This window comes from Rhinichthys klamathensis, unplaced genomic scaffold (assembly GCF_029890125.1).
Source record: "Rhinichthys klamathensis goyatoka isolate OS25496 unplaced genomic scaffold, OSU_Roscu_1.1 h1tg000597l_1, whole genome shotgun sequence".
NCBI classification, from domain to species: Eukaryota; Metazoa; Chordata; class Actinopteri; order Cypriniformes; family Leuciscidae; genus Rhinichthys; species Rhinichthys klamathensis.
In genome coordinates this window covers 558009-702187 of record NW_026607053.1, presented here as the reverse complement: position 1 = coordinate 702187, position 144179 = coordinate 558009, and the positions used below count along the sequence as shown (strand labels likewise).

Below are 144179 nucleotides of genomic sequence, written 5' to 3'. Positions count from 1 at the left end.
TGGAACGGGCATGGCCTCTGCCTCTGGCACAGGCATGGCCTCTGCCTCTGGCACAGGCATGGCCTCTGCCTCCGGCACAGGCATGGCCTCTGCCTCCGGAACAGGCATGGCCTCTGCCTCCGGAACAGGCATGGCCTCTGCCTCCGGAACAGGCATGGCCTCTGCCTCCGGAACAGGCATGGCCTCTGCCCGCTAACAGGCATGGCCTCTGCCTCCGGAACAGGCATGGCCTCTGCCTCCGGAACAGGCATGGCCTCTGCCTCTGGAACAGGCATGGCCTCTGCCTCTGGAACAGGCATGGCCTCTGCCTCTGGAACAGGCATGGCCTCTGCCTCTGGAACAGGCATGGCCTCTGCCTCTGGAACAGGCATGGCCTCTGCCTCTGGAACAGGCATGGCCTCTGCCTCTGGAACAGGCATTTCCAATATCCGAGCCAGACGCTCCAGATAGTCCCAGCTCAGGAAGGCAGACGGAACGTTAACCGTATCTCGCTGGGCAGACGGGACGTGGACAGTCTCTCGCTGGGCAGACGGGACGTGGACAGTCTCTCGCTGGGCAGACGGGACGTGGACAGTCTCTCGCTGGGCAGACGGGACGTGGACAGTCTCTCGCTGGGCAGACGGGACGTGGACAGTCTCTCGCTGGGCAGACGGGACGTGGACAGTCTCTCGCTGGACAGATGTGCGTCCCCTCCTCCCTTTCCGTCCGTGACGGCGAGAAGTTGGTCCTGAGCTGTCTCTCACTGGCCCAGGATCGAAGGGGGGCCAGGATGGAAGGTGGTGTTGAACCTCCTCTCTACCACCTCCTCCTCCACGACCTCCCCGAGTCCCACGAAAAATTACCAGGCGGGTCCCCTGAAAATTGGTCCTCTCCCGCTCAGTGGCTGGGGAAGAGAAGTTCGAAACCATACCGCTGGAAATAGGTTTTGGCGAAGTCCTTCCGTCACAACAGATCGTCGAGAATTGTGTCGATCCAAATGTAGCAATACTATAGTCCGGGCAATCCAAGTCATCGTCATCCATGCAAGCGTCATAATCCCAACAATCAGAATCCTCCTCACCCATCGTGCTGAATCCTCAGATGGCTGGTTCGTTCTGTCACGGAACGGGTTGGGAAAAAGGTGTGAGGACTCAAGTGCAAACAATGGGTATTTATTAAGAAAATAATAACACATAAAACAAGAACAAAAACTCCCTCGTGGGGGAAAACTAGATAGAAAACAGGCAGGATACAAGATACACTAAAACACGATTAACATGAACCAGGGTAACATGGACAACGAACCAGCACAGTACTGAAAACACAAGGAGATTAAATAGAGAGGCAAACAAAGGAGGCTAACGAACAGACAGGTGGGGCAAATGAACCAATAATGAGATAACAAGATGGGCGGGGTATACAATGACAAGAGAACACATGGTACCAAACAACAAACACCCAAGTGCAACACAAGACAGGACAGGCATGTGACAAAAACAAAAACACTTACTGTACCTTTAAATGTCTTATATAACTTTTTGTTAATTGTATGTGTAACAATGTTCAAGGAATACAAAGGACGAAGAAGTCAAGTCAGCGAGGTTTCAGAGTCTTTATTAGTTTCTCTCATAAACTATGATGCTCCTGCGCATTCTATATAACACAAGGCTTTTTAACTGTGTGCTCAGCGACTCCCTCCTATTCCCAAGTATGCCGGCTCGGGGTATCCCGTCTCTCCGCCAGTCACCGGAATTACAAACAGGTGTTAATTATTATGCACTTGACTCAGTCCTCACCACTCGTCTCCCGGTGCAGACACCGCAATGCCATGTCCCCCTCACCACATACCCCCACCACCCGGTTGGTGCGACCGGGCAGGGGTGAGAACACATCTGCAACTTGTCTACCCCCGGGACCAGAGCGAGCGGATTGACTGGGATAGCTGCTTCTGGTCCGAGATTATACTCTACCGAAATTGCTGTCGCTAGCTCGACCGATGTCCCCTCATTCAAGCATTTTAGCAGGTTGAGGTGATAAATTTGACATGCACCGCCCCTGACCGTCCACCTTACCTCGTAATCGAGATCCCCAACTCGCCCCCCAGCCAGCAATGACATGTGGGGCCCATATGAGGGCTTGATGGACGGCAAATGTGGGCCCCATTATGGGCTTGCACCCGGAATCCACATTGGGGCAAGCTGTGGAAGCCCAGACGTACTAAAAGTGGGACCTGTAAGGGTACTGCATGGGTCTTAATTGGGCAATTCATGTCAGACCCATTTGGGCCCCACCTGCCCAAATGGGTCTTAAGTGGGCTTGCACCCGGGATCCAACCATGGTTACCCAGATGGGCTTTAAATGGGCTCTGTAAGAGTCTTATGTGGGTCCTAAGTGGGAAATTCATGCCAGACCCATTGGGGCCCCAAACTGCCCAAAGGGGTTTAAAGTGGGTTTGCACCCAGGATCCAGCCGTGGATGCCCAGATGGGCTTTAAATGGGATCTATAAGGGTGTTATGTGGGATCTTAACCAGGCAATTCATGACAGACCCATTTGGGCCCCACCTGCTTAAAGGGCATTTAAAATAGGCTTGTACCCAGGATCCACACAGGGGGCCAGCCGTGGATGCCCAGATGGGTTTTAAGTGGGACCTGTAAGGGTCTTATGTGGTTCTTAACTGGGTAATTAATGTCAGACCCATTTGGGCCCCACCTACCTAAAGGGGTTTAAAGTGGGCTTGCACCAGGATTCAACCGTGAATGCCCCTATGGGCTTAAAGTGGGCTCTGTAAGGATCTTATGTGGGTCCTAACTGGGCATTTCATGCAAGGCCTATCTAAGCCCAACCATGCCAAATATTTTAAGGAAACAATCTAAGAAAAACTAAAATCGAAGAATGAATATAAGTCCAAGATAAATACAAGACACTTGACGCTTTGAACTGCAAGAAATATATTGTTTAATTGAACAACAAAAACAATTTAAATGTCACAACAGTAGATCTCTGAAAAAAAAATCTCTGAAAAAAATAAAATAAAAAATCTCTCCAAAAAATACATTAAAGGAGTAGTTCACTTTTAAAAAAACTTTTGCTGATCATTTACACACCCCCATGTCATCCAAGATGTCCATGTCATTCTTTCTTCAGTCGAAAAGAAATTAAGGTTTTTGATGAAAACATTCCAGGATTTTTCTCCATATAATGCACTTTTACTGGGTACCAAACGGTTCAAGGTCCAAAAGACAGTTTCAGTGCAAACTGTTCAAAGGGCTCGTTCATCAAAATGCAAAATGAACAAATCTTTTTTCAAGTAATTTGGTTCATTCAACGAACGAAATGACTCGGGAAAAGATTCGTTCCTTTTTGATAAACGAGTTTGAACAGGAGAGTCACGAACGCGCATCACAGAACAGAGCAAGGCGAGCATTTGAGTTTATAAAACTTAAACTTTGTTATTTATTTTTTTAAATGAGCGATCGTTTCGCTTGATAAGACCCTTATTCATCGTCTGGAATCGTTTAAAGCCCTTTGAACAGTTTGCAGTTTGCACTGAAACTGTCTTTTGGACCTTGGACCGTTTGGTACCCAGTAAAAGTGCATTATATGGAGAAAAATCCTGGAATGTTTTCATCAAAAACCTTAATTTCTTTTCGACTGAAGAAAGAAAGACATGGACATCTTGGATGACATGGGGGTGTGTAAATGATCAGCAAAAGTTTTTTTAAAAATGAACTACTCCTTTAATACGAAATACACTCATGGCGTGGTGGATGCTCCATTTTGTCTTTGGGCTCTTGCAGCCCTCTCCCCTCCACGGTCACGTGCACCGGTGAACCACTTCCCCAGCGCCATTTCCACTTGCTTGCGGTTCACACTTTGAGTAATTGCATTACTCTTCAGTGCACCTAAAAACAAAGGAGCATAAGTCAATTTAGCAAGGTTCTTTTTTGCTCCAACTTGCATTTAAAAGAGAAGCAGAGTAACATTAGGTCTCGAAATCACAATTGTTCTGTCTTTGGCGCAACAAGTCACTGAAAGTGTTAACTGCCCATTTAGTTGTCTTTTTCGTATTGACCTCCTCTTTGTCGTCTTCGATCTTATCTAGCTCTGTCTTTTCCCTCAAAAAAAAAAAAGCCTAAAACGTATCTAAGTAATAGGCTATTTCGTTGTCACCCTGCCTCTCCAAATGCAAAACTGACATTATAAAATGCAATAATGCAGTAACAGCTGAAAAAGTACTTGGGTGTGTGTTTTATTTTATATTTACCGGTCAATAATGCAATCGCTGCTGTCTGTCCCATAGAAGAACATGACAGCCAGCGTATGTTTTGGAACTATTGGGGCTTACATGAACCACGTGACAGCCATCGCAGCGACATCAAAGAGCGTCGCAACTCTTTCTCTCTATGGCTCTGAGCCTACCTAACGTTTTCATATGTTATGTGTCTCTCTCTCACTCTTTTACAAGTGTAACTCTGTTACTATGGTTACCAATGTTTATAGTAGCGGATTAATTTCGAACTGTAATCAAACTGACTGGAACTACCTGTGCATTAAACGGTTTTACTGCACACCTTCCAGCCAATCAAAATCGAGTATTTAAACAGCCCGTGGTATAAATATATATATATATATTAGTGCTGTAGCGGCGCGTCGATGATGTTGACGCTTCGACGGCAAAATTACGTCAACGTCATATTTTTTGCGTCGACACTTCCTTATTTATTTATTTTTTGCACATTCCCGGCGGTACAGCTTGCCACACACACACGGGAGACCGAAACATTGCAGAATAGAGCACAACTAGAAGTGAATGTGCTTTCCATTAAATTAATCACACACATTAAGCAAACCTAGGCAAACCTTTGCCACATAAAGCAAATGGTTTTGAAATACCACAGCAAGTGATTGGGAGCACTTCGACTCGGCGCATATATATCTATGGACTCGGCGAAGTAATATCATCACTCTGGAGAGGGAGAGGACTTTTCACGAGTGATATACTACGCCGAGTCGAAGTGCTCCCAAGCACTTGCTGTGGTATTCCGCCATACATTATAGTTATCCACTTTACACGCTTAGAAAAGCGCAACGTTTTATTTTGTGTCACCATTCTTGGTCGAGTTACTCTACTGGTGTAACTGTATTTAAATAGGGAAAACGTGGAGGTGTTTGCTCGCTTCTCTGCTTGGCCCCTATTGAATGAACTGGGCTAGTTAAGTGCGATCAAAGTGTCTCGCGCGCCAGAGCGATTGAGTGCATGCACTGAGACGAGAGAGGTATGTATCAACTCGTCTTAGTAAAGGGAATAACATAGTTTAATATGAAAAAACGGTGGAGTATCCCTTTAAAGTAAAAATAAATTAAATCCTGACCATATGCTACTATATCTACATTCTCAGTGAAGGAGGGACATTTTCATTTCTCCTTTTTGTAGGTCTCGTTTCACTTAATCATTTCAAACACTTAATCACTAACCCTGTTTTTTGTCCGGTCTTCACCTGCACTCCACACTTTCTTAGACACAAACGCCTCGGGAGGGGTAGGTGGCAAGACATCTCCCTCGATGTCCGTTTCCTCCTCACTGGAAGCCAGCAGGGGTTTTGGTGCTCTATATTCAGTTAAAAACATACATTTAAACTTTTACAACAGAATACACTGGGAAAAAAAGCAGTTTTTGTTAGAGACATACTGATCTAGTTTTGGAAAATATTGGCATCAATATTGCTTTTTATGATTTATTCCCACCAAAATGAGTTTTTTTATTTTATGTGGCTCAAGGCATTTTTCTAACAACTGCCATATTTGAGGTAAATGAAAAATGTAAATTAAAGGAAAAGGAAAAGTTTTTTTTGAACCTGGACCTTATTTCTAGGGTTTTTGTTACTAAGCCTGCCCTGGGTACACTAATTTTCTTGTTAAGCTTATGTACATTTATATTCCAATAAAGGTTATTGATAACATGCTTACAATACATATAGGCCCCTGTGGCACGGCCTAAGCTTTTGTCCTTTATGCAACCCCTATCTAGATTTAGTCGACTAAAATCTTATTGTATGTCGTCGACTAAAGCTAGAATAAAACTAAAACAGTTCAGATGACTAAAATATAATGGGTTTAGTTCAATAATGCATTAATTTAGAATTTCTCAAAAATGTACAAACCCATAATTATACTGTAATAGAGAAAACATCTATTAACCAGTTAATATGAATGATTTTAAAGTTTGAACATGCAATATACAGATTTAAGTACTGTGACTTAAAAAATATCTTAAAATTAAATAAAACCACTTTTGCTAAAGTAGAATAGTCTTCTTTTCAATGAATGATACATGCATTCTTTATAACTACTTGCATACATCATTCTTTATTCTTTCAAGCAGCAGACATATTTATTTGTATTAATTAATTATAATGAATCCTTATTAAAGCTATTAACGAGCAGTGAATTTTAATCTCTTTTTCTTTTTTTGCTTGATGACACAGACCGCATTGTGGTTTATTACACAACGTTCACTTTAAGACATCGGATCATGTACAATGACATGCGGATCCACTTGCACTGATGCACATCCAATACACTCAAAACTGTTTGAGACATAAAGTTCTGGATGCGTATGCAACCCGAGGACGTAGTCACTAACGCTGGACCACCAAAAAAAAGAAATCTTTATTACTACAGAGAGAGCAGGTCAGGGAGGAGACTTCAGTTAGCTGTGCTCAGCATAAACATCCATAAACATTACAGTATGATTACGGCATTTCACAGACTGGCGTTCATGGCGCAGCCGACTCAAGCCGGAGTGCAACCTGTTCTCAATATACATGTCTATGCTGAGCACAGCCAACTGCTGCTGGGCTCCTGTCTGTGGTGTATGTCATCACTCACGTAGCCATGGCCGTGCACGACCGGGTTATTGCTAATATTCCGGGTTTGAACGGGTTATTGGCTGCATGTAAACGTAGTCAATGTGTTGCAGCTCTTTCTGCTCGGCTGAATGAACGGCAGTCTGTGAAACGCTGTAATCATATATCGAAATATCGGAAATGTGTTTAAAGCTCATATCACCGTTATTAAAAGTATATCGTGATTCGTGATATATGAATTATTGTCCAACCTCTCCCGCTGTTTTCCCTTTGGTTAGATTCTACATCAGATTAAACAGCACAAACCAAAAATTACAGACCACTGTACAATCTGCAGTGTTATTTTTCTGGCAACATAATATTTAAACTTACCTCAATTCGTGAATGTCTGATATGAAGTTCTTCTCCTCGAAGTGACAGCTAGCAGCGGTGCTTTCCGAATGGACCGTTAACGTTTTGAGCGCGAAACAATGCCTTTGCATACAGGCCCCTTATAGATGTCCTAAGAACTGCCTGACTGAATAACAATTAAATACAGTAAAATTCGTAAATATGTGAGAGAATTAACAAACGTTAACTGCTTCGCTGGCTTCATATGAATCAGCCTAATTAGGTGTTGTGTGCATAACAGGCAGTGGTGGAAAGAGTACTGAAAATCTGTACTCAAGTGCAAGTACTGCTGCATTGCTATTATTCTATTACAAGTAAAAGTACTGGTGTTAGAGAAATACTCAAGTAGAAGTACAATTTGTAAAAAAAAAAAAAAAAAAAAAAAAAAAAAACCTAATCAGCTAGAGTTACTTTTAACCACTGATGTCACCGCCACTTCTCGGGCTGGATGTGTGTTTTCCTTTACCAAAATTTAAAACCACAATAATTTATTAATCATTAATAATTAATAAGATACAAAAGTGTTTTTCCCTAATTTTTTCTCAAACAGATCTACTGTACCTTTTACAGCCAATCAGTCATTGTTGGTGTATGCTACACCTTGATAGAAACACATGCTACTCCTTGGTCCAAGGACAAAACAGAAGTGTAAGACAGATAATGAGGCCTCCTGCAAGTCCTTTTCTAACAAATATTGAATTACAATTTCCTAAGAGGTAATAAATGCATCATATTCATGTCCATAAAGGGACTAGCTGTCTGTGAGCTATTTGGCCTCGATCATCTTAAAAAATGAAATACCGTAAAACTTCAAATTGGATCCCGGAGTTTTATTTGACCAAATTGGGACAGGTAAATGGGATGTGGATAACCGTTTGGGGTTATTTGTAGGGATGCTTGACATTGATTTTGTACCGATATCCGATATACCAATATTGTCCAATGCTTAATTTCCGGTACCGATATTAGCTGATACACCGAAACATATGATCCTTTATAGGCTTACTGCCCACTGTTCCATGACTCACTTGATACTGGGGATTTGAATGTTTTGAAGGACTAGCCAGCAACCGGTTGGCTAACTGGGGTGCGGTGCTTACTACCCCTTCGAGAGAAGATGCCAACTGAACATTTCTTTGACTGAGGTAAACTACAGCAACACTCAAATTTTGTCTGCATTCGCTTTGAGAGGAAACATGCTTTCCAAAAAGATATAAAATGACATACTTTAGTCATTTTAAACCATTTCAAAAACCTATACCGGTTACCGATATTGAATTTTAAAGCCAATATCGGCCGATTATATTGAGCATCCCTAGTTATGTCTAAATATGCGTTTCTGCCCCAAGGGACAGGCGTCTGGGACTGGGCTATTATTTGAAGTCTTACGGTAGGCCTGCAACCTTTCTGAGAGTCCACTAATCAGCATAATTCAACACAGCGTAAACTTTGACCTATTTTGATGTTTTTTACATTTTTGGGAAGTTCCATTTTTCATTTTCTGCACGACTAACAAAAATGACTGATGGATTGTTTTGGCAAAAGATCTACATATGCAATGTTTGTTCTTTGGTGACTAGCATGACTTGAAATGTATTGAATTACAATTACTCAACATGCTTGATTAGCCTACATGTAGAGTTACTAAAAATTGTACAGTAAGTTATCAATAGGCCTAAATAGTTACTTTGCGCCTCTGCCATGCAGGACCCATGTGTTCCCAGTTCAAACCCAACTTAGCACATAAAAATGCCATGCAGGACCCATATATGCGTTCCCAGATCAAACACATGCCCACTTGGCCCATAAATGCATCATGCAGGACCCATATATGTGTTCCCAGTTCAAACCCATGGCCACTTGGCCCATAAATATGCCACGCAGGACCCATTTATGTGTTCACAGATCAAACCCATGCCCACTTGGCCCATTAACATGCCAAGCAGGACCCATATATGTGTTCCCAGTTCAAACCCATGGCCACTTGGCCCATAAAAATTATATGCAGGACCCATATATGTGTTCCCAGATCAAAACCATGCCCACTTGGCCCATAAAAAGTATATGCAGGACCCATATATGTGTTCCCAGATCAAAACCATGCCCACTTGGCCCATAAATGTACCATGCAGGACCCATATATGTGTTCCCAGTTCAAACCCATGCTCATTTGGCCCATAAAAATTATATGCAGGACCCATATATGTGTTCCCAGATCAAACCCATGGGCACTTGGCCCATAAATAAACCATGCAGGACCCATATATGTGTTCCCAGTTCAAACCCATGGCCACTTAGCCCATAAAAATTATATGCTGGACCCATATATGTGTTCCCAGTTGAAACCCATGGCCACTTGGCCCATAAAAATTATATGCAGGACCCATATATATGTTCCCAGTTCAAACCCATGCCCACTTGGCCCATAAAAATTATATGCAGGACCCATATATGTGTTCCCAGTTCAAACCCATGGCCACTTGGCCCATAAATATACCATGCAGGACCCAAATATGTGTTCCCAGTTCAAACCCATGGCGACTTAGCCCATACAAATTATATGCTGGACCCATATATGTGTTCCCAGATCAAACCCATGCCCACTTGGCCCATAAATATGCTATGCAGGACCCATATATGTGTTCCCAGTTCAAACCCATGCCCACTTGGCCCATAAATAAACCATGCAGGACCCATATATGTGTTCCCAGTTCAAACCCATGGCCACTTAGCCCATAAAAATTATATGCTGGACCCATATATGTGTTCCCAGATCAAACCCATGCCCACTTGGCCCATAAATATGCTATGCAGGACCCATATATGTGTTCCCAGTTCAAACCCATGCCCACTTGGCCCATAAATATGCTATGCAGGACCCATATATGTGTTATCAGTTCAAACCCATGCCCAATTGACCCATGCCTGTCCCTTATGGGGCCCATGTAATCAGCTCATATGGGCTTCCTATGTGGGACTCATACTACAAAACCTACATGGGACCCGCTGATTTCACCCAGCCAAAGCCCATGCCCACACAGTAACCATGGAACCCCTACTTAACCCATCTGGGCCCCATATGTCATTGCTGGCTGGGCTGTGACCACAAAGGGTCCTTGTCACTTGGTGAGTAATTAAGAGCTGGAGGTCGGAAGCAATACAAGCACTTTCCCTCCCGGTGTAAAATTTTAACCATAATGCACTGCTTCAAGTCAGATGGCGACCAGTCTGCACAGCACCGCATGAAGTCAAACACGCCTATAATTTTCACATTCAGTGTGGACAAATTGCTTGTCACTGGAATCTTATCAAATTGCACCTGGTTAAAGTATAATGTTCTAGTCAAAATATCATAGAAGGCGGCACAATTGCTGTCTACCATTTAGAACATTTTAAATCATTTAGATTAAATGACTCATCTGTCCACTGATTTCAGTGACTGGCTTGTTAAAACAAACAAGCCACACATTTCAGATAAAATCATGTGCAGGAAATGCATCATAATGTGACATCAGCTAAAATATACTATTGAATAATTGGCCATTGTGGTGGGAGGGGGATCACAGTTATCTTGTTCTTGTGATTGGCTATGAGCCATTGAGTGATTCATTGATTACACATCAGAAAGATTCTCGACAGCCAATCAACAGTGAGCATGAGTGCTCTGTTTACAGGCCAGGTGACTACCGCAAAAGCACGTTCGCGTTGCAACAGGAAGCTCCCTACTTCCTGCTCCGAATTTCTGGAGATTGGGAAGCAAACAAGATGTGATTTCATAGACCTCAGTCATATGGTAATTGATGGATATGACCTCCAAACTATTTATATTGACTTACAAACATCTATCCTTCGCAATCACGCTGCTGTACATTATTACTCTGAAAAAGTGCATTAAACACATACACAGGAGCTACATATTTGGACCACATAAAAAGCTCATTTTAGGCACAAAGGCAGAAATAGACAGCGGTTTTTAACACACACTTATAAAAACGGTGTGGGTAAGCCAGTATTGGGATCCCATGTGTTTGGTATTAAAACTGAAACCACAGTCTCTTAAATACAACCCAAATATAACTGAAGTCAAAAGTATCACTGGACTCTGCAATGGGGTTTCCTAGGTGGATCATCTTTCAACGTTTGCTTGTGCATAGAGATATTAACTTTAGATTTTTGACTGATTGATGTCTGTACAAAACTTAGCACAACAATGCTAGTGTATTGAGGCTTATTCCAAGTAAGTTGCTATGTGGTTCCTAATGGATACTTAGAGGCTCTAAGCGAGTTGCTAGAAAGTTGTGGTTGACTGTCAGGGTGTTGCTGTGTAAAAATTTAAATGTATTCACATGCTTGATGTCAGAAAGGTGTGGATGGGCATGCGGCTAAGTTTCAATAAATGCTGCTTTTTCAGTAAGGATGAGAGTTGAGGATGAGTGAAAGTTATGCTTTTTACATAGTATAGATATGTTTTATCTGGGTTTTGTTTTTAATCATAAAAATTCTTAAAGGCACATTATGCAGAAATTGTGTTTTAGTCAAACAGTGACCCCTATAGTCGCTGTGGAACACTTACACTGTCGTAAATAGCTATCTAGACATTATGTGGACATTTTTGGACTGGTCTAATTATCAACAATGGATGAATGAACAGCATCGTAAAAAAATGGCATACTACAAGCAAGCGCAACAACATAGAACGCAATCAAGTTTAGAAATAAGAGATTTAGGCTACTTAATCCATCAACAAGATCGACAGGTCACCATCGCGGTTGAATCCAGTGCTGCTTTTTAGCTCGCGCCAAATAGTGAAAGCCCGACCGAGTGGGACTGTCACAAGGAAATAGTCAAAGGATTCAGTTGCGAGTAAACAGTTATTGAGCACAATAGTAGATATCCGTGTGGGTCAAAATGGAAGCAGACAGAAGAAGACTCAGGCTCGGCAACGCAGGGACGCAGTGGGCAGACACAGATGCAGGAACAGGTAGAAATTCCTCCGGGAAAATCTCAGGAAACCACAGCATGGTACAGGAGTGGAATGCAGGAGAACACGGCGAGTAGAACCCTGGTAGCCTCAACAACCATCTGACAAAGACAGGACGAGGTAACAAACAACATATCGGACATCCTCATTCAAAACAGCTGGCGCTGATCAGCTCATCAGCCGCGCTCGCGCTCACTCACACAACACGCACACACATAGCGAGGGCGAATCAGGGACTCTTTTCCGGTTCCTCACGCGGTCAGATTCTCTTTTCCTTTTCCAAGTCTCTTCAGACCGCGTTTTCTTTGCTTTTTCCATCGTCAAGTATCACGTCTGAAATGCGCGCAAGTGTCTTCGTGCTTCATATGTGGTTGTTGATGTGTGTGACGTCGTTGCCGTAAAGCAAGTCGTGATTCTCGCGAGATTTGTCGGGGGCGCTCCTCTCAAACTTGCATTGCTGGTTTTTCCAGCGGCGACCCCGCCAAGCTTTATTACCAGGATGATTCGCCCTACTATGAGTTTGTTTACCACCGAAATGACTTTGAAGCTGTTATATCAAGGTACAATTCTTGCATAGTGTGCCTTTAAGTAAATTCTTGTATTTTTCGTACATTATGAACAATGATGTATGTGGTTCAGGGTTCTGATCTTTCAGATAAAATATTTTGAAAATGAAAATTGTGAATACTTCCTAATACACACAAGTCTCTCCCTGTCCCAACAAATCTGAAATGTGAAAACATGAAGAGAGAGAAACTCAGTAATTCATTTGGGCTTGGTTTTCTGCTTTCATTGTTGGCTGGACGACCAAAACCATTAAACAGGAGAGCACATGTCTGACTAATGAAGGGTTATCTGTGTCAAAACTCCTCTTAGACATGTATACGCATTCACAAAGAAGTAACAGGGCCCAGATGTTTGTCAAGCTAAAAGTATGAATATCTCAAAATGTAAAAAATGTCCTGACACAGCAAACTGAGAGACAAACAGACAGCAGATGAACCAAATATTCTTTCTAAACTTCCTTCTACCTTCAACAGAAAAACTCCCAATTGTTTTTTACTATTTATAAGAAAATGTGAATGGTGTTTACCTGCAAAAGTCAACACAATGATACCAGGATTCTGTGGGTGGTTGTCAGGTTGTTACTAGATGGTTCATACAGTGTAATAGATGATTTGTTAGGTGGATACAAGTTTGGTAAACCTGACATACTCATGGAGAAGTTCTTTTTTGTAAAAAAAAAAAAAAAGTAAACTGTTAGTGAACATCCAATGCCGAACACCCTGCACACTTTACTCTCAACTAAAATGGACACACAACAAAAATGGCAGCGGTGAGAAAACAGCAGTTAAGAAAGCATCTGATCATAGCGAGGAGGATATGCTTGCACCAGCTCTGCAGTTTGGCACGTTTATTTATATAGCACTTTATGCAATGTATGAATTTAAAGCAAGCAGCTTTACAGTATAAAACATGAAAAAACGTGTCAGTGTCTCTTTCAGTTAGAATTGCAATTTCAGTTTCTTCTATAAAGCGGCTCTCCAATGTGTTCATGTTTTCACTTGCGAAGATTTCCACGTTAAAGAAGGCGGAGCTTCAGAGCCACACCCACCTATTGTGTAATCGCTAAGGACCAATGGTAGTCTCCCAAAACAAACTCTTAAGAAACTTTATTTTGACCTGATTTATTTTTTATTTATTTTTTTAAGTTTAGTGGCCTTAAGAAGTCCATCCTGGTTTTTGTGTGCATTGTCAAAAACCATCATGTAAAATTCATCAGCCAGGAAATCTTAAGAATGTGATTATTTAGTAAGTATTCCCAAAAAACACAGGGCTTCTTCTTTCGAAGGGATTTAGCAATAGACACGATCCAGTTTAACTGGTGGAGCTGTTTTCAGTATAAATATTTGCTTACACATGCTTTAGAGATCCAACACATTTGTGACTGCAGGTTGAGTATAATTTATATCCTGGACTGTGTCCTGTAATACACAGATCAACACGGTGAACTGCTGCAGGCAGATCTGCTGTAGCACCGCATGCTGCGCAGACACGCAGGGTGTGTGTGTGTGTGTGTGTGTGTGTGTGTAGACACAGATGGTGAACCTGTGAGTCATCTCTCTGTTCTGCACATAAAACAGCCTTATAATTCTCATTCTCATCTCATATTTCTTGAGTGTTTTATTTCATTTAGGAGCTGTTGTTTTACAGAGCATGAAATCATCATCTCTTTAGATGTCACTTGTTGCTACAAGTTTCTTTCAGAAGAGATCTAAACAGTAGCATGAATACTGGCAGTGCAGGTGGGATATTGCACTGGGGCCCACAGAACAGGGGCCCATTATCACAATATTTTGAACACGGATACACCCCTGCTAGATTACATTTCGAGACACTTAACCGTGCGTGTCCACTGTGGTGGGAGAAATCTATAAGTGTTGTAGATTATCAGTGTATAAACTATCAGTGTTGTTGACTAGACAAGACCAGACTCAAGACAGAGAGACTTGAAGGGTCTGAACGATTCAGACAGTGTAAATATTCTTTGGGATGAATGAAATTAGGGTCACTCGAACCTTCACAGTGGATCACATGCACGAGTTAGCACAGGCCACAAAACACGTCTGTCCAAATTGCTCCCAAGCCCATGACAAGAAAATATTGCCTTGGAAATAATCTTTAGTTTTTTTTCAGTACACGACCAATATAATCATATAAACACACGATTAAAGTTAAAGATACTGTGTTAGTTTAATGAATTATTGTTAAACAGTCACAGTGAAAACATCCAAATTGCATTTGAAATTGTAATTAAATATAGTAATATGTATAAACAATATGATTCATGCACTATATCCAGCAGAAACTCTGGCACAATTGTCAGGCTTTGAAACGCTCATGACAGGCTGGCTGCTGCCTGGCATTTTTACTAAACATTTGCATACAGTTTAGCATTTCTCAACTTTTGGACAGTCTAAACCACTCTCTCAATGCTTTCAATCCCTCAATCCCCCGTGCAAGTGCATAAGTGACACACACTCCAGGGAATCTTGGGAAATTTTTATTTAGAAAGTGTTATTGTATGATGTCATTTCTGTCAAGCGTTTTTGTACTGGGTCCATGAGATCCTAGTTACAGCGCTGTATCTCGACAATGTCTCAGGTTTACCAGATTGAGCAATAAAATTCCCCTCTGGGTGGGGAATTCATTGTAGTGTGACTTAAAATAAACAAAGTGATGAATGACTAATTACATTAGCTATAAAATTACAAACATGGTGCTGTTAGCTCTCGGCTCTAATGTTAGCTAAAACCAAGGTACTGTAAACATACCACAGAAGAGAGTGGTCGACAACCGTTACTAACCACGTTTATGACCCAGGTGCTCCCAGCATTACCCTGAGGGGACAATCAACAACTAGAACATACGAAGGTCCGTTTATGAATCTGTAAACAAAATCTAAATAAATGTAGAAACTCACAGAGACCATGCATTATTATTTTTTGTCTTTTCTCTTGAAAAGAGACATTTAAAGTAAGAGTTTTGGTAATTGTATTTTGATGGACCCCTTTAGATATTCTGTTGACTAATGGTGTGTTCACACCGAACGCGAACAGAGCGTCAAATACGCGTCTATCGCGTCTAGTTAGACGCTTGAACATTCGCTCGACCAAATTTTTCAACTTGCGCGGAAGACATTCGCGGCAAACGCGTCGCCCAATTCGCGTCATTCGCAACGCCCGGCGCGAATGATGCGTCTATTCGCGTCTTTGCATTGACTTGTATGTAATCTACTCGCGCAAATAATTAAATTAGTGTTCGGTGTGAACACACCATAAGTAATGTTGTCAACTAACTCTCATTTAGTAGACTGTATGCTTAATATCTGCTAACTCTTTATTGTGATGGTCCTCAACAGAACTTCTGTTGACTATAAGTAACTTTGCAACTCCATGTCAACTTATTCTGCTAACCATATTTTTTGCTAACCCGAACCAGTCTACTAATACTCTAATGAGAGTTAGTTGACAAGTATGTGCAACGTTACTTATAGTCAAAAAAAGGGTCTAAAAGGGACCATCGAAATAAAGCGTAACTAGAATTTGTTTGTAAAGTGCCTCTGCAAGAACAAAAATGAGAAGAAATGTTATTGCTAGGTGTAAATTACATTTCACCTGCACAAATTCATTAAATATATTTCATGATTACTGCACGTCATGAATATTCTGTAGAAGTGAAGGAAGGAAGAAGTGAAGTAGTTTGCTTTATTCTGAAACAACAGATTGTTACAACGTTACTTTTTGGTTTAGTTGCTTTCATAATGCATCATTTCAAATCGTATCAAAAATGCATTAATGCACATGTGTAAAACTGTCCTCTCATTGGTCAGAGTGCACTCTTTTATGTTATGGGATTCTGCTCATAGTGTTCACCCATCAAGATGAGGACTAGCTGTTGCTACACACACACACACACATACATATACAAATGTATATAAGCCTTGATTTAATCACACATTAGATTAGGGTCCTATTCTCACTAACTAACTATTAAACACGACTTTTGCCTCAATAAACTCAATAAACAATACAATTTCTGCTTATTAACATTTAGTAAGGTAGTTGTTAAGTTTATGTATTGGGTGGATTAAGGGATGTAGAATATGGTCATGCAGAATAAGGCATTAATATAATAAACAGCCAATATCCTAGAAATATGCATGCTAATAAGCAACTAGTTAATAGTGAGAATTGAACCATAAACTAAAGTGTTACCCTTGATTCCCACTCTAACAGTTATAAATGAAAAAAACTTTTTTTTCAGAATGGGAATCAAGTCTCTTTTTTTTGGGCCAGCATTTTAGCAATGCTCCAGTTTCCGAGAGGATCAATTACACAACATTTTAAGAACTTCGGGTTTCAGCTGCGATAACTAATGTGCTTAACCACACAATTAGACACTGCTGCTTATTATCACATTTCCCATTATGAATTATGACACAGCTTGATTTGTTGGTCGGTTGGGTCAGATTGCTTTCACAAGCAAGTCTGTTTTTAGTTGAGCTGAGACCACCAGGCGATATCAGTGCAGATATTTGTGCAGGCTCCGAATCACATACGATTTTTTTTTTTTTTTTTTTTTTTATAGCTGTAAAAATGTGGACAGTATCAGAGTCCAGTGTCAACAGATCATGGTCCTGGACTGACCCGCATGCGCAAAAGAGTGATAAAAGACGTCACGCAGCACGCTGTCATTCGGAAGTAAACAGAGAAAACATTAAAGTAAGTGATTAAGCATTTATTTAAAGCGTGATTGGCCGCGGAAGACAGCAAATTTATGCGCAGGCAATGTAAAGAAACAAAGACGAGGATGCGAAAAAAGAGATGCGAACGTTGCTCTAGAGTTACTTCCGATTTGACTGTTCAAACTGAGGTGGCATTGCAAAACATCTGACCTGTATCGGATTCAGAACCACATATGTGAAGTGGCCGAATCAGAATCGAAAAGATCAGATTCCATGAGGTTTGTGTCGTTCACACAGTCATGACAAAAAATCATAAAAAAACAGATTTGGGCCACATTTACCTGAAGTCTGAACGTACCCTTAGATACTTAACTAAAGTTAGCCAAACCTGGTGACATCTTTGGATCCTGCAGCTGTTTGGATTATGTCTTTCATTTCTAAAATGTCATGATGACATTCACGTGTCACCCTAAGGCTAAACCAAACACGACCACACCCACACAAATCTTTAATAGGGTCTCGGTAACACACCTGCCTTTGAAACCAAATCTCAACCGAAAACAACTGTAATGTCCACCCACACACACACATACTGGTCCGTCTCAGCTCCCAGTCACACACACGGCTCTGATCGTCAGATACACTGCTCGGCTCGTCTTTCGCCTCAAGTGTGTCACTAATATAGGACAGCTGAACCTTTAGCGACTAAATACAACCCATACAGCCTCTACTCTCTCAGCTCTCGTTCTCCTCGCCCCATAAGTCCCCAAGGTGCTGTCACAGAATACAGGAAACTAGGACGAAAGACAGGAGGAAAGAGAGCGTCAGTTCTAGAAGCAAGACATTCAAGAGTGTTCTCCTTTCAGAGAAAATCCAACTAAAATGTAACTAATTCACTCTTAACGACCCACACACTCACTCAATACATTTCTCCAGAGATCAACCTCTGCTTTTTTAACCAGGGGTGCATTTCCCAAAAACATTGTTAGCCAACTGTTCCCTCAATACTAACTACCCGCTGTTTCCCAAAACCATAGTTCCAATGAACATTCCCAAACAGCATCGCACACTTGTGTGTCTGGAACTACAGCTCTCGATGTGGTTAGAAGCACAGTTCACTGTTAGTACAAGTGGACTTTCATTAGACCATGCTCTATAGGAAAAATAAGCTAATTTAAACATGCAGCGGATTTTATATTATGTTGGTCCAAACTGGTTTGTGCTGGTCTAGTTGCATTTCCTCTTTCCATGATGGAGACCAGCAACCAGCATCCCATGCTGATCCCAGCATGCCAAACATACCTTATGCTGGTGACTAGCGATGCTGGATTATTCAGTAGGGATTAGGTTATATATTTCAAACGAAGGCCAGAAATGGCGATGTTATGCAACTAAAACTTTATTTTTTCCTCTCGCGATAAGTCCTTCCAAAATTCATGGCAGTGGATGTTGGTATAGGTTTATGTATATCTCAGCCACCGCACTAGCCATTATTTTTAATGGAAGGAGACATAGGCGTGTTATCCGACATTAATGCTGAGAAAAATCCCTTATACTTGTGAACAGCAAACATGAGGTGTTTCTCCCTCCGGTCTGCTTCAAGCTCTTGATCAATTGTGGCATTTCTTTGTTGTTTGGAATCCAGTATTCCTGTAATACTTTTGTCTTTGATGAGTTTAATGAAAAAATCGGTGTCGTCTTCTGCCCAAACATACCGCGCCTTTTTTAAAGAATGATCGACTTTAACATACGCCATGTGACCTATAAATGCAAAAAAACTGTTTCCATTGCAGTTTTGCGAAATATTCCTTTTTCGAATTGCCTGAAAAAGCATTACATTTTTTTTTTTTTGTGTGAAATTGATTTGTTTCCATGGGGGTATCCTGTTCACACGGATCTGCAAAAATGACTAAAATCGCTGTATTATTTATGCCAGGCCATTAGGTGGCGATGTCACTTAGTAAAGAAACACTACTCGCCTAGAGACTGAAAACGTAATAAACATGCGCATGATGTCACCGTTTTCACAAATTCACATTTTTGTAGTTTACACTAAGACGATAATGGTTCCGTTCTCAAAAAATTGCACTTTGAAACAAGTTTTTAAAAGTTTTCTGTTTCTCTTTTTTAGTTGAAAACTGTGTCGTGTTAACGGCCAAAACTGATGTATATTTTGGATTCGGACACCAGCAGACCGAACAGAAAGTGAACACGTTGTTAAATCCGTGTGAGGAAGTCGTTCGTCCTAATATTCCAAATTACGTGGATTCCTACCGAAATGACTGTGAATTTGCTGAACAAAGGTAAATGTGACCACACCTTAAGGGAATGCAGGTTTTTATTGGTTCACTAGACCATTTAGATCACAAAATCAGGCCCAACCCACCCTGGCTTTTCTGCTCTATTTTCAGGTACAGTATTTGTTGCAGTCTCTCTCTTGCTCTCTTTTCGTTTTGGCTCTGATAATCATTTCCTGCATGTTGTAAGAGGTCATCATTTCAGAAGCACTGCAGCATTGTGTTTTATCAGTGTGTTCAGCGCTGACGTTATCAGCGGCTGATAGCATTATTCTGTGTGTCTGTGTGTGAATGCGGTTTAAGGTTAGGTGGAAGCACTGTAACAGAAAGAGATTTATTTCTGGGTCTCTTATCTGAGCTGTATTTAAATTTTCAACCCTGTCTGCCAGCATATATATCTTCACACGCACACACAAGCACACACGCCCAGTTTTTTTTTTTTTTTTACATTTAATTTGTGTTACATCACATGCCAAACACCTGTTGAAAGGAGTATGGAGTCAAATAGTTAGGACCAAAAGGCCCATATGGGAAGTTTTGAATGTCTTTATAGGTCCAAATGCCTTCACATGCTTGAGCTTTGCAGCTGCACTCACACACACACACACACACACACACACACACAGACACACACACAAACAAGGCTATTTATACACAGTTTCCTTTTATTTATCCATTGCATTGTTTAGCGCACATCTGCTGCAGTCATGAGCACAATGGACGGGGCCACATGACACACAAGCAAAGAGTCTACGAACACAGTTTGTTAGAATCAGACTGAAAAAGTTTTGATGATTTTTTGCAAGACTATACCAGCTTCCTACCTAGACAGCATTTGTAGGCACAATTCTGTCACAAAGATCTTCCACAAGATATTCTAAGCCTAAGTCCAAGGGCATCAATAGGCTACAAATACTATAAAGGTATTTAAAAATACTATTTTACCCAATGTTTCTGTGTGCTGTGATTTCTGCTTATTAGAGTCTCACATTGTTAGCTTAGCTACATGCTAACATCAAATTATATTGAAATCATTGCGTCCTCTTTGCGTTTTGTGTGAGACTATTGACTATTTTTGTGTGAGACTATTGAGTATTTGTGTTGCACTCAGAGTTACTGCCTATTGTCAAAAAGGTTTTATTTCAGCTATGCTGTCTTGAAAGTTCACTATGTTTTTAAAACCTTTCCCTCTTTCTCTCTGTCCTGTGTTCTTCTCTGGAAAGAGGTATGGTATTTGGAGCTGGTAAAAACTGAAAATGTTGTGGAAGAAACCAAATATAGCTATCGAAAAAAGGGCATACCATAGACTTCTGTTGTTTCTATATGATAACTAACCCCAACTTTAGCACTAACAATAAAAGACAAGTTACATTTTTTTACTTAATGTACCTTTTTACGAACAAACCCAAGGGACGTTTTGCTAATGGTTTTTGAAACAGGTCCCGCCCCAAACTCATGCCGTTGGTTTAGACAGTTACGATGTCAGGATGCTTATGCTTTCGTCAAGCGCACCTGGGGACAATCATACTTCCGATGTGGACATTAATTATAGTAGCCTAAACAAAACAAAATAATTATATTGTGAACAATAACGCCCCAAAAAACTACATCTGAATTAAAAATTATTAAAAAAAATCTATCACGTATTTATACTTGGTACCAAAACTAAGAAGGTTACACTTTATGTTGATGGTCCCCTTTAGACATAATTAATGCTGCACCTACATGTCAACTAACTCTTATTAGAGTATTAGTAGACTGACTGTAATGGGAAGGGTTAGGTGTTAGTAGAATAAATTGACATGTAGGTGCAACGCTACTTATAGTCAACCGAATGTCTAAAGCGGACCGTCAAAATAAAGTGTCACCAAACTAAATGTTTGTGTATACAAAGCAAACTGTGAAAGCAGAGTGATTAACTTGATTAACGGATGTTATCTACCAGCTGTTCCATACATCACACCTTTAAAATGATTGATATACAGCATGTCAAATTTAAATAACACTCAAACCCATCATAATTCATATCAACAGGCCCCTGCCAACTTGGCAACACATGTATAGTCTAGAATTCGTAAATACAACATCATTCTGTCATTCGTGTGCTCACACGAACTTCTTACTCCACTTGAAGGGCACATTCAACAACAGGCTCAACGTTTGGCTAATACAGGATAGCTGGTTAGTCTCAGCCATTATTACATCATCTAGCCTCGCAGCTCTTTTCTCCTGTCTTAGCACATTAAACTTGTATATTTTAACATTGAAAGAGTGGACTTGACCTTTGTAACCCCCTCACCACATTTGCCAGATCAGATACACTCCGTGGCCATTTGTCTGTGAGCATTCGTCTTGAACTTCAACACAAGCATTAAAATAGCCTTGGGTTCCTCAGGCTTCTGTCAGGCTAAAGATGAGTGAAGGGGAGAACTGACGGGTTAAGCTCTTAAAAGCTTCCTCAGCAGGTGTCCAACACATTAAGAAGCAAACACACAGAGAGACACCCACCAGTAAACCTTATCAGGGTAGAAAACAGAAGAAAACAATGTGAGGGATGGATGTACAGTCCATTCAATGGCTTTAACTCTCCAAATGTCTCATGTTGTGTTTTGAAAAGACCATTCTATCCATGAATAAGGTCCGCACACACACACACACACACACACACACACACACACACACACACACACACACACACACACACACACACACACACACACACACACACACACACACACACACACACACTAATTCCTACCCTCATTTCCTGAATCTGAAAGGTCTCAAAATGGCTGACTGAACTGTAAACAAGATCAGTATCGCACTACACACACCCACAGAATGCTATATCCCAAAACGAGACAAAACATGGCTCTCTAAAATGTGTAGCTAGTGTGTTTGTGTCAGAGTGGATCAGAGACCTGCATTAAGACTCTTTAACAATGCCTAAAACACACACACACACACACACACACACACACACACACACACACACACACACACACACACACACACACACACACACACACACACACACACACAAACACAAACACAAACACACACATACAATTTAAAAGCAGCCAGTTAGTGGGGCCTAGGGCATTCCTTAAACACACAGCTATGAAAAACATACACACATTTAGCTTGTAGAAAGCTGGTGTTGTTGCTGGGTGCTGAGGAAGGTTGTGCCGGTTTAGTTCGAGTACATTCTTTCCTCCCCAGACAGGAAATGGCCATTTGTCATTGCCTCAAATAACAGTGTTTACTTCCTGTTGCCATCAGAGTTTTGTTTCTCTTTGAACAACAACTGGAGAGAAATCAACTCAGCAGATGGAAACTGGAAATCACATGTTTTTTTGGGAATCACCTTAAAGGCCACTGAGTTATTCAGTGTGTTGACGTAATTTCCACTGAAATAGGAAGACAGGACGGGACATATCAAACTCCCTTTTTAAAATAGCCAATAGCGTTTAGTTTATATCACAGCTCGGCCAGAGCCATTGACCTAAAATCGATAGACTAAAATTGGTAAAGCCGCATTTGACATCTTATGACAGCCAAAGTCTAATAGATTCCCCTTTTAGATTTAATATGAAACTGTTACTAAAGCAAAATAGTGATCATAATCATGCTGAGGATGTGTAGTTTGAAAAGTGTACTTTGTGCAAATGGGTCCGACACGTTTTCTGGTCTCGACGCCGACTCGATCATATAATCCGCCAGTGCTATCGCGTCTCTGGACCGGACCAGACTGTGTGTGTGCCAGCAGTTCGCTCGACACTAACATGAAACCAGACTTCATTTCAGCCGCAGCTTCATCATCTATTTATAATATAGGGGGCGGGGCTTCAGATTCTAGAGAGCATTTGATTGGACAGAAAATCTGATGAAGTGCAAAGTGATGTCATCAAAATCATTGATCCATATTGGCGGAAGTGAGAGAGTAAGTTTTGAATACATATTGTCACAGTGTCTGGTTGTGTTTTCACTGGGTGTCCACTAGAGGTCCCTTCCTTCCTGTATCCATTCACTCTAAAACCACATTTCCCATAATCCTTGTTTGTTCCCATCACTTGTGATTGCACCCAGCTGTTCCCATTTATGTTGTTAGTGTCTGTGCATAAATACCCTGTCTGTGTTAGTTCATGTCACGGAGTCATTGTATTGTATGTCACTCGTCAACGCCAAGGTCTGTTTCAAGTCTGTTTGTTCTTGCTTGTTTTGTTTATTTGTTATTCGGACGGATTAAAATGGTTTTCGACACTGGCACGGATGAGTATGATTCTGACTATTTGGATTACGACTCTTGCATGGATGACGATGATTTGGATTGCCCTGACTATCATGTTGCTGCTTTTGGATCCACCCAATTCTCCGCTAGCGATCGTGACAGAATGACTCCGTCCTCAAATGGGTCCAGCAGCATGAACATTTTGCAGGTGTTTGGTTTTGTGGCTCGGCAAAGAGAGGAGGCAATGACGCTCAGATTTCCTAAAGACTTTTCGTTCGACGACAGAGAGTCCTTTAGAGGAGAGCGTCTGGCCAGATTTTCGGGGACCCGTGGAGCTCGCAGAGGAGGAAGTACTAGAGGGGAGTCCCAGACTCAGTCTCTACTTCGGTCTTCCTTCGACCATGATCCGGTGACGCGCAGCCCAGAACACCCTTCGCCGCGGGTCCTGTCCCGTCCTGAACCAGCACCTCGCCAGAAGGGACGACGGAGGAGAAGAAAGACCTCCTCCGTGACTGTCCCGGTGATCCCAGTCCCGGTGATCCCAGTCCCGGTGGTCCCTGTTCCGGTGGTCCCGAGTAAGGTGGTCCCGAAACGGAGGAGGAGAAGAAGACCTGCGTCTGCCCAGTCAGAGATTGTCCACGTCACGTCTGCCCAGTCAGAGACTATTCACGTCCCGTCTGCCCAGTCAAGGACTATTCACATTCCGTCTGCCCAGTCAGAGACTGTTCACGTTCCGTCTGCCCAGTCAGAGACTGTTCCAGGGCCGGAGCCAGTGTCTGTTCCAGGACCGATGCCAGTGTCTGTTCCAGAGCCGGAGCCAGTGTCTGCTGTTCCAGAGCCGGAGGCAGAGCCAAGGCCTGTTCCAGAGCCGGAGGCAGAGCCAGTGCATGTTCCAGAGCTGGAGCCAATGTCCTTTCCAGAGCCAGTGCCTGTTCCAGAGCCAGTGTTCGTTTCTGTGTTTGTGTCTGTTCTTGTGACTGTTACAGTTCTTGTGGCTGTTCCTGAGCCGGTGTCTGTTCCTGACCCTGAGCCGGTGTCTGTTCCTGAGCCTGAGCCTGAGCCGGTGTCTGTTCCTGAGCCTGAGCCTGAGCCTGAGCCGGTGTCTGTTCCTGAGCCTGAGCCGGTGTCTGTTCCTGAGCCTGAGCCGGTGTCTGTTCCTGAGCCTGAGCCGGTGTCTTTTCCTGTGCCTGAGCCTATGTCTGTTCCTGAGCCGGTGTCTGTTCCTGTGCCTGAGCCGGTGTCTGTGCCTGTTCCTGAGCCAGGGTCTGTTCCTGTTCCACCGCCATGGCCGCCCGAGGGGTCTTCACCGCCATGCAGACAGTCACCGCCCTGGCCGCCCGAGGGGTCTTTACCGCCCTGGCCGCCCGAGGGGTCTTCACCGCCCTGGCCGCCCGAGGGGTCTTCACCGCCCTGGCCGCCCGAGGGGTCTTCACCGCCCTGGCCGCCCGAGGGGTCTTCACCGCCCTGGCCGCCCGAGGGGTCTTCACCGCCCTGGCCGCCCGAGGGGTCTTCACCGCCCTGGCCGCCCGAGGGGTCTTCACCGCCCTGGCCGCCCGAGGGGTCTTCACCGCCCTGGCCGCCCGAGGGGTCTTCACCGCCCTGGCCGCCCGAGGGGTCTTCACCGCCCTGGCCGCCCGATGGGTCGTCTGCTTCACCCTGGCCGCCCGATGGACTTCCTCAGGAGTCTGTACGAACCCTGCTTCCTGCTCCGCCCTGGCCACCTGAAGGGTCGTCACCGCCCGATGAACTACCTGTCCCGCCCAGGTCGCCTGAAGGGTCGTCTCCGCCCAGGCCGCCCGATGAACTGTCATCCCCTGGTTCCATTCCCTCCCATGGTCCTGGCCCTCCGTCCTTCCCCCTGATTCCCCACAGCTCCACCTCCCTCATGGACTTGTTTTTTCGAGTGTTGTTTTCTGTCGTGGAGCGTCTGGTAGCCGCTCCGTAGAGGGGGGGGGGGGGGGGGGGGGGGGGGGTTATGTCACAGTGTCTGGTTGTGTTTTCACTGGGTGTCCACTAGAGCTCCCTTCCTTCCTGTATCCATTCACTCTAAAACCACATTTCCCATAATCCTTGTTTGTTCCCATCACTTGTGATTGCACCCAGCTGTTCCCATTTATGTTGTTAGTGTCTGTGCATAAATACCCTGTCTGTGTTAGTTCATGTCACGGAGTCATTGTATTGTATGTCACTCGTCAACGCCAAGGTCTGTTTCAAGTCTGTTTCTCGTTTGTTCTTGCTTGTTTTGTTTATTTGTTATTCGGACGGATTAAAATGGTTTTCGACACTGGCACGGATGAGTATGATTCTGACTATTTGGATTACGACTCTTGCATGGATGACGATGATTTGGATTGCCCTGACTATCATGTTGCTGCTTTTGGATCCACCCAATTCTCCGCTAGCGAATCGTGACACATATATCTTCTAAATGCGAATTTTGTCATTGTTTTGGAGCACATCATTTTAACAGTAAGGCTAACATATTTATACTAAAGTTCATGGGGACTTTAAGTATACAAGTAACACTTTATTTCGATGGTCCACTTTCAACATTCTAATAAGTAACTTTACAACCACATGTCAACTATCTCTCATTAGAGTATTAGTAGACTGTCTGCTTGATATCTGCTAACACTCTAACCCTAACCCTACAGTGTAAGTAACTTTGCAAGTTAGTCAACTTGTTCTGCTAACCTGAACCATAACAGTCTACTAATACTGTAATGAGAGTTAGGTGACATGTAGGTACAACGTTACTTAGTAGAATGTCTAATGTGGACCATCAAAAGAAAATGTAACCAAAGAATACACATTATACAAACATGGCTAGATTCACACCTGTACAGATGATGTTTGTCATTTTGCAAGAGCTTATAAAGTCATTTTCAAATGAAACAAGCGTGGTGTGGATTCTTAATTATGTAAATAAGGTTAGAAAAAAGAACAAGCAGACAGACGTTTTCCGCATCTCCTAACTCCATTCTGACTCTGACAGCAGATCTTGTAAAAGTGCATTTAATATGCCATGAAACTGGGCCAGCGCATGGGGGGTTAAACTCAACTGGTGTTCAGCCAAACAAAAAACAAATATTCTGCCAATGTAAAGAGACACTGATAAATGCTGCACTCCCACAAATAAATTTCTTTTTTTATATAATATATTTCTTGTCCCCTAAATATCTAAAATAAGATTTTTATTTTTTATATTCTCTTGACTATAAAAATGTCCTGAGAAAGAAAATGTAGAAATAATCATTGCCATAAAAATAGTCGATGCCAAGGGAACGTGGAAGTCAGGAACTATTTGAACTAATGAATATTTGCTCTTTTTCTCACACACTCAAATAATATGACCACTAAACTATATCATTAACTGCGGGCCCATGCAGGCAACTGATTTCCTAGCTTTTTCGTGCCTCTCATTGGACTCGACTCTCTGTTTCTTCTCTGCTTAAAAAACTTTAATTTTTCGTGCTGAACAGGTGACTGTACATTATCCTATACTTATCCACCCACTCTAAATTGGGTCATTAGGCTGAAAAGTGAACTGGTGTAGTGAGAGAGCTCCAGTTGTGGACAAGTTATGTTCCCGAATTACATACTAAACAATGTGTATGTAACATGGATTTTAACGTAAACAGTCAAAAGGACCGGTAAGCATGCATGAGGAACTATTTTCAACTCTTCTCCCCAAAGACCTACAGGCATCATCAATCAATCATCAGTTTTACATGTATACTGAGAAGGTGAAGGGGGCCAAGTACTGAACCCTGAGGTATCCCGATAATAAAAATGGGATATAGCTTTAAAGGCCAGCTGAAATCAAAATGTAAGTTTTTTAGCTTTTAGTATGCATATGTTAGCCTTAAGGTAATGAATAAGCTGTATTCCAAAAACAATGACAAAATTTGCATTTAGGAGATATAAGCATTCAAAACTAACAGTCTCTCACTTCCGCTAAAATGGATCACAGATTTTTATGACGTCACCAGCTTCAGCTTCTCTTTACATCTTCTGTCCAATCAAATGCTTTCTAGAATCTAAAGCTCCGCCCCCTATGCTATAAACATCCCCTGGCCAAAGCGACCGTTGACAGTCACGGAGCAATATGTGTTGGAGTGTGTCTTCGTTTGCTCAAACACTCGAGTTTTCCGTTTTCCAACTGTAAGTTGGTTAAGAATGAAATGGCTAGAATTTATTCACACGTCTACTATTGAATCCAACGTATCACCAGCGCTCGGATTCGCTTCCATGGTGCTGTCAAGTACGACCTGCAGTCTGTGAGATAAACTAAACGCTATTGGCTATTTGAAAAGGGGGAGGAGCCATTCAATATGTCCCGCCTCCGCTTCCTGTTTCAGTGGAAATTACGTCAACGCATCAAACAAAGCTGCGCTTCAGTGGGCCTTTAACACCCGACATTAACACTTTAATGTGAGCGATTTTTATATTTTATGACATTACATTATTAGCTTTTTAAATATGTTGTGTGAAGAAACTGAAAGGATTTCTAATTTGAGTATTGACAAATCAACTCACTCTTAATAGCAAAGAACCAGTTTTCCTGCCTTCTAATGTTATGCTATTGAGAAGGAGATTGTCAGTGAGCCTAACAGCTGGAACTAGGGCATACTTATATATTATTTGGGCTTACACTTTATTTCAATAGTCCACTTTAGACATTCGTCTAACTATAAGTAACTTTGCAACTACATGCCAACTAACTCTCATAAGAGTACTAGTAGACTGTTAGGTATAGGGTTCAGGTTAGTTGACGTACTGTAAGTTGCTTATAGTCAGCAGAATGTCTGTTGAGGAGCATCAAAATAAAGAGTTAGCAGATATTAAACACATTCTTCTAACAATCGAATAATGACAGCTAGTTGACATGCATAGTTATAGAATGTCTAAAGTTGACCATCGAAATAAAGTGTTACCAATTTGTAAATTGTTAGGGCCCACCAGCACAATTGTTGAAACTGGGATGTCTCATCACATTACAGTGAGATCAAACTGTAGAAATGTCTGAAGTTGACAGGCCACACACGCATGGCTGCACTTCAGTCTGCCCATCATTATCCCCCGAACTTTGACCTTTGACATCACATCCCAGTTTCTCCTCTTGGCAGACAACAGACTCTGACTGACCTATGAGGGTCATTTCATCTCTGTAGCCTCTAACATCTATGCACATGAACCCAGTATGTGCCCAACCCTCAACCCTGACCTTATGTGACTGTAGCAGATAATGGATAGGTATGATGTTACTGAAGAACTTGCACACTAGCAGAGGAACAGACTCATGGCTGAGCGGGACAGATAGAAAATAGAGACTGAGGTAAACTTAATAAATGCAGCTCTAAACATCATCTTACCACAAGAACCAAACGTTATAATCCATATTTAGCCCTGGATACTTATATGAAACAACTCAGTGAACGTAATCAAAACACTCTCACTGTAAAAATACACAACTCAATAGAATGAAAACGAGGAAATGTGGAAGAATGGTTAGCTTACACATGGAAGACACACACACCAACACACACACACACACACACACACACACACACACACACACACACACACACACACACACACACACACACACACACACACACACACACACACTCTTGTACATCTATCATTCAGACATTCATTGACACAATGCAATCTCTAGCCGCTTACCCTAACCTTACTCATCACAACTAAGTGCTTAACCCGAACCCTTACCCTAAACCTACCCTTAACCTAATCATAACCTTATCCCTAAAACCAAGTCTTGACCCTCAAACAGGCCTTTAAAGGGGTCTCAGAAAGTGAGGACCGGCCAAAATGTCCTCACTTTACTCTCTTTGTCCTCACTCCAATGGTCTAAAACTCAAACTGGTCCTCACAAAGATAGTCGTACAAGTACACACACACACACACACACACACACACACAGCACATCCTGTGGTGTTTTTGTCTGTTGATCCTATAGTGCTTAGTACTTTTTCACAGTTAAAGTAAAGCAAAAAACGTTTACAGTTAAAATAATAATTTTAAATTCATATAAATGTAACTATAACATCTCGGGTTATGACTATAACCCTTGTTCCCTGAGAAGGGAACGAGACACTGCGTCGAGAATCGACTCTTTGGGGACGCTCCCTCAGCTTGCGCCTCTGAAGTAAAAATGAAACTAATCCAATCCTGATTGGCGTTGCGTCCTGACGTAACATGTGACGGCATAACCGGAAGTATAAAAGTGACACTGACGCACACACATACCAGCCTCGCGATGAAGCAAGACGCTCTAAGACCTCAAGGGGCGTGGCAGAACGACGCAGTGTCTCGTTCCCTTCTCAGGGAACAAGGGTTATAGTCATAACCCGAGACGTTCCCTTTCGAGGGAACTCTACACTGCGTCGAGAATCGACTCTTTGGGGAACGAGTGCCCACTAGGCCACGCACCGAATAGGCCTGTCCCGGAGTGAAACTGTTTCAGGCACTCAGCAAGGACTAAGTACATGTGCGCCAGGCGTACTGGGAAGGTGAAGACTGTAGAACCGAATAAAAGTGTGTGGAGTAGCCCAGCCGGCTGCCTCACAGATCTCCTGCAGGGGCACTCCCGAAAGGAGGGCCCTAGAGGAAGCCATACCTCTAGTTGAATGAGCCCTAACAGCTAAAGGTGAAGGCATATCGCGCACCCTGTAAGCTGAAGTAATCGCCTGAACGATCCAATTACTAATCGTTTGCTTTGATGCCGGGAGCCCCTTCTTAGGTGACCCAAAACACACCAATAATTGGTCCGACCTTCTCCAAGAAGAGGACCTCTCGAGGTACACGCTCAAGGCTCTGACAGGGCAGAGCAAATGGAGCTTCTCTTCTTCTGCCGACACATGAGGTGGAGGATGAAATGCCTGAAGGACTGTAGATCGAGCCGTATGAGTTGGTACTTTAGGCACGTAGCCCGGACTCGGGTGCAAAAAGGCCTTCACTCTGCCAGGGGCAACCTCCAAGCAAGCTGGTGTCACTGCCAGGGCTTGGAGATCTCCCACCCTCTTAAGTGAGGTAATAGCTATGAGAAATACCATTTTTAGCGTTAAATCCTTAGGCGAAGCCGACTCTAAAGGTTCGAAGGGGGCCAGGGATAACCCCCTTCAAGAACTATAGCCAGGTCCCAGGCAGGAACCCTGGACCTGGTTGCCGGTCTCATCCTCCAAGTACCACGGAGAAAATGAATGACCAATTGGTGCCTCCCCAAAGGCCCATCACTTACAGGTGCGTGGAAAGCCGCAATGGCAGCCACGTACACCTTAAGCGTGGAAGGGGAGAGACCCGCAGAGAAACGATCTTGAAGAACTTCCAGAACTGAAGCCACCGGGCAGTTGACTGGATCTAACTCATGTTCTCTACACCAAGTGACGAACACATTCCACTTGAGGCCATATAATCTCCTAGTAGATGGAGCCCTAGAGCTAAGTATGGTTTCAACCACCCCGGCTGATAGACCAGCATTTAGGTACTGAACCCCCTCAGAGGCCAGACCCACAGCTTCCACAGCTCCGGGCGAGGGTGGAAGATTGTGCCCTCCGCCTGAGACAACAGATCCCTCCTCAGAGGAATCTGCCATGGCGGAGCTATCAGGAGTGATATTATGTCTGAAAACCATACTCGGGTCGGCCACATTGGGGCAACCAGAAGTAGACTGATGCCCTCTTGACGAACCCTCTCCAGGACTCCCGGGAGCAGAGCGATCGGGGGAAATGCGTACAGGCGAAGCCTCGGCCAGGCCTGTACCATGGCATCCAACCCCAGTGGGGCTGGATGTGAGAGGGAGAACCAAAGTGGGCAGTGGGACGTCTCTCGAGACGCGAATAGATCCACTTCCATTGGTCCGAACCTCTCCCATATCAACTTCACCACATCTGGATGAAGTCTCCATTCCTCGGGCCTCAGCCCCTGCCTCGACAGGATGTCTGCTTCCTGATTCTGAACCCCCGGAATATACATTGCTCTGATTGGACAGTATTTTCCCTTGGGACCAAAGAATAATCTGATGCGCCAGTCTGCACAGAGGGCGCGATCTGAGTCCCCCTTGTCGGTTCAGATAGGCTACCACTGACGTATTGTCTGATCGTACTAGGACATGGTAACCTTTGATGTCTGGGAGGAAGCTCCTCAAAGCCCTGAACACAGCCATCATTTCTAGACAGTTTATGTGCCAAGATAGATGATGGTCCAGCCACAGACCCCTGGCAAAGCGGCCGTCCATGACCGCGCCCCAGCCAGTAAGGGATGCGTCTGTCGAAACGATTTTTCGGCGACATGATGCTCCCAACACTGGCCCTTGGGACAGGAACCAAGGTTTCTTCCATATTTGAAGAGAACGAAGGCATCTGCGCGTTACTCTGATCATACGAAATGGATTCCCCTTGGGAGAAAACCCCTTGGCTTTTAGCCACCACTGAAGAGGCCTCATATGTAGAAGGCCCAAAGGAATGATGTTGGATGCCGCTGCCATGAGGCCCAGCATTCTTTGAAATTGCTTTACAGTGATGGCCTGACCTAGCTTTACTCTTGAAACCATAGATAGGATGGACTGGACACGTGCGGGAGACATGTGTGCCCGCATCGTAACCGAATTCCATACCACACCCAGGAACGTTATTTCCTGAGCTGGTTCCAACACGCTCTTTTTCGTGTTGAGTCTCAACCCCAAATTCTGAATGTGGCCAAGGACGACATCTCGATGCCGAACCGCCATTTCTCGAGACTGAGCCAGTATAAGCCAGTCGTCGATGTAATTCAGTATACGAATGCCCTGGAGTCTGAGAGGAGCCAGAGCTGCATCCATACACTTCGTGAACGTGCGGGGAGAGAGTGCTAGGCCGAACGGAAGAACCCGATATTGATATGCTTCGCCCCCGAAAGCAAACCTTAGGTACCTCCTGTGACATGGAAGGATGGAGACATGAAAATAGGCGTCTTTTAGGTCTATTGTTACAAACCAGTCCTCGGACCTGATTTGATTCACGATGATGGGAATCGTCAACATCTTGAACCTGAATCTCCTCAGAGACCGATTCAAGTGTCTCAGATCCAAAATCGGCCTGAGCCCGCCATCCTTCTTTGGAACTATTAAGTATCGGCTGTAAAACCCCGACTCTCTGTCTGGTAGGGGAACACTTTCTATGGCCCCTTTGACCAGAAGAGCCTGTACTTCCTGTTCCATAACCCGAGCCTGTTCTGGAACCACTGTAGTCGGCACCACCCCTGCAAACCTGGGAGGTGGGTGACCGAACTGCAGTCTGTATCCTTTTTCTATTATATTCAGGACCCATATAGAAATATTTGGAAGAAGATGCCACTGTTCCAAAAAATTTACTAAGGGAACCAGCCTCTCGAGGCTGGCCTCGGGTGTCTCTCGAGCATTGTTCTCGACTTTCTGAAGCAGCGAACTGGCAGGAAGCAGACGAGAACGATTTTTCGACCATAGGTGGCGCTCTTTTGCAAGCTCTTGGGACGAACGCCACGGTGTGCGTTCGCTGGAAATTGATGCAACCCGAAGTGTCAGTGATGGCGGGACGACATCTTTTTCCAAAGGGCTCCGCTGGGAAAACAACCTCGGTTGCCTCACAGCGGGGGGGGGCAGCCCTCGGAGGTCCTATTAACTCGGCTAGGACCTCTTCCCTGAAGCCCTCTTAGCCTGAATGACGGCCCTCAGGTCGCCCTTCTGGCCAGAGGATTTAGAATGGGAACGTTTCCTCTGTTGCCAAGCTCCCGCGGGAGGGGCTCGAGAGGAAACGCTCTCCTTCTGCTCCAGGCGATATGCGGAGCTGGTGGACGGCTGAGACTGGCCACTTGGACCAGCCTTCCCAGATCTAGAACATCGGGGGAGATATTGTTGAAAAGCTGCTGATTGTTTTTTCGTCTCCTGAAACCTGACGACGGCAGTAGATACTGCGTCGCCGAACAGGCCAGAAGACGAAACTGGGGCATCTAATAAAAAGGAACGGTCTTTATCCTTCATACCCGACAAATTCAACCATAAATGCCTCTCCGTGGCCACCAAAGCTAACATGGAGCGGCCAATTGCACGGGCCACCTCCTTAGTGGCACGGAGAGACAAATCTGCTGCTTTTCTCAATTCAGCAACATCCTCAGGTGTTGGCCCCTCCCCCTCATCTAAATCTTTTAGGATGTCGGCTTGGTACGCCTGCAAAATAGCCATTGAATGCAGGGACGCACCAGCCCGACCAGCCGCCATATAAGCCCTGCCCACCAATGCAGAAGTGTCCCTACACGGTTTGCTGGGCAGCGCCGGGGTTTTAAGCGAGGATGCCGCTTCGGGAGAAAGATAGCTCGCTAAAGCTTCCTCCACCCACGGCATCCTGCCATAGCCCGCCTCACTCGCACCCACAACGTTACTATAATCACACGAAGTGCTGTGCGATATACGAGACGAGTGAGGCTTTTCCCAGGATCTCGTGATCTCTCTATGGAGATCTGGGAAAAAAGGCAAACCCCGGCGCTGAGGTTGTGAGCGGTGCTGCAGAAATCTCTCGTCTAATTTACTCTGACGAGTCTCATCCTGCTTATTTTGTGGCCAACTGATGTTGAGTTTGGCCACCGCACGCGTCACAACCTCCACCAACTCCTCATAAGCGGAAACATGAGCTGGCGAGTGTGACTCATGATCCGCGCTCCCGATGCTGAGCACATCCACTTCCTCGGAAGCGGATAGCTCAAGCACTCGTCACAGGCAGAAGAAGTCGCAGCGCGGGCTTCTGCACCGTGAGCGAGTGTCAGAGAATCTGCAGATGATGAACGAGAAAGTGCCTCGGCAGTCTCGTTCTCATCTGCGAGATCCTTTTGCGATCCCCACGATCTAAGCCTCCGCGCCGCCTCAACGGACGCGGGACCTGAACCGCAAGGATCGCGAGCTTGACCATCTTTAGAGAAAATAGCCAAGCGGGAGCGCAGCACTCTTAATGAAAGTGCTTCACAATGTTCACAGGCAACTCCCTCAAGAGCTGCCTGTGTGTGCTGTGCTCCCAAACAATTCACAAACAATGAATGTGTGTCCCCACCCGTAAGATATCTGGGGCAGGGGTGCACACATCTTGTAAACTGTTTACTCGCCATAATAACACTTTCACTCAGGACAAACAACAGTAAATAGGACAGACAGTTTCAACATAGAGCGCTTGCTGAAGAGCGATAGCTGGTATGTGTGTGCGTCAGTGTCACTTTTATACTTCCGGTTATGCCGTCACATGTTACGTCAGGACGCAACGCCAATCAGGATTGGATTAGTTTCATTTTTACTTCAGAGGCGCACGCTGAGGGAGCGTCCCCAAAGAGTCGATTCTCGACGCAGTGTAGAGTTCCCTCGAAAGGGAACTGTTCTTATCATACAGTAGGTCTTAATGAGTCTTTATAAATATTTTTATAGGATAGTAATACTAAGTATAAATTTGGCTATAATTCATTAGAAGCATAGACAGTGTTACAAAAATTATATTATTATTTGTACATTATATATATACAGTAGTCGATTGTCGAGTTCGCGCGCGCGATCATTAGTTATATCAGTTACCAATGATCGTGCATGCGAACTCGACAATCGACTACTGTGGACTTCGAACGAAAACAGGAAGTCCAAATCATTTTTTTCACATCTTGCACATCTACTGCAGTCATATTGACCGTGGTCACTCTTAATAACACCACTCACATGGCTGTGCACTTGTAATGTCACATTAAGGTTGTTAAGAGGCTAAAAGCAGGTTTAGAACTTGCCCCATTGAAGTCAACAGGGTGCGAATTTTAAAAAGAGGATAACACGGTGTAGGCAACACCGATTTTTGTCGTTTTTGTCTGTACTGACAGCACTCCAAATGTACAAAAAAATGAGCTCAATGTTAAAATTGACCGGAGTTCTCCTTTAAGGTAAACAGGCTTTATTAAAATAAGGGAAGCACAATCAAACTCAGCGTTAACGTGAACTGACAACAGAATCACCATAACGAGGGATATTTAAACACAGAGTATATGAGGAACTAAATCACAAACACCATGAATAACAAGAACAACATGAAGAAGAACAAATGAGTTGCCTCACAAAGATGGCAATATGCAAAATCCGTCTCCTTGTGGGGACATGTGTTGGTCCCCATGAGGAACACAGCACATAAAACATACAGAATTAAAAAATAATTAAATGTACAAATAAAGAACGTTTTGTGTGATGGGTAGGTTAAGGGTAGGGTTAGTGTAAGAGGAGAGAATATACAGTTTGCACACTTTAAAAAGCATTACGTCTGTGAAATGTCCCCATAAAACACAAAAACCCAACGTCTCGGTGTGGGTGTGTGTGTCTGTGTGTGTGTGTGTGTGTGTGTGTGTGTGTGTGTGTGTGTGTGCTTGCTTCCTTAAATTCACACAGGTGTGGGTCTCATGTGTTAGACTGTATCCTGGGGCAGCGGGCCAGGGTCTGTTCACCCGTGTTATATTTTGGTTGTGTATGCATGGATTCCTGTGTGTGTGTGTAAAATCAGATTGATGAAGTTATGACAGACAACAGCCTTGATTGGTCGACAGCTGTTTTCCATGCCTTTCCTGTTACCCTTTTCAACACACACACACACAAACACAAACACAAACACACACACACACACACACACAAACACACACACACACATACACACGCACAAGCACACTTTGGTGCACCTATCATTATGAGGACATTCCATAGACGTAATGGTTTTTATACTGTACAAACTGTATATTTGCTCTCCTTACACTAATCCTACCCCTAACCTACCCATCACACACAACTTTCTGCATTTTTCACATTTTTAATAAAAGTCAAGGCAAGTCAAATCAAGTCAAGTCACATTTATATAGCGCGTTTTACAATACAAATTGTTTCAAAGCAGCTTTACAGAGATAACAGGAAAATAATGCAACAAAGTTTTTTTTCTAGAAGAAAATAGTGTCACAGTCCAATTTAAGTAAGTTCAGTGATGTTTCATTTATGTTGTAAAAAAGTTTATATATATTTATATATATAGCCGCTCTTGTAAACCGTGATGCCATCGTCCAGCTCAGTTCATTTAATTTCTTTATGACATTTAATTATGACATTTCTTTTTTTAAATGTTCCTATTGTCCCTCACATATTTAATTTGTGTCTATTACATGCATATGCCCATATTGAGTGCATTACCAAAATATGCTAATTACCTGTAAATATACTATGAACCTCATTCATGAAACGCAATCACAATGAGCTTCTGCATAAATCATTTGAAAAAAACATTTGTCCGTAAACTGATGCATATTACAGTTCTACAAATAATTTACACAGAAATTCATACTGCTTATGTGGGCTTTCAAAATGTTTCTCTACCTCAGACAGACACAGGAGGTTAGAAGAGTGAATGTGTTGTTCCTGAGACCTGATTCTGATGGCAAAACCTTTCTTTCTTTCTCACCCTGCCCTCAATATCTTTATAAACCAGCACTGCCTTCAGCGTCTGCCGTCACACGCCAAACACACTCTGTTGATAGTTCTCAGCATACGTTCCAGTCAATTTATGTTAAGTTCCAAATTCATTTCTGGTTTATTATAATTTTAACCGTAGTGTGTAATTTGATGTTAGATTTAATGTAAAAAAAAATTTGAATGTACTGAATTGCAACTTCATCATTAAAAATGTGTAATTACAAATGCATTTAAATACATGACATACAAATTTCAATAGAAATGATATTAAAGTATATTTTAGTTTACCATAAAAGTTTGTCAGAACATTTGGCAATACACTGTAATCCTATTTAAAAGACAATATAAGTAATTGCGGAAAAAAAAGTCATATTTTATTCAGCTAATTGCATTTATTATAATGATAATAATGATACGTGCAATGTGTCCGAAAACATTGTTCACTTTGAGCTTAAGTATATTATTTTAAAATATAATATTTACATAATACATACTCTTTTTTTAAAGTATCCTAAAAGTGTTTTTTTCTTTTTCACAAAGGTTGCGACAAGTTCACTCTGCATATAGTTCATTCAATGCCTATTAAGAAATCAATTTTTCCTTTATTTTATTTTTGGCTATCTGCCTCATCCTGGCTGGATGGCACCAGCGGACACTTGTCCCACTTCCCGTGAGAAAAGGGTCAAGCGTGAACGTAGCCTCCTAATTTTGAATTGATCACAATGGGCGCATTTAGCTTCCTCGAGTACTGAACGCGTGTGCTCCTCGCCCAAACACAACGCACAGATCATGTGTCAAACACCCGGGACACGGAGGCACACACTTCCTGAAATGCTTGTTTGAGTCCTTATCCATGACCATAACAATAGGCTTCACCTTGCGCTAATACAAATAAACGGCTCCTGAAGACAAAAAAGCTGATGACGTACATTGCAGGTCTCCCAGGTCCCGCTCCGGTAATGATGTCATAGTTCGTCATCAGCCAATGAAATTGTCTGAATGTTTGCACACATGGTTCAGACACCGGTCACACTGATGGCGTTCCCCATATAGCGTCAATCCAAGACGTAGTGTCTCGCTCCACTCTGAAAGGGAACTAGGCACTTACTGGCCCAGATCGAAAGAGCTCTCAAGTCTCTATGATGTTCTGATCCCTATATGGTTGTATGGCGATGAGGTAAGCATTGAATAAAGGGGGAAACAAACCATATTTAACATTTTTAAACAAGCCAGACTCTGGAAAGTAACAGAGAACTGAACAGAGATGAAGGGAAGATGTTTGGAGGAGAGTTTGGGTCGTAAAGGATTCATGAAGACAGAAGTTTACCCTGCTGGGACTGGAGTGTGTCTGTGGCTGCCAACACAGTTGACTGTCCTTGCGTTTCCTGTACGCTAACAAGGAAGAGTCATTCAGCTGGACGGGATGTGCATCTTCCTCTCTGTCGCTGTACGCAAAAGAAGCGATAGAATTACACTTAAAAGAGCCTCATTCACTGTTGTGTCAACATGTGTCTTGTTGAGAGGAAAATCTGGAATCTACCTTTTTTTTTCAAAAATAAAAATTGTTGTATATTAAAAATTAAATGTATTCTCATGTATGCATACTAATTTTCATAATGATTTGGCAGTGCAAGGTTTCGTACCATATTAATAACTTGAATATGAATCTAAGAGGGACAGAGAGAGGAAGTAGGTTTGTGTTGCTGACAAGAAACAAAAGATGAAGGCACATTTCTCTTTCTCCGTCTCTCACTCTCTTCTGAAGCGTGACCTCTCTGTGGGTAGTTTGTGAGACAGGTGAAAGGTCGTGACCTCGACGTAAAGCTCTGCTGGGTGCTCTGAGGGTGTGGAAGAGGGTCACAGGTGAACCCTGCGGGGCGAAACACAATGCTCACGCACTTCTCACATGCACCGCTCAGGAACATGTGAAAACAAGCCAATCATCACAGGAGAAAGCTGAAATGACAACCAATCACAAATGGCTTAAAGCGTCCACAGGCCACATCCTCATTAAAACATGTGGAGAGCTTCAGAAAAGGCTTTTTGTCTATTCTTCTTATTCGAATAGTGCAATGCAGTATTTGTAATAGATAAAAGATTCTGTTAAAGAGTAAAGACACATTTAACAGCACAGCAACCACAGTAGCCTAATTACTTTTGCTCTGGAAACATTATGTTTCTATAAACATAAATCATCAGCTGTATGGAATTCAAAATACTTTTTAATGTATTTTTATGCCCCAGTTTAATGAGCAGAGTAAGACATTTGTAGGGTGATTTTGAAGAATAAACACTGCAGCTATTTGGGGTTTTCAAAAACACGTCTCTATTTGTCTGAGAGTCTCAACATGTTGACATAAAGCTAAATCAATGGTGTGAGTTTGGAGTGGAACTAGCTGTCAGATCTGTGGGGTATGAGGCCCTGTGCGAATTTCTGTCACAAGGCTGCATAAAAAAAGGATCATTTCACTTGGGACGTGGCTGTAATGTCTGGAGGAGTTTATTAAACAAACATACATAAACTAAAACTAGAAACAAAGAAACACTGCGGTGGCCGAGACAGCTCAACGAGCTGCAATTGAAGAAAACTCACTGTATGCACATAGAAAAAACACCAGCAAGTAAAGAAAACATCATAAGTTTGACAACACATGTACTGGAAAAACTCACAACACAACCAAATACAGTCACTTTTGATCAATTGAATGCATCGTCGCTGAATAAAAGTGTTTTTTAGATCTTACTGACCACAACATTTTGAACACCAGTGTATACTTACTGCACATTTAGAAAATTACGAAACATTGTGTCCTTTTTAGGTATTATCGTCTATAGACATCTATCACTAAGAATAACAGTAAGCCATGGCCAATAAAATATTAGGTAGGTCTATTAAATGTCACAACATGTCAGGCAAAACGAGGAGAAGGGGATCTAAGTGCAGCACATTATTTCTAAGCAAAAACAAAGAAGAAATACACAATGAAGATGATAACATTAGAAACACGTGGCAGTAAAACCAACACAAGACAAAGAACTGAACAAACTAAGGGCTTTATATACACAGGGCAAACTAAACAGACTAGAAACAGGTGTGCAACCAAATCAGTAACTATGGTAACAGATCAAAACCAGGAAAGTGGGGAACAAAAGGGAACAAAACACAAGGTGATACAAAATAAAAGTCCATCAAACACTAAACTGAAACAAGACTGGGCGTTGCATTATTCCACTCTCCAAGAAAGGCACGTCTTTATGACATAACAGTCCATGGGGAAGTGGAAGGAGGGGTGGGACCTCCAGCTAGAATCCCACGATATAAGCCCATGGCAGAATCGATGGAGGGAGGAGCCATGGTGGAGCCTTGCCAGGTGGAACAAGGGGGATGACTGACTGAGGTGGAGCTGATGGAGGCCCGAGGCGGAGCCAAGGGAAAGGCTAATCAGAACAGTCAAGCAGAGCCACCAAAGGAGGAGCCGAAAGGGGCGGAAGGGAGCAATCGGAGATGGGGCAGAGGACCTGGATGAGATCAGCAGAGGTGGAGGAAGTGGGAGGCTGGGTGGGTTCATCAGCGACGAAACAGACTTGGTACTGGGAGGAACCAACAACAACAAAGAAAAATTGGTGCTGGACGAAGAAGGAGACTGAAGGTTGGATGGGACCAGAGGAGGAGGGAGGACTTCAGATGGGACAAAGACATCCAGCCACCATTGGCATTGGCTTTGGGTCTGTGGTCTTAGGCAGACTCTAAACAGGTGAGGACGTACCCTCTCCAAGTGAGATTCCCCTTCTCGGGCAAGTCCACCCACTAGCAGCTCTGTGTGCCAACCCAATAGATGGTCTTTAAACTGGTGTCATCAACCTTGGAGATATTACCCAACTCACAAGAGTGGATGGAGTATTCCCACTAAGGAAGTCCTTACCGGGAAAGATTAATGAAGGAAACTTGTAGATCCATAATTTCAGTTGGTCTTGTGTTCTGTGATCCCTTATGAAAAAGAAATATACTTCAAGTTAATTTTATGAAGTATACTTAAGTAATGTTCAAGTATATTTGTAAGTATACTTTATGTAGAAAGTATACTAATATCAATGTGTACTTGTAGTTACATTGTAAGTGTACTAATTCAATACTGCTTGGGACTAAATTGGCCCACTTTTAGTATATAAAAGTATACGTTTAAGTGTACTATAAGTGTAACAGTAGTAATCTTTAAGTACACAACTAGGTTTCTCATTTGTAATGCATCTGTACTACAAGTGAACTTATAAGTATACTAGTAGTTTACTATTTTAATACAAGTAGTACATTTTTTAGTTTATGAAAGTACACACTGAAGTTTACTTATACTTATAACATTATACAACATTATATAACATTATACTTATATTTTACTATTTATATAATATTTTTGCACTTGCAGTATACTACTATGTTAAAATGTAGATATTATTTTTATAGGCCTACCTGAAAAATACCTTTAACTGTCCTTTTATTAGCTTCATGCATCCTTTTTTAGCAACACTTGAATGTCGGTAAGTTTCATAAAGAAAGGCAACATTTTAAACAAAAAAGTTGAGAAAATAAATTTTTTTGTCAAAGACTTCTATGCCTTGATCAGATTCAGAACGATGATCAAAACACAGATGGAGTAGATCGAGTCCAACACCCCAAAAGTTCACATTCCTTTTTTCTCTTCATGGGTTTAACATTTCATTTGGTAACATTAAGCAGTTTTGATTTACATGCTGTTTAATGTTTGATGATCACGTTATTTTACATTTGCGTAAGCAATCTTCTATCACTTGTTTCAGCTTCTTCTTCTCCTGTGTTTTGATGCGGAGATTCTGTACTAGAAGATACAGCGCCCCCTACCATATAACAGTGAAAACATGGATAGCTGGAAAAGTCAGTCAATGGTGGGGAAAGAGTAAAGTACAATTAAAGTAAATGCCTATGTACACTACCAGTGGACTAGCCTACACAAAAATTCAGATACTCAGAATTAGAAACATATTTGTTTTATATCAATATCCTAACCAATATTTTCAAACAATGTAAGTTTCATAAGACTGTATATGAAAAACTAGGTAAAAAAAAAAGTATATTTAATAGGCTACTCGATCAAAAGAGCTAACACAACTACAAGCCAAGTATACTTTGAATACTTAATTATAATTTTAAGTATATATCGATCAAACGATTGAGTACAAGTGCAGGCCAAATATACTTAGACTTTTCTCTCAGTATAAGTCAAGTACACTTAAGGTTGTTTATAAAGTCACAGCCAAAAATGTTGGTACCCTTGCATTTCTGCAAATAATCAGATAATGCACTACTACCCCAAAACATTGTTGCAATTTAAAATGCTTTGGGATTCTCATGTTTATTTATTTTGCTTGCATTGGAACAACACAAAAAAGCAGAGAAAGAAAAAAACAAATCTGAGACATTCCACAGAGATCTCCAAAAATGGACTGGACACAATGTTTGACAGCCTCAACTTACCACAACCTTTGACATTTTTTTAACCGAAATGCATCACTACCTGTAAGCAACAATGAGTTTCTTATCACCTTTCTACTGTAATTTTGGACCACTAGTCTTTTGCCAACTGCTCCAGGTCTTTCAGAGTTGAAGGGTTTCTTCTCCAATCTCAAGATCTCTCCACTGGTGCTCAATGGGATTTATATCTGGACTCATTGCTGGCAACTTCAGAACTTTCCAGCACTTTGTCTTATATAGTTTTTCGGTGCTTTTTGAAGTATGCTTTGTGTCATTGTCCTGCTGTAAGACCCATGACCTCTGACGGAGACCCAGCGTTCTGACACTGCACTCAAAAAAATGACTCTTTAAACTTACTCAATTTAATTATGGACAGTGGTTCCACACAAGCAAATTATTTTTTATTAACATTAATGGAATTTGTTGAATCTATGTAAGCTCCTTGTGTTGTGACAACACAACTGAATCAGAAAGAATCTATGTGAAATAGTAATGTCCAAACAAATCAATGGAATTGCTTCCCTGTAACTGATACAGACTTAACTGAACCGATATAGACTTTCATCGAACCTTCGTACAAGGTTAAAAACTAGTTCAAATGTGGCCATTGTGGACATATTTTCAACATCATTTATGGTCTCATTTAGACAGAATTACTTTGACTATTGCTGTCAGATGATCTTAGTGAGAATTAACAGAAGTTTAGATGTTGATGTTTCATTTGAAGTGTCACCATTGTGGTGATCAGTGTTTGCTTTAGTTGGGCTCTTGGTCCCCTTAATTTTTATTTTAGCTTTTCTTTGGCTGCTGTATCTCTGTGTTTGTATAACACAGTTGATGTTGCAAAGAAAGTCAAGAATAAGTAAGATCAGGTGTTATCAGCTTCATGTTGATGATGAAAGCTTCACAAAACATGTATCTAATGTTGTTAGACACTTTCGCATTTCTAGCCGCCACCATGTGGATCTGCAATACTGGCACCAATAGCATTTTTATGATCACTTATTTAGAGGTGGATAAAAATTATGTGCATACGATGTTCAGAGCAAACATTTCATGTTGTCACACACAGACATCAAGATTTTACATATGATTCACAACAATGGTGACAATAAAAAATGGTCATGCTGCAATGCATGATGGGTCGCTTTCATAGTTCCAAACTCATCATTGATTCCCAAGCTTTTTTGTTTTGATTGTCACCATTGTTGTGATTCATATCCAAAATCATGATGTCTGTGTGTGACTACATAATACATTTGCTCAAAACATCATGTGCACATGCTTTTTATATTTAAAAAATATTTTTTTATTCTATTGGCACCAATATTGCACTTCCACAAGGTTAGTAATGCCAAACATAAATACAATTTTAAACTCAACATTTGAAACTTGATTTGTGATGATTATGTCATCATCAACATTGAGCTGATAACACCTGATCTAACTTCCAATGATTTGTTTGGACATTACTATTTCACATAGATTCTTTCTAATTCAGTTGTGTTGTCACAACACAAGGAGCTTACATAGATTCAACAAATTACATTAATGTTAATAAAAAATAATGTGCTTGTGTGGAACCACTGTCCATAATTAAATTGAGTAAGTTTAAAGAGTCTTTTTTTTTTTTTTAGTATTCATTTTTTATTATATTTATTATATGGTACCAACACAGAGAGACATTGTGACAAATCAGATACAAACCAAAAAACAGTTGTACCAACTTCCCTCCCTCCCTCTCCCCTACCGCATGAGATATAACAAAAATATCAGTGTAGCACAGATAGAGTTAAAGAACAGTCCGCTTAATGTCCATCCAGCAGAATACTCTGAACCTTGGTAATTCCATCATTCCATGCTTGAATTGTCCGAGGCGGGGCGCAGTTGATCCTGGCAGACGAGAGTTCAAGAAAAAGGATCTCCAGGAATGTATTCAGCCAATGTTTATGAGCTAAGTTGTGTGGTGGAACCCAAACTTGAACAATGATCTTCTTGGCTGCCGTTAGCCCAGCTAACCAAGTTTTCCTAGACCTTTCATCCATGCCTTCAAGTTCAGAATCATCATTGAGGATGTGTAAAACAGGGTCCATAGGGAGTTGAACATCTATCAGATCAGACAGTGATTGCAACACTTTAGACCAAAAGTCATACATTTTAGGGCAATCCCACATTATGTGCATAAAAGTCCCCAAGATATTTTGTGAGCAAAGAGAACAAAAAGGGTGCAGGGCTTGACCAATTAAGTGCCTGACTCTAGGGGTAAGGTATGCCCTATGGGAGATCTTCATGTGAATAAACTGATGGTTGGGATTCTGAGACGAGCTACATATGTTATTCCAGCTTGTGCCCCAGTTTATTTCCTTACCCCTAAGTGCCATTGATCGATCCCATGCCAGAGTACTAGGCTTAGGAGACAAAGATGACAGAAGCCTGGCATACAAAAAAGAAACAACACTTTTTGGGGCCACATTTATCCAGTTGATTACTGGATGTTCCTTCATCTCTGAGCCCCATACAACATTATGTGCTTTAAAAGCTGATCTAAGTCTGAAATACAAAAATAAGGAGTGTCTGGGGATACCATAAAGTGAAACCAAGTCGTTAAAGTTTAATAAAGAATCTTCCCCATTCAAGTCTCCCATGACCCATATACCTTTTCTGCCCATACACCTTGAATGAATGGTTTATTTCCAGACAATAATTTGTTATTACGCCAAATGGGAGATGATCTATGTCATTTTGCTGCAAAACCCACTAGCCTCTCAACCTGTCTGGTAGTCCGAAGCGTGTATGTCAGTACCGGGCCATACCTCAGTGTACAACGATTAATGGAGAGACCAGAAAATAAAAAGTCCTTAAGCCTAATAGGGGCAATTATGTCCTGCTCTATTGTCTTCCACGGTGATGTATAATTTGGATCCAACCACTGCTTAATTGGACGCATAATGAAAGACCAATGATAATATTTAAAGTTGGGAAGTGCCCATCCTCCATCTAACTTGTTACGCTGTAGTGTGGACCGTTTAATACGAGGTCGCCTCCCCTTCCATATATATTTGGTGAGTAGCGTGTCAACTTTAGACCAGTAGTTCTTTGGTGGGGATAGTGGCAGCATAGTGGAAATGAAATTAACACGTGGTAAAATGTTCATTTTCACTACTGCTATGCGAGATGGGACAGAAGCAGGCAGGGCAGTCCATCTTTTAGTATCCTCCTCAACCTTCTTCAACACATTTGTGTAATTGGATTTAGATAGGGCTGTGACAGATGTTTGAATCAACACCCCTAGATATTTGACCTCTTTGGTAATTGTAATATTAGTAGGTAAAACCAACTGACTTCTATCCCCGTTAATTAACATCAGGGCCGATTTAGAGAGATTAATTTTAAAACCTGAGAGTGCACCAAACACATTTAATGCTCTAATAGTGTTGGGAAGAGAATTTTGAACCTCTGACATATATATTAAAGTATCATCCGCATACATTGACACTTTGTGAGTAGAAGTGCCAATGTGCAGAGGTGGAAAGAGTAATAAAATATTCTACTCAAGTAAAAGTACTACTACTTCAATGAAATTTTACTTAAGTACAAGTAAAAGTACCGGTCTAAAAATCTACTCAAGTAAAAGTAAAAAGTAGCTCATTTAAAATTTACTCGGAGTAAAAGTTACTGAGTTACTTTTTTAACAGCGGGGGTGGGGGAATCCCCCGTGTAGGGTTATATTAATGGTATGAGATTTTCACAGTATGATAACGTCTCAGAAAATATCACGGTTTACAGTATTAATCAATTATTAAAGGTGCTATATGTATTTTTTAGCGGCCTCTATCGGTGATGTTTCAGATTGCAACCAATTTTTACAAGAGCGCTCGTGCTCTTGCGCGTGCTCGAACACAAGAGCGAGCACTCGTGGTACCGGCCACACTGAGACTTTCAACACACTGGAGAAAGCATCACACAACATGCTGGAAACTCATGTAAACTCCCACTGCAACGTTACAATAATAGGCTACTTTTATCAGCTTGACGTTGAACTAATGCTCCATGCTCGTACCATGATAACGTTACATTTGTGGTGTTATCTAGCATAAGGCATTTCACTAACTATTCGTGTATCTTTCACAATCAGCAATGTCAACATAGATGAATGTGATAACGAAAACGGTTAGTGAACTAGACTGAACAATTTCAGTGTAACAGTAAGATCGTAGGAAGTAACATTACTGTACTGAACGTGTCTGGAAATGTGTATTATAAACAATATGATAGTGGGATGAGTGACGTTAGACAGTAGATCTAGTACATAAAATAAAAGTTACATCCTAAAGCACCTACTTTTTGTTATCCTGGAACAGTCTTTTGTATTAATTTCATGTCTCATGTATGTTATAGTTTACTTTGCTATTTCATTATAGTTTAACATTGTTTCAGCATATCTGAAAACTTGTAATTTATCGCAATAAAAATAGCGGAGGTCTCTCCATAATTCAAACGCTCTGCCGATGTTGATCCGTGTTTTCGTCCTAAGTCGATCCGATTCACGTTTGGCCTGACGAGCTTCAGCAGATACATTTTTGTTTTGTTTTGTTTTTTATATTTTTGTGGTGTTTGTGTTGGAGTGTGTGTTGTGCTGGAGGCAGGTCGTGTTTAGTGTTATCAGACTCAATGTGGTCAGCTGCCGTGCCGTCGCATAGACTGTATATAAAAAGGAGAGAGGCTCGGGAGCACACATGCACGTCACATCCGATGGCTTTCGCAGAAAATCCGACCCGGAGACTTCACATAGAAATAGGAATACCGGCCTTCAGAGGTAATAGCTAAACCCGACAAGTGGATCATTGTAATGTGTGATTACAACCCCTTTACACACAGGCAATAAAAAAAAGGATTCATTTTAGAAGAAAAGTTACATATAGCACCTTTAAATAAATAAACGGTATTATTAAATTATGGTTATTATTATTATTATCATTAGTTAAAATGACAGTTAAATTAATGAAAACAGGGTTTTTTTTGGTTGAACAAATGCTTTTACTATAACAAACTTGAAACCATTTGTTTGTTTTGTTTATTAAAATTTCAATAAAACATGTCTAATCAATTAAATTCAATAATTGATAATGAATTAGATTAACAACTTATTTTTAACATTAATAATTTATTAAAATGTTTAAGAATAATATAGTCCTATGAAATGTATTTTATTCAGAAAATGAATGTTTCTTTTTATGATTTAATCCAAATATATTATCAAAAACGGTGGTACTCAAATGTAAATTTAAACTTTGTGTCCTTTTATTTTTGGGGGAAGCGCTGCAAAAACAGATTTACTAAATTAAACCATGGACAAAAAAATATATATTCCTTTGAATAATGTTTAAATAAAATGTATTATTGTTGTTATTATTATTTTGAGAAGTTCGTTCTATTGTATGCCCAGAATTTCTCCTAGTAAAACCGAACTTTTATTTTGACAGGTTGTAGTGAAGACCTGTTTCAAAGTGTATTTGACAATGGTTTTTCCTCAAATAAAATGATGAAAATGCTCATTAGGCGTTCTCTCAGAGCAGCTCTGGAAATGTTCATGTATTCATGTCCTCAAATTGTTTGTGAGACGCTGAAAACACCACGAACATCACACATACTTGAGTATGTAACGTTAGTAGACAAAGCGGCGCAGCTCAGCAGAACAAATATGTTATATATTTACATAGCAGTATTTTTGTGCTTAAATATTTACAGACCATGTCGCGATTGGATTTATTGCACAGTTCTACTTTCCATGTATTCATCCATCCATTATTTTGCGTGTTTTACGTGACATCTGCGTTATGTGAATAATTCCATTTTCATGACTGGATTCCGGGATTCCCTCTGCATCACGTAAGTCATTCGGCCTTAAGTTATAATCGGGACATACCTTTATCTGCAGGAGGGATGGTGTCCTATGTATCCTCCTTTTGCAGCCACTTTGCGTCCACATTTTTTGCAAATTGGATATCTATCCTCGAGGACAACCACTCGTTTTTTCTACAAAGTATTTCCATACTGGCCATAATTCGCTTCATAAGAATTTGAGGGCGCTTTCAGCTCAGCTGGGTCTGCGTCACCTTTCTTGCGCGTTTGTTCTCCCGCCCTTCAACCAATGCAGTAGTTTCCGGAGTGTGATTTTTTTTTTTCTCCCTTGTATTATTATTTTTTACTCAGTAACGGATATGATTTCAAATGTAGCGAAGTACAATACTTCAAACAAAACGTACTTAAGTAAAAGTAAAAGTACAGATTTTAAAAACTACTTAAAAAAGTAGAAGTACACAAAAAAACTACTCAATTACGTAACGCGAGTAAATGTAATTCGTTACTTTCCACCTCTGCCAATGTGAATAGGAGAAATAGTTATACTGTTACGGATATACTGCGCTAGAGGTTCTATAGAAAGATTAAAAATTAAAGGGGACAAGGGGCAGCCCTGTCTTGTACCACGATTGATAGTAAACAGATTTGAAATGACACCCCCAATACACACTCTAGCAGAAGGGTTCGCGTACAGCACCTGAATCATTTTAATAAACTTGGGCCCAAACTTAAATTCACTAAGGACACGCCATAAGTACTGCCATTCGAGCCTATCAAAGGCCTTCTCGGCGTCGAGAAAGAGAGGCCACAAGAGGGGGGAATCTTCTGAGCTTCACCCAAAATGTGAATTAGTCGCCTAACATTGTCTGCAGCCAAACGTCCCTTCATAAATCCAGTTTGGTCTGGATGTATTAGATCAGGCAGTACTGACTCTAGTCTGCGCGCTAATACACGGGAGTAAATTTTAAGATCAGCATTAATAAGAGATATTGGTCGGTAGCTCGCACAGTCAGAGGGGTCTTTGTCCGGTTTGGGGATAACTGAAATAAGAGCAGTGTTAAGATCTTTGTGGAAATGTCCTTGTTCAATAGAAAAATTTATAGAATCCAGCCTGATAGGACCTAAAGTCTCCCACAGAACTGAATAGAGCTCGACCGGCAAACCATCCAGGCCAGGAGAACGCCCTTTCTTCATACTTCTTAATGCTAGATGTAATTCTTCTAGTGAGATAGGCAAGTCAAGATGTTCCGCATCCTCTATGGAAAGAGTGGGAAGATTCAGATTGGTAAAGAAATTTGTATAATCACTCTCCAAGGGCTGGCATTCACTAGAGTACAGTTTGGCAAAAAAGGATGCAAACGCCTCATTTATATCTAGATTAGTTGTTGCCATTTCGCCCTGGCCCCTTTTGATGCATGCTATTGATCGACTTTCCTCCTGACGTTTAAGAGTCAGGGCAAGAAGATGACTCGGGCGGCTGCCTTGTGAATAATACTTGTGTTTGGTAATATGCATTAAATATTCCACTCTATGTCGTAGCAAATTGTTCAGTTCAGCTTGATGTGCCTTCAATTGAGATTCTGTATCTTTATTATACTTCCTTTTAAGTTGAGTTTCTATTTGTTCACATTTTAGTTCTAAATCCGAAATCTGACGAAGTCTATTACGCTTAATGTAAGATGAAAATCTGATTGCGTTGTTTCTGAGGAAACCTTTTATGGAGGCCCATAAGAACATTGGGTTCTCTACACTCCCCTTATTAATGTCTATGAATTCGTTGAGTTCAAGCTTGAGCTGATTGAGGAAGTTTTCATTTTGTAGTAACGAGGAGTTAAACCTCCATCTAGAAGACTTGTTGTCCCTAATATCTCCAAAACTAAATGTTGCTTCAATAGGATTATGGTCTGAGATAAGTCTGGGAAGAAGATTTATTGATGAAGATGTAGAAACCAGATCAGTTGAAGTAAGTAGGTAATCTATCCTAGAGAAAGACTTATGGTTAGGTGAGTAATATGTGTAATCCTTTGATGAAGGATTATGTAGTCTCCAAAAATCCACCAAATTGAGGTCCTTTGCTAAATTACCTAGAGCCTTAGAGGAGGCTATCTGAGTGTGAGTAGCAACAGTGGTGGATCTGTCTAGGATGTTATCAAAAACTGCATTCATGTCCGCGCCAATAACCAAATGGTACTCGTCTAAAGTTAGCAATTCTTTGGTAATGTTCTGAAAAAATGCACCGTCAAAGATAGCTGGGGTATAAATACTAATAAAGGCTACTTTCTTTCCTTCAATGGAGGTACAACAAAATGCTAGCCTTCCTGAAATATCCGAGCTTACCTTAACTATGTTTATGGTCAGATTACGTCTCATTAACACAGCTACCCCCTTGGTGCTGCTACCATCCGATGAGGCAGCAACAATTCTATATCTCCTATTTTGTAGTCTTAAAGTATCGTTAGGTTTAAGATGAGTTTCCTGCAACAGTGCTATATCAACATTTTTGCGATGAAGGAAATCTAAGAGCTTGGACCTTTTGAATGGAGAATTGAGCCCTCTCACATTAAATGTCAAAACATTGTATCTATCCATTGTCTCCATTGAGGTAAGCCCAAAACAAACTGTGTGTAGTAAGGTTGAGATAAACTGCCGATGTATATAACGAGATATGAGAAACTACTGTCAAGAAAGAAATGACTGTGCAAGAACATATCCATCCCATGCGGAAAAAAAACCCCTGAACACCCCAACCCCCCTCCCCCTCCCCCTAAACTCACCCCCAACCCACATTGTCGTCTGTGAGAACCACAAAGCGATGTCTAACAATGAACTTGTGCCTATTAGCCCTGATTGGAACAGCTTCTACTGCTTCATAACTGAAACATATTGAAAAACCTTGATTCAAAAGATAAAGGAAAATATAAAATAGGGGATAATCATCCTATCTAATAAAACAGAGAATACGATAAACTGCTTACAACCCCCCCAAAAAAAAAACACAACATCAAGCATCATGTTAAACTCGAGCATCATATGCCTACACATTTTAACCTGCTCGTAGTCATTCCATGTCAGTGAAGCGCAAGGATTCTCTAGCAGAAGACCTGGCATTATTCTCACTCTGTAGAGTTGAAGCAGTGTCCTGTCCCGCGAAGAACAGTTCAGCCTCCTCTGCCGAATCGAACGACATTTTGTCCCCTTTGTACGTGAGCTTCAAGATGGCTGGGTAGATCAAGAACGAGTCGATGCCTTTTTGTCGCAATTGGGCTCGGATTGATTTGTATTTGTTTCTTCTCTGCACGGTTTCGGCACTGTAGTCGGCGTAGAATTCCAGCTGAGTGTTGTCTGGTAGCTTAGGTTTAGTGCTACGAGCTCCCTGCAGAATGGCTTGACGATCACGATAACGGAGCACTCTGAAGATCATTGTCCGCGGCCTGGCAGAGTTAGCAGAGAAGATTCGGTGGGCTCTATCAATTTCTATGGAATTCCGGGCCAGTGTCGGAATCCACTGAGGTAGCATTTTACAAAGAAATCCGACCGGATCATCACCCTCCGCCCCCGTTGGTAAGTTAATTAATCTCACGTTGTTCCTCCTCGATCTATCTTCCATCTCGGTGACTTTCTTCTTGAGGCTGTCTAGCTCTGTGAGACAGTGGTTGGTGTCCTTTTTAGTCTGACGGAGCACTCCGTGCATTGTGTCGACTTTAGCGGTCACCTTTTCCATATTTTTGGCATGAGTGTTGATGTCGTTGTTCAGTGATCTCAGTAATGCCCCATTTTCAGCTATTTGACTTTCGAGCGTTGTTAAAGCTTTAGCCAACGTCTCACTCAGCATTTCGGATACAAGGCCTCGTAGCGTCTCTCTCTCTGCCTCTACCGTCTGCCTAATGAGCAAGGAGATTTCTTCGGGGAGTAAACTAGCTGACGAAGCACCGGAGCTCAGGCTAGTTTTGAATCGCTTACCGGGGCTTTGTTTGGCCGGCGAGCCTGCACTTTTCTTTGACGCCATTTTACGATGCTGATGTAAAAGAAAAGAATAAAAACGAAAATAAACACTGTCCGGTATGTTAAACAAACAAATTGTTGCAAAAAATAAGCAGTTAGGCTGCCATTCAAAGGCCTTTTGGCAGGAGCTCAATGCAATGCGACCATCTTGCTGCGCGCCTCACCGGAAGTCCAAGAGTCATTTTTTTCAGTGACAGGTTAAGTTAATTAAATGCAATACAATAGTGTTTTGGTGGTAAAAGAAATATATGTGTGTTACTTTAACAAAACATACTTGGGTAAAAATAACAGAGCCACAAAACCATTTATTTTGAGTGTTGGCCCTACATTGCGGCCAAAAATTATGTTGTAGTCTTCAGATTACATAATGCCATGCATACAATCAAGACAGACAAGAGGCAGCAAAGCAACCCCAAAACATCAGTGAACCTCCATTATGTTTGACTGTAGGGACCATGTTCTTTTCTTTGAAGGCCTCATTTCCTCATTTCTTCTGCTGAAAACAGTAAAATGATGTTATTTACCAAAAAAGCTCTATTTCTCATCTGTCCACATTTTGGCTTTCTCAGGTAAGTTTTGGCAAACTCCAACCTGGCTTTTTTAAGTTTCTGTGCCAGCAGCAGCGGGGTCCTCTTGGGTCTCCAACCCTTTTCATTCAGATGGCGACATATAGTGTGAGCTGACACTGTTGTACCCTTTGCCTGCAGGTCAGCTTGAATTCGTTTGGAAGTTGATTGAGGTTCTTCATCCACTATTTGAACAATCCTTTGTTGCAGTCTTTCATGAATGTATCTCTTTCGTCCACAGAGATAAGCTACAGAGACATCGGCTGTAAATGCATTGACAATGTTGTGAAATGTGAACTCAGGAACATTAAGATCTCTGGAGATGGACTTGTAGCCTTGAGATTGTCCATGCTTTTCGACAATTTTGTTCTCAAGTTCTCAAATCCTCAGAAAATTCTTTAATCTTCTTTCTTTTCTCCATGCTCCATGCTCATACCTGTGTGGTACACACAGACACTCAACACAAAGGTTGAGACAACTTTGCCCAATTTGGCTTGCAATTGTGATTTCTATATTGCCAGAACATGTGAATTGCTACAGGTGAGTTTGATTACAATATAAAGGAGCATTGCATAAGTCCATTTTTGGAGTTCTGTGTGGAATGTCTTAGATTTGGCTTTTATTTCCCAGCTTTTTTTGTTGCTCCAATGTAAACAAAGGAAATAAACATGAGAATACCAAAGCATTTGTAATTGCAACTATTGTTTGGGAGAAGTGGCACATTATGTGACAGAAATGCAGGGGTGCCAATAATTTTTGACAACGACTGTAAATAAAATACAATATTTAAAGTAGTATACCTTTTATTGGGAAGCAGAATGTGTTTATAATTTCAGGGGAATGTTGTTTATGATTTAAGAGATTAAACATAATGCCATATTTAACTCAGGTGACTGGGATGTTTTATGCTTAATTTTATTTTTTTAAACTGATTTTTCAATCAACTATAGATTTGTATTTATTTTTTTGTTGGACAAAATGTAAATATGTATTTATGTAATACTGTTTGGCGACACAAAATGACACACTTCACCTTTTAATTATCCAACAAATGAAAATACAATTTTGGTTTATGTCACCAATTGCAAAACATTTGAGTTCTTTTGAGTTCTACAAAGAGCTTGAGTGACAGGAAAAAGACAAAAAGTATATAATATATAGTCTAATAACAACAACACATGCCTTTGAGCAGTCTTGTCTTTCTCTCAGATGTTTGGTGGTATGTCAAGTATTTAGATCTGCACTGCAGGGATTCATCCCTCTACTGAGCTTTTCCGTTCAAACACACAGTCTGGATCTGTTCTAAGACATTGGTAAGTATTTGTATGTGTGCTGTTGAAAAGAAGCTGCACTCAGTGTGTACGTTGTGTATGTTTCGTAAGCACAGTAGCTATGTGAGAGGTGTCTAGACAAGACCTTTTGATTACAGGCCGTCCACATCTTCAGCCGTCCTGCAGAGCTTTCCCTGGAACATAATCATTCACTCAGCATGTTGTTTCTTTATAACTTATAATAGAGCTTATGTAACACATAAACACACACACACATTGGGTTTTCATGTTTTATGGGGTCTTACCATAGACATAATGATTTTTCTTACTGTAAAAATTATGTATTCTATTCACTAACCCTAAACATAACCCTCACAGAAAACTTTATGTATTATATATTTTTTTCCTCATATGTACCAAAAAAAAAATTCCCACAAGGACAAGGATTTCAGATATTGCCAGTGCTAATCCTCATGTTTACAATTTAAAAAATCGAATTGTTTGGTTTTAAGTATAATTTCTGACTATGTAATATTGATTGTATTGAAGAGAGGACAGGAAAAGTATTAGGGAGAATAGTTTCCCTTAAATGTTCTTTTAGACTTCCCTATAAAGTTTTGCACTTTTGCACTCACTTTTTTGAGCTTGCAGAAATAGCATTTCATGCAATAACAGGTGCATTATGTATTGTTGTGCACCAACTCTAAAAGCATGCTAATGGATTGCTAATGGATTTTCATAATTTGGCACCAATCCTGAAGGGAGCAATTAGGGATCCTTCATGAATTCCCGTCAAGGCTCACAGGAAAAAACAAGCCTTTTCCTACATTTTTTGCAAAACTCCAAAATGTACCAATACATTAAATCCACTGTGGATTCCAGCTGAAATGAACACTGGTGGCACTAGTGTTTTTTTTTTGTTTTTTTTTACCATCGCTAGGACCAGGGCCGGCCCTGACCAATTTGCTGCCCTAGGCAAGATTTTACCTGGTGCCCCATGCATTAAAGCCCATTTCACCCCATCATTGTGTTGGTGATTATTTAGTCATATATATATATATATATATATATATATATATATATATATATATGTATATGTATATACACTCCCGTAAAGGATTATTAGGAACACCTGTTCAATTTCTCATTAATGCAATTATCTAATCAACCAATCACATGGCAGTTGCTTCAATGCATTTAGGGGTGTGGTCCTGGTCAAGACAATCTCCTGAACTCCAAACTGATGTCAGAATGGGAAAGAAAGGTGATTTAAGCTATTTTGAGCGTGGCATGGTTGTTGGTGCCAGACGGGTATTTCACAATCTGCTCAGTTACTGGGATTTTCACGCACAACCATTTCTAGGGTTTACGAAGAATGGTGTGGAAAGGGAAAAACATCCAGTATGCGGCAGTCCTGTGGGCGAAAATGCCTTGTTGATGCTAGAGGTCAGAGGAGAATGGGCCGACTGATTCAAGCTGACAGAAGAGCAACTTTGAATGAAATAATCACTTGTTACAACCGAGGTATGCAGCAAAGCATTTGTGAAGCCACAACACGCACAACCTTGAGGCGGATGGGCTACAACAGCAGAAGACCCCACCAGGTACCACTCATTTCCACTACAAATAGGAAAAAGAGGCTACAATTTGCAAGAGCTCACCAAAATTGGACAGTTGAAGACTGGAAAAATGTTGCCTGGTCTGATGAGTCTTGATTTCTGTTGAGACATTCAGATGGTAGAGTCAGAATTTGGCGTAAACAGAATGAGAACATGGATCCATCATGCCTTGTTACCACTGGGCAGGCTGGTGGTGGTGGTGTAATGGTGTGTGGGGGATGTTTTCTTGACACACTTTAGGCCCCTTAGTGCCAATTGGGCATCGTTTAACCCTCTGGGGTCGGCGGTCTCGCCGGCGATACCAGCTCACTTTTTTCCTTATCAGTGCAAAAGAGACTCAAATTACTCTGTTGATTTTGATCTTACATATAAGTGTTGTACATCATTCGATCCTGTTAAGTTTGAATTTTTTTTGTGGAACCTCACAATAAAAACAAAGTGTTGTGCTTTTCGCCAAATAAAGAAAAATAAACATGATGCGCGTTCTGCGTTCTCTCTGTCAGTGAAGTCCATTCTGAAACGCGTCCAAAAAATGAACTGTAACTCTGCAAATACTCAGTCAAACAGGTATACAGGCACACAGGCATGAAGCCTGAATTATCTTCTTTTAAATGAAGTAGTTTATATAAAAAACAAATTTTATCATTTTATGTAATCTGTACGAAAAGAGAGAGATGATAGTCGTTCTCGTCTCAGGTCATTAAAGTTAATTTGACCACGCCCACGGAGCGCGCGCTCTATTCAAACACAAACGCTCTGAGGCGATCCACGCCCACATCAGCTGGATAACCACCGAAAGAGACTCAGATTTACGACGCTGTGAGGAATAATACTATCTTAATAATAATCCTGGAAAAAAAATACCTCAGAAGTGCAGGTAGTTTCATTTGGAGGAGCAACGGATCCAGCTGAGGAATAGGTACATTCTTTATTCTCAAGTGCTTTGTTCTAATCGCGATATGAAATAGTGTCTGTAAACAAAAAGACTGTTTGAATATGAATCGCATTTTTGTGTGTGAATGAATGAACAGCTTTTACCTAACTATATTCCAATACTGAGATGAGTAAAAATCGACTGAAATATGTTGAAATAAATTATTTTTGTATAAGCAACGTATTAAACTGCAAATTAACATTTATATGTCCTAATCATAAAAACGATATGTTACATATGAAAGACAAGATGTCGTTTTACTGTAAAATACTGCCACATCAAATAAGCTTGTTTGCTAAGATGTTATTACAGTGTTTGTTCGATTGTAGGCTATATTCAAACTAATTAATCCGCAACTGTGAAATATGTATGATAAAATGTATACTTTAGTATATAATACAAAGAAAGATTACATTTGAAATAAAGTTAAAATTTTAATTGTTGTTGTAATTGTAACATTTTTATTAAAATAGCAAAAATATATGTGGGCTACATATAAATAAATCTTAGGTAAATCTTAAAAAGCTCAATATAAGCCTCCTCTTTAAATTATTTGTATTGTGTTTTATTAGTGACACATTTGGGATATATTCCCAAACTTTCTGTAAAAACAGTATGAGAATTAACTACATTATATTATAATAACTGAATTAACTTAATAATTCTCAGGTAGGCCGTGTACATTTTTGTATTTTTGAGAGAATATTGTTTATGCGTGGTTATTGAAAAAACTAAAACTTAAAGTTTCTGAAATAAGGCCACAAAACACATACTAAATATGTGTCCACAAGACTTTTGACTAATGGATGTTGTCGCCTAGAGTTTTTTCTTCAAAATGATCTGAAAATCATCCTGCCTTATCATTCACATAAAACAATAGATTGGTTTAAATTTAAAAATGACACTATTTGTTTGGAAAGGCAATATGCGCAGGGGTGTGACCTGCTGTGATTCACACCTGAGAAGACAATGGGCCCGCATAATGAGCGCATAATGGGGCTGCATACTAATGACCCTTTCATTCAGGTGTGTCACTGAGCCACAAGAATGACAATATATATATATATATACACTCACCGGCCACTTTATTAGGTACCCCATGCTAGTAACGGGTTGGACCCCCTTTTGCCTTCAGAACTGCCTCAATTCTTCGTGGCATAGATTCAACAAGGTGCTGGAAGCATTCCTCAGGGAGTTTGGTCCATATTGACATGATGGCATCACACAGTTGCCGCAGATTTGTCGGCTGCACATCCATGATGCGAATCTCCCGTTGCCACCACATCCCAAAGATGCTCTATTGGGTTGAGATCTGGTGACTGTGGAGGCCATTTTAGTACAGTGAACTCATTGTCATGTTCAAGAAACCAATTTGAAATGATTAGAGCTTTGTGACATGGTGGAAGTAGCCATCAGAGGATGGGTACATGGTGGCCATAAAGGGATGGACATGGTCAGAAACAATGCTCAGGTAGGCCGTGGCATTTAAACGATGCCCAATTGGCACTAAGGGGCCTAAAGTGTGCCAGGAAAACATCCCCCACACCATTACACCACCACCACCACCAGCCTGCACAGTGGTAACAAGGCATGATGGTTCCATGTTCTCATTCTGTTTACGCCAAATTCTGACTCTAACATCTGAATGTCTCAACAGAAATCGAGACTCATCAGACCAGGCAACATTTTTCCAGTCTTCAACTGTTCAATTTTGGTGAGCTCTTGCAAATTGTAGCCTCTTTTTCCTATTTGTAGTGGAGATGAGTGGTACCCGGTGGAGTCTTCTGCTGTTGTAGCCCATCCGCCTCAAGGTTGTGCGTGTTGTGGCTTCACAAATGCTTTGCTGCATACCTCGGTTGTAACGAGTGGTTATTTCAGTCACTGTTGCCCTTCTATCAGCTCGAACCAGTCTGGCCATTCTCCTCTGACCTCTGGCATCAACAAGGCATTTCCGCCCACAGAACTGCCGCTCACTGGATGTTTTTTCTTTTTCGGACCATTCTCTGTAAACCCTAGAGATGGTTGTGCGTGAAAATCCCAGTAGATTAGCAGTTTCTGAAATACTCAGACCAGCCCTTCTGGCACCAACAATCATGCCACGTTCAAAGTCACTCAAATCACCTTTCTTCCCCATACTGATGCTCGGTTTGAACTGCAGGAGATTGTCTTGACCATGTCTACATGCCTAAATGCACTGAGTTGCCGCCATGTGATTGGCTGCTTAGAAATTAAGTGTTAACGAGCAGTTGGACAGGTGTACCTAATAAAGTGGCCGGTGAGTGTATATATATATATATGTATATGTATATGCCTATATAATACAAAATTGGTTCACAGTTCCAATTATTTATTTATTTTTCAATTTGTGCTTGCAAATTGTATAATATCAAATGTAAAAATTTCTAGTAATTGTGCAGTTAATTATCATACTGTTTTTACAGAAAGTTTGGGAATATATCCCAAATGTGTCACTAATAAAACACAATACAAATAATTTAAAGAGGAGGCTTATATTGAGCTTTTAAGATTTACCTAAGATTTATTTATATGTAGCCTACATATATTTTTGCTATTTTAATAAAAAGGTTACAATTACAACAACAATTAAAATTTTAACTATATTTCAAATGTAATCTTTCTTTGTATATACTAAAGTATACATTTTATCATACATATTTCACAGTTGCGGATTAATTAGTTTGAATATAGCCTAATCGAACAAACACTATAATAACATCTTAGCAAACAAGCTTATTTGATGTGGCAGTATTTTACAGTAAAAACGACATCTTGTCTTTCATATGTAACATCGTTTTTATGATTAGGACATATAAATGTTAATTTGCAGTTTAATACGTTGCTTATACAAAAATATTTTATTTCAACATATTTCAGTCGATTTTTACTCATCTCAGTATTGGAATATAGTTAGGTAAAAGCTGTTCATTCATTCACACACAAAAACGCGATTCAAACAGTCTTTTTGTTTACAGACACTATTCCATATCGCGATTAGAACAAAGCACTTGAAAATAAAGAATGTAGGCCTACCTATTCCTCAGCTGGATCCGTTGCTCCTCCAAATGAAACTATCTGTACTTCTGAGGTAATTTTTTCCAGGATTATTATTAAGATAGTACTATTATTCCTCACAGCGTCGTAAATCTGAGTCTCTTTCGGTGGGTTATCCAGCTGATGTGTGGGCGTGGATCGCCTGAGAGCATTTGTGTTTGAATAGAGCGCGCGCTCCGTGGGCGTGGTCAAATTAACTTTAATGAGCTGAGACGAGAACGACTATCATCTCTCTCTTTTCGTACAGATTACATAAAATGAGAAAATTTGTTTTTTATATAAACTACTTCATTTAAAAGAAGATAATTCAGGCTTCATGCCTGTGTGCCTGTGTACCTGTTTGACTGAGTATTTGCAGAGTTACAGTTCATTTTTCGGACGCGTTTCAGAATGGACTTCACTGACAGAGAGAACGCAGAACGCGCATCATGTTTATTTTTCTTTATTAGGCGAAAAGCACAACACTTTGTTTTTATTATGAGGTTCCACAAAAAAAATACAAACTTAACAGGATCGAATGATGTACAACACTTATATGTAAGATCAAAATCAACAGAGTAATTTGAGTCTCTTTTGCACTGATAAGGAAAAAAGTGAGCTGGTATCGGCGGCGAGACCGCCGAACCCAGAGGGTTAAGAATGCTTTCAGCATCTTGTTGAATCAATGCCACGAATTAAGGCAGTTCTGAAGGCGAAAGGGGGTCAAACACAGTATTAGTATGGTGTTCCTAATAATCCTTTAGGTTTATATTTATATACATATATAGCAAGAGCATTACATCTAGCATTCAAGTTAATTCCCTTTTATTTTTATATAGCGCTTTTTAGCCTACAATACAGATTTTTTCAAGGCAGCTTTACAGTGATAACAGGAACATAATGCACCAAAGTTTGCTTCCCTTTCAAGGGAACTCGAGCTGCGTTTGAGACGCGGTGGGAACGCCCTGCGTGATTGCGTCGTGAAGCACGTGTATAATCAGTCCAATGGTAGAATGAGACGTCATAGGCGGGTGACGTCATGACCAGGAAACTATAAAGCACCCCAGAAAACAGACCGCATCAGCTTCTGTTGCCTTCAGCAAGCGCTCTCTGTATACTGTCCCTGTCTGATTTATTGTTGTTTGTCTTGCACAATATATATATATATAATGGCGAAACAAGAGTACAAGCGTTGTGTTGTTCCCTGCCCTCGTTTCATCACGGGTGGGGACACACATCAGCTTTGTGTTGCTTGTTTAGGAGTGGAGCATGCCCAGTCAGTTCTCGAGGGAGCTGACTGTGAGCATTGCGAGAAGCTGTCTGTGAAGACGCTCCGCTCCCGCCGGGCGTTCTTTGAGGAGGACGGTTCGGTGCGCGCTCCCCGAGGCGCGGGTCCCGCTGCTGCCGAGGCACAGCATCGACGCTCGTCTTGGGGATCGCAAATGGATCTAACAGCGGGGTTTGAGACGGGCTCCGCCCTTTCTCTGCCCTAACCTGTTGGATATAGTGCCTTATCTCAGGGAGAAGCACGCGCTGCGGTTTCTTCTCCCCGAGATGAGGCACCAATGCTGTGGCTATCCAGTTCTGAGGAATTGGATGTCGTTAGTATTGATGCAAGTGAACATGAATACATGCCATATCATAAAACACTTGTAGATGAGGAGCTAATGGAGGTTTTAACTCGTGCTGTTTCTAAATTAAATATTGAGTGGCCAGAAACAGAAGATCAGTATGTTAGCAAAAATAAAAGGAGTTTTATTAGAGGAGAGATTTTTGCCATCCAGAGTTCAGCCTCCACGCCGGGGACTCCCGTTTTTTCCCGATCTCCACACTGAGGTGTCGAGGTCGGGGAATAAACCGGTGTCTTTTCGTGTCTTTAATCCCCAAACACAAAATTACAGCAATGTTATGGGGATGAAGGATGCGGGTTATATGACAATGCCTCAGGCTGAAGAGATGCTTGCGAGCTATCTCTCTCCTGAGTCAGCGTCATCTCTTAAAGCCCCGGCGTTACCCACCAAGCCACTAAAATCAACTTCAGCGCTGGTGGGTAAAGCGTATTCGGCGGCGGGTCAGGCTGCGGCATGCTTGCATACCATGTCTATTTTGCAAGCATACCAAGCTGACCTGCTCAGGGATTTAGATGAATGTGAGGAAGTCAGCGCTGACACAATTCGTGAATTACGTCGCGCGACAGATCTATCTCTCCGTGCCACCAAAGAGACGGCTAAATCTGTGGGCCGATCTATGTCAGCTTTGGTGGCTACGGAACGTCATCTGTGGCTTAATTTAGCTGATTTAAAAGATAGAGATAGGTCTGTCCTTCTGGATGCTCCACTGTCACCTTCCATTTTATTTGGTGATTCTATAAACACGGTTATTGATAGATTTCAGGATGCAAAAAAGCAATCTGCAGCATTTCAGAAGTTTCTTCCTCGCCGATCTAATATCCCTGAGACTGCTGGGCGAAAAATGGAGCAGTCTCGGCCGACTACGAGCTCCTCGCAGCACAGAGTGCAGCAAAGAGAAAGCGTCGCCTCTCGGGCTCCTCCTCAGGCAAAGGGGGGGTCGAAGCCTATTAGAGACAGGCCAGATCTGAGGACTGTCATTGTCTCTAAGAAAGCTTTAGCTAAGAAGAAGTCCTGACGCCGAGGCTGTCAGGCTTCTGAGGGTGGTCCCCTCCGGGGAGAAACGGTTTCGAGGAATCGCTTCTCCTCGGCGCCCTCTGGGGGGCGACTCTCTGAGGGGAGTCGCAGCGCCGTCAGTTCGGTTGTTCCCTGCCGGTTATCCGTTTCAGGGCACCGAGGTGTCGGCGTCCCCAAACGATCCTCCGAGGAGGGTCGTAGAACAGTCAAGTCGGTTGTTCCCTGCCGGTTATCCGTTTCAGGGCACCAAAGTGGCTGTTCGGTCAAATCCAGAGGCCAGTCTCAAGAGACAGGTACCCTTAGTAGATTTTCTGGCAGCATGGAAACTTCTGCCAAATGTATCTCGTTGGGTCTTGCAGATTATAGAATCGGGTTACAGAATTCAGTTCGGTTTTCGTCCGCCCAGATTTATAGGGGTCCTTCCCACTGTGGTGGACCCCGAGCAGGATCTGGTTATGGAGCAGGAAGTACTGACACTTCTGCAAAAAGGAGCTATAGAGAGGGTTCCTCCTCCCAGCAGAGAGTCAGGGTTTTACAGCCGCTACTTTATTGTTCCGAAGAAGGATGGGGGGCTTTGTCCTATTCTAGACCTGCGTCTCTTAAACCGCAAGGTTCAGAAACTCAAGTTCAAGATGCTTACACTCAAACAGATAGTGTCGCAAATTCAGTCCGAGGACTGGTTTGTGACGATAGACTTGAAGGACGCTTATTTTCATATTTCCATCCATCCTCATCACAGGAAGTTCCTGAGGTTCGCTTTCGGGGGCGAAGCGTACCAATATCGGGTTCTTCCGTTCGGCCTAGGGTTATCACCCCGCACTTTCACGAAATCCATGGATGCGGCTCTGGCTCCTCTCAGACTCCAGGGCATCCGTGTGTTAAATTACATCGACGATTGGCTGATTTTAGCTCACTCAGAGCAGGTGGCAGTTCGGCATCGAGATGTCGTTCTGTCCCATTTGAAACGGCTAGGGCTGAGGCTCAACGCCAAGAAGAGTGTTCTCCTCCCTTCTCAGAGGACGACTTTTCTGGGTGTGGTGTGCAACTGGAAGAAAACTAAACTAGAGGTATTTCGGATTTCATGGAAAGAGAGCTCGATTGCTTTCAGAGAGGCTTTAAAAGCAGCTAGATCTGCTTATTTTTCAACCCTATTAGAAGAAAATAAAAATATTCCTAGGTATTTATTTGAAACAGTAGCTAAACTAACGAAAAAGAAAGCTTCAAGCTCAGAAGTGTCCAAGCAACACAGCAGTAATGACTTTATGAACTTCTTCACTTATAAGATCGATAATATTAGGGACAAAATTATAACTATGCAACCGTCTACCACAGTATCGCATCAGGCAGTGCATTGTAGTCTCCCTGAGGAAGAATTTGATTCATTTATTGCCATAGGAGAGGACGAATTTTCTAAACTTGTTAAATCATCTAAATCGACAACATGTATGTTAGACCCTATACCGACTAAACTACTGAAAGAGATGCTTCCAGAGGTCATAGATCCTCTTCTTACTATCATTCATTCGTCTTTGTCTCTAGGATACGTACCAAAAACCTTTAAGCTGGCTATGATAAAACCGCTTGTTAAAAAACCGCAACTTGATCATACAAAATTAGTCAATTACAGGCCGATCTCGAATCTGCCTTTTCTATCAAAGATATTAGAAAAAGCAGTATCGTCACAACTGTGTTCCTTTCTAGAAAGAAATGATATCTGCGAGGATTTTCAGTCAGGATTCAGACCGTACCATAGCACTGAGACAGCTCTCATCAGAGTCACAAATGAATTGCTCTTATCATCCGATCGTGGTTGTATCTCTCTATTAGTGTTACTTGATCTTAGTGCTGCATTTGATACTATTGACCACAACATTCTTTTAAATAGACTCGAAAATTATGTTGGCATTAGTGGAGTTGCACTAGCATGGTTTAAATCATACTTAACTGACCGTTATCAGTTTGTAGCAATAAATGAAGAGGTGTCTTATCGATCACAAGTTCAGTATGGCGTACCGCAAGGCTCAGTACTAGGACCGCTGCTGTTCACTCTGTACATGCTACCATTAGGAGATATCATTAGGGAACATGGAATTAGTTTTCACTGTTATGCCGATGATACTCAGCTGTATATTTCTTCACGCCCCGACGAAACTTACCAATTCACAAAATTAACGGAATGCATAGCCGATATAAAAAATTGGATGACTAGTAATTTCCTACTACTAAATTCTGAAAAAACAGAGATTCTAATAATTGGACAAAAAACTTCCACACGTAATAACCTAGAATACTGTCTAACACTTGATGGCTACTCTGTTAAGTCCTCGTCGTCGGTTAGGAACCTGGGTGTGCTCTTTGATACCAATCTCTCATTTGAAAGTCACGTGTCTAGTATCTGTAAAACCGCATTTTTCCATCTTAAAAACATATCTAAATTACGCCATATGCTCTCACTAACAAATGCAGAACAATTAGTTCATGCGTTCATGACATCAAGGCTAGATTACTGTAATGCTCTACTGGGTGGTTGCCCTGCACGCTTAAAAAATAAACTACAGCTAGTTCAAAACGCAGCAGCTCGAGTTCTTACCAGAACCAGGAGGTATGACCATATTAGCCCGGTTCTGTCAACACTGCATTGGCTGCCTATTAAACATCGTATAAATTTTAAAATATTGTTGATTACTTACAAAGCACTAAATGGTTTAGCTCCGCAGTACTTGAGCGAGCTTTTAAAGCATTATAGTCCTTCACGTCTATTGCGATCTCAAAATTCCGGCCAGTTGATAATACCTAGAATATCAAAATCGACTGCTGGCGGTTGATCCTTTTCCTATTTAGCACCAAAACTTTGGAACAGTCTTCCTACCATTGTCCGGGAAGCAGACACACTCTGTCAGTTCAAAGCTAGACTAAAAACACATCTCTTTGGCCTAGTATACACATAACACACTATAGACTTCTATAATTCAATGTTAGGCTGCATAGATTAGGTCAGCCGGAACTGGGAACACTTCCCTTAAATCCAGATGTACTCGTTACATCATAAGAAGAATGGGATCTACGCTAACTTTAGTGTCTTTGTTTATCCCGAGGTTTTCCTGCAGCCTGCCGGATCCAGGGCGTATCCAGATCTGACGAAGGAGATTCGCCTGGACCCGATGACAATGCAGTGCTGAAGTGTCAACTATCCTCTCCCTATGGAGGATCCCTTTCCCACTCTACAGATAAAGCGTTGTTGAAAATCCGGTTCGCGTACCCCAAAGTGATAAAATAAAATTCTGTATCAAATTTCTAGGCAAGACAAGTAGTTTGTTTAGGCATGGTTTGTAGGGAAATTACAAACCTGCGCACACATATTCAAACGAATATAACTATAGAATCAATTTTTAATGCGCATGTGAACGCCATCAGGTCACAGGTTCGGGTTTAAAGTCTGTTTAGAGAGAACGCCGTCGTCTTAGTGGCCCCTAATGTAATAACAAATAATAATTTTGCTGGAAGTGAATCAATCAAAACCAACCGAAATAACATTATTCAAAATCGCTATAAAGCCAAAACAATCTCTGTTACCGTAAATTGTATGTTTATCTCTGTAAAGCTGCTTTGAAACAATCTCCATTGTTAAAAGCGCTATATAAATGAAGATGACTTGACTTGACTTGGTGTTGGATTCAACAACGATGCGGGCACAGTTGTCTTCAGTTCGTATTTCATCGATTCTCTCAGCCGTGTAAGGGGTGAAACTAGGCCGGTCACTCACTGTGAAACAGTTTCAAAGACTGTTGGGTCTCATGGCAGCTGCGTCCAACTTTATCACTTTTGGCCTTCTGTACATGAGACCCCTGCAGTGGTGGCTGAGGACCAAGGGGTTTTCCCCGAGGGGAAATCCGTTTCGCTTGATCAAGGTCACGCGGCGTTGCCTTCGTGCCTTAGTCATGTGGAGCAAACCTTGGTTCCTCGCCCAGGGCCCAGTGTTGGGGGCTTCTTGTCGACGCGTTTCGCTTTCGACGGATGCTTCCCTCAAAGGGTGGGGGGCGATCATGAGTGGTCGCTCGGCGAGGGGTCTTTGGCAGGACCATCATGTTTCCTGGCACATAAATCGTCTGGAAATGATGGCGGTGTTTCGAGCTCTTAAGCACTTCCTGTCAGACCTGAGAGGCCACCATGTGCTTGTCCGCACGGACAACACATCGGTGGTCTCGTATATCAACCATCAGGGGGGTCTGAGGTCACGTCACCTCTGCAAACTGGCTCATCAGATCCTCCTATGGGCCCAAGGGAAATTGCTGTCTCTCAGGGCAGTCTATATTCCAGGGCATCTGAATCAGGGAGCAGATATCCTGTCAAGGCAGGGGCCGAGGCCCGGGGAGTGGAGACTTCACCCCGAGGTGGTGGAGCTCCTGTGGGAGAAATTTGGTCGTGCTCAAGTAGACCTTTTCGCATCATCAGATTCAACTCATTGTCGAATGTGGTTTTCTCTCACGCACCCAGCTCCTCTCGGACTGGATGCGATGGGTCAGGTGTGGCCGAGGCTGCACCTGTACGCATTTCCCCCGATATCTCTGATTCCGGGAGTTCTGGAGAGGGTTCGCCGGGAAGGGGCCAGTCTATTGTTAGTAGCCCCGTACTCGCCGGCCCGAGTCTGGTTCTGGGACCTAGTGTCTCTTCTAGACGGCTCTCCATGGGAGATTCCGATCAGGAGGGACCTGCTGTCCCAAGCAGGGGGCACAATTTATCACCCTCGCCCGGAGTTATGGAGACTGTGGGCTTGGCATCTGAGGGGGCCGAGCTCATAGAGTCAGGTCTCTCGACTGAGGTCGTGGAGACCATACTCCAATCTAGAGCTCCCTCCACGAGAAGACTGTATGCTTTGAAATGTAAACTTTTCTCTACTTGGTGTGTAGAACGCAATTGTAATCCTGTTAGCTGCCCGATTGGTTCAGTACTTGATTTTTTGCAAGAACGGTTTTCTGCTGGATTATCCCCATCCACTTCGAAGGTGTATGTGGCGGCTATTTCTGCCTACCACTCTCCTTTGGGTGGTACATCCTTGGGGAGAGATCCTCTCATTGTTCGGTTTCTCCGTGGCACTCTGAGGCTTAGGCCTGCACAGCGCACTAGAGCACCGGCTTGGGATTTGGCCGTGGTACTGGAAGGCTTGGCTTTGGCTCCCTTTGAGCCTATTGAAGAGGTTTCAGAAAAGTTCCTTACATTAAAAACGTTGTTTCTCATTGCTATTTCCTCTATTAAGAGAATAGGTGATTTACAAGTCCTTTCGGTTGCTCCTTCGTGCCTAGAATTTGCTCCTGGCATGGTTAAAGCTTTTCTTCACCCTAGGCCGGTTTATATTCCTAAAGTACCCACTAATGTTTCGGGTCCTATAGTTCTGCAGGCCTTTTGTCCTCCACCTTTTCACTCTCCTGATCAGGAAAAGCTTAATCTGCTGTGCCCTGTTCGGGCTTTGGATGCTTATGTCCACAGAGCTGCCCTGTGGCATAAATCAGATCAGTTATTTGTCTGTTTCGGGTCAACTAAGAGAGGTTGCCCTGCCTCCAAGCAGGTTATGAGCAAGTGGGTAGTTGAGGTTATTACACTTGCTTACAAAGCGGCCGGACAGCCTTCACCTTTGGCTGTCTGGGGTTTCGCTGCACGACATTTGTAGTGCGGCAGGTTGGTCCTCACCGCATACATTTGTTCGTTTTTATGACTTAGACTTAGGCTCCACTCCTGGGTCTAGGGTGCTTGTGTCTTAGTGTGCTATTTTTATTCATACAGTAAAGGCATTTGTCATATGGCGTCGTGGGTATGGGGTTCCCACCGCGTCTCAAACGCAGCTCGAGTTCCCTTGAAAGGGAACGTCTCAGGTTACGTATGTAACCCTGGTTCCCTGAGAGGGAACGAGACGCTGCGTTGCTTTGCCATACTCCCAGCATGCCTGTGATCGACTTGCTTCAGGCCTTTTCAGAAGCTGATGCGGTCTGTTTTCAGGTGTGCTTTATAGTTTCCTGGTCATGACGTCACCCGCCTATGACGTCTCGTTCTACCATTGGACTGATTATACACGTGCTTTACGACGCAATCACGCAGGGCGTTCCCACCGCGTCTCAAACGCAGCGTCTCGTTCCCTCTCAGGGAACCAGGGTTACATACGTAACCTGAGACGTTCTCCTGTACAGCAGATCTAGAAGAAAATAGTGTCATAATCCAGCATAATCCATTAAGTATGTTCAGTGATGGTTTACTTTGTTGTAAAACATTTTTTTTATTAATTTAATTTATATATAGCCGCTCTGGATAAAAAAGTGATGTCATCGTCCAAATGTCATTCATGCACAAACTATTCATTGAGCACTAGCAAAAGTGTTTGTTTGGGAGTTGATGCCAGCAATCTTCCACTAAATTATGGGACGTTTCATGTTTTCAACATGAATGAAACTGCGAAATGTCTTCTTTAATGTCTTCTTTAATGTGAATTTTACATAAAACATTGCTACTTTTAATAAACCTATAGCCTATAAATATCGTTAATAATTTTGGCAAAAAAAAAAAAAAAAGCCATATACTGTATCCCCCTCAAAACTGCACAACTGAATAGTAAAACATTAAACAATAAAAGTGATAGTAAATGCGTCTAAAAAAACTGGTATGATTGTTACAAATCGCATTGTCTGGGGGCTCTGGAGAACTCAGAACTACTGTTAGCATAAAGTTATAAGGTAAAAATAACTGCCATTAAAATTATAGTATCTTATGCAATTAGATAAACTGTTCATTCATTATATCACTTTACCTCTGTCTTTATCCCCTTGTATCATCTTCTCTTCTTTTTGGCACTGTATCTATCGCAGACTATAATGCTAATTTATTCAATGACTATATATTTCATATTTCATATAACTTTTCTCACTTAGACACAACAACCGCCAAAACTCTATGTACCAACAGGCCAATTTGCACATGTTTACATGCTCTTTTTTAAAAGAAACGGTTAAATTTAAGTTTAAAACCTAACATAAAATTGTGTTTGTTGGGTGACAAACTTTTCTAATGTTATGGAAGAATGAGTTGATTTGAGACATTAAGCGTTTTTGGTAGTTTTAGTGCATTTTGAACGGGAAATCAATTGCTGTGCCAAGTTGAAAATTGGTTAGGAAAGTATTGAGAAATGTGTAGCAATTGTAAAAACAACAAAAAACCCTGTAAAAGACCAACAACCGCGTTTTTGGGTTGGTTGAATTCATGTGTTTGGGTTTGCTAATTTGATTATCAGTTGCACCTGTTCTTCATTTCGTTGATTAGTTTGCCTTTTGTATTTAAGCCCTTTGTTTTGTTCAGTTCTTTTGTCTGTTCTCGTCTGATTTACCGGATGTTCTGTTCCAGTTAATCCAGTCTAAATACTCTGACTATTTTGTTAAGTTTTAGTTTAATAAATCTACGGTTGCATTTAGATCCTGTTGTTTCTCATTGTTATTGCAAACGTTGCTGACAGAAGAATAGACCTGAACAAATGGCTCTAGTGGCAGTTCAAATCCTCCTGAGAGATCCAGAGGAGTTTTTAGACCTTGTCCATCTGGTACATTACGATAAAGACGGCCTCTGTGTGTTCTGCCCAGAGAAGGACCTCGAGGGAGCTTCCTGGAGACCCGTGACACAAGAGTCCTGACCACAAAAGCGCTAAAGCCTTGTAGAAACAATCCAAAATTGCACCGTTGCTTCACCAAATGCGTTATCTTCTCAGGTTTTCATTTGCCCAACACTGTAAAAAAAATCTGTAGAAATTACAGTATTACTGGCAGCTGCTTGCCAGTAACTTACTGTAGTTCTAAATTGATGTTATTTACTGGCAACAGTTTGTTCAAAGTTAAATGAACATTAAACATTAACAAGTCTTTATCTTTACAGAATAAAACTAAAATAACAGCCTCATGCAAAGCATTCTGGGAACCAAAATCTGAAGGAAAAAAAAACAGAAAAAGGTTAATGAAGATTTCTGGTTCCCAGAATGCTTTGCATTAGATTGTTATTTTATAATTTTATTCTGTAAAGACAAAGACTTGTTAATGTTTATTTAACTTTGAACAAACTGTTGCCAGTAAATATACATCAACTTAAATCTACAGTAAGTTACTGGCAAACAGCTGCATAACTACAGCAATTTTTTTACAGTGAACCCATCGCTTAGATTTATTGGAAGGGTTGCATGTTATTTTAAAAAGCATTATTTTAGTGCTATTAACTGGACATTTCATTTCCGAAGTACTGTAATATGTGCATGGACCAGTCGTATTAATAAAATGTTACTTTATGTAATGCGCTTTTTATTGCCATTTTTTATTTCATTAGGATTGGTTCCAAATTATGATAATATCTTAATAATTTTGACAAGGGATTTTTACTTGTCTTGATACAGAGATAGATTGACTGACTGATATTTTTTTAATCAAAAAACATGTTGAACTGCATATTAAGTTAGGCTATAAGAACATTTACACAATTTTAGCTTTAAATTCCAGTGAACTTTCCTAACGTATGGGCTACGATTTGGCTACAGTAGCTGGTGTGAGCCCTTGGGTCGTGTTCTCATGTTGAACTGTGCCAGTATCTCATCATCCGCAGTGGTGTGGGGTTTGTGTTCGTCTGCACTCCTGTCTTTACTCCTCCTGCTGCTGTAGCGGGACGCCGCTGGTGAACAAGCCGTCTTTAAAAGCCCCTGACAAGCTGCTATTGAGCGGGGCTGGGCAGATGCCAAGCTCTGTGGGCAGACTGCAGGACTACACACTAATAGATGAGGAGGGAATTACATGGAGATCTGAGCGCGTTCACTTGGAAGAGGGCTATCGTTTTGGTTTCAAAATAACTTCCAGAAATTCATTAGATGTTTTTTTCTACTTTGAAACTCTGGGAAGTTTTGGTGTTTTCAGTGTTTTCCTATTCCCCCCACAGCTCTACAATACTATTAACCTTCTTATCTTATACAATAGTAACTGCATTTTTTTTATTTCTGAAGAAAATAATAGTAATGCTTGTTCAATTAAATCTTGCCGCTATGATGCTAGGCTGTTGTAGATGGTTGCCATGTCATTACTATACAGTTGTTGCAACTCAAAAGAGCCCAGACAGAGACATTTGGACATTTGTATGGTCCTAGATCCACACTATAGTGCTGTGAATCAGTGTTGTCCTGGTCATGACTGTGTGCTGTGGTGATCTAACCCACATTCTGATCACGATGTCTGTATGTAGGTCACAGCAAGCCAGGCAAATGTCATAAAGTGGGTTCATATCTGATTATGCCTCTTCTGAAGACAATGCAGATACTGAGATAGAGTGTGAGAAATGAAGGAGCGTGAGGCGGAGAGAGAGAACTGAAGAGAGTGGGAGAGGATGAGTGAGAGTTTGAAATGTTAAATATCAGTGCCAGAGTTTGTGCTTCTGAATACAGTTTTTATTATGTTTGTTTTTTTTTGCTGGGTATTTGATTTCATGTAACTTTGTATAACACGTTTTACATTTTAGCCAGCATACTGGGTCATGGGTACTTAATGCACATAAAAAAAATTAAAATAATTTAGATCAAAAAAATTATTCAGCTAGCATCTGGAAGAAAAACTTTATATTGACCAGTGATACTAACTTGTTAAAGTCATGATGAAATGAATTAAGAGAGAGGTTATTTTGCTGTACATTCGAATGTAACGGTTTATCAAAAAATAAAAAGATGTAGAACCATAGACTTGGTTCTATGTATCAGTAATTGATTGAATGTTGAGATGTGGGTGCGACTCAAAAGTGGAAGAATATGAATGCAAGCTTGCAGGGGGCAGGGTTTAAACTAACTAAACGATTGGAGAAGTCCAGCATATGTCAACAGAGAGAAGTCTGTCATTTTCACTGGAAGATCCAGTTATGGCATTTTGGTTAAAAATTAAATACATACATAAAAAAATAAAAAGGACACGGATGAATGGTGCACAACAAGATCAATAACATGCATATGAAAAAAAAAACATTTTCATTTCATGCCGACTTTAAGAGTGTGAATTCCCACCATGCATTGTAGCATGATTAGTTAAATGATTATTGTTTTTCTGTTTATGTTGGTTATATGTGTATTTTTGTTTGTTCCCACTGTTTAAGTAATTTATGTTGGTGGTTGAAAAACTGTATGAATTAGAAATCTGGGGCCTCGTTTATCAAATGTTGCATAGAAACCTCCCTACATTTGATTTTACGATCATTTCTGCGTATGTGTGATTCAGAGAGATGAACGCACGCACAAACACACCTGCGTACGCCTCTCTTCCAGAAACCAATAAATCGCAAATGATCTTGAAATTGTGAGCTGGTTTCAGATATTCGCCTTGTAAACACTGCCTAATTAATGTCATTAACTTATATAAAAGAGCACCAGTCAACGTCCAAATGCTTTACTTGAGAACAGTGAGCGGCAAGGATTGCTTAGATTTCCAAATATACCTGCAGTTCTCCGACTCTCTCGTGGAAAAGTGTGTACGTCTGCTCAGACCCTGACGTGGCAATAAGCACTTTTCAACGTCAAAGACCGTTTTTATCAATATGAAAGTTGGCGTGGATACATCTTTGCGTACGCACGTTTTATAAACGAGGACTTTCTTGCCTTGACAATTAGCATTTAGTGAACAAACTAATTTAAGTTGACTGAACAAAGGGACATTGAGGACAGTTAAGAGGATAATTGTACTCAAAATCATGTTGCCTTTAATTGTTTTTACAGTGTTTAGAAATAATGACAAATAAATAAAAAAATTACAATGCTGTTGCGTTATTCACTTCAAAACCGTATGGCGTTCTTTCTGGAATGCAAAAGAATAATATTTAGCCTTTTCAATAGTTAAAGTTACTGAGGACTGTCAAGTTTAAAAAAAAAAACTGTAGTTCATTTATAGCATCAAATAAACATGAATGAACAGGAATGTTGTTTTAACCGCAGAACGGCATCAGTACAAATCCTCCCATGTTAATCTACTAACTTTCCTGACTGCTTTGTCGGACAAAATGGCGGATGGCGAAGTATGATTGGTCAGATCACCTGTCAATCAAGCTCCCTGCGAAGGGTCAATTACAAATACACTTGCTTCTGTATAAAAAAATAAATGCCATCGGTACAGAAAGAGGAGAAGCTGGCAATTATCTTAAACTATTACATGATCTTAAACAGCAACAAGCAAACCCAAATGTCTCAACAACATTAAAAGCAAGTGCTAAAATATTCAGAGTAGCAGTAGTTTGAAAGAAGGACGATGATATTAGACAGATAATGACTGCGTACTTGTTTATGACTTGACCTTTGTATGATACAAGAAGAGTACAGAAACCAGGAGGCTTTCTCTTGAGCGAAACACTGATCTTTGATCAGCCTCAGTGGATAATAGTGAAGTTTATTATGACAGTACACTCTACTGATAGGAGATCAGATGTGAGCACCGATGACTGATGGACCCACGGGACCGGTCTTTATTCCCAGACTTTCTCCGGACTCTGCACTTACCGGCACTGAGAGTGATGTCATGCTGTCTGTCAGCAAAGCTCAGAGAGACCGAGAGCGAGAGACGCCAACACAAGCACAGGCAGAGACAAGAGACACGGCACAGAAAGAAGCCGCTTACTTCCGTTATCATTGAGGTTTCAAGTATCATATCCGCCTCAGATGTTCTTCTGAAATTCCTTAATAGTCAGTTGTTGACATTCAGGAAGAGTATGGTGCTATAAAATTAATGTGGATAGTTCAGATCGTTTGGTGTTGAGAGAATTGGATTAAATGTTCACATTGAGAACTTTAATTTGCGGCATCTTTGTTTTTCTTGAAGAGAAACATTGGAGAAACGGGACTTTTATTTTGTCAGAATACAGTGTACAATGTTTTTCAATAGCGGTTTACAAATAGACGCTCTTTGCAGGCAGATTGAACAAATGTAAATAATAATACTGATAATAAACTCTTTCACCGCCAGCGTTTAAAAAAAAAAAAAGAAAAAAAGGTTGCCAGCATTTTCACAAAATTGTCGTGAATATTTTGAATATCTGAACATGCAATAAATCAAAAGTTATAAGGTGCACAAGTATATTTAAGACTGTTAAGAAACAGTCATGAAAGTGTACTCTCTTTAAATACACGTAAGTGGCCTTTTATTTCATTAATATTATCTGCAAGTACAGATTTGAAAAATAAATATTTTCATATTTTCAATAAGTACATTAGAAGTGCACATTCATTACAATATAGCACACTTATTTTTCAGCTTATCCATACCATTGAATTTACTATACGTAGGAAGCCCGGGTTTCAGACGAGAACCAGTGTGTGTGAAAGTGTTAAAAAGCGAGTTGGGATTGAGTGTTTACATTAATCCTCTAATATGGAGTCTCAGTTTTATTTTTGGTTATGGTTGTATTTAGAGTCAGTGGCTGTAATTGTGGTGTGTAATCGTTGCAATATGTCATCAGGGAGACATTTCAGCACGTGAAAATCCTTTTTTAAATATTTATAGTAGTGATGTTTTAACTACGACCAGATGTAGATGTCTGCATTCAAATTAGGAAATGTAATTTTTAAATGAAAGATTTGAGCGTATTAGCGTCTCGCTGCACATTTCTGCAACTGATGGTTCAAATAATGAAACATGATAAAAGCCAATAATGACTTACTGAGAGACACAGACACTTCACATTACATTAAAAGAGACACACAATTATGAGAGTCAGAGACAGCTGTAGTTATCGACATCATCCAGACGTTGTTTTGTCTACTACTGCGTCTTAGAGAGACATTGTCTACACATTACAGCCAACTCACATGCAACTACATTAACTTCGAGCCAGACTTGCCAATGTTTTCCGAACTGAGAAAATTGAAATATGTTTTACTGTCTGTCAACAATTTGCAATTATTTTAAGTCTTTCATTTGATCAATATTACAACTTCCTCCTATCCAAGCAAGATGCACTCAGTATTTAAATTGTTTTTTTGCTAAAAACAAATGTTTTACTCATAACGCATATATATATTACATGAATATTTTATTCTGCATGGAGCCGGTCATGGGCGCCGCATGCTAAGATCACATGACCAGTCGTGTTATGCATTTAAGTATTGAGTAATAATGTTAATGACAACAACATAAATAATATATTTACTTTATATTTAGCCTCTTTCTCCATTGATGCCCATTCTTTGGACTCATTACTATTTGGTCTTGTATGTACTGTAAATGTAAAACTTACTTACTTACTACACACACACACACACACAGGAAGTGGAGGAAATGCCACAGAGGGTGTGTAATGCCATATCTGCTGTGTTTTTAAAGCATGTCTGTCTATTGATAAGGGCGGATGTGGGGGGTGGGGTGGTGGGGGGTTGGAGGGGGTTGGAGGGGGGGGGGGGGGGGTCAATGTAAAATGGGGTGAAAAAACACTGGCCAAAACATTTCAAAGTTAGAAAGTCACAAGTGTGTTTTTTGATAGGCCTATAATTACAATTAAAGATATTATATTTTAAAGATTACCCATTATGCCCTTTTTAAGTAACACTATGTAGTTGTTCAACCTTCATAATATATTTCCAAGACCCTTGTGATGGTACATCGACTTAAAATAAGTTAAATGACACGTCTGCCATAGCCTGACGTGGTCTGTATCGCTTTTACTGGCACTATGTAACTTCGGGTTTCGGGTAGGAACCCGTGCTCAAAAAGAACTACAAAATTCGACTGCTTTACGGCATACGTCACTTCCCCCACCACTTCCTCAAATTGTCTGTGGCCATTGCAGACATCCCAAGTCTCCCGGGAGTCTCCTGCGTCTCCCTGATGCCCGCAAATTAGTTCAGATCTGCCGGAATCTAGAGCGCGCATGCGAGACAGAACATACTGCGCGCATAACATACATAGCGCGAGGACGGCAGAGAGAGAGCGAGAGACCTTGCGAGTGTGCCTCACGAAAGCTAGTGAACCCGCCACCAGCCGCCCCCCCCCCCCCCCCCCCCCACCCCCGCCCCCCGTCAACAATCCAGTCACCAAGATATACCTCCCTGAAATGACTTCTTGCAGGTTGGGATGTCTGCCATTGTTGATTCCAAAGCCGGTGCTGGATAAACAGCGAGCGTGCGTGTGCGACAGTCGGCTGCGGAAGGCTAAATTATTTACGACAGCAGTAATGGACAATTCTGCTTCCAACCTGTAGGGCGACCGCTGAGGAAAAATCACATGGTGTTGCTTTAAAGTCTCTACTAGAACAGGTTTCCATGCTTGAATGTTCAAAAACACATTATGTTCCCCATATTCTCCATTGTTGCGGCTCCTCTCTTCACAGTCTGTCAGTATCGCTTTGTTCAATTCCTGTCATGAAGCCCTTCCTTCTGAAAAGCACACTGTGCTCTGATTGGTCGGCTGGATCAGTGTGTTGTGATTGGTCGAGCGTTTCGAGTGTGTTTGGGAAATGTCCCGCCCCTTACCATATCCGCCAGTTTAACACAACACTAACTCACTCAAGCAGGCCCCGCCCCTTTATTCTGCGAATGCCTTTGGCAGGAAGTATTTAAGTGAGTTAATTTCTGAAACTCAAGACTACAATGGAGGCATTTCAGGGATTTCAGAAGAGAATAAATCCCTTTGGTGTGACTTTGCTCAAACAGCAAAATTACACTAAAGAAAGATGTAAAAACTTTACATGACTTCCTTTGTAGGAAAAACAATATGGAAGTCAATGGTGTTTTATTTTGTGTTCTTATTTTGCGTTCAACAGAGGAAAGAAACTCATGCAGGTTTGGAACAACTTGACGGTGAGTAAATGATGAAAAGATTTTAGTTTTCGGTTTGAACTATCTCTTTATGTGGGTCAAATATACTAGTTCAGCTAATTGCACTTAATATAAATGTTACATTTTAATAGTATGTGTGTTTCCCAACTAAACCATTGACTTTAGTATTGTTAGCATCATGCTGAGCTACATAAAAACATGCAATGACTTTGTGAGATACAAACTATTTTTAAGGATAATATATTGCTTGAAATAAGACCACAAATGGGCTGTTGCCTATGTTTGAGAGTTTTTAAATCAAGCTTTAAGATCCAATAATATTTATGCTAGTTTCAAGAATTGTTTTTTGTCAATTTTGTCATTTTTGCTGGCCCATAAACTTCCCATAAAACTTCCACTGTAAGTGCATTATTGTGAATATGATTTTTTTTTGTTTTTACAAACTGAAGGGCCAAACCCCAAATATGTTTTGAGATAATTGACAGGATGATGCCATAGATGCGACGCCAAAACAATGTATACTGAACACAGAACACTCCTTAAAGATTTTGACTTAAACATGCTTGGATGGCTTTATAAGCAGAAGTCAGAGACCCATGAAAATTACAGCGCAAAATGCCTTGTGAACTATAATTGCAGCCTTATTTCATACACCTATTAGAAAAGCTTTCTTCAAGCAATTAGTTGCATAACACCCTGCTATATTAATGGCCAATCCACACACAAACACTCATTGAGGCGTTGCTAATGCCACTTTAACATCTGTGTCCCACAATAAGCACTTGCGTCACAGTTCGGTTGACTTCAACCCCTCTGACATCACGCTATTACTGGTCTATTGTGGAGTGTGAAGAGTTTCTCCACACAAAACCACGGTTTGATCACACAGGTGTTTGCGTGAGCCTTTCTGAAGACTAAAGAGGGTCTCAGATGAACCTAGACATTGAGTTAATCCCTGTTCGGTGAAAGCATAATCACTGTTATTATCTTGTCACATTTTTAATGGAGCATAAAGCCAGACGAAGGGTTTTGAGACATCCTCTCACATTCAGAATGTGTTATGTAACATATGATGAACATTATGGATTCATGAGGATATGCTTAAGTCAAACAATGGCTGTCTTTTTTTTGCTGTTTTCATTAGTCATGCTTTAAAGGGACTTTTATGACCAGGAAGAACTGTTATGTTCTAAGGAAGCCACATGGTTAAACAGGGGCTAGGGCGGCCATCTTGATAAAAAGACACACGGGGTGTGTTTCACCAAAGCATAACCATCGGTATGGTCGCAAGTTCCATCGTTATCAGCAGTTCAACGAGTCGGTGTTTCCCGAAACCATCGTTACAACGAACATTGTCATAGGTATCCTTGAGTGTTAAACATATGACAAACTAAAACAATACCCTTTCAAACCAGCTTTTAAAAAAAATACTTTTGTGTTTATACAAAATACAACGGTTATTCCAAATAAAATAATGCTGCGGAGAGAAGTTGTGCTTGTAGATCAGTTTCCAAGCCAATAAAGCTTGAGCATAAAAGGCAGAAAGTTTCACTGGCAATTGGTCAATTTTATAATCACACATTAGTAAAAAAGAAAGGCCCTCAAGTCGATCCAAAATAAAATTAGGAATAAAATTCCACAAAGAAGGTTTTTTCAATCAAAATTTGAACCAATTAATTTTGAAAGTATTATTTAAAGTAGAGAAATCTAAAAAAAAATCAAGGCCACCACTTTTTAGCGAATTTATAACAACAGATTTACGAATGTAGTGCACGCGATTCTTCCATTGAAATTAAATAAAATCTGATCAATAGTTTTGACAGTTTTATTGTCTAAATGTATAGATGAAGCAACATAGGCTAGTCTAGAAATCCCTTCTGCTTTTGACAGAGGGACGTTACCTCTATTAAGGGATTTGAAGGACAAGTCCCTTAATAACCAGAGATTAAATTTGCTTTTAATCTTTTCAAAAGCAGGATTAAAATTCAGAGAAACTCTATCTTGCTCACTTTTCGAGACAACAACTCCAAAAGTTTATAACTTTTTTAAATATTAAGGGAGAGACCTGAGGCATTTGAAAACAACTGAATACTTTTAATTGCCTGATGAACCTGGCTAGAGATTAAAAAAAAAATAAGGCTGTGTCATCCGCTAGTCGACTAATTAAAAGACTTCTACCAGCAATATGACTTCCTTCTAGCTTACTGTCCTTAATAAAATGACAGAAAGCCTGTGCTACAATAAGAAAAAGATATATTGAGACTGGACAGCCCTGCCGAATTCCTCTTTCTAGAAGAAATATCTGGGTTGTACCATGTCCTAATTTCACTGAGCTATTGCCTCCTGCAAACTAAGTATTCATGGCATTACAAAAATAGGGCCCGAAACCAAAACGCTCGAGACAAAAGAAAATTAGAGGATGCTCAATAGCATCAAAAGCCTTGAAAAAGTAAAAAGATATATATATTTAAACTGTCATCCTCAGTAAGATCAGAGTAATCAATGAGGTCAGAGACAAGTCTAATATTATTACAAATATGGCGGCTTTTCATAAAACCTGATTGATTTTCATCAATAATGGAGTTCAAAATCGACTTGAAACACCTTGAGAAAATAAACAGTTTATAATCATTATTAAGGAGGCTGATGGGTCTCCAGTCGTCTAAGAAACGCTTTAGGTTTAGGTATTGAGCAAATGACACCCTGCTTCATACTTGCTGTAAGCTCAGAGCAAGTTAAGCTCTCTATATACACTTCGAGGAGGAAAGGGGTTAACTTAGAACCTCAGAATAAGTTATCCCATCGTTACCAGGCGACTTGTTACTTTTTAGTTGAGAAATTACTTCCTGAACCTCATCAACAGTAATTGGTTGTCACGATTTGGTCTTGTCTCTGTCACGTTTTGGTTTTGTTCATGTCATGTTCCATGTCTGTCATGTGATTCCCTGTTTGTCATGTGATCCTGCCATGTGTCTTGTCATTGGATAATCATCTGTTCATTGTTCACAGGTGTCCCTTGTCTTGTCATTAGTCTTGTGTATTTAAGCCCTCATGTTTGCCATGTGTCTTTGTCAAGTATTGTTTCCTGTAACCTCTGTTGTGTAAGTCTATGTCCACGGTTTTGTTTCATGCCACGTCATGCTTTGTTTTATGTTTTGATCTTGTTGTATGTTAATTTTTAATAAATACTGCACTTAGGTTCTCACTACAACTTGCCTCCAGTGGATCCTTTCAGAATACTTGACCCACACAATGAACCCAGCAGTTCTGTCACTATTGAACCTTCGTAAAGGTGACCAGGCCATCGAGGCCTATGTTCTGGACTTTTGTGGACTGTGCCATCAGGTGGGATTTAATGATGTGGCTCTTAAGGGCATTTTTCGTTTAGGACTGAACGATTTGGTGCGGTCCCGATTACCAGGGGGAAAAATTCATTTAGGCCCCTTGATGGGACCATAGAGGCCGCACCGCCATGGCCACCTGAACTGCCTGGTCCACCCTGGACCCCTGCACTGCCTGGTCCACCCTGGACCCCTGCACTGCCTTGTCCGCCCTGGACCCCTGCACTGCCGGATCCGCCCTGGCTCCCTGCACTACCGGGTCCGCCCTGGACCCCTGCACTGCCGGATCCGCCCTGGTTCCCTGCACTACCGGATCCGCCCTGGTTCCCTGCACTACCGGGTCCGCCCTGGACCCCTGCACTGCCGGATCCGCCCTGGTTCCCTGCACTACCGGGTCCGCCCTGGACCCCTGCACTGCCGGATCCGCCCTGGCTCGCTGCACTGCCGGTTCCGCCCTGGCTCCCTGCGCTGCCTGGTCCGCCCTGGCTCCCTGCACTGCCTGGTCCGCCCTGGACCCCTGCACTGCCGGATCCGCCCTGGCTCCCTGCGCTGCAAGGTCCGCCCACGCCATGCCACGTCCCGTGTCCTGTCCCCCTGCACGGGCCTGGCCCACCATCCCTCCCCCAAGACCGCCTCTGTTCCACCACCCTCCTTGAACATAGTTTTTGTTTGGGTGTCTGGAGTCACCCTTAGAGGGGGGGGATCTGTCACGATTTGGTCTTGTCTCTGTCACGTTTTGGTTTTGTTTATGTCATCTTCCATGTCTGTCAAAAATGTTACTTGCTTTGAATGGATGGTATTGATCCCTTTTGGTAACATGGTACTACTTACCAATTTGTGACATCCTGAAAGATAAATCTCACAGTAGAAGATGATGGTTTACACTAATGTCCACTATAGCACCCCTTGTGGTAACACTGAGAATGTGACACATAAGCCGCGTTTCCACCGCAGGAACTTCCCCCAGGAACTAGGGACTTTGGGGTGGTACTCAAAAATGGCCCCCTCAGAAAGTCCCTGCTCGTGAGGTAGTACCTTTTCAAAGTTCAGGAACTTTCGGAGGTGGGACTTGGGCCCTGAACATGCTGATAGGTTGAGTTCACGCCGCATTTTGATTGGTTGACTCCACGCAGCATTTCATTTCAACCACCATTTTTAAAAATCTGTTGCGGTGCGTGCAGTCCTACACCATTGATTGACTGATTTGCCAAATCTTCACAGTACTTTAGACCGCGATGGAAACGCAGACAGCAACAGGTCTGGGGAAAAAAGTTCCTGGGACAAATTGTTTCGGGTAATTTCGGTGGAAATGCGGCTGTACTTGCATTGTGTTATGAATTGCTTTATGACACATTTCAGAACGAAACGAAACCAACCTTGCATTGCTTGATGCATTTGTGTATGTTGACCTACATCCCAGTACTTTCAGCACTATTAAATGAATGAATAAATGGTTTTATATTAACAAGAAAATACAACACAGATGTTTTATATCGCATTTAAGATCAGCTGATAAAGCAGTTTCTAGCACAAAGAGAGTTTTGTTGTTGTTCTCTGGCTTTCCTTCACGATCACATCAGAGGGAAAAACAGGCTTGACCTTGAATGATGACATCGTCCCACTGGGAGGAATGAAACTGTGACTAATCAGCCTCTTCCTCAGCTGCTTTAACCTCTCTATTCCTTTACATATCAGTGTTTCCCTCCTGACCTCACTCCTTATTCTGTCATGTCTCATCTGTTTTCCCCATCAGCTGAAGGAAGTTTCTCCAGGAGCTTCTGAGGGGGAGACGTGTCTGTTATCCCCATCAGCACGGCTTCTGTCTGGTGCACAGCGTTTTGACTTTCAATCTCACAACACATCCTGTCACTAGACACTATAGGTCAAAATTCAAACACCTTTGTTATAAACCCTTGTGTGGCATTACATTACGACTGCCAATATGATTAGATATTGTGGTTGTCCCTGCAGACACATGCTCCTATCTCTTTCGTTCTTTCAGTTCTTCAAATGCTTTCTGGCTTGCTAGACTTTCTAGTGAAATCACAAAACAAAATGCAAATGTGTCCCCGATTCTGAGTCCTGATATAAGACATGATGTACAGCAGTCAGTACACGTTCAGAATCACTTTAACACAAACAACACCATCGGGCCAACAAGTAATATTTGATCAATCCAACATTTATCCACTAATCTACAAAACCCCAGGAAAGTCAGTGGTTGATGTTGGAAGGAATTTGGTCAATTAAATGAAATAGGTCCCAAGTTCATCTGAGCTCTTGAATGGGGCAAAAAGAACAATTGTTACGTCAAATCATTGTGATGAGAACCTACTATTATATCGAAGATCATGTCAAATAATTAGTGCATAACCTAATTAATATGCACATCCCACTAATTCACATTTGTGACATCAAAACCAGGGGTGTGTTTCCCAAAAAAGCATCGTTAGCCAACTATGATTGCAAGTTTCGTGGTTACCAACACAATTCAACAATCTGATGTTTTCCATAAGCACAATTCCAGCAAACATTTTCAAAGAGCATATACATTCTTACTAGAATGTGGAATTTGCTTTTGAGCAAAATAAGCTAACATGCAGCACAATTTATATCTTTAATTCCATATAGATATAAATTTCATTCAGAGTGTTTTAGTTTGTCAAGAGAACGAAAGCACCATTTTAGAAGTGTGTGTATGTGAACCCTAGACAAGATGGAAAACATATCGAATCAGACATCTGGAAATAAGCCAAAACAACAGAGAATAAAAATGGCAAAATATCCCTCAGATGTCATGTTCATTATAGTAATAATCAAAGTTGCTAGTTTTGGGAAACAGACATTATTGGCTTGATAATATCTCCAACGATGCATTGTAGTTAGGCAGTGAGTTACTGTACTTTGGCAGTTCAAAGGTGTGTTGGTGTGCGTTTCCCGTACAACAATCTATCTGTCAGAACTCCAATTTAAGTAACACCATTGGGTTCACATGTCCAAACACCATGGTAATACCATGGTTATTGTCCACAAAAATAACTTAAATACATTACATGTTGCCAAAACAGCAGTAAAACGTTACTAAGTACAAATACATGTAGTATCATGGTACCTGTTCAAAGAACTATGGAAATACCACAGAAGAACACAGCCCCAAAAAAATATATTTTTTTTAACAGACCCCTTGCACACTTTCTGTGTCTCTCTTCAGCTGGCTAAAGTGTGCTGTAAAACTGAAGAGAGTTTCAAATACCTCTCCCTCCCTCCAAGCTTCTCTCTTTCACTGATCTGTGCATCCTCACCAGGTTTTGTGCTGCTAATATCTGATATATCTGGTATCAGTTACTTGTGACCTCCGGCAAGCAGTAAGAAATGTGATCACATTCAGCTTTGGTTTGTGAAATGACTCGCACTCTTCAGTTGATGCTGGGTCAGTGTGAAACTGTGAAATGACCTTTGAAAAGGTTTGACTTACCTGAAAAAGACAGATTATAACAACACACACACACACACGCATTTTTATATAAAGCTAATTACAATGACTGCATCAAACCTTAAACCTAATCCTAAAATAAAACTTAAAATGGTATAATTTCCAATATCTATGAATCACTTTTACCTTGAAGTATAAAAGTATAATAGCATAGGTGAGTTAATCACACACACACACACACACACTGACACACACCATAAAACGTGGGTTTTCATGTGAAATGACATTCCAGACATAACGATTTTTATATTGTACAAACTGTATATTTTATCCCCTAACCCAAAACCTACCAACCTACCTCACAGAATGTTTTTCTGCATTTTTACATTTTCAAAGAACATATCTCATGGCGAGCAAAATATTTCCCCAAAGAACAAGGATTTCGGATGTTGCCATCTTTGGGGACATTTTGTCCCCATAAGGTAGGGTTTACCAGGACAACACACACATCTCCAAAATCTTCCACCATTTATCATCGTTCTCTCCTCTTAATTTTGCCCGGCAGCCGTGTGTGTGTCAGAATCCCCCGATGATAGAACTAGATCTTTTTAAACTAGGCGAGTGCGTCACACACACACTCAGGGACAGGTTGTCCCACAGCCCGCCCCAGATTAGACCCGAGCTGCCGGCAGTGCTAAAGTTAGCGCTGTAATTAGCACACAGGCTAATTAGCCCAGAGACATGCAGAGCGTGCACACACACACACACACACACACACACACACACACACACACACAAGACGACAGTGATGGGGGGCAGCGGGTGCCAGTGATACACCACCTTCTGTGTTCATGACAGTTGAGGTTAATTTCAACATTTACTAATACATTATTAAAATCAAAAGATGTATCTGTTAATATTTAATGGACCTGACCATACATTAACTAAAAATGAACAGCTTTATTTTTATTAACTAATGTTAAATGATGTGTTAAATGTTAAATTAAGTGTTACAAATTAATTTATTTAAATAATACATTAAAAACAAATATTCTATAGCGGTGAATCGGAGACGACAGCAAGTTTAATGTTTGTATTCCCATTTGCTTCAATACCAAAAATAAAATAAAAATATGATAGCATTTCCAACTTTCCAAAAGAGGGGAAAAGGTATCACTTTAGATTAGGGAACCTATCCACTATTAAATAGTTGCTTATTAACATGCATATTACTAGTAAATGGGCTGTTTATTAGTGCTTATAAAGCACATTAATGCCTTATTCTGCATGACCAAATGCTGCATCCCTTAACCCTACCCCATGCTTAAACATAACCATTAGTAAGTACTATCAATAAGCAGTAATTAGGAGTTTATTGAGGGAAACCTCCTTGTTAATAGTGAATATGTGTTCCCTAATCTAAAGTGTTTCCAATAAAAATATTGAGAGATTGATCACAGCAATCAGGAGAGAAAAAGATGTCAAATCCGTCAGTCCCTCAGCCGTTGTATTAGAAACACCCTCGCAGCAGCATTGATTCATTTTTTTTGTAATATACTGCAATATAACACAACATATAGCATTATAAATGTATATTCAACTTTTTAAAAATTAAAACATGAAAAAACTTTACTAGATTTGTGATGTTGATAACGCCTTGGTTACTATTGTAACCTCCATTGCCTGATGGAGGGAACGAGACGTTGTGTTGATGTACTGACACTGGGTGTCACACTTGGAGAAACGGCCAATGAGAATTTACGAGTGGAATTTGCATGTGCCACTGGACATAAGGGGATAAAAAAGGTGGCGGGCATCCGCTCATTCAGGTTTGTGCTGAGGAGCCAAAAGTGTGTCCCAGCCCTTCAGCAGGTAGTTCAGCATTGTGGCCATCAGGGAATGGAGATTACAATAGTAACCAAGAAGTTCACCATCTGTCAGTCACTTTGATGTTGTGTCGCTATACTGACACTAGGGGTCCCTGTGGAAATCATCATAACAGCTGAACTGAGTTAGGTTTTGGCGGGGCAGGTGTGGGCAAGCTACAGCGTGCCAGGTAACAAGTGCACTCACAACATCGTAACCTAACCTACCCCCAACGCAGGCCGTGTAGTCCTTCGTACCACGCGGGGACAGAAGGGGCAGTACTTACAATGCGAATAGATCCTTTTCTCCTTATTTTTTTTAGATAAAAAATTCACAGCTTTGCAGCTCAGAAATTAACACTGGGGAACTGCTCTTCCTATTAGGTAGGAGAAAGGACAGTATTGTGGCCATCAGGGAATGGAGATTACAATAGTAACCGGGAAGTTCACCATCTGTCAGTCACGTAGATGTTGTGTTCTCCTAGGTAGGACAAAGAACACTACGGAGACCACATCCTGCCAGAGAGGAGGTTAACATGTGGAGAAAACATCACATGGACTTACCAACTGGAAAGTATCACACGTGGAAAGAAGTATCTGTGGTAAGCCCCTACCTGAAAAGGGAGGAGGTCTACAAAAAACAGCAACTGGTGGAAGAGCGGAGCTCTGTCTAGGGGAATACACAAGTTTACCGTCAGCAAAACCGTGCTGTGGACAATACATCATATTGGATTACCATCAGGGAATCACTACATATGGAGCCCCTAGTCAAAAAGTACACAGGCTGACCTGAAATGGACGTACTTCACGAATTCTGTGCTTGGCATTGAATTCCTGCACATTTGTGTGAATATAAATGCAAGGGCTGAACATACGGTGACAGATCGGTGTGATAGCCACATAATGCAGCGCCATGCCCATCTCGGGACTCAAGTCTGAAGCCAGTGCTGAAGTGGTCTCATACGCATCAACCCGAGCGGAGTATAGCCGTCGAGGACGCCATATGTCCCTGTTTTTCAATGACTTCAGGCAATCCAGCACAGCCTGGCCGTGTTCGTTTGTGAGATGCGCTGTCCTGGTGACTTAGTCCAACTCCCTCCCGAGAAAGGAGATTTTCTGCACTTGGGAAAGCTTGCTCTTTTCCTAGTTGACCTGAAGCCCCAATCGGCTGAGGTGTCTGAGCAACAGGTCCCTGTGCACACACAATAAATCTCAAGAATGAGCTTGGATCAGCCAGCCATCAAGATTATTGAGAATGCAGATACCCACTTTACTTAATGGTGCAAGCGCCGCCTCTGCGACAGCCCGAAGGGGAGGACCATGTACTGGTATGTCTGACCCTTAAAACCAAACCAAAGAAACGGTCTGTGTTGAGGTAAAAATCAAGATATGAAAGTACGCGTCCTTCAGGTCTTTCGGTGCAAACCAATCTAGTTGACAAAAATGCCAACGTCAAAAAGTAAATTTACATCTTAGACAGGAGCCTGTGCAGGGCCCGATTCAAAACTCGCAGGTCTAACCCACCCCATTTCTTCGGTACGATGAAGCAAGGGCTGTAAAATCCCTTCTTCATCTCGGCTGGAAGGAGAGGCACTATTGTGTCCTAAGCCAAGAGGACCGCAATTTCCACACGCTGGACAGGGGCGTCTTTGCCTGCCACTGTGGCAGTCTGACTGTTCTGATGAGCCTGTCGCCATTTCAGGAGGGAGTGCGTCCCGACCCTGTGGCTGTGGGTGCCCTGGAACATCTACCCTGCTCTGTAAACCCCAACTGTAACCGAAGTGAACTGACAGGCCCTGGACGGGAGCCTGGGATGATTTCGCCAGGAGGCGGCGTTCTGTGACCCGGTGGAAATGCTCCCGTTGTTGCCGCCCTCAGTGCTTGCCGTGGCCGCCTTGTGCATTGCAGAAGGACCGAGGCGGGGAGCGATTGAAGTGACTCCTTCTCTGACTAGGAAAGAGAGTCACGACATGGCAACATTGCCATGGTCATGTTCTCAAAATGAGGACATCAACACTCCACAAACGCTTTTTCAGCGTGGGAACGACCCAAACCTAGGCGAGGCAGAGTTCGATGAGGAGAGAAATCGACCGCAACCAGAAAAACAAGCGGAAAGGCATCTTTTAAAAAGACTCTCTCTGTCCTTGCTTTTAGTTTTTTTGGGAGAAAGCTGCTCTTTTAGCTAAAGCTAAAAATTTTAGCTAAAAAGCTCTCTGCACTTATCCGACCGTGCCCAGGTAGAGAGACTGCTGTGATGCCCAGTTATCGCCAGTAATACTCAGCTTCTTCGCAGAGGTGAAGAACAAATCTGAGTGGATGCACACCATCTCCTTTGTTTAGACCCGTATGTCCGGGGGAAATTCCACTCGCCAATTCTCATTGTCCTTTCCTCAAATTATCAGAGGTACTTTCCCCCTTGGAAGAAATCGCGTCCCAGGGGGGGTGGGTTGGGGGGGGAAATCACATTACACGGGGCAGAGCAAAATGACCGAAAAGGGCACTTTTGCTTTCACTATTAAAGGGGCAGGGGCTCATTCCTGCCATACTCTCATTTTTATACCTAATATTACAGGTGTTTAAATCTGACTGATGCTTGAGTTCAAGAATCTCTTTCTCTACAGTAACTAAAATGTCCACGTTCCCACATGCTCTCTTAATGGTGTCACTCAGCCGAAGCATATCCAACAGATGAAGGGAAAAGCAGAACGAACGAATCTCAAAACAAGAGCCCCGGGAAATGTGTGCGATGGTAATCAAGACCACAGCCAAAGAATGCAGAGTGAAAAAAATCTAACAATTACGACTCTGTTGGTCAGTAGGAAACTGACTCAGGTGCAATCAGCCCTCATTCACACATTAAATAGAGCTCTTTGTGGGTTCACACACACACACACAGTATCGTGCAGTATCTCTCAGCATCAGAGTATCAAGTGAATGAATGCACCTCACACATTCTCTCTGAATCATTGCAGATTACATATAAAAGAACACAATGACAACACATTGAGGCATCAGGTAACATAGCGCTCCCTAATATGCAAAAACACACACCCGATTGGCCTACAATAAACATGCACACTTATTTCAAATTCTCTTAAATTCTTTCCTCATTCGCAATCCCTCGCTGTAATAGTAGCTCATGCCTCGTTTTTCCATGCACACATACCTGGTTGTGAATAGATGTGGCAGTAACAGATGGAGCTCCATAAATCACAGCAACAAAGAAGAGTGTGTGGCCTATAAAGCGAGCAGCACTGTGGGGAGGAGCAGAGGAGAGTCCCTGGTCCGGTGTCCAGATCACCCAGGAGGCCACAGGCTTCTTCTAGAGAGAAGAACCACAGATCACACGAGAGGACTTCTTCTGTGTCCTCTTGGTCAAGGCCAGATCGGGTGAAAACGATTGCTTCAGATATCATTTTTGTCTGTGTAATAGAGGGCACAAATATGTCTGTACATTTGTGTTTGTGCAAATGTGTATGCAAGTGTGATGGTATAAATCTGTGCATAGGTTTATGTATGTAGGTCATGGGGTCAGATGGTTATGGTTTGAATATTTCCAAACAACTCCTGGTTTGCATCATTTTGCACTGTAAATGCATTAAAGTGTACTGTAGATTGCCAACATAACAGTATTGCATTACTCATAAGAATACATTTTACATTTTTATTTTTATGGTAGGCACAGGTAAAAGTTCTATCCAGCCATAATGAGTGACAGGACATTTTATGGGTTTTTGTTGGCGTTGTGATTGGGTAGCCAAACCCAACAATTAATATTTTTACCATGATTTTTTGTGTGTGACTACGCTAAGGTCAGTGTGATGTTCTCTTCTGTGTCTGATCATGGTTGTATAAGCTGCTCTCCAGTAGCCAGAGGGGACTTTCCAAACTCAGCACAACCAAACCACTATTCTGCGTTTCCTTTATCTTTCTCGTCACGGTTTGCTGTGGTCCGGTCATCTCCAGCGTGACCCGACAGTAGCACTCAGCAGAGAAACATGCTCTCTACAGGGCCAGTCAGTTCCTCCTCGAGCCCAGATTTAGACTCAAAGTTTCAGGCTGGACTCACACAATGCCGGCTTTCACCATCTGACTTCACGCATGACCGCAACATCTCAATGACGCCTTCGGCAGGATAATCTACAACCTCGCACACACACATAGACATCTGATGGAATGACATTCACACACATTCATGCAAACACAGCAGCGGCATTCAAATGAAGTAATATAAAGAGCTGCAGTGCTGCGTATGGCATTTAGTACTGTAGCTCACTGCTGCCTCCTTTTGGCTCTGTCAGGAACTGCTTTATCAAACGTATATGATAAACGTGAAGTTGCCTTTTTTGTTGGGTAATTTTGCAGCATGAATGGTTTTAGTGTCAGCACTTTTTTACATATACTTTAAATGTGTAATTTTAGCGATGAAGGAGGAACCCATGTAATATCTAGAAATCAGAATATTAAAGAGACAGATGGACAGTTTAGACCCGAGTCAGTAAGAACCGACTAGCAACCACAAGAACACTTTCCACCAGAGAGGCTCACACTGAATCTACATGTGCAGAACTTCACATTAAGAGCACATTTGACCAAGTTCAAATCCAATTCTGCAAAATTCCACCAATTTTCACCCAAAATCAGAGTGGAAAAACGAAAGAATCTGCAGATTCCGTCTGAACGGCTATATTTCGGCCAGTATCTCCATGTAATAACAATGGCTGTATTTTTCTGCGGTTTCATTGACATAAATGAGATGCTGTCTATACTCCATTTGTACATTCCTAAGAAAAATAACCAGCCTGTTCTCATCCCAAGGCGTCATACAGGTGACGCTTTTGACATTTCGTCGAAATCTTACGCACATGGCATCCTTTAGCGTCAATATGAGACGCAGAACCCAAGGCGTCATAACCGTACCCTACCCCAGACCTAAACCTACCCATAACAGTGCGTGTTATATTGACGCTAAAGGATGAGAATGTGTTGACTTGAAATAACACAGTAACCATCAACAATACACTTATTTGTGTCCAAACCGAAATGAAAGAGAGCAGTGCTGCTGCTCTTATATCAGACTAATGACAGCAACAGAGTTATTTAATTTTCATTCTGCAGTGTTTGATCAGACGCCAGAGAACAATGTGTCCGAGGCTCAACGGAAATGCCGTGCGATGCTTTATGGTTCAAACCTCAAGTGACGTGTTGAAGCTTACACCGTGTCCTAACCAGACGATGCAGCAACACACTCTCTTTTCCACACTGAAGGTCCGTTCACACTGACACCGGTTGAGTTGGTGATTTGAAGCAACGTGAATGATGTTGTTATTTGATAAATATAATGTAATAAAAAGTTTACTGACTCCAAACGTTTGAACAATAGTGTATACACATGTCCAAAATGTCATTAAGTCCAAACAAAGGGAAACTGTGACATATGCATGGATGAGAGTGCTTATTTCATCCATCCGCGCCCTAACGCGTATGACATTTAAAATGTCCAGCCTCAACCTGACAAAATTATTTCTTATTTTACAGCTTGAACCAATGACCACGCTTTCATGTACCCCAGTGATCATGGCGGTAGGTCACGTGTCTGGTGTCTAATGGCCTGATCTGATACAGATGTGATCTGCGGTCATGTCCTTTAGCATGGAAAACAACAGATCTGAGCGGATAAATTAAACTCATATGATGAAGAGGAGCCATCTAGTGGTCATTGCATTATTTACTTTAACCTAGTGATGATCTCAGTGCAATGCTTGATATCCCTAGTGGTTTCTTTTCTGGCTATTTGTGCATGTTGCTATGCTTAGAGTTTGTCTGTGCTGTCTGAGTTTAATACAGGAAAGCGGGGCGAGAGAAAAAGGGGATTTAGAGCACATTATGAAAGCAGCACGCAGATCCACAGAGCTCAGTTCTGATGTGAAAACATTCCAGAGCGGGTCACGTCTTTCAAGAGCACTTGTCATGAAGAATCAAAAGATTCCTTGATCTTCTGAGAGTAAAGAGTTTATTGCGCTATGAAAACAACTTCAACTTTCTCAAAATATCCTCCTCAGGAAAAAAGTTCTGATTTTTCCAAAATGTTCTGAGGTCAGACACATGAATACCTAAATATCACTCGCTGAGGTAATACAGAGGAAGCAGGAAAGACGCATTTATTCCTAAACACCGGAATAAAACATAAAATGCTGTCAAAGCAAAGCTGTTTCAGACTGTGTGTAGCACCTACACCTCTGCAGATCTGCCACTTCAGTCTGATCTCAATCATTTCATTCAAGAGTCATATTTCATCAAAGTTTCCTATTACGCCATTTTAAAAGCTTCCCATTTTGTTTGGTAGGTCTCCCATGACAGATCTACATGCATCACTCCTTTTCTCACAGTTTGAAAATGGTTTGTTCGAAGATTCAAGGCTTGTTCGACTTGAACCCCGCGCTGCAACGACCGATCGCTTTATGACATCAAAGTCCCGCGAGAGAGATTGAAAAGCATAAGGAGCCGTCTACTCTCTAATCGCTCTCGCGGGACTTTAATGTCATTCACCGATCGGTCTGTGCAGCGCGGGTTCAAGTCGAACAAGCCTTCAGTCTCTCTAAACCCCGCCTTTCCATGAACCTGCTCTGCTCTGATTGGTCAGATGACCCAGTCTGTTGTGATTGGTCTGCTCTGCTCTGATTGGTCGGATGACCCAGTCTGTTGTGATTGGTCTGCTCTGCTCTGATTGGTCGGATGACCCAGTCTGTTGTGATTGGTCTGCTCTGCTCTGATTGGTCGGATGACCCAGTCTGTTGTGATTGGTCTACTCTGCTCTGATTGGTCAGGTGGCCCAGTCTGTTGTGATCGGTCTCCTCAGCTCTGATTGGTCAGATGACCCAGTCTGTTGTGATCGGTGTACTCTGCTCTGATTGGTCGGATGACCCAGTCTGTTGTGAATGGTCTACTCTGCTCTGATTGGTCAGAGCAGAGGTCTGTTGTGATTGGTCTACTCTGCTCTGATTGGTCAGATGGTCCAGTCTGTTGTGATTGGTCTACTCTTCTCTCATTGGTCAGATGGCCCAGTCTGTTGTGATTGGTCTACTCTGCTCTGATTGGTCAGGTGGCCCAGTCTGTTTTGAATGGTCTACTTTACTCTGATTGGTCAGGTGGCCCAGTCTGTTTTGAATGGTCTACTCTCCTCTGATTGGTCAGGTGGCCCAGTCTGTTGTGAATGGTCTACTCTGCTCTGATTGGTCAGGTGGCCCAGTCTGTTTTGAATGGTCTACTCTGCTCTGATTGGTCAGGTGGCCCAGTCTGTTGTGAATGGTCTACTCTTCTCTCATTGGTCAGATGGCCCAGTCTGTTGTGATTGGTCTACTCTGCTCTGATTGGTCAGGTGGCCCAGTCTGTTGTGATTGGTCTACTCTGCTCTGATTGGTCAGAGCAGAGGTCTGTTGTGATTGGTCTCGCCAGTTCAGAATTATAATTTTTTTCTGTTAGGAGACAAAAACTTTATTTGTTGTGCCTTTGATATTTAAAACTTTGCAGACCTTTTACATTAACAAACAGCTAAAACACCAATAATAAAGTTAATATTTGAAAGCAAGATTTTGATCATTGGAAAAAGAGGAGCCAAACACACAGTTTCTATGAAGTGTCCAGGTAAAGAGTGAAGCCTCTTGCTGTAAAACTGTCATCAGGATTGAGGAAGTTCACAAAGTTTGATAAGCCTGAAATCAACACACTGATACTAAAAAACAAAAAACACCTGCAAGACCCAACAAGTTCCAACCAAACTGAGCTGATAACAGCTGACAGATCTGATAGATCCTTTTCTGTCTGTCTGAGGCAGACAAATACATCAGTCACACACAGTGATAACATCTCTCTGTAGTACTAAAGAGTCTCACGAAAGATTTTCAATTTCACATGCAAGGCAGAGAACAGTTAAAAGCATCTGCACTGTTTTATTCAGTAGCACAAATACTCCATAATGTTCTATTTCGACACTTAATTGTGCCTCAACAATTAACTGATTCAGTTTAATAGTGTGCTTACCTCAGCTTGAACCAGTACAGTTAAAATATACAAATATCTATAAATGAATAAAGTATTCAACTGTAAAGAACATTTTCAGGTGATATTTTACCTCAATATCAAAAGAAAATAAAAACATTGTTTTCATGAAAGTGCAATATGACCTAGACATGTTCTTGGTGGGTTTTGTGAGATTCACCCTAAAAGAACGATACTAGGGGAAAAAAGTACAAACTTAGCAAACTAGTGTAATAAAAATGGTCTAAAATTATTTCATACAAATCGGACTAGTACAAGCACGAAAAACATACAGAATAAAAATGTACAAAAGTTTTAAAATCACACATAAATAACATCATAGACTGAGTTTCTTTAAAAATTAATAAGATAACTAGTATTAGTAGATGTAGTGTTAAAACACACTGGCAGGCACAGGAGCACTACCAAATCAAAAAAATTTATATAAAATATGACATTGATTTCATATACAGCATATCTAGAAGTCTTTATATTATTGCTCTGCTGAGATCTAGTGTACACTGAGCAGGGAGGCGATGTAGACCCAAACGGAGAGCACGTTACCGGGGTACGGGTGCACGTGGACCGCCAGGGCAAACTCAACGTTTGGCGCTTCGGCCTTATGAACCCCTGTGCTGTGAACGGCTTCAATGATTGGCCGAATCTCGGAGAAAGGAAGGTGCAGGGGAAACCCAGATATCTGAAACAGAACAATTAACATGTATGATTAAATACCATCTTAATGAGCACGCCTGGCCCTTATTCTGATCTGAGAACAGTGTCAGCTAAACGAGCTAGCAATTGGGCTGTATGTCACGCTATTTGTAATGCGGGGTGTTTCAGAGAGACGGAGATCAGGATTGCAACATAAATATTTATTTACACAAACAAAACGAGAGTAAATCCATGCACGGGACAGGGAGAAGTAGACAAAAACAGAGTAAATCCAAAAACAGGGAAAGGCAGGCAAAAACAACTGACAACGACGCACACGATACATCCACAAAGGACAACAACGTCAGACACTGAACAACGAGAGGCTAACTAGCAACAGGTGAGGGTAATCAATCACTATGGCAACAACAAACAAGGGTAACTATAGAAACCAAGTGTACCAGTAACTAAACGTGAACGATAGGAACAGAAAATACACTTCAAAATAAAAGTCCAAACAGCAAAAACAAGAAACACAAAACCAGGGAACTTTTAACAGCGTAATTTCTAGCAGAGCACTCACCTTGTATTCTCCCAGAAGGCTTTGCAGCTCGAGGCGATGTTCCTCAGCCACCTCTCGTCCTCCGCTCAGCTCTAGTTTTGGCAGGAACTGGCGTAGCGTCGAGATGCAGTAGCGGTTCCAGCGAGTGGGGTGACGGGGACGCCAGTCCATGATCTTCTCCCTCAAAACCTTCTCTATCCTACATCACAGGAGCACAGATGTTTACTGCATGAATATCATTTCATAACATGCCCTAAAATATGTGTAGCTACAGTGGATGTGAGAAGTCCACACACCCCTGTTAAAACAGCTGATTATTGTGATGTAAAAAAATTAAGGATGCACCGAAATGAACATTTTGGCAGACACCGAAAATTCTATATATTTGAAAGATAACCGATATATTGGCCGATAAATCTAAATCCAAATTTTATATAATTTTTGAGAGCCTGATTACAAAAACAAAAGTCTCACCATTAAAATCCATGTCCCAAGCACACAATTATAAGGATGTTTTTTTATGTAGCCGACATGACAGACTTGTGTTGCATTAACTGTATTTTCCTTTTCAAAGTGATTCCAATCATATTTCAAGCAATTTAAAACCATCATGTCGAACGGTGCGCATCTGAAGTGTCTCAGCCGAAGGAAACAATAAATTATTTATCGGCTTTAATATATCGGCCAAATTTTCTTATCGGGCCGATAACAATAACATTAAAAATAAACATTTATCGGCCGATACCGATATGGTGGCCGATATATCGTGCATCCCTAAAAAAAAAATGAAACAAAGATAAATCAAATCAGACCTTTAACACGTTTAATGTAAAAATTACAATGCTACTGACAACCAAAGTAAGACATTTCAGAGAAAAGAGATGTTCTTCAGAGAGAAAAAGTGCATAAGTGTTCACACCCCTGAACTGGTGCATGTCTAAACAAGACTTTTACAACTAACCTGTCTTGTAACTCCACGGCAGCTGCTTTGTCCGTGTGTCTGTACACCAGTGCCTCCGGCTGAAAAACATCACTCAAAATCAATTCTGACAACACAATTTGTGACCCTGTTAAACGGAGGCCTGTGATTGGTGGAGCCGTCCTCACCTGCACACTAGAGAGGCCGGGGTCAGGGAACGATCGTGAGAAAAACGGTTTCCAGAGCTTTGGCTTAGAGACATCAAAACTCATTCTCATGGGTGCAGCGTATGGCTGGATATTAAACCACACCTGAGACGCATCAACACAAATAATCATACACTATTTGACCACATCACAAAAAAATAAAAGCCAGAGCACACTGGAATCAACTTCAGTGCAGCTTTGACAGAAACTGCATGTTTGTGCAAACAGGTCACACGTTTTTAAATAAGTTTTTGAATCTCTTCTGCTCACCAAGGCTGCATTTATTTGATCAAAAATAAAGTAAATATTGAGAAATATTATTTCAATTTACAATTTAAAATAACTGTTTTCTGTGTATATATTTTAATGTGTCATTTATTCCTGTGATTGTTTGTGATTATCATCAATGTTGAAAACAGTTGTGGAAACATTGAAACAACATTTATTTGAAATATAAATCTTTTGTGGCAATATTAAAGATTTTACTGTCACTTTTAATCAATTTAAGGTGTCCTTGCTGAATACATTTTTTTCTTTTCTTTTTTTTTAAAGGAAAACCTTACCCCAAACTTTTGAATGGTAGTGTATCACAGTTTCCACAACCTACATAAATAAGGCATTGACGAATTAGGTCAAATTTTTTAATATGTGGATTTTTACTGAATCGATTTCTTAATTCTAAACAGACTGTGGTCACAGTTATGAATATGCAACTACTGACATAAACCTTGTATTTTACTCCTTGTATTTTAATTTACAGTGAGCAGAATAATTACAACAACAACAAAGTCAGACTTATGGCAGATATGTACAAATAAATACGAATTTTCTGACTTTTGAGCAATTTCTTACTACTTTGTACACATTTTCATATTAATTAGAATTCAAATGCATTTTGCTTTATTCACCACTATATTATTGTTGATAATTGCTGAGAGATGCACAGTAGATTCATTTTGAAATTCTGTTTTCAACATTGATATTAATGAGAAATGTTTCTTGAGCATCAAATCATCATATTAGAATGATTTCTGAAGGATCATGTGATCATGAGAGTAATGATGCTGAAACTTTACAATAGATTCACATAGAAAACAGTTATTTTAAATGGTAATAATATTTCACAATATTACTGTTTTACTGCATTTTTTAATCATAAAAATGCAGTGTTGGTGAGCAGAAGAGACTTTTAAAAACAGTACAAAATCTTAATTATTCCAAACTTTTGAACAGCAGTGAATTTTACATTGATTGTAATATGTATTTTAGCACGGATGAAGTCAGTTATGTGAGTTGTATGTGGTTATACTGACGTTGTCTGAGTTGATCAGGCAGCCGATGGTCTGTAGGGGGCAGAATATGTCGTACTGTCCGTAGTGCTGCCCAGTGCTGGGATTCCAGATCAGATAGCGGTTCTGCTCATACGTCAGAACGTACGCTGTAGGGCCCTGAAACAATGACACAGGCATCAGACAACAACACATGTCCATCTCCACTGGTGCCCACTGATGTCAGTCTCACTAACACAGAGATGAGAAAAGCGTGATTTTGTGATTCTTTCAGATGCGGTCACATTAGCAAGTGGGTCCCTGTCTTCTGTCAATAGTGTAGTGACGTATCTATGGAGTTAATATTGTGCCATAATTAAACACATCCAGCATTTTGTCTGACAATCATAACAGACAGATATGCATTTGCATGCACTAGATTTGGTATTTGTTCAAAGGTTACATGCAATTTGTAGGATGGTTTGTATTTATTTGTGAAATATTATCTAGGCTCATTTATTTATATTTGCAAAACACAACACATATGTGTTACTCCTCTGCATTTTCGCTCAAATTGACCTTTGTACGTGCACATTGCTTTCTGTTTGTTTGCGAGTCGAGTTGTCCTTTCCAAAGCAGATCGATTTTGTTTTCAAAATGCTGGATTTGTTTGTTCAATTATGGCACAATATTAACTCCATACGCATCATATGAAGCACAGCTCACACACAAGTCACTGTGGTTCATACCAAGCTTTCTGTTGGTCAGTGTGGCGAATTCGCGTGACCAACTTGAATCTAATGCGAAATCTAGTGAGGAAATCTTTCATCCTCACCTGACATTCCTGATTGTGTGGATTCCTATTGAAATGACTGGACGTGACCTGTGTGAATTAGCCAAACACGATTAGCTTGGAAGCCTGTGACTGAGACTAACCTCGGGAATGGCGGATCCTATGATCAGCCAAGCCCGTTTCCCCATGGACAGGAAGTAGTTGCAGAGCAGAACTGCATGCTCCTCCTCATCTCCAGCTAGCAGCGTTAGGAATTGCTAAAAACAGTACAAATTAAACATCGAGCATATATATATTTAGTCAAATTAAAAATTATTCAGACACAGGATATCATTTTTTATAATTTTTTTACTAGTATATCTTTTTACTAGCGTGTGCAGGACACTATAGTTCATTAATGTAAGTGAGGAAAGCAAAATTAAAGTAAACTGTGACATTTTATACCCAACAAAAATATTCATACAGTGACTACCACTAAAGTTTATAAAAATTTAAGACCAAAAATTATTCCGACACTTTGACCGGACCGTGTTTTTTCTTTAATTGCTAATGTGACTTTTTACACACAGACTGAACACAATGAGGCATTGCTTGGTGATTGGTTGAGCTAAACTGGTATTATCTAATTGTGTAGTTAAATTTAACAGCTGACAGATATTCAACATCATTCATCTGTGAGAGTCTAACAGAAGGACGGACAAAACCAGTCAAATATCCACTGATTTGATAACTCTGAGTTACTGTCATTTTATAACCATTTTCGAAACTATAGCGAATAAACTGTGATAATGTAAGAAATGTTGAAGGTGTCGGAATACATTTTGGTTTGACTCTATATATATAACACAAACTCAAAGACCAGAAGCTTGAAGCAAATGATGAGAGAACCGCCTCACGTCGCATGTGCTCCATAAGTCACAGACTCCTGCGAACGACACGCTGTCTGGAAGAGAGGGAACGAGCGACACGTATCGCGCCACTAACTCCTGAGGAGAAAGACAACGGGAGGATGAACAGAAGGACAGCAGAGGAGGAGCGCCACAGAACGGGTGCGTGTGTGTGTGTGGGTACGGACCGCGGTCTCCTGAGGGCTGTTGGGGAGCGCGTCCAGCAGCTCCTGCGGGGGGTTCAGAGGTCGTATGAAGCGTGTGGCGAACACCGTTTTGCCGTTGATGTCGATGACGGTGGAGAGACAGGGCCGGTCGGGGAAATGCCGACTTGCCTCCTTCTCAAAGACCTCACTCGCTATCAGCAAACGCTCAACTTCCTGAGAGTCAAACTGAGAGGAGGGAAAGGTCAGAGGTCATTGAGCACAGTGGTTTCTCTTATATTCATTCATTTCAGCAAAATGTTAATGTTAGACATTGCTAATCTTAGATACAGTACATCCACTACCGTTTGGGGTCGGTATGATTTTTTTAATGTTTTTGAAAGAAATCTTTTATGCTCACCAATCAAACATTCAGTAAAAACAGTAATACTGTGAAATATTATTACAATTAAAAATAACCGTTTTCTATGGAAGCTTTTTACAATTCTGACCTTTTTCCCCCTCACAATTCCCACTTTTTTTTCATTTTTGTGTGGAAACCATGCTACAAATGTTTTCATTATTTTATATGAATAAAAGGTTCAGAAAAGAACAGTGTTTATTTGAAACAGAAATATTTTACAACATTATAAACATGTTTACTATCACTTTATGGCATCCCGGCTGAATTAAACTATTAATTAAAGAAAAGAAAAAAAAAATCTAACTGACCCCAAACTTTTGAACGCTAGCGTATAAACAAGTAAATTTGACATGGAGAGATATTACACGAACTGATCTAAACAGAACTCCACTAAAGACACAACACTGACAGGGATGTTCTGGGTAAAGCTCTATGATGCTCACAGATGCTGTCGATCACCACAGAAAATAATTTCAACTTATCTCTCCATTAGTGAAAACAAACACAAACCGTGTAGTGCACTTACATACAATCAAAGTCTATGGGGCAAGAAACTCTGAAATGTTTCAAATAGAAGTGTATCTGTTAAAGCACTTCCATTAATTGATCTACTTCAGATGTGTTTTATATGAGCTGTGAAGTTTCGAAACGGTCCTTTTAGAGGCGGGCTACAGTTCTGGCGTCCTGTGGCTGGATCTTTCTCCATGTAAACGGTCTCTTTCTGACATGTGCAAATCTCCCAGTTTACTGGCATTATAACTTCACACAGACAAGGCTACTAATAAATGTTACAACATTGATCTCATATTAACAGAAAATGTTAAAACATGTTGGTCATACTCCAAGAAAAGTGTGTATTTTATTGTAATTGAGGGATAAGTCGAAAATATTTGCTGTGGTAATCGACAGCAATTCAGATCAGATTGCGGTACTTGTACAGATCCCAGAATATTCCTTAATAAAACTTGGATATCTGGGATATCAGACTCCAAATCCGTTACCTTTACTTCCTTCATCTATTAAAAGCAGTCCAAAGACAAGAACAAACAGAGAGAGAGAGAAAAAGAGAGAGAAAAAAATGATAACAAATCTTACTTTACTCCTAAAAGCCGTTTTGGTTAAGAAGATAAGAATTAAAAATTCATAAGCTCATTTGTATCATCCCATAGCACACGATGCTGTCAGAATCGGCTCCTGTACCTTCTCTCTGACGGTGTCTCCAGGCACCAGCTGGGGTTCAATGGTGATGAAGAGGCTGAGGAAGGTCCCTTCGCTCAGGCTGCGGATGGTGTCATACCCCCCTTCACTGCCCAAACTGCGCTCCTTACTGTATCCCAGCAGCACTGGCGGAGTGGACACCTTAAACGTCCCGTCAATCTAAACCACACAACGTACACATTCAACTAAACAAAGATCGCGATCAATCAAACATGGATATTTTCAGCTTTACCGAAATAAAATAGCCAATCAAATTTAAGGGCGTTCACACTTGGAGTTTGGTTCTCTTTGCTATTTTGGTGCGGACTAAAAAAAGAAAATGATACATTTAGTCCTGGTTTGCTTTGTCATTTTGAACACCGAACCTAAAGATATAAAATAAAGAACAGCTTTTATGACGTATATTTTGCAACCGGACATATAAAACAATGCTGTGTTCTGGGATAGATGCGTTCGTTGTATGTGTGTATCTACATATGATGGTATTTTGACCCGCTGAGAACTGGTGAAGAGCATATATAATGTGTAAATGAGATAAAACAGCGTCAGGAATCCCTTTATCACACACAAATGTAGATCTGCCGTGAGGAGACGCGGTTCTGATCCTGTGATGGGACACGAGAAAAACAGACATGCTGGAGCATTCTGACCTTTTTAGGGTCACATCTTGTGACATCACATCCTGTTTTTGGTTTGTTTAGATGTCTTTTGGTCTATGCCGGGTTCATATTTCAGTCGAACCGCACCAGAATGCATTTGGAAGTGGATCTACTTTTTTGGTGTGCGCGGTTTACACTTAAGGCACATTCACACCAAGGACGATAACTGTAAAGATATAGTTCTAAAAATCTTTCTACATATTAAAGAATAGCATAGTCCACACCACAACTATAACCATAATGGCACAGTGAAACAATATGGTTGGAATCACTTTTTTTTTTTAGCTGATGAATGATAAAACCATTGACAGCCAATCAGAATCCATCCTGCTTTAAAGAGCTCCAGCATTTAAGAATAAACAGAACAATATCATCCGCTGGTGTGGACACTAATATAGGTATCTTTATAGTGAACAGGCCTTTATTCAAATGAACTGTACTAACAGAGTTTGTTTTCACTGAACCAAACCTGCCACGTGTGAACACACCCAAAAAGAGTTTGGGTTTCCATTCATACATGAAATCTTGTACTTCATTCCTTGAACATGACAGTTTCTACTAGAAAGGTTGAATGAAATGACAGAGACACAGAGTTTGTGTGAAGTGTCAGCGTTTAGCATCTTGCCCGAGACTGCAGGTAGATGGTGCTGAAGGGAATCTTGATGGAGCCGAGCCAGTGCCTCTCTATACGGGTGTGAATGGTGTTTCCTCTGTCCCTCTCGTCCTGAATGAGGAAAGATCGACCGCTCATGTCATCATCACATCATCAAGATTAACATGACACACATCTGAAGGTTTCTCACCTCCACCAATTCAGAGAGAACCTCGTCGAAGATGTTGATGAAGACCTCATCTCTGACCGACTGCAGACTGGTGGAGCTGTAGTCTCCGTTCGGGGCACTGAGTGAGATCGAGGAAAACAAGAGGATTCACATCAACTGAGGGAATAACACACTTCTGACTGAAAGCCCAGTGAACTGCCCACCAAACCAGCATTTTAAGGCATCATAGGTGCACTCCCAATATGAATGGACATTATGCGGCTTTCTAAGACAGCTAATTTTTTTGGCCAAATTGTATCATTGCACAATGAAAAAAAGGAACTCAGAACAAATGCAAAATTTTCAAGAGAAATAAATATTATTAATATACATTTATTAAAAAAATATGTATTTATGCTTCATTCAATACTGGGGAATATGAATTAAAAAAAAATTGTTCAAAGAAATAATAAATATATATATCTATATATAGTTTTCCAATATTTACGCTTCATTCAGTACTGGAGAATATCAATAAAAATGTGTTCAAAGAAATAATAAGTATTATTAATGTATTTTTTAGTCTTTATGCTTCATTCAATACTGGAGAAAATCAATAAAAATACATATTTTCTTCAAAGAAATAATAAATATTACTAATGTATTTTTTTTTTAATCTTTATGACTCATTCAATACAGGAGAATATAAATAAAAATACATTTAGTTAAAAGAAATAATACATATTAATATTGTAAATTAATTAAAAAAAATACGTACGTTTCATTAAACACCGGACAATATTAATAAAAATAAAATCTGTCAAGAAATAATAGATACTGGAGAATATCAAGAAAATAAAATAAAGAAATTATCATTTTTCAAGAGAAATTATATTTATTTTAAAAATAAAATACTGAAGAATATCAAGAAAAAAAGGCCTATTTTACCCCCATTTTGTTCTACGTGCTGTGGATTTTAATGCTTGTTAGAGTATTGTGTTATTAGTTTAGCAACATGCGGTTTGTGTGTTTGCTTGGAGCCGCTGACTATGTAGAGCGTTTCAAATGAGCCACGGGTGAGGTTTCATTTCAGTCAGGACGACAGCAGCCCATGTAGACAGCAAGCCGTTCACTAGGGCTACGAACAAGCTGATGTGATGTTACACTGGCTCTCCAAGCCTGACCTGAATGGCAGAACAATCTCCTCGTTCCAGCAGGGGTTTGGACCCTCGGCGGTGGACGTCTGAAGCACTGAGCGCTGGAAAGACACCTCCACAAACGGCCTGATCAGAGGCTGAAACACACATACATGAACACACACAGAGATAGTTAAAGGTGCAGTAAGCAATTTCTGAGAAAAGCTGTTGAAAATGTGATTATTTGTCTGTTCTGTGTATGTGCTGGAAAAATATGGTGTTTCTATGGTGCGAACAGGAGAAAAAACAAAGTGGACACAAAGGCAAGAGCTTTAGGACCAGCGTGAATATTTAGAAAATATTCAGAGAGCGGGTAGGCCTGAAAACAGACTCAGAGGTTCCTTTATTTTTGTTCGATACGCGAGTAACATTGGTTTTGGAATCAAGATATGCTGTTGTTGTTGTTGTTGAAACGTAGTTATTTTAGGGGCGGAGCAACATAGGGAGGGGTGTGTTTGTTTGGGTGTCGATTTCTAATATAAACAGCGTCTCTCAGAAATCGCTTACTGCACTTTTAAATATAATTTCAAGTAAAGGTACAGGATTGGTGCAGCGATGCCGTCATGCTGTTACCTGTCCGAAGGGCCACTCACTGCCCTGTTGGTGTATCTGGGACGGCACAGGAGCTGCAAATGGCTCTGTGAATGAGCGTCCAGACTTAGCCGACACAGGGGGTTTGCTGAAAATACAACGAACAATACATGAGCGAAAGCAGTCATTCAGTAGTGTCTTCTTATCGGTCAACTTTCCTGGGTGTGTACAGGTACCTGGCATTAAGTCTGCGGACAGGGATGTCGTATCCTCTGATAATGTTGACCAGGAGTTTGATGTCTCCATCTGAGAGGTTTTGAGCGGTCACCTTCTTCCTCTCCTTCCTGCGAGGCTTCAGGGGCCGCTTGGGCTCGGCCAGTTTGAACAGGTTCCAGCCCAACACCCTGAAAAAGCATCCGCTGAGAGTCAGTGTGGAGATATCCCACAACACACTGCAGTATTAGTGAGGGACTTCAGTTAACATTCAGCTTGAACAATAGACATTGAGACACAGGACTTCATCAGCCTCACATACAGTTTGTTTTTTTAAAGTCTCTTATTCTATCCTGTACACCCACAAACACACATCTACTAACAGATGCTGATGTTGAACACACAAAATAGTATTTCACGTCTCGACTCTATAATGTTATATTATTGAATTTGATTGGTTGAGCGGCATTCCAAGAGTGCTGATAAGGAAGTCCAACAACAAAGAGTTTTTTCAATGTTTGTTTCACTGTACTTGTCTGCGTTCGGATAGACTGTCAGTCTATGTATTAGTTTTTAATTCATTTTTTCTAAATTTGCGGAAAAAAATAGAATTAGAAAAAAAACTGTCATATGGTTTCTGAGAGTAAGAAAAAGCTATAAAGAAAAGGTTGTGAAAAAGCCCTAATATGGATATGATCTGGGTGTGTTTTATGCAAATTACTACCATGGGGCACGTGAGCACTCATTGAGAATATTCAAAATCCATTAACATTACAATGAGGTTAAGAAAAAAAATGTATGTGCAATTGTGCATACACATGAATTGTGTATTAGGCTAAACTTCAGGTTGAGAAGTTCTCCTGTGAGTGAAAATACAAACAATCGACATAAATATTGGTGAATGAGACGCACGGTCTTTACGAGCGAGTCATTGAATTATTTACTCAACTGATTAATTCAAAAACACTAGTGTTGATTCCACACTGACTTAGTTTATAATTATTTTAGCTGGCAGAGCCAAAGTAACTGACAATATTGTGTCTAAAATGCAAGGTTTTTGTTTATTGATCTACTATATAAAAGCAATATCATACTCCCAATAATGCTGTTGTTCTGAATATAAGCAGAGAAGATTATCTTGCAGCCTGTTCCTCACACAAAGCTTTAATCATTTTATAATGTTGGTCGATGTATGATTTAATAATATGGAAAAGAGCAGCTTGAACATTCAGCTAAACCTCTCCTTTAGTGCTCTACAAAGAAAGAATGTCATATGGGTTTGGAACATGATGCAAAGAGAATATAACTGCACACTCTCTAAAGCACATTTTATTATTACCAACGTTTCGGCACAACAAGTAGCCTTTGTCAAGGTATAATTCCTACCTTTGCAAGGAATTATACCTTGACAAAGGCTACTTGTTGTGGCACAAATAATAAAATGTGCTTAAAGTCCCCCTGTAGTCAATAATTGTATCCCTTAAAACTCATCTTTGAGTTTCATATTTTAACTTTATTTCCTTGAAAAAAAGTTATTCATGCCTTAAAATATCTTTAATGTAACTCGACACCCTTGCCTCGTTTAGTATACGTGCGGTTCTATGAATATGCAAATGAGCCCCGCCTCCACTCACTCACTCAGCTCAGAGATCCACTGGTTGACGATCACACGTTGATCTGATTGGTTACAAGGAAGTGTGTGACGTCAGAAACACCAGCGATTTCAAGCCGTGTTTTTGAGACTGTCTTTGGTTCACTGCAGTTTTAAAGAGGCTATATGCGTTTTTCTGAAATTTAAACTCGCGACTGACACCTGTTGCCAAAAAACAGAACTGCTCTTCCTTTCTGCTCGCTCTCGCAGCGCTCGTACGTGCACACTTCACAAGTCATCTGCTGCAAGGAGGTCAACATTATGTTTACAGAGGTAAGAACAGTCAAAAAATCGCAAAATCCATTGCACTGCTTGCGAGTGTAGGCTACTTGCTGACTAGCGGTGGTGGCAGAGTGATCTGAAACGTTTAACATGAACGCGCCTGACGTCACATCCGCAGACAGCGAGGGGAAATCCGACCCGACAGAAAATAGGAAAAATGCTCATCAGGAGATGTTTGAGTCATAAATGGTCAAATGAAAAGGCTATTGTTACGTTTATTTTTGGGAAAAAGTTACATATAGCCTCTTTAAGCAGAAAATACTCAGCAATGCTGTCGACTTATGAATTTACACATGGTTTGTCTTTAAGCGTATTAAAAACACCACATAGACATATAAACAACATTAAAAACTTGATTTTCACCACAGGGGGACTTTAAGAGAGTGTGCAGTTATATTATCTTTGCATTAAGGCTTGTCCTTTAACTTGCACCTCAATGGGTGTGTGTTTGCTTTGCTGTGTTTTGAGGATATGGGTTTGTAACAACACGAGGGTGAGTACATACATACATTAGTGCTGTTGCTCTAAACACACTATCAGTACTCACCATACAGCAGATCAAACACACAAACACTCTCTTAGTGTGTGATTTCCACACACACACACACACACACACACACACACACACACACACACTGCAGTGTGAGACTGGACTCCTCTAACATACTTTACACTGACTAATTCTACAGAAAATGGCATCTCATGAACACACAGATCTGAGGGGAGGAACACAAGGAAAATAAAGGAATACAAAAGACTGAAAAAAGAACAGAAAAATCCTCAGAACATACCCAGCACCTGGACCACTGAATATACAAACATACAGGAGAGAAAAAAAAGAGAAATAAAATAATAGAGCTGTCAAATAAAGATCACTTTATACAGATAATCAGATTAGATGAAAACTGGCGCTTAAACTACACTGCTCATGGCATGAACATACCATAAACTGCTTCTATATAATAATCATCAGCAAATACAACAGTTATTTAATTAACAACAGTGCATGAACTGGATTTAGCTTGAAAGAAAGTGTCAGCATTTGTTACTGGGTGAGTATGTGTACCAGACCACATCTGAATATGACATCTAGGAGTGGGCGGAGTCTTAAAGGTGAGGATGCCTCAATACGCCTCTATTTAAAGTCTAATGAGATCAACAATAGAGACGTTTTACCCGATGCTGGGAACCTCGTCCTCCGAAACCACATCGGACAGGATGAAATGATGCTTCGCTATAAGGGAACGATTAATGACTGACTCCCGAACCTGAGACAGAGTGACAAACAGAGAATTTGAGAGGGAATTTGATTTGAAGGGCAGACCAATCCATACATACAACATTTATCCTATACACAACTCGCATTACTGTCCACTGTCCTTTCATGTTTAAAACATAAAGACAAAACAGAAAAAAAAAAGAAGATATTTAGGGTCGGTATGATTTTTTTTATTTTATATTAATATCAATATCAAGGATGCATTATATTAATCAAAAGTGACAGTAAAGACATAAAGATTTATTTTTTTAAATAAATGCTGTTCTTTTGAAGTTCACACAAGAAACTTGAAAAAAAAAAGACTGTTTCCACAAAAATAGGAAGCAGCTCAACTGTTTTCAACATTAATAATAATCATAAATGTTTCTTGAGCATCAAATCATCATATTAGAGTGATTTCTGAAAGATCATGTGACAATGAAGACTGCAGTAATGATGCTGCAGATTCAGCTTTGATCACAGGAATAAATTACATTTTAACATAGTATATTCAAAATTTGAAATTGTCATAATATTTCAAAAAAGTACTGTTTTGTCCAATTCTTGATCAAATAAATGCAGCCAAGGTGAGCTTAAGAGACTTCTTTCAAAAATATGTGTAGAAATCTTCCCGACCCCAAACTTTTGAACGCTAGTCCAAGTAAGAAAGAAAGCAAAATAACTCATCATCACTCACTCTTTGCAGATATTTGGCCACGAGGGCTCGATGTGAATCAATGTGCTCTTTTGTATTGATGATCTCGCCATCCTTTAGTCTCTTCTCATAATCCTGAAACAAAAATGATGACACAAATCCACCCATTTGTTCAATTAACATATGAACTGATTACAGGTACATACTTCCTAAAAAGATAAGACTGTTCTTACATTGCACTGCAGGTGCTGGAAACCTACATTAACTGTACATTTCATTCAGACTTGCCATGACATCTTGCACAGACATCTACTCGACACTAGGTGGCACTACAATAAACTATAATAATTTACCATGTTTTCTCTTTAATCTTTAAATGCAACTTTCGACTCCTACCTGGACAGTCTTCCCATTTTTATATATCTTTTTCAAACACTATCTCTTTGAATCCCTTGGCCATTCATCTAGTCTGGACAATCTTAGGCCACTTCACATCTTAGGCCACCACTTCACAGACAGTTCTGTTGTAACAATGTTGGACACAGGCCGTTTTCACTGGCAACCTGCCAGTCTCCCTCTTGAATCCAACACGGAAGTGACATAAACTGCAATTCAGTGACTGGCCACTAGAGACAGGCTCCAAAAGAGAGTCAATCCCATAGACCCCCATGTTAATATGCCCAATTTTACAGCAGAAAAAAACCTGTCAACAGCCTGGTACAGAAATTGGTTTTGGTCTATATAGCTAATTTTGTTCTTCATGAAAACTGTGAGGGGGGTGATTTTTTTTTAAACTCACCCGTTTAAATTATATTAAGCCTTAAAGTTCTGTATAATTAAGGGCGTGGCCACTTGAGTGACAGGTGGATTGCCGCCGCTGTCACTACTAGCCGTTTGTCTGCTGTCTGTTAGCGTCACGTCACCACAGATAATCCCGCCTTTTTGCCAATTTTCTGTTATCCCGGAGTGACGCGCTGCCAAGATGGCGACGGCTGGCTCCGCCCACTTTGGGCTTCAAAAATGCTCTTCAGAAACCTACGGGTGACGTCACGGACACGTATTTTTTACAGTCTATGGTTCTCACAGAGGTTAAGTGATCTCACCTGGAACACCTTTTGGGATATCTCACGCTCCATGGAGGGGACGCATTTAAAGTGCCGGAACTCCGCCACCTCCTGACTCCGCAGCCTCAGGAGGCGGAAGCGACGGGAACGCTGCAGCTCCTCGTCGGGCAGGAAATTAAACTCCTCCTGAAGCTGCTCCAGACGAAAGTATTCAGGAACCGCCACATCTCCACCACTCACCACCTACAGAGACAAAGAGAGACACCAAGAATAATACATTCCTATTGGTATTTTCTACTGTGGTGTTGAGTACTCAAATATATATTTTTAAATGATTAAACTGCATATTTCACCATCAATGGCAAGGTTTCTGTCTTTTTTCAAATTAGAATGGCTAATAGGCACAGTCTTGTGACTCGCAATGATTAAAGGTGCATTCAAGATTTCTGGGAAATGTACCGAGAGTAGTTGCATGATGGAGGTGTTGTTGGGGTCGTTAGGGTCGAGGCGAGACTCAGCCGCCCACTTCCCCAATTTCTTCATATCATTCAGACTAGATGCCCCGATACAGGCTATAGCGTCCATCTGCCCAAGACCACTGAAGAGAGAGAAAACAGTCCATCTAATCAAGCACAACTCTGAAAACGACCCGCTAATGCAGGGCTGGGTCTCTGACCTGTACATGCCCCCTCCAGGCTGACTGGACGGGGGAGCGAGGGGGACGTCATCCTCCCCTACAGCCCAGGACACGCAGCAGGAGAGCTTCCCTGACGTCAGCAGGGTCTGTGTGCTGGTGCCGTCAGCCTCGAAAGAGAACGGGACACCTACCACAAATGAGATATAAAACAACCTGAAGGCTGAATCATTTGGCTTCCTACAGTTTGAGACAGCCTTTGCTTTGGGGGGCATGACTATGACGCATAGAAATTTGTTTAGGCAGGTTTTAAGAGTGTTTATTACACGGCTCTGTGGAATACTTGATTCTGATTGGTCAATCGCGGCATCCAGCGGTAAATTATTCCCAGATAACAACTGTACACAAAATATTTTGTGTAGCGGTTATTTAATTATGCCATCCAGCATCGTGAACACACTCTCTCTTGTTTCACACAAAGGCAGCTGCTGCCATTTTGTGACTATTGTTTTGTACACTGTTGGATTATAAGAAAACAGCGATGATTTTAAAACAGTTTAATCTGAAATCAATATCTCTTATCTCCATAATTATTTATGTGGTGAAATGCTGTGTAATAAGTGGTGTGACTGTATACCGTATCTCTTAAATATCCGTCTAGTTTGAACTTGCCGCGCTAGCAACTGCTCTCTCCGCGGAAGCTTTGCGTTTAAAGACATAATAAAATATATACTCCGTTCCGCGTCGGGGTGTTCATCACGTTGTCGGGGTTTATTCTGAGATAACACCCGGCTGGATGTACATTATCCCGAACTTACCACTGCCGACACCCTCGTGGTTGAAGGTGACTCTCTGGTTGCTGCTGAACTCCATCTCCTCAGATGGTGCACTGCCGGTCAGGACAGAGGATTCTGGAACCGGCACACACACCTCCACCAGCAGGGTGGAAGACGAGCCGACACCCTCAAACACCTGCGAGACAACATCCAGAACGTCTTAAACGCATACACACAAACGGCAATGGAATTGTGCATTTACTCTATACACTCAACCCAACCGTACCTGCAGTTTGATGCTTTCTGGCCAGTTCACAATCTTCAGGTTGAAGATCTGACCAAAGTGGACTCTGAAATCCATGTTGAGGGCGCGACTGTCCGTTCTGGAAACTTCTTTATCGTTGTACAGGACCTTGATGAAGAGGACACGTTTGGACACATCCTCTCTGCGAGCAAACTCGGCACTAGATGAGGCACATACAAAAACTAGTTTACTTTTTCTGGAGACACTCTGAGTCTTTACCCAGGCAAAAGTGACTGAAACAACGCAAGGGTTGATGGTGGTTTTCAGGGAGTTGTTAAGGTGTCCTGAGTGGTCTTAAGGTTGTATTGGTGTTTGCCAGAGCCAGACTTTCTAAAGGCCCAGACACATCAAACCAACATCAAAGAACTAGCAGCAACAAATCGTGTTGTCACCTCGTGTCGTTGCCTTAACAAACCACAAAGCCAATGGACAACTAGCACATTACGTTGATTAAACATGCTAAAAAAAGCTGCATACGCGGGTTTTACTAGTAGTCCAGTCTTTTACTGTAAGATGTCAACAAGATTCTACAAGACATTTTCACCTGGCTAACCCAATGTTTAGATATGTTGTGTTATTTATGCAAATTAGCACATACGTAATTAGATTATGCACCGTTTGCCCATGTTAACAAGCAATTTAAAAAAAACTTGGTGCAAGTAATCAACTCAGTAATTTTCATGGAGATATCTAAAGGTTAAAATTTTTACCTTATTCACGTGAGAAAAAGAATGAATAGGCGTATGAATAGGCTATATTTGGGTCTTTTTCTAAACTTTCCCCTAATGGGATTCTTCGGGGCTACTCAGGACATATTGAGGATAGAAAATCAGTTGAGTTTGCTTCTGTCGCAATTTGTTCTAGGTTGACCCCCATTTTGGCTTAAAATGACTGGACTATATAGTGTCAACAGTATAGAACACAATGCAAACAAGGCCGAAAGATGCTCAACGACGACCCAACACTGGCCAACCGTTGGCTTTGTGTGTCACAGCCTTGAGGTGTTCTACATGTTTTTAGCAGATGGCTGTGCAGTAGCACGGGTGTTGAGGGTGGAGGCTAGGACATCCTGGGAAGTTGTGAAGGCGTTGCTGAAATATTGCAGGTAGTTGCCAGGGCTTTGCTGTGTGGTTGTTGAGGTGTTTTAGGTGTTGAGGTGTTTTAGTGCGTTTGATCAGGATTGGAGCTGAACTTTGCAGGAAGCTAGATCTCCAGGAATAGGATTGGGCATCCCTGGTTTAAGGGGTTTGTTCAAATCACTAACCTCAAATAAGAGCAAAAGTAAGGGGTTGTTTACACGACACCGTTTTCTTCAACGTTTTTGAAAGCGGTCTCCGTGTAAACAACGAAAACACAGTGTTTTTAGTCGTTGTCGTGGATCTGTCTGTACGTGGAAAACTCAAAGGAAAAACTTCTCAGTTTTAAGCATATCGTTGCCGTGTAAATGTCCCCCAAGTGTTGCTTACCTTGGATAACCCCGTTAGGGGCCATTCACACAAAACGTAGGTCAGTGAAGCAAAACTTCTTCTTTTTTTTTTTGTTGAACTCATTTTAACTTGAGCGCCACGTTTTTAGAATGCCGCGTCATGCAAAAGACTCGAGCGCAATGGTCAAAACGCGTCCATCTAGCATGTGTTTACATTGAAAAACAATGGAAAAGTAGAGCAGTGAAATGGAAAAAACACATTCTGTGTGAACGACCCTCATTTATTTATCTTTATAAAGACACTCAATACCCTTAAGGTCTGAGGTAAGTGTATCAGTGTGTGTGTGTGTGTGTGTGTGTTCATTCACCGTGGACACTGCTCATTGGGGGTGATGGGCCCGGAGACGGTAAGTTCTGGGATCAGAACCGGTTCTCCAGGTTTCCTGCGGATCCTGGCAGCCTTCTCCCGCACTTGCTCTTCCAGGGAGCCCGTGTCTGGTTTCTCTGGAGGATCCGGCTTCTCTGGCTCCTCTCCCAACTCCTCCTCACTTTCCTCATCCTCCTCTTCTTCCTCCTGCTGTCTTTTCTTTTTCTGCTTTTTCTTTAAGACTTTCTGAGAGAATCAGAAGCATGTTGTGAACATCTCATGTCAATCTGGTTTCAAACAGGATTATGGATGCATTAACAGTAATTTTTAAGACAAAACATAAGTGGTTATTAACATTGACCATGATTTGCAGAAACAAAGAGACAAAATCATTGATTTTAAATGAAAGGTATTGAGCTACAAAGCGACTACCAATGAGAATGCAAGCGATTGCATTGCATGTGTAGTGGTACCTGTTTTCTCTTCCAGGATTTCCATTCCTCATGCTGTCTTCTGTATTCACTCATCTTCTTCTGATAGTCTTCCTCCGTCTCCGCCTGCAGCTCTTCCACTTCCGCCATGATGTCATTCTCATACTCCTGCTCGTCCTGCTCTCGCTCCACCTTCTCCCTGCAGAGCCAAAGCCACATGTCCCATTACACAAAGCACAAAACATATGACACATGACATATGATGACATACCTCCTGACGAAGAGTTTGAAAGGTGTGTTGGTGAATCTCTGGAAGTCTCTGAGAGCTTTGAGCTCCTTCCACACTCTGATGATGCTTTTGAGGAGAGCTCTGTCCTTGTCCTGCTCCACATCTCGCAACTGACGAGTGTGTCTGACAATACAGGAGAATGCAGAGGACAGAAATAAATGTGACAGAATGACTATCATAAATATAATACTGAAGGTAAAGGTGATTGGAAGTTTCTTCAGGGTTCGTACAGACACTGTAAAATTAAATTCCAGGACTTTTCAAGCACTACTTTTTTGGTTTTGAAGGGCTACAATCAGAGATCACACTTATAAAACAATATCTTTAGTATTTGTTAAGGATTTTTTAAACTTAAATTACAGATATAAGGTATCCAAAATACAACTTACAATGCATTTATTAATATATATTAAATACAAAGGCTATAATGGCTATTATTGTTCAATAAATATTTTTTTATATTATAATGTTGGCGTACTTCGAAAGATCTAATGGTATCAGACGGGCTGCATGAAAAGATTGCATTTGTGTTTTTCCGAAAAAATTGCATTTTATATATATTGTATTTAAATAAGTCAAGTCACTTTTCAAGTACCTCTTCACAAATATGGCTGTTTTCAAGGGTTTTCCAGGACTTAAATTTCAAGTACTTTAAGCACCTTGTATGAACCCTGTTTCTTACCTCACTTCCTGTTTGTACTCTGCCATCCTCTGCTGGGTCACCTGACTCAGAGCCTCTCCTCTGTGTAGCTCCAGCATATTATGTATCGTGTTCCTCAAGCCGTTCAACTACACACACACACACACACATCCAGAATGAGTTTTAAGAACAGGAGGCTTGGTTTTAATGGCCCTCTTCTGCGTTACCTTGTCGGTCAGGAGTCGTGTGAGGCTCTTGTGCTGTCTGGTCAGCTGCTGATCGTACAGCTGGGCGAGACGGGCTGCCAGCACGTGTTCACGGCTGAAGAGAGGATGATGGGAGAAGATGAGGCCCGACACATCTACATCCAGCTGGTAGTCTGACTGGGGATCACCCATTCCAGATATGTAGAGGTTCAAATGCTTCGACTTCAGAGCCTGAAACAGATAATAATAATAATAATAATAATAATACATTTTATTTATAACGCACTTTACATCAATTCAATGACCTCAAAGTGCTACAATATAAAACAGAATAAAAACATTAACATTAAAATAACACTTTTAGCCATAAAAGGCTTTTCTAAAAAGATGGGTTTTAAGGCCTTTTTTAAAAGAGTCCACAGATTGCAGTTGCACAGACTGGGTGCAACTGAACAGAAGGCACGGTCACCCATAGTACGAAGCCTTGTCCTCAAAGGCTGAAAGAGATTGGCCTGTCCAGAGCGGAGATGGCGTGATGAGGAAAGGGGGGTGATGAGTTTGAGATATGGTGGAGCAGTGCCATGGAGGCACTGATGGGACAGAAGGGAAACTTTGAATTCAATCCTGTACTGGACAGGAAGCCAATGGAGCGATTTAAGGATGGGTGTGATATGGTGGTACTTCCGCACGCCCATCAGGATCCTAGCCGCACAGTTCTGGATGTACTGCAGCTGCTTGATGTTCTTGCTTGGGATCCCGATGAGGAGTGCAGCCTGGAGGAAACAAAGGTATGGACAAGTTTTTCGGCATCAGGAAAAGTGAGCATTGGGCGGAGTTTTGCAATGTTCCTGAGATGAAAGAAAGAGGTTTTACAAAGATGTTTAATGTGGGCCTCAATGTTCAAGTGAGGGTCCATTCTAACACCAAGGTTTGTGACTGAGGGTGAGAGGTGGATATCATGACCAGAGAAGGTGATGCTGGTGATGGTGGATGACCGGGCTGGTGCAGAGTGCCAACAAGAATGGCTTCCGTTTTTAAGCTATTGAGTTGCAGAAAGTTAGCCGCCATCCACGTCTTTACCTCCTCCAGGCAGGTTGAAAGTGTGGAAGGGGCTGCAGAGGGGTTAGAATTTGTTTTGATGTAAATGTGGGTGTCATCAGCGTAGCAATGGAAAGATATTCCATGCCGGCTGATGACATGACCAAGGGGGAGCATGTAAAGCGTGAAGAGGGTGGGGCCAAGGACTGATCCTTGAGGGACACCGCAAGTGACAGAGTGTGTGTCCGATTTAGCAGCACCCAGGGATACATACTCAGTTCTGTCCGTGAGATATGATGTAAACCAGGCCAGAGCAGTATCAGAGAGTCCAATGGAGGAGTGGAGGCGGTGTAAAAGAATATGGTGGTCCACGGTGTCAAATGCTGCGGTAAGATCGAGAAGGATGAGAAGTGATGGGGAGCCAGCATCAGCCGTCATCAGCAGGTCATAAGTGACCCTGACCAAGGCAGTCTCCGTACTGTGGCCAAAGCGAAAACCAGACTGGAACTTCTCATAAAGACTGTTTGTTGCGAGATGATTGTGGAGCTGAGCAGAAACTACCTTTTCCAGCACCTTTGACAAGAAAGGGAGGTTGGAGATGGGGCGGTAGTTGGCAGGTACTTCGGGGTCAAGGCAGGGCTTTTTGAGTATTGGCTTAATGACCGCAGTTTCAGAGACTTAGGGACTTGGCCAGATCGGAGAGACTGATTGATGATCTTGGTGATCATGGGACTTATTGCAGAGGAATGACTTTTTATCAGGGCTGAGGGAAAAGGGTCCAGATCACAGGTGGAGGGCTTCATCTTCCTTAGAAGGTCTTCAATGTCATGCTGAGTGATATCCGTAAAACAGCAGAGGAGCTGTGTGGTCCCAGATTGAGGGTCAGTTAATGTAACTGGGGGAGCAGAGGGGCTAGGGAGAAGAGGGGGCGGTGCGAGGGAGCAGATACAGCGGGGGGTGGAGGACAGAGGGGCTGGAGAGAAGGGAACGGATCTTTTCAACTTTTGTTTTGAAGAAGGAGATGAAGGTGTTGCAACGCTCCTGCATGTTCTCTGAGTGTAGGGGGCCGACAACCGTGTAAACACCATGTTATCAATTCAGTATGAAGACATATCATTATGCATTATGCATTTCCACTTATAGTCTTAAAAGTAGATGTTTTGTTATTTTACAACAAAGGGTCAGTGAATACAACTTTTAGGATATTAAGTTTGTCCCGTGGTTTAACTCTGCTTTAAATAAACTAAATTGCATCTATGCTAATATTAGTCTATTCACGTTCCTTCCAACCCTTGGGATTCTTATCCTGAGGTTATTCGAGATCCAGCTCTGGCTCAGCGAGCTTTTGCTTTTCGACATCTGCAAATCACAACGTGTGCATGTGACCAGATTCAACGTCTGCTTTTCTACGATCTTCCATAACAGAAGAACTTCTGCTGCTCCCAAACACTGCATCTCCCTGCACTGTCCTGCTCAATCCTGGACGGACCTCAAAGACTCCCACTACCTCATCTTACACTTAAAATCAATCTCATAACATAATAACTAGGGCCGGGACTTTAACGCGTTAATTAAGATTAATTAATTACACACTTTAACGCGTTAATTAATTACACAAGTTATTTTAATCGCACTTATTTTTGCACCGCGGAACGTTTCTCACTGGATGAGTTTCGGCGGACCGATTATACTGGCGCACCAACTAGCGTTCATGACGAAGAAGCTGACGAGATCGCTTTGGTTGGCCGGTGGCTGGGAAATTTTGTTACAAAAAACGAACGGATGGAAGCGTCGATAAGAGCATGGTTGTGTGCAAGGGGGTAATCCATTAGCCGGAAGTTGAAGCCTCGCAGGAGCCGCCATTGTAGCAGACCATCACCTGCTGTCAGCATCCCATTGACTCCCATTCATTTTGGCGTCACTTTGACAGCGAATAACTTTACATCTGAGGCGTCCAAAGACTTCATTTGTCCATTATTTTTTTCTAAAGAAACACGACAATGTATAAAATGTTCCATTACTTTGTATCTTACGTTACGGCCCCGTAGAAGCCGTTTTTTAAAAGATAGGCTAAAGATTGCGTCATAACCACGGGACTTTCTGTCGCACAATAGAGACATTACCGTATAGACAGGAGGAGAAGCTCGCTAGCAATCTTTAACTGTCTATGAGGCAATCGGGGGGACATGGAGGCACAAAGTCAAGGTAGAAGCCCATAAATAGAGAGTCTATAAAAGCAATGGGACAAAATATTTCAACAACGTTTTTGAGGAATTAGGTGATTCAGATTTGGCTTGGCACAGCTACTAGAAGATTTACAACTGCCAGACTGTCGTCACGCTCAGTTTGAGCCTGCGCAGTCGCTCAGACATCAGACAGGAAGTGCAATAATCGGGCTTCAGTCTTCTCCGTTGAAATCAATGGGGTCGCTCTGTCCATTTCTTTTACTGTCTATGGTTGTGTGCAAGCTATGCAACAAGGAATTCGCTATTGCTATTAGTGTAGTGTAGCAATATGCTATTGCTACACTTAATGGCAAAAATTGCACTGGTCTGCTGGACTTGGTTGAACAAAAATAAACAAGATTGTGTTGCTTAAGCTTATGTATTCAGTCATTATTCAATGGTATACTAAAAATCCATGTGAAAAAAATTACTTCTCACTGTTCTTAGGTCAAATATTTATGCGATTAAAATGCGATTAATTTCGATTAATTAATTACAAAGCCTCTAATTAATTAGATTAATTTTTTTAATCGAGTCCCGGCCCTAATAATAACTATTGACTACAATTATTCATCAGACGTATAGAACAAAACCTTACAGGTATCGTAATCATCAATATCACTACATAATGAATTAATAGCTCTGACATAGAGCTACTATAAGTATATCCAAATTTACAACATACATAAAGTACACTCATGTAAAGCAATATATACTATGTACTATGTAATATATACGTTATATGTATTAGTCCTAAACCATGATGGTGCGAACGTCACGGTTCGGTGCATTCAGTCAGATGATGAATAAAGTCAGTCACAGGCGATCCACACTACAGTCCAGAAGGGGGTGTGTATTATTCCTCCCCTCCGTGTGCTTCAATACCACACCGTGACAACTTTAGCATTTAGCGACTTTATCATAACATAAATGTAACAAATCAGAGTTGATATGTCAACATTTTTGTTTGTCACTTGTTCTAAAAGAAAATGGAAAAACAAAAAATGTTGTAGCGTACCATGGAAAGTGCCTGTAATCGTTTTTCTTTCTTGGGCAACAGGGTTGAATGGTTGATAGTCAACGCTTCTCCTCTACTGCCTGTCCTGTGCATCACGACTAGTATACTGTGGCTTTCTCATTGGTTATGAGCCATGCACTCCTGATATCCACTTCATGTTTCTCATTTTCACTCTTTTATGTTTTAATGGGTTGCATTACCAGAACACTTTGTATCAGTTAGGTCGACATGTCTGTGAGCACTTTAATATTCAGATGTCCTCATGGCGTGTTCTTCTTCTGATTCATTTCAATTTTTGATTTCAATGCTGTGTGTGTGTGTGTGTGTGTGTGTGTGTGTGTGTGTGTGTGTGTGTGTGTGTGTGTGTGTGTGTGTGTGTGTGTGTGTATCCTAATATCCATTACATATCTCCTATTTTGAGTTCTGCAAGGCGTGACCGGCACATGTGACCTCACTGCCCCGTCTCACAGCAGAATCCGTGACATCACCACACATCTGGATCCCATCTCCGTTCTCACACCTCTCATCTCAACAAATATTATTGGCAGGTCATATTGCCTGGAAACAGGCTGCATGGAGGATTTGAAACCAATAAGTGCTAGTAAACATTACAGGATTGCAGTTTAGCCTGATTTTTAAAAGTCGTAAAAGCGCATGAAATGTTTTAGAGCTAAGCTAGTAAAAAAAAAAAAAAAATCACTATAGAAATTTTCACAACTTGCCATGAGATTTTATCCTATGTTTTCCAGACCTAGTGACATGGGGTCCTTGGAATTAATTATCTTCTGAAGTCAAAAAAGAAAAAGGAAAATAGATTTTGTGTTGATTTCAATCATTTCATGTGGGAAAGAAAACTGGTCTGGGGCCTTGGGACCATAGAAACCTGTCATCCAAAACCAGTGCATTTAATACGAGTCATGTTTCCTTTAAAACTTTGGCAAATCCAATAACTAGTTATTCTTTGAAAGCACTCACTGAAGCAGCCTGGGAACTTGTATTAAGGGGACACTGTCAAAAAATGGGTTTGGGATATAAAGCATTACGTACATCACAAAATAAACCCAAACATGGTGATCAGTAAACCGACGAAAAGGGATTATTGCACGCCTATTTGCCACATAAGTTTAAATATTTTATCAGCTCATTAAAACGCTAAGCTTCCGAGAAGAAAAACACACAGAATCTAATGTGATTATAGCTATCGTTAGCTGGATCTCTGACCTTTCTGTAGGCCGTCTGCAGCGCAGGGTCCAGCTCATCCTCCAGCTGGAAGAGAGGCGGTCTAGAGGAGGACTCTTTGATCGGGTCGGGCAGAGCCAGAATACGCCCATCGTCTCCAAACCACTTCCTTCCCTGCACAAACCACAAACACTCACATTACAGATAATAGCAGATAATTTTTTACAGTATCATTTTTATTAGGGATGCACGATATATCGGTATCGGCCGATATGTGTTAATTTTTAATTTGTTATCGTTAACGGCCCGATAAAAAAATGTGGCCGATATATTAAAGCCGATAAATAATGTATATTTCCTCCAGCTGAGACAATTCAGATGAGCACTGTTCACCATAATGGTTTTGCATTGCTTGAAATATGATTGGAATCCGTTCAAAAAAGGAAAATACAGTTTAGTGCAACATGAGCAGCGCAAGTCTGTCATATAGGCTACATGAAATTATGAGAACATTTTTATAATTGTGTGCTTGGGACATGGATATTAATGGTGACTTGTTTTTGTAATCAGGCTCTAAAAATGTTTATAAAAACTTGGATTTAGATTTATCGGCGTGTATATATCTATCGATTATCGGCTTTCAAATATTAAGAATTATCGGTATCAGCCAAAATGTTCATATCGGTGCATCCCTAATTTTTATAGAAGTTAGTATATGAAGTTTTGAGCTCTTGCCCGATCATGATTTCTTTTCATTACCTCGCCCTGCTTGAGTATTCGGTTTTCCAAAATGTTCTGATTTGTCAGGCAGACGTGTGGCCTCTCGCCCACATACAACCCCTCCTCCTCCAGGTAACGGGGACGCACGTTCTCGGCCAGCTTACTCGAGGCAGGGACTGTGGGACACATGGGGTACCCATCATTTGACCTGCTAGAGGAGGGTTAAGATAAAGAGCGTTTCTGTACCTGTCCTCATGCTGGGAACAAACAGCGTCTCTCGCTCCCTCTCCAGTCTCCTACTGTAGTCCATGTACTCCGCTCTCCGCACTTCCAGGAAGTCCTGTGCTGATTGGTCAATGATGAACAAATCCTCCTCCTCATCTCTGACCAGTGGAGCATCTTCATCCTAAACAGGGATTGAATTGCATTAAGGGTAGTTGATGTGAAATTTCCAAGTAATGAAGCACAATATATCTAATCTAAAACTTTTTGTTGTCGTTGTAATTCTTTAAAATTACAATAAATGCAGTTTTTTATGGGCTAATATTAATTGTGAGACTGCATCAATAACTTAAAATATATTTGTATAACGAACTGCAAAAAATGTATTAAAAAGGTGAAAAAAGGTGACCAGTCATATATAAAAAATTTGTATAATATATATACATTTTAACTACTTCAGTAATTTATTTGTGTTAAATAATTTTAACCCGTTCATTTTTAATTAATTGCATTGGTTAACGTTGACAGCCCTAATTTTTTACCTAATATTTTGGTTCACGGACCCTAAAAAATGTCTGCTGATTGAATGGTCAACGTTTGGTCACTGATATAATTTACATGTGGAAATTACATTGTTGTTTGTTAGTGTCCATCTTTGTTGTTTATTCTAATCAGAAACAAACACACAAACACAAGTCACCCTGGCTTCAGACTCTTCCTCTCCTTCACACTCCCTCTCTTCCTCCCCTTCTGCTTCATCCTCCCCTTCTTCTTCCCCTGTTTCCCCCTCTCCTTCCTCCTCTGCTTCTCTTCTCCCGGGACGTCTTTTCTTTCGTTGGCGTTGCTGTTCAGGCTCTGGGTCGAAGTTGAAGGTGAAGAAGTTGTACGCCTCTTCAGCGGTCGGCAAACCAGCTTCGGTCTGCTCACAAACCAAACACACACACACATCTATGTCAGGATTTGAGGATTTCTAATGTATTTCTTAATTAATTCTGTTCACATACTTCACCTGATGTGGGAAATATCATCTTTATTAATACACACACGCAACTATGCACAATGTAGAGTGTAAAGAAATATTAAAACCTGAATCTATCCTTTTATAATATGTAATATCTATTGCTTACTTTCCCTTCTGAGGATGCCTTTCGTCCTGGCAGCAGAAACAGGAGTCTCTTACCCTTTTGTCTTTGGTTGCACGTCTGGCCACATCACGAAACTTCAGCCTGGCAGTGAAGGACGAGTCTTCATCAGCCCGTAGATCTGGATCCGTCTGGAGGAGGACACCATGACAGGATGAGAGCACATCAGATTACATTTCAAACTTCTAAACAAGAGGTGGTGTGTTTTACTCTTAATTATAAAATGAACATATAAAATAATTTTTTTCAGAAGTCCCCCTGTAGTCAATAATTGTATCCCTTAAAACTCATCTTTGATCACTAAAATTACATATTTAAAGGCACACTATGCAAGAATTGTACCTTAATCTAACAGCTTCAAAGTAATTTCGGTGGTAAACAAACTCATAGTAGGGCGAATCATCCTGGTAGTAAAGCTTGGGGGGGACGCCGCTGGAAAAACCAGCAATGCAAGTTTGAGAGGAGCGCCCCCGACAAATCTCGCGAGAATCACGACATGCTTTACGGCAACGACGTCACACACATCAGCAACGACGTCACACACATCAGCAACGACGTCACACACATCAACCTCAACATGAAGCACGAAGACAGTTGCGCGCATTTCAGACGTGATACTTGACGATGGAAAAAGCAAAGAAAACGCGGTCGGAAGAGACTAGGAAAAGGAAAAATTAGCCTCTCTGCTCAACCCGTAAATAAATGCATCGATCCGCAAGTTTTGTTTGAGTTCTTTAATGGTCTAGTGCAGGGGTAGGCAAGTTCGGTCCTAGAGAGCCGCTATCCTGCGGAGTTTGGCTCCAACACTGAAAAAAACCTCTCCTGCCTATAGCTTTAGTAATCCTGAAGACATTGATTAGCTTGTTCAGGTGTGTTTGATTAGGGTTGGAACTAAATTCTGCAGGACAGCGGCTCTCTAGGACCGAACTTGCCTACCCCTGGTCTAGTGGTAGATCTTTTGCCAAGCGTGTTAGAGGTTACTTTACAGGTTCTACGTTTTTTTCTCTCTCATCAAAACTGAATATGTTCATCAGTGGTTACAGTCTAGATCAAGCAGGGACACGTTTTTGTGCATTTATTTTTATTTTTTTTGTGCGGTTTTGTCGTAAAAATATACATATTTATGAAAATATCTGACTTCCGGCAACGATCGACGCGCGTTCACGGGTGATTTGTTTTGCTCTGCTCTCTGGCTGCGCTGGCGCGTTCATTCTTCGTCACGACGGTTCCTACGCTACGTCCTACCTCGTACGCCGACTTCCATCACCCGTGAACGCGCGTCGATCGTTGCCGGAAGTCAGACATTTTCATTTATAAAGTTTTAAATATGTATATTTTTACGACAAAACCGCATGGATTACCCTCAGAAGGCCTTCGTTTATCCCCCTGGAGCCGGATGGATTACTTCTGTGAAGGATGTATGCACATTTTGGAACTTGAAGGAGGTGGATCCCATTGCTTCACATTATATCCACTGAAGGGTCTAAGACATTTTCTAAAATAACTGAAAATGTGTTCGTCTGAAACAAGATTGACATATGCATCTCGAACGGCTTGAGGGTGAGTAATGCATGTGTTAAATATCATTTTTGGCCGAACTATCCCTTTAATATAACAGCTTCAAAGGGGCATCAGGCCGTGAGTGCAGAGACACTCTGCGTGAGTGGTATTTACGACAGTAACATTTCACGAGTTCACACTTACAAATGATCAGAGAATAAATGATTATGCTTATTTTGAAAAAGCTCGGAAATTGGGCCCGAACCCAGAGTACTCCCCCCGTATCTCTGTTTAGGAAGATAACTAGGCAAGTGTGAGGAGATGGGGTGGTGGAGGGATGCTGAAAACTGTCAAGGAATATTGGTGAGTCGACTGAGTATATTTATAGGCTTTACTCGTGCTGATTGAGTGGACCTGTTGATTACTGATTGCTGACAGCTGGCTGGAATGACTTGATTGTTTGATCATTAGAACGTGTTCCTCCCGAACCTTGTTAATAAAACATCAATAAATACAAGTACTCCACAGCGACTCTAGGGGTCGCTGTTTGACAAAAACGGAATTCCTGAGTTTTTTCCTTGAATTTTTTTTCTTCATGCCTTAAAATATCTTTAATGTAACTCGACACCCTTCCCTCATTTAGTATACGCGGTTCCATGAATATGCAAATGAGCCCCGCCTCCACTCACTCACTCAGCTCAGAGATCCACTGGTTGACGATCACACGTTGATCTGATTGGTTACAAGGTTTGTGACGTCAGAAACACCAGCGATTTCAAGCCGTGTTTTTGAGACTGTCTTTGGTTCACTGCAGTTTTAAGGAGGAAATACTCAGCAATGCTGTCGACTTATGAATCTACACATGGTTTGTCTTAAAGCGTATTAAAAACACCACATAGACATAAAAACAACATTAAAAACTGGATTTTCACCACAGGGGGACTTTAACGTGTTTGAAAGAAGTCTCTTATGCTCACCACCAAGACTGCATTTATTTGATTAAAAATATAGTAAAAACAGTAATATCACAATCTAATTATTCCTGTGATCAAAGCTGAATTTTCAGCATCATTACTCCTGTCTTCAGTGTCTTCATTCTGATATGATGATTTGATGCTCAAGAAACATTTCTGATTATTATCCGTGCTAAAAACAGTCGCGCTGCTCAATATTTGAGTGGAAACAGTGTTTTTTCAGGATTCTTTGATGAATAGAAAATTAAAAATAACAGCATTTACTACAAATAAAAATCTTTTGTAGCATTGTCTTTACTGTCACTTTTGATCAATTTATTGGTCCTTGCTGAATAAAAACATTAATTTCTTTTTAAAAAAATCGTACTGACGCCAAACTTTGAACGGAAGTACATATTATAATACTTGGTTTATGGTGACAGAGAAACCAGGACCATACCAGGACAATTTAACTTTTCATACATTTACATCTTGACATTTTTCTTTCCCCACCACTGTCATTTGCCTGTTTCTTACGTCTCTGTCGAATCGAGTGAGGGTTTCTCTGTCCCGTAGACTCTGTAGGCGGCTGGCGGGCTCGGTGATGCTCTCCTGCTCTAGAAGACTAGCAGCTTTAGACTGAAGGGGACGGCACAACTGTGAGTTAGTATTCTGAAACATATCCTGAAACACATTTTCTATTTTAGACGAACTTCACCTTCGCTGCTCTCAGCTTCTCAGTCATACGCTGCCTCATGCTGGTCTCCGATTGGCTGGATCCAGGCCTCATCACAGGACGAGGAGGAAGATCTGGAGAGATTGTGAGGATGAGAGTGTGTTGTGCTCCTAAGAATAGTGTGCACAGAAACCAGACTGAACAGCTTCACATTATGAATTTTTTATGAATACTGTCATCGCACCCAGCCCTAAGGCCTTGTCCACACTAATACGTTTTTGTTTAAAAAAATCATCTTTTTCTCTCCGTTGTGGCCTTCCGTCCACACTTACCCCTTTTCCACCAAAGCATTTTGAGAGCCGGTTCGGCGCCGCTGCCTACTCGCGAACCAGTTCTTTGTGTTTCGACAGCCAAAGAACCGGTTCTCGGCCAGGAAAATTGGTTCCAAAGCGGCACCAACTCTTTGCCGGACTAGAACCGTTCTTTTACCACGTCATGCTTACGTCGGGGGCTGGGGGCGGGGTTATTGAGACCAACAACACGACGGGAATGGGAAAGCTAAGACGTATGGCGACGTACACAGTGACGTAACGACGTCGTTCGCTGGGCTCTCTAGTCAGTGGAAAAACAAACAGGTTCTGAGAAGGTGAACCAACTTTGAACCAGCACCAGGTCCGAACCAGTTCTTTTTTGGTGGAAACGAGGTAACTGAGACGCCATTTTTAGGAAAACGCTCTTCAAAGTGGATACAACTCGTTCTCGAGTTGTAGTGTGGACTGTGAAAACGGAGGTATTTAAAAAACGATGACGTAAGTTTAGTCACGTGACGCATATTGCACCATTAGATATTCATGTTTATACCGGTATTGTGCCTGTTATGAGCTATGCACTTTCACACAGTTGCTAAAATATGTAACTTTGCACGCTGTTTGCAATAAACAAGAGCAGTCGCGTTTCAGACCAAACATATAATGGTGAGTGATCAGTGAATGCTGAGATATTTTGCTAAATAAAATGATCCTGCCAGAAGAATTATGTGATAACTTGATTATGTCTTGTTCTATCTGTATCATCTCAGTGAGCTTTCGTGAGGTTTTACGCATGCGCTGTAAGATGAATTTAGCGGTAGTGTGGACGGAGAACGTTTTTAAAGGAAAACTCCATTTTCAAATCTATCCGGATTAATGCAGACGTAGCTCTAGTGAAACCCAGGCTTTGTAATGACGTCTATAATCGGAGAGTTCCCTCACCTCTCGGTGAGCGCACTGGCTGTACATCGTCATCATCTGGTCTGTCCTGCTCCTGCACTGCTGTCAGCTCCTCGTCTGGAGGAGACTCTCCCGTCCTCTCCTTCAGCAGCTTCCACACGGAGACCACATGCAGGCGTTACACACAGAGCCGATCCGAGCGCATGAGGTCTGAGGTCAGGCTTCACCCACCTCTAACACGGACCATCTTTTGCACCATATTCACACTTTTGTACTTTAGTTTGCAGGGAAAGTAACTATTTCACGTGTTCTTTGCATTATTACTTGACTTTTTATAGTCATTCATTTTCTAAAATAAAAATAATGATGAGAATAGCCTAACAGTAATAATAATGAATATTATGTTTTATTGTTGTGGTAATTATAGTATCAAAAAAAGAAGCAAATCAATTGTTAAAAATGAATGCATTATTAACTTTTTCTATTGTCATTTTCTAAATGAATAAATAGAAATGGTATATTTATAAGTAGTGTTTTTATTGTTGTAGTAGACATTATTGTGTCAAAAATGGAAGATTAAAATTGATTGCATTATAACTTAACTTTTAATATATAAGTTTAATATATAATTTTTTTAATAACCATTTTCTAAAACTAAAAATAAATAGTTATGAAATATCCACGATTAATGTTAAGTTTTTTTATTGTTGTAGTAGTCATTGTAAAAAATATTATTCTGTATATTGGTAAATAAACACTATTTATAAAGTTAGCACAGTCCTGACCTTCTTCTTTTTCTTCATTCTCTTTGCCATCACTGAGCGTCTGAGTGTCTCACCAGGGTCCTCTTCTCCACCTGCCAGCTCCTAAAATAACATACTTAGGAATATTACAATACAAAAATATATGATCATCAACTCTATCTAATGGACAGTATACAGGTCCTTCTCAAAAAATTTGCATATTGTGATAAAGTTCATTATTTTCCATAATGTAATGATAAAAATTAAACTTTCATATATTTTAGATTCATTGCACACCAACTGAAATATTTCAGGTCTTTTATTGTTTTAATACTGATGATTTTGGCATACAGCTCATGAAAACCCCAAATTCCTGTCTCAAAAAATTAGCATATTTCATCCGACCAATAAAAGAAGTGTTTTTAATACAAAAAAAAGAGTCAACCTTCAAATAATTATGTTCAGTTATGCAATCAATAGTCAATACTTGGTCGGGAATCCTTTTGCAGAAATGACTGCTTCAATGCGGCGTGGCATGGAGGCAATCAGCCTGTGGCACTGCTGAGGTGTTATGGAGGCCCAGGATGCTTCGATAGCGGCCTTAAGCTCATCCAGAGTGTTGGGTCTTGCGTCTCTCAACTTTCTCTTCACAATATCCCACAGATTCTCTATGGGGTTCAGGTCAGGAGAGTTGGCAGGCCAATTGAGCACAGTAATACCATGGTCAGTAAACCATTTACCAGTGGTTTTGGCATTGTGAGCAGGTGCCAGGTCGTGCTGAAAAAAGAAATCTTCATCTCCATAAAGCTTTTCAGCAGATGGAAGCATGAAGTGCTCCAAAATCTCCTGATAGCTAGCTGCATTGACCCTGCCCTTGATAAAACACAGTGCACCAACACCAGCAGCTGACATGGCACCCCAGACCATCACTGACTGTGGGTACTTGACACTGGACTTCAGGCATTTTGGCATTTCCTTCTCCCCAGTCTTCCTCCAGACTCTGGCACCTTGATTTCCGAATGACATGCAAAACTGAGCAACAGTCCAGTGCTGCTTCTCTGTAGCCCAGGTCAGGCGCTTCTGCCGCTGTTTCTGGTTCAAAAGTGGCTTGACCTGGGGAATGCGGCACCTGTAGCCCATCTCCTGCACACGCCTGTGCACGGTGGCTCTGGATGTTTCTACTCCAGACTCAGTCCACTGCTTCCGCAGGTCCCCCAAGGTCTGGAATCGGTCCTTCTCCACAATCTTCCTCAGGGTCCGGTCACCTCTTCTCGTTGTGCAGCGTTTTTTGCCACACTTTTTCCTTCCCACAGACTTCCCACTGAGGTGCCTTGATACAGCACTCTGGGAACAGCCTATTTGTTCAGAAATTTCTTTCTGTGTCTTACCCTCTTGCTTGAGGGTGTCAATGATGGCCTTCTGGACAGCAGTCAGGTCGGCAGTCTTACCCATGATTGCGGTTTTGAGTAATGAAACAGGCTGGGAGTTTTTAAAAGCCTCAGGAATCTTTTGCAGGTGTTTAGAGTTAATTAGTTGATTCAGATGATTAGGTTAATAGCTTGTTTAGAGACCCTTTTCATGATATGCTAATTTTTTGAGACAGGAATTTTGGGTTTTCATGAGGTGTATGCCAAAATCATCAGTATTAAAACAATAAAAGACCTGAAATATTTCAGTTGGTGTGCAATGAATCTAAAATATATGAAAGTTTAATTTGTATCATTACATTATGGAAAATAATGAACTTTATCACAATATGCTAATTTTTTTAGAAGGACCTGTATATATATATATATATATATATATATATATATACACTCACCGGCCACTTTATTAGGTACCCCATGCTAGTAACGGGTTGGACCCCCTTTTGCCTTCAGAACTGCCTCAATTCTTCGTGGCATAGATTCAACAAGGTGCTGGAAGCATTCCTCAGGGAGTTTGGTCCATATTGACATGATGGCATCACACAGTTGCCGCAGATTTGTCGGCTGCACATCCATGATGCGAATCTCCCGTTCCACCACATCCCAAAGATGCTCTATTGGGTTGAGATCTGGTGACTGTGGAGGCCATTTTAGTACAGTGAACTCATTGTCATGTTCAAGAAACCAATTTGAAATGATTAGAGCTTTGTGACATGGTGGAAGTAGCCATCAGAGGATGGGTACATGGTGGCCATAAAGGGATGGACATGGTCAGAAACAATGCTCAGGTAGGCCGTGGCATTTAAACGATGCCCAATTGGCACTAAGGGGCCTAAAGTGTGCCAGGAAAACATCCCCCACACCATTACACCACCACCACCAGCCTGCACAGTGGTAACAAGGCATGATGGTTCCATGTTCTCATTCTGTTTACGCCAAATTTTGACTCTAACATCTGAATGTCTCAACAGAAATCGAGACTCATCAGACCAGGCAACATTTTTCCAGTCTTCAACTGTTCAATTTTGGTGAGCTCTTGCAAATTGTAGCCTCTTTTTCCTATTTGTAGTGGAGATGAGTGGTACCCGGTGGAGTCTTCTGCTGTTGTAGCCCATCCGCCTCAAGGTTGTGCGTGTTGTGGCTTCACAAATGCTTTGCTGCATACCTCGGTTGTAACGAGTGGTTATTTGAGTCACTGTTGCCCTTCTATCAGCTCGAACCAGTCTGGCCATTCTCCTCTGACCTCTGGCATCAACAAGGCATTTCCGCCCACAGAACTGCCGCTCACTGGATGTTTTTTCTTTTTCGGACCATTCTCTGTAAACCCTAGAGATGGTTGTGCGTGAAAATCCCAGTAGATTAGCAGTTTCTGAAATACTCAGACCAGCCCTTCTGGCACCAACAATCATGCCACGTTCAAAGTCACTCAAATCAACTTTCTTCCCCATACTGATGCTCGGTTTGAACTGCAGGAGATTGTCTTGACCATGTCTACATGCCTAAATGCACTGAGTTGCCGCCATGTGATTGGCTGCTTAGAAATTAAGTGTTAACGAGCAGTTGGACAGGTGTACCTAATAAAGTGGCCGGTGAGTGTATATATGTTTTAAATGTCCACTGTGACCATTTTTTTTCCTTTTTTTCAATTTGTAGGTTTTCAGAATTCTGGTTAAAAGTCAAAAACAAGCCCAACAGGTTTAAAAAAAAATGTAATAGAATATAATATATTAATCCAGTCCAATTAAACCCAATTATTGCGGTTATCTCAAATAAGTGCGACTAGATCAAATAACCACGATCATTAATCAATAATCGGGACAGGCCAAGCTGTTAGTAATCCAGTTACATCAAATGATAATGCACAGCATTGTCCCCACTGGACAGAAGCAGTTTTTAAGGTTTTAAGTTACTGTACATGCTTGGATACAAGAAGAATGATCAAGAGAGCCCAGAAGAAAAGCATTGAATGAAATGTGTTAGCCTATTAAAATAAAACTGGTTCATATGCTTCATGTAAAAACATACGGCTTCAGAAGACTTGGACTCATATGCACCAGTTTTGAGACACATTTACACTTTCACCTAAAATGTAATCTATCATTAAAAAAAACACCAAATTTATACACTGAAAAACGTATATGAATCTAAAATTAGTTTTTATTTGCTCTTCAGTCCTTAAATCACCCTCCACTTGAACTGTGTGAGACAGCGTGAGTGAGTGATGACAGATTGCTTATGCTTGAGAGAACACTGAAGGAAAGCCTAGCAGGAAGTGTTAGAGGAAGTTGAAAAGGTGAGTCCAGAACCAACCTCCACCGCAGTGTGATCATTGTCCTGAGACAGATCCCAGTCTGCCGGAACCAGAGCCTACAGCAGATCAGCACAGACTTGACAATCACATTCATGCGTTCAGTGAAGCTACAGCTTTGTTCTGCTCGTCTCGTACGACAAGCTGCTAATGCAACAAACATGTCTAGCAACGTCAGATATCAAATACAGCAAATATGTGTGCATGTGCATATAGTGGCACTGGTTTCCAGCGGCATTGGTTCCGGAAGTTTTTCTTTTTTTAAATTCATTTCTCCCATAGGGATTTAAAAATATCGTTAAAGGGATATTAGCAACAAACCAAATCAGCCAGCAACGAGGTGAAACACAAGTACACAACAATAAAAACTTTTGATTTGAAGCAAAAAAAGGTTTTTGAAAACTGGACAAAAATACAAAGGTACAAGACTGTGAACTTAAGTTTTAGCGAGGGAAAAAACTACAATCCCATGAAGCATTGTGAACAGCATAATCAAATAAAAAATGATGGCAAATCATAAACCTACTCATTGACAAATGTTGATTATATGTATTGCATAAACATTTCAATATTTTTAGAGAGTGTAGGGATGGGCTTGATTACGTCATTCGCAGTGCTTCATGGGAGTGGGCGGAGCTAAAGAGGCGGGGTTTTCTTGTTACTACTCTCTGATTGGTGTAATGTTTGTACAGCATCATGGGTGGTGTAGTTTTTCACCACAAAGTATGCTAATAAACATTTAAAGGTTTAGAAGTTATCGGTTTTCCCTATGGAGAAAATGAATAGAGATCCGGAACCCGACGGTTTCGCTCTATTGCCCAAAAGTGCAGCATCTTAAAAAAAAACGGTGATGAACAACAAACATAGTAAATGGCAATCACTGTTCATTATATTATATCAGGGGTTTTCAATCTTTTAGATGCTGCAGACCCCCAAATATGATCATAATCGTGTGAGGGACCCTGTGCTAAAATTTAATCTATCATTAAAAAAACATCAAATTTATACACTGAAAAACGTATATAAATCTAAAATAGTTTTTATTTAGATACATTATATATTTTTCTACTCACTTCAGTAAATGTACTGTTAAATATATATATTTTTTATTTGTTTAATTTAAATTTATTTATATGAATCAATTTGTATTTATTTTAATCTAATTTAAGATACGGAACAGATGAACAACTTATATTTTTATTTTTTATCACATTTAGTATTCATTTATTTGATTGAAAATTTTGAAATGAATTAATTTAAATACTTAATTTTTTATTTTTTTTTATTTAAAGTTTTTCTCCAGGCTTTTCCCCGGACCCCAGGTTGAAAACCCCAGTACTAATAATGTTCTGCATACTGATATTATTATAACCTGTTTATCATCTCTGGCTCTTCCTAAAGACTCCTGCAGTTCCCTCCTCTTCTTCCTCATCTTCTCCCGCACATCACTGAAGACAACAGGACAGACAACTTACTCTTACGACAATCTCACAGTTTTTTATTCCTGAAGTAGTAAAAAAGGAAGATTACCTGGGCGAAGACATTTTGAATACAATTAACGTTACTGATGTCAGATATCTTCCCAATTCATATCAGATCAGAAGCAAGGACTTCACAGGAACTTCTTGATGAAACTGTATTAAAGTGAGTTTATAACAGAGGGACTGACTGTAACTTATCATCCACAGCAAACACACGGTCGTCTATAAACACACATCTGATGTTTCTCTTATAAAATGAGTTCCAGTGCAGTAAGTACATCTCTGTATTCTCTCGGTGCAGGAAATAAACATCACCCTGAGTGAAAAAAGAAAGCAAATGCTTTCCAGACTGCAACAATGCGAACAGCATTAATTCACTGAAGGGGCAGATATTAAATATGTATTTTGGTAGAGTTTTACCGTCTCGCTGCCTGGTAACGGATGTAAATAATCTGGTGCAAGTTGTGCAACCGAACCCACGGCGGTTTGCGTCCGGTCCGTCCCACTCAGTGTCAAAGCGGCTTTTAATTGGCCCAGACTCCCGTCAATCACATAAATCTGCTGACGCCACTAGGTAGCGTTTAAATCCGATCCTTTTGCATGATTTTTTCCTTTCTGTCGTTTATTTGTTTGTATACGGCAATGTTTACAATACAACTAAAATTATCTTTAATATAAAAACAAAAATATGTTCAGAAAAAAATCCTTGAACCTTTAAAATAATTGTATTCCATCGAGGAGTGTCTTCTCAAAGATTAGGTCTAACATTTTAAACTAAAACCAAAAGGATTACTTCAGTATTACACTCAAGTTATAATACAACGAATTTGCTGCTTTCATTATTCCTGATTAAAACAAAACCAACCTTACATCAATCATAGTCTGGGTGATGTTAATAAACACAGAATATGTATTATTTCTGAAACTGACCAGATCCAATAACAAACGTTGCACCCTATTTTGATTTCAACTATTGGACTGTAGATTATAATCTAAGACTATTGTAATTATACTAAACCACTCAAGATAACTAATTCGACTGCAATATACAAATAAGTATTTCGTTAGTGGAAGAAGACCTTATTCACTGTATTTCCTGTTTGCTCCAGAAAATATGCTCTAAAGCTGTTGAGATTTTTTTTTTTTTCTCATCAAGTTTTATCTTTTCCTAAAGAATGCAAAACCAACCAACATGGTGAGTATACACTCACTAAATCTGTACTATGTTATTTGATCCTTTTCAGATGGTTGTAATCATAATTTGAGGGTGTTTGATACACAGAGCTTCTTTTTTTTCCCCAAATGCAAAACTTTGCATTACTCATATGAAGTACACTGATATTTAGTGTAATAATCTTCTGCCAAAATCATCTGTCTGGCCATAACACATTTTCCCCAAATTTCTAGTCTGTGTCGTATGGAGAAGAATTACACACTAACATGCACATACAAGCAGAATTAAAGCCCGGATACACTGGTCCAATCATCCCGTTTATTAAAATTTGATCTTTGAAATCTACCTTGAAACAAATGTTTGATTATTTATTCTTTTTATAAACAGATTTAATATATATATATATATATATATATATATATATATATATATATATATATATATATATATATATATATAGTGTATATATATATATATATATATATATATTATCTCCAGATATTCAAAACAAATATTATATAACTCTAACACCATTAGATCCTTTTTGTTCGGGTCAAGGTCTCTGAACAGTCCAGATGGTTGAGCTGTTTTCTCTGACAGTAGATGAACTCTACCATGACAAATTGAACTGAATTCAAGATACAAGTGACTCATCGACACAATAAAACCAAGGGAGTTTCTGTTCAAATGTTTGGATTCATTTGACACATGAATTCATAGCAAATAAATAATGTAGCATTAGCTGAACATGCCAAACAATGTCATTATAATCAGTAATGGTTTATTGGTCAGCAAATTAAACAATATCTTTGAACATTTATAATATACAAATGTAAAATTTCACATGAACACTTTGCAAAAACGAAGGGAATGAATATTTCGCAACAACTTTATTTTGTATATTTAGATAAGTAAATAAAGAGAATTAATACAAATAATTTGGACACATAGTCAACACTTAAAATATATATACAAATATTTTAAGTCAGATTTATATGAATTTGAATATGTTGTGGGCCATATACAGTATTTACAAAATATGGGAAAAATTAATTCCCAATAAATGTGGGAAAAGAAAAATCTGTTAAATCCCCTGTTGAAACCATTATCATTAGAGTCTTAGGGATGGGTTCAAAAAGTGTGACATTAAGTGATCAAAATTGCGTGATATACTTTTTCACACAGATCAATGATCTCATCCTTCTTAGTATAATCGGTAACATCATCATTTTCATCATAAAGTATTTTGTGTCAACAATAGGCCTATACATGGTGACTTTCAGCAAGCTGACGAAACAGAATTCAGGGTTCAAGTTTTGTACTATTTTTTATTTATTTTTACTTAACAATTGCTTTTTATAAATTGAAACAGTGTCTGTAAATGCAACGTTCATGGCGTGTGATGCTGAAAAAACAACATGACCCAATACAGGGTTACAGACAGGAATGGGCTGTCCATAGGTAGCACCTATGTTACCTATGGTAATTGATGTTACCGTAGCTGCTATTTGTAGTCTTCCGCCAATGTATCCATATAGTTTGTATCTACATAAAGTAAAAACCCAGAGAACAGACTGTCAGCCCAGCCGGGGTCAGCAAACAGGCCGTTCTGGTCCTTGTAGAAGATCTCCAGCCATACCTCATCCTCTGGGTTGAGAAACATCACGGTTGAGCCAGACGCTACGTCATGGTTTCCGGTGTTGGCATCAAAAGTCTTTATCCGGTACTCTCCGTTCTGGACAAGCCCAATGGCCAAGTGCTTGTCGGCCAGAGTTATGTCATAAGAAAAGTAGTATATTCCTGGGTATGCACAGATGAATTTTCCCGTCTCGGGATTGTAGTGGCCACCTTCATTAAACAGGACTTTGTTGAACTTGATAGGTGCTTGTTCGGTGGGGTAGCTACTGGTGATGCCTACTGAGAAAGCGGATTTGGGAACCAAACTTCCACATCTGCAGATACCTGGTTCTCCCGGAGGGCCACGTTGGCCCTTGTCACCCTTATGTCCAAGACGTCCTGCAGGACCAGGAGGCCCTAAATCTCCAGGATCACCCTCAGGTCCACGTTTCCCAATGAAACCTCTCTCCCCACGATCTCCGAGTTTTCCCATTGGCCCGCATCGACCTCTGAGCCCTGAAACAAACACAGTCCTCTTAAAGATGCTGAATTTGTGGGGTAAAACCATACCCCAGGAAAGGGGTCGCTAACCCTGCTCCAGGAGGGCAACCTTCCTGCAGGCTTCAGATCCAACCCTGCACCGACACACCTGCCTGCAATTTCCATGTAAGTCTAAACACCTTGATTAGCTGGTTCAGGTGTGTTTGATTCGGGTTGGAGCTGAACTCTGCAGGACAGTAGCTCACCAGGAGCAGATTTGGATGACTACTCTTCAATTAAGCTGCATAAATTAGGTCAGTCGAAACCGCAAACACTTCCAAAAACACCCAATGTACTCGTTACATCATAAGAAGAATGGCATCTATGAATGAATGAATGAATGAGGCATTTATATAGTGCTTTTTATTTGTACTACTGTACACCCAAAGAGCTTTACAATCATGTCGGGGTCTCTCCTCAACCACCACCAGTGTGAGCATCCACTTGGATGATGCGACGACATGCCACAGTACAGCGGCGCCAGTGCACTCACAACACACCAGCTACAGGTGGAGAGGAGAGAGAGTGATCGAGCCAGTTCAGTGGATGGGGATTATTAGGAGGCCATGATTGGCAGGGGCCATTGGAGGGAATGTGGCCAGGGCACCGGGGTTACACCCCTACTCTTTAGGAGAAGTGCCATGGGATTTTTAATGACCACAGAGAGTCAGGGCCTCGGTTTAACATCTGATCCGAAGGACGGTGCTCTTTGACAGTATAGTGTCCCTGTCAGGGACCACAAGTTAGGACCCACACAGACCACAGGGTGAGCGCCCCTTACTGGCCTCACTAACACCACTTCCAGCAGCAAGTCTTCCCAGGAGTCTCCCATCCAGGTACTGACCAGGCTCAACCCTGCTTAGCTTCAGTGGGCAACCAGTCTTGGGCTACAGGGTGATATGGCTGCTGGCATATGCTAATATAATATTATCTATGCTAATATTAGTCTCTCTGTTTATCCCAGGGTTTACTGTTGTCAGCCGGATCCGGGTCGTATCCAAATCAGATGGAGGACCTGTCCCTAGACACAACCACAACGCATCCCTGAGATTGTGTCAACTAGACTCTCCCCTGTGAAGGCATCATCGACACGACAGCCAGCGGCACTGATCCTCAACAAACTCGTCACCATATCCGCGTGATGAAAAAGATCTTCAACCAGATGAAACTGGATAAATATTCTCAATGTTCTGATCCAATCTGACTTTCTGACCTTTAATGCTGCCTGAATCATAATCCTACACTTTGTTCTCCGTTCTGACACCTAAAGGAGTTATGGTTCCTTGCCACTGTCGCCTTTGGCTTTTGGCTTGCTTAGTTGGGGACATTTAATATTCAACAATATTATTGATCTGCCTGCATTGACACCATTGAATGAGAACTGGATTCAATGAGAACTCTACCTGGATCTCCTTTTTCTCCCTTTTCTCCCTTCCGTCCATCCCTCCCATCTCTTCCAGGGATTCCGACATGGCCATCCTCCCCAGGAGGCCCAGGGGGGCCAGACTTTCCTAGTGCCCCTGGCATCCCTGGAATGCTGCAAATTAATTGAGGCAGGGCTCCTTTGGACCTGGCCTCCAGCAGCTGTCCCATAATGCACTGAGAGAGACAGATCACACCCACCATTGACCACATCCTTAGACCTAAGTGAGAAAAATAGAAGAGCAAGGGGGTAAAAAAACAATGAACCAAATTGTTCACCTCAAGAAAGAATTTTCCTTTTTGGCTAAAATCTTCCTTTAGCTTGCTGGTGTCACGGTGTGGGTTTTGTGTTTTGTTCCTTGTTCTTGTCTGTCATGTGATTCCCTGTTTGTCATGTTATCCTGCCATGTGTCTTGTCTTTTGTCATGTTGTTGCTCAGTGTCCACAGGTGTTCCTCGTCTATGTCTATTAGTCTCCCCAGGTGTCTCTTATTAACCACGCCCCCTTGTTATCTTGTTTAGCTTGTTTGTCTGTGTATTTAAACCCCTGTGTTTCAGTTGTTGGCTGTCGGTTGTTGTTTAATGTTACTACTGTCTTGTTCTGAGTTCCCTGGATTTCCTGTTTGTTTCTGTTTAATTAAATGTGCTTGCGATTGGATTCACTCTCTGTTTCATCCTTGCTGCCGCGTAACAGAACAACCGACCGCCAATGAATCCAGCAGCACGGATCTCGTCTGATCTTCCCAGCATGGACCGGGAGTTTGCTGGGAAAACCGCGGCCTTAGCCCTGAACAGCCCGGATTTGTTTCAGTTTACCTGGGGGTTTGCTGCACTTGCTGCCTCATGCACCCTAGGGAATGAGGCTATAAAATTGTGTTACCGGCTGGGGGCTAAGGCGGTCAACCCTAGGGAGCTCCCCGATCTCTCTGGCCTGGATTGGAGAGAGGCACTCTCCAGTTGTCTGGAGAGCTTCAGCCCGGGGTACGCCAGGCCTTCAACACTGGTCCCAGTTCCGGTGGTTCCAAGTCCGGTGGCCCGGAGGAGGAGGAGAAAGGCCTCCTCAAAGACCGTCCAGCCAGAGACCGTCCAGCCAGAGACCGTCCAGCCAGAGACCGTCCAGCCAGAGACCGTCCAGCCAGAGACCGTCCAGCCAGAGACCGTCCAGCCAGAGACCGTCCAGCCAGAGACCGTCCAGCCAGAGACCGTCCAGCCAGAGACCGTCCAGCCAGAGACCGTCCAGCCAGAGACCGTCCAGCCAGAGACCGTCCAGCCAGAGACCGTCCAGCCAGAGACCGTCCAGCCAGAGACCGTCCAGCCAGAGACCGTCCAGCCAGAGACCGTCCAGCCAGAGACCGTCCAGCCAGAGACCGTCCAGCCAGAGACCGTCCAGCCAGAGACCGTCCAGCCAGAGACCGTCCAGCCAGAGACCGTCCAGCCAGAGACCGTCCAGCCAGAGACCGTCCAGCCAGAGACCGTCCAGCCAGAGACCGTCCAGCCAGAGACCGTCCAGCCAGAGCTTCACGTCAGCCACGTCCAGCCAGAGCTTCACGTCAGCCACGTCCAGCCAGAGCTTCACGTCAGCCACGTCCAGCCAGAGCTTCACGTCAGCCACGTCCAGCCAGAGCTTCACGTCAGCCACGTCCAGCCAGAGCTTCACGTCACTTCTGCCCAGCCAGAGCCTGTTCACGTCACTTCTGCCCAGCCAGAGACTGTTCACGTCACGTCTGCCCAGCCAGAGACTGTTCACGTCACGTCTGCCCAGCCAGAGACTGTTCACGTCACGTCTGCCCAGCCAGAGACTGTTCACGTCACGTCTGCCCAGCCAGAGACTGTTCACGTCACGTCTGCCCAGCCAGAGACTGTTCACGTCACGTCTGCCCAGCCAGAGACTGTTCACGTCACGTCTGCCCAGCCAGAGACTGTTCACGTCACGTCTGCCCAGCCAGAGACTGTTCACGTCACGTCTGCCCAGCCAGAGACTGTTCACGTCACGTCTGCCCAGCCAGAGACTGTTCACGTCACGTCTGCCCAGCCAGAGACTGTTCACGTCACGTCTGCCCAGCCAGAGACTGTTCACGTCACGTCTGCCCAGCCAGAGACTGTTCACGTCACGTCTGCCCAGCCAGAGACTGTTCACGTCACGTCTGCCCAGCCAGAGACTGTTCACGTCACGTCTGCCCAGCCAGAGACTGTTCACGTCACGTCTGCCCAGCCAGAGACTGTTCACGTCACGTCTGCCCAGCCAGAGACTGTTCACGTCACGTCTGCCCAGCCAGAGACTGTTCACGTCACGTCTGCCCAGCCAGAGACTGTTCACGTCACGTCTGCCCAGCCAGAGACTGTTCACGTCACGTCTGCCCAGCCAGAGACTGTTCACGTCACGTCTGCCCAGCCAGAGACTGTTCACGTCACGTCTGCCCAGCCAGAGACTGTTCACGTCACGTCTGCCCAGCCAGAGACTGTTCACGTCACGTCTGCCCAGCCAGAGACTGTTCACGTCACGTCTGCCCAGCCAGAGACTGATCACGCCACGCATGCGCCGCCTGAGCCCTCAGTGACCGCAACACTGGCCATTATGGCCACAGCCATGTGGTGTGTGTGGGCTACGCACACCCTTGAGCCAGAGCCCGCTGATCCTGCGCCAGAGCCCGCTGATCCTGCGCCAGAGCCCGCTGATCCTGCGCCAGAGCCCGCTGATCCTGCGCCAGAGCCCGCTGATCCGGCGCCAGAGCCCGCTGATCCTGCGCCAGGGGCCGTTGATCCTGCACCAGAGCTCACTGATCCTGCGCCAGTCCTGTCCAGCGCAGAGTTTCCTTCGCCGCTGGTTCTGCTTAGCTCAGGGCCCTCTTCACCGCCGTGGCCGCCCGAGGGGTCTTCACCGCCGTGGCCGCCCGAGGGGTCTTCACCGCCGTGGCCGCCCGAGGGGTCCTCTCCGCCGTGGCCGCCCGAAGGGTCCTCTCCGCCGTGGCCGCCCGAAGGGTCTTCACCGCCCTGGCCGCCCGAAGGGTCTTCACCGCCCTGGCCACCTGAACTGCCTGCTCCACCCTGGTCGCCTGCACAGCCTGGTCTGCCCACGCTCCATGGCCCAGGTCCACCATGTCCTGGTCCCGTTCCCCTGTGCGGGCCTGGCCCTCCATCCCTCCCCCAGACCGCCTCCGCTTCACCACCCTCCTGAACTATTGTTTTTTGTTTTTATGGGCGTCGGGAGCCGCCCATAGGGGAGGGGCTATGTCACGGTGTGGGTTTTGTGTTTTGTTCCTTGTTCTTGTCTGTCATGTGATTCCCTGTTTGTCATGTTATCCTGCCATGTGTCTTGTCTTTTGTCATGTTGTTGCTCAGTGTCCACAGGTGTTCCTCGTCTATGTCTATTAGTCTCCCCAGGTGTCTCTTATTAACCACGCCCCCTTGTTATCTTGTTTAGCTTGTTTGTCTGTGTATTTAAACCCCTGTGTTTCAGTTGTTGGCTGTCGGTTGTTGTTTAATGTTACTACTGTCTTGTTCTGAGTTCCCTGGATTTCCTGTTTGTTTCTGTTTAATTAAATGTGCTTGCGATTGGATTCACTCTCTGTTTCATCCTTGCTGCCGCGTAACAGATGGTACCCAAGCCAGTGTATTTATATAAGGAATCAGAAATATCACTATTACGGAATAATAAACTGTTCCACATGAAGTAGAAGAGGATGATTAATGACCTCTTAATGAATGCTGTTTTTGAACTTCATAACAGGTCACATTATTGTTTTAATTGTCTGCTGACCACCCACACACTTATATTGTTTATAATTGATTTTTTTTTTATTAAATTAGAAAAATGCAGATGTTATGTACATACATACATGTGCATGCATATCAACCATAATTATTTGCTTTTTATTGCATCATATCAGGAAAAAAATTATAATGTTATAAAATTGAAAAATCTACTAAAAGAGATATCAGATCCTAAGGGGAAACTTACCAAAGGCATGTGTACATGCTAAATAATAGAAATGAAACACAATACTTAGACTCTTAAAAAGGAAAAACTGCAAGTCCAGTCTTGAAAGAGACAAAAACAGACTGCACAGCTTCTCAGCACGTGTTTTCAATGGGAAATCAACGGCATGAGCAATTGATTATGATTATACATCTCACTGAATCCCTGCCAAGTATTCCAATAAGATCACACAATGTGTCCTTAAGAATTCAGATGTGCACGGGCATGCGATTACCCAAACCGTGCTTTACACAAATATGCACAAATAAACTCTTGATGAACTCAAATGAACTCTTGCAGGGCTGTGTGTTTTTGACAGATGCATGGCATGTAGCAGGAGTGATCTTACAGACCTCTCTGAATGATGATATGGTAATGGGTCTGAGGCTCTGATCCAGCTCATTCCAGAGCTACAACATCACTGAACTGTGTCAGCGAGCAACATGAGTGCAAAACGATGAAAAATACTACCAAATTATTCAATGTTAATGCTGAAAAAAATTATTTTTGTGTAGTTTACCAGTGAAAATATCCAAGAATCTTTAAAATAAGATATAGGGCACAACGGGGCTAAAGTTGCACGGGGGTAAAAGGCAGCTTTGATTTTGTTTTCCTCTAAATCACTCAATGGCACAAAAACTTGCCGCAGCACTTTCCAAAACATCCGCTTTTCAAGACGTGGGAATTTGGCTGATCTTGGACGCGATCGTGGACAGCAACGCAAAGTTGATTCTGCACTTATTTAATCTAATTTGATGTTTTTTTAAATGTTGTAAATTTAAGTACCAAATAAGAATCTCTAAAATTATTGAATATATTTTAAGACAAAGGTCTTCTTAATGATTTGCAGTTTTGTTCAAGGTTAATAAATCAACAGTTTGAACAAGTATTAAATTAGACATAAACATATTATTTTACCTAAAGTATATCAATACTTTGTGTCTTTTGCCACAATACTTTGTAGCCCACCTTGCCACCTCATACATAACATACCTCATACACAAGATTTTGGAACAAAATAAACCACTTTTATTTTACCACAAATTCTGTTGCTTCATCGATGTTCAATAGAAACATATAATTTTTTATGCAATTATTATCATGCCGTCATAGTTGTTATATTTGTTGTGTTTCACCTGTGACCTAGTTTTCCCATGCGTTTAATTAGTCATTTAGTCCACATGGTGTTCATCAATTATCTTTTTAGTTCCCTCATTTAGTTCCTGTATAAGTACTCCCTGTTTTGTTCAGTTCTTTGTCTTGTCTTGTCTGTAAATTGTCTGTGTTCCCTGTGCTTATACCCCATCGCCTGTGGATTATTGAAGTAAAGACTCTTGTCTTTTTGAGCTACTTATATCCAGCCACTCGTGACAGAAAACAGGACTGTAACAGTGATTTATTATATTTTTTTAAATGTCCCTTTTTTGTCCCCCTTTTTTTGTCATTGACATTCCTGCCGTACACCGGCTGTGTCTGGAGCAGGGAGACCGTCTGCTGGAAGACCAGACTTGGGACTTTATCCAGCTTGCGTGCCAGACACATTACCTGGATTCGCTTGCTCTGTGTATTTTATCACACCAACCTGAGCGAGCGGTCCAAGGCACGCCTTCCAGCGGACAGTCCAAGGAAAGACTTTGCTGCATTTGTGAAGTGGGTACTGGTTAACATCCGCGACCGGCACGATGGAGATACGAGAGCCCACTGGAGACCGTGGACTTCAGCCTGATGCGATCGATGAGCCTGAAGAGAGGACGGAAGGAGTCATCGCCCCGGAGCTTGAACCACAAGGTGTGTCTGACCAGATGTGTGCGCCCGCTACATGTGTATTGATGAGGGAGGGTTAGTGGAGTACGAGGGCTGGGAGGAAAGCCCTGCCCACAGCCCCACCTAGGTGGATGGGATTGCTATGGCCTCAGGAACAGTTTTTGTATTATTGGAGGTGATTGTGGATCTTTTACCCCTATTTCTCCAGACCCCAGTGTTTCCGCCCAGCCCTAAATCCCCAGTATCCCTGCTGGTTCCACCCAGCCCTAAACTTCCGGTTTTCCTGCTGGTTCCTCCCACCCCTGACTCGCCAGTTTCCCTACTGGTTCTGTCCATCCCTGAATCTCCTGTGATCCCTCTCCCACCTCGTCTAATAGCCAGTTCCTCAGCCCCGCCTCCTCTGGTACCCTTCCGCCCCTCTTCATACCCTGCACTGAATGGTGTGGATCTGCTTCGGATCTTCAGGCCACCAGATCCGCCAAGTCCAGAGGATACTCTGGCTCCTCCTCCAGCCTCTGAACCCAACACTTCACCACGGCCTGTCAACGCATCGGCTCTGCCTTGGCTCCACCCTCGTCTACACCGGAAACCTTCAGCCTTACGACTCCACCGGGCTCCCTCATCCCACAGGCTCTGCCTTGGTCAAACGTCGCCCTGCCTGCACCTTTGGTTCCTCCTGGCTCCTCCTTCATCCTCAGTCTCACCAGCTCCACCTCAGTCTTCAGGTTCCCACGTTCCACCTCGGATCGGTCGCCGCGGCTCAACCTCAGTCTCCAGTGCCAGCAGTGTCATGTAGGCTCTTTGGCGTGTCAGCTCCACCTGGGTCTCCATCGGCCGTCCCCTCGTCATGGCTGGTTCTCTGGACCAACATCTGGCTCCTCTTGCTCTGGACTCCCCCTTGGCTTCTCCCACCCTCCACTCCCCCTTGTTTTCTTTCACCTCTCTCCAGTTCCTCGTCCTCTGAATTCTTTGGAACCAAATTGGACTGAATCGTTCAAAACAGGTC

The 144179-nt window shown here is 41.6% G+C and overlaps 2 protein-coding genes across 3 annotated transcripts; both read right to left on the bottom strand.

Moving 5' to 3' along the window:
* Positions 1-94311: 94311 nt before the first annotated feature.
* cc2d2a (coiled-coil and C2 domain containing 2A) lies at positions 94312-133108 on the bottom strand. Of its 2 annotated transcripts, XM_056240416.1 has the most exons (38): positions 132731-133108; positions 132573-132648; positions 131203-131259; positions 127508-127588; positions 126765-126873; positions 125557-125648; positions 125376-125477; positions 122424-122516; positions 121944-122162; positions 121268-121427; positions 121061-121197; positions 120344-120475; positions 114863-115072; positions 114678-114784; positions 113978-114118; positions 113749-113905; positions 113277-113521; positions 111465-111642; positions 111221-111374; positions 110445-110592; positions 110228-110366; positions 109808-110011; positions 108747-108839; positions 107968-108059; positions 104882-105049; positions 104688-104793; positions 104103-104212; positions 102961-103057; positions 102783-102881; positions 101481-101657; positions 99902-100105; positions 99723-99812; positions 98970-99083; positions 98079-98213; positions 96748-96870; positions 96602-96660; positions 95662-95839; positions 94312-95124 (listed from the first exon to the last, which is right to left on the bottom strand). In XM_056240416.1, exons 1-38 carry the CDS (start codon positions 132742-132744, stop codon positions 94936-94938), a joined length of 4989 nt encoding a protein of 1662 aa, XP_056096391.1. In that variant the 5' UTR covers positions 132745-133108; the 3' UTR covers positions 94312-94935. The 2 variants fall into 2 exon arrangements, with proteins under 2 accessions (XP_056096391.1, XP_056096392.1); XM_056240417.1 differs by lacking the exon at positions 131203-131259.
* A 2238-nt stretch (positions 133109-135346) lies between these two features.
* On the bottom strand, positions 135347-137681 carry LOC130075679 (complement C1q tumor necrosis factor-related protein 7). The gene is made up of 2 exons (XM_056240422.1): positions 137416-137681; positions 135347-135988 (listed from the first exon to the last, which is right to left on the bottom strand). Exons 1-2 carry the CDS (start codon positions 137645-137647, stop codon positions 135360-135362), a joined length of 861 nt encoding a protein of 286 aa, XP_056096397.1. The 5' UTR covers positions 137648-137681; the 3' UTR covers positions 135347-135359.
* Positions 137682-144179: the final 6498 nt, after the last annotated feature.

Bases quoted from the DNA above. Each gene is read 5' to 3' on its own strand.
- cc2d2a (XM_056240416.1), bottom strand. The intron at 122,517-125,375 runs GTAAGAAACAGG...GTCCTCCTCCAG, and splicing joins TCACTCGATTCGACAGAGAC to ACGGATCCAGATCTACGGGC. The intron at 110,367-110,444 runs GTCAGAGACCCA...CTCTCTCTTCAG, and splicing joins CCTGGAGGGGGCATGTACAG to TGGTCTTGGGCAGATGGACG.
- LOC130075679 (XM_056240422.1), bottom strand. From the start codon at position 137,647: ATGTGGTCAATGGTGGGTGTGATCTGTCTCTCTCAGTGCATTATGGGA. The intron at 135,989-137,415 runs GTAGAGTTCTCA...TGTTTGTTTCAG, and splicing joins GGGAGAAAAAGGAGATCCAG to GGCTCAGAGGTCGATGCGGG.